We start from the raw sequence: 144,179 nt of genomic DNA, 5'->3' as shown, positions 1-144,179 counted from the left end.
GTGATTATGGGTTAGAAAAGGACCAGATGGCAGGATGTGACAGGGGAAGGGACAGAGAAACCAGATGGCATTAACCAAGGGCAAATAATAAATGTTCAAAAGAACATGATGGCTAAAAGCATGATGATACCAAGAGCAGACGTGCTGTATACAAAGCAAATCTCACTCACCATGGGCCTTGCTTGAACCCAGGAGCTCATCCCCAGCATGCAGCATAGCTCAGGCAGGACTGGCAGTGGTGCTAATTAGGATGGTGTGTTTTATGACGGTACTATTAAGCGGGTTATTTATACCGTCATACTTCTCACTTTATCGCTTGCTGAGTTGAAAGCATTCTCCTTTCGGATAATGAAGCTCAATGTTTTCATACCTCGTGATGTCCCATTATTCTGCAAAGACACCGACGATGGTAAGGCATGGTGAGCTGACAGTTTTATTCATTGACTACTGTTAAATACTCATATTCTGTATGGAGTTATTATGTGTGTTGTACTTTAGATAATGGGCTGTAAATAATAACAAAATCTAGTCACTGAATGCCCTTATAGGTGACATTAAATTTCATGAAGAAATATGTTAAAGCCATGCAGAAATAATTTCCGCAAGACAGCCTTAATTTTCAGCCTCAATTTCTAAATATTGCCTATTAGGTTCTGTGGCCTCTGGAGATTTCATTTTCATTCAATGATGACAAATGAAATTTCTTTTTAAGATTATCAGTTCACCAGATAGGCCTGGATGATATTTTTATGTTACCCTGGAAGCCCTGGAGCAGTGCCCACCTGGCCCCCTCATCCCTGCACAGAAGAAAAGCAGAAACTTTTCACACTAACAGCAGAAGAGTGGTGAAGGATGCAAATTTAACCTGAGAAGAACTTTTTAAATCCCTTAAATGTTGATAGGGATTCTCTACGTATTCTCTGAAGTGGTAATCAGGGTAATGGAGGTTTCACACCTCTGGAGATGCTAAAAAAACTGTTGTTTCCATCGGTAGATTCTCAAAGGCAGGTAAATCTCCCTTCCTTTGTAATGAGAAGGAATGCCCCTTGCTAAGGCTGTATGTGTGGAGATGGCCTCTTCTGCCCTCCTCATCTGGACAGATGGGCAGAGGGTGCCAGCTGTAAGGGAAGATCAGGTTGCCTTCAATTACTTGTTGCCCTGGTCTTTTTCTTAATTGCTGTGCAATATTCAGAGATTTTTTTTTTTTAACTTGTAATTTGCAGCAGGTGTCTAAATGGGACTGTTGAGTCACTCTAAGTGCGGATCTGTCAAAGAATACAAAACAAAGTGCACAAAGATAGGAATCAAGCTGCCTCCATCTTTTGGGTGACGGATACTTGAATACAGACTATCTGGTGTGTGTCTGGGATCAATACCTTAGCAGTATAGACTGGGGGGGGGGGGTGGGGGGGGGGGGGGGGGGCTAAGGAATCCTGCTGGCCTGGAGGTGAGCGGAGTGGGCAGAACAGACGTGTCCGTGTGATGCAGTGTACCTGCGTGGGCCAAAGACTGGGAGCTGAAGGGTGAGCAGAGGAGCCAAAGCTGCGTGGAAAGGTGGCATGTGCTCACTGAAGGTCTATGTCTTGAAACATGATGGTGGAGGATCTCAAAGAAATCCTGTTCCAACAGGTCATCCTGAGGTAGGTTAGTTCTTTTTCGGGAGATGCCCTGTAGAAGGGAAAAATCTAGTGTCTTATCCAGGTGAGGAAAATCCTGACCTTGCTGAGTTGATTGCAAAATTCCTCCTAGATCTGCTGGCTTCAGGATTTTATAGTGTATAATATTTTTTATATATTAAATATTAATATTGTTCAAACGTTACATATTTAAAGTTTCTCATACAGACACATACACCCATGTATGTACATATATACACACTTATATGTATGTATACACATGCAAACATATAATGCCCTTTGCCCATGATTTTTTTCTCTGACCCTGTCCTGAGGAGACATCTTATCCCCTCATGTTGCTAGTTCTTGTGCCAAACACTTGTTTACCTGCTTTTCACTAGAGAACTGCCTCTTCCTATAGCACATCTCAGACTTGCCTGGAAATGCTGTGGAAGGGTGTACAGAGCTTCGCCAGGTGTTGCTTCCTAAATGCTCCTCACCTTCCTTATTTGATTTTTAAATATATATATATATATTTCTCTCTTTTTGATCTCAAATGCCCTTTCTTGTTTTCCCATGCTGACTGCAGGAGGACCCAGATCTGGTCTCCTCCCCTCAGGTCTACCACCGTTCCTCCTCTCCTTTTTACTGCAGTCCCCCTACACTGCGATATAGTGGCTGCTCTGATGTGTTCCTCTCCTACCTGACCCACTTCTTGCGATGCCTTGGCAGCTTCCCAATAACAATATTAATGTGTTTTGCTGTTGCCTCCTTCCTCCACACTTCTAAACATCCCATCTTTACTTTCAAGTAATTTCAAAGATTTCCTCCCCTTTCCCTTTCCTGTCTTTATCTAGTGCATCACCTTCTTTTATTCTCTCTGCTAGTTTCCCACGCATATTTGTCTTTCTGCCATAGGCCTTGTATTTTCTTTTGCAGTGTCCTCATTTCCCAGCTAATGTAGTAGTCACTTGTCTCTCAGCTCTTTCAACCCTCTTCTGCTTTCGGTACCCATAAGAAGGCATCAGATAACTGAATCTTGGTGATGAAAAAGAAATGTGTAATAAAGTCTGTGAAATACAGCTTTACACAGCAGGTTTAGATGCTGTTTCAAAGGTGAATGGCTCTGTGCTGCCTGCGGGAGCAGGTGCTCAAGCATTATCTTTTAAAAAGCTGAGATTTATGTTAAAAAAAATTAAATAATCTTCTCAGGTGCTTTGCTGTAGGCTGGAAGGTCTGCAATGGCTTTGGGAAGAGGCTGAGCAACAGCAGCAGGGTGGCCAGATTAGTCATCTCAATGAACAGAGAGCTTTTGGTCTTGGTAGGGTAGTGTCTCATCAGCATAAAATTTCCTGATTGCTGACTTGCAACAGGCCTACCATGCTTTTGGTGCTGACATTAGCAAAATTTTAACTTTTCTGGAGCTGGGAGCTGGTTTCCAGAACCTTTGGATGCTGAAGCTTTCCCATGGCTTGGGAGAGAGGAAACAGAAACAGGCATTTTAAAATACTTTTAATACAGAAGAGCTCTACCAGATGTGTACCTCAGTAGCATAGATAGTGAAATCACTGAAGAAATTACTTGGAGGCAGGAAGGACGCCTTGCTGTGTAAAGCAGCTTCCACAGGTTGCAGGAAGGTGGAGCTGAGTACCCAGAATTTGGCATTCACCACAGTGCTCCTGCAGCAGCCAGAGGTTACAATTGAAATGGGAAGTCCCATTAGGGCAGGTGCCATAGAAATACCCAAGAAGGATGTGACTCACCTCACCCATATTTAGTTCAGGTTTTAGTGTAAACCAGCCATCAATTTCCTTTTATAACTAGTGGAGACAAATATGGAGAGCAATTCTTATCTTAGCAGAACATGTTATCTCATGGAATTATCATTATCTTCCCATTAATAAAAGAATTTTGGAGAGTTGCTTAGGATGAATACCTGAATTTTGTGTGTTAATGGGTGGTCCACATGGACAAAAAGAGACAAAGGTTGGGAGAGGAGTCAGAGCTGCCCATGATTAGTAGTTTAGTCAGGAGTGAAATCCAAAACCAGTGGCTTGCGGTTCAGTTCTCTAATTAGTAGAGAATATTCTCTCCCGTGGAGGAAAAAAAATTAAGGGAAGGAAAAGAAGACGGCGTGGATTTTCCCTGAGCAGTAGAGAAGAGCTAGAGATAGGAAATACTGGCAGAGAAAACTGAATCTTGTGGTATTAGGTGGGAGAGCACAGGACAATCCCAGTGTAGGAGGAGGCTTCTCCAACATGATCACTGTCATTAAATGGTATGGCCTCAGTCCTGGGAAGCCCCAGGTCCCTGAGAACAGGAGACTTTTCCCAGGGGTCATGCATGTCTGTCTTACCTCTGCTGGAGGTCGGACTGCACGAACAGCGATGTGCCTTACTGTAGGTGGCTGGCTGGCTTCAATGCCTCCATACAAAATCCATATGCATGACTTCATACACATTCCCAGAACCTAACGCCTGAGACGTGGCTCATTAAAATCCAAACAGCACACTAGTAAAATGGAGTCTACCAATGTACCAGATTTGCACATTCAAAAATAGGATGCCTTCAGATTTTTTTCCAGTCACTTATGAGCAATAAATATTCAGTAGCTTAGAATGAGTGCTTTCCTGCTTTTATGACTGTAAATTGTAGAAGAAAAGCTTGGGGACACATGGGGGCAGCCCTTGCTAATGTCCAGGAGACCTTTGCATGAATGAAGTGGGCAGGGTTTGGTGCAAATGGCAACCTGCACAGCGTCTATCTGCCTCAGCCCTGGGATTTAACGTGCCACCCTTGCTCAATGGCCTTGCTGTTAGCAGCTGGAATGAGCCACTTGCAGCATCTCACTTGTGAGTCTGTCTGCTGAGAGTGCTTCCTGCAGCTCGGCTTCACGTACAAAGCCTCTCTGCAGAGAGGAGGGTCCCACCAGGGAATAGTGGAGAACAGCTTTTTCTGTGGCAGAGCTGCCAAAGCCGTTTTGTTCAGAGTGCTTTGTTTCAGTGTTTCGTGAATAGGGATGATATTACTAGTTCAGAAGAGCTTTACAGTTTGGAGCACAAGCTGGTTTAGAATTGGGCCCAATTTATATGGAATGGGTTTATTTCTGTGGTAATGGCTTCTTCTAGGATGAGAGTGTTTATGGCCTTTCCCTTTGGAATCATTGTTGCTCAGACTACACTGTCTAGACAGACAGCTCAGTTTTCAGTCATGTTCACCATGCTGTGCCTCTACAGTGGATAATATGTCAAAGCCATAATCTTGCCTGCTAAGGCAGGCTCTGCAGGGGAAAGTGACTCTGGCATCCCTTTCCCTGGGAAGGAAAGTGGAGAAAGTCCGGTTGTGTCACTGCTCACGTTCAGGAGGTGAAGGTCCCTGGTCTGCTGCTCCTCCGGTCTGCATGTGGCAGGTATGAGAGCCCTGGGGCTGTGCCCGGGGCTCTTGGGCTTCCCAGATCTGTCAGTTCATTAAATGTACACCCCCTTACCCTGACATGCAAGAATATATGGAGCATTTGCAGAAAGGAAAAGAGCCAGAAAGTTTCTAGTTACCTACTTCAAATAGTACGTTCTTTAAAATATATTTTCATCTTGGAGAAATAGCTGGTGATAATGTACGTAAATACTGTGATGACAGTTGTCCTTAAGGAAACAGAACAGGCTTTTCCCACCAGTTTGTGGTTACAGGTCAAATGGAAGATCTTGACCAGCTTGATCTTGTTTTATGTACGGTTTCCTTCAAGGATGCTCAGGAAGCATGGAGTGATGTGCCACGTGTGGCCAGATCAAACACCACTGTGACTGAAGTTGTAGGTGATGTTTTCCCATTGCATTTCAGTCTTGTGGTCTGTGCTTTTGCTCCCTTTGACAGTTTAGTGAGAAATCGGAATATTTTAGAAGTATCATTCATTTCAAGCAGATGCCTGCTGGACCCTTCTGCATAGTCTTTGTGACTTTTAGGGAGTGTTCAAGTAATTTTTTAGCTCACCTTAAAGACATTTGGAAGAGAAGTGAGTTTTGAAAGGAGGATTCCCTTTTGTAGGCTACTTGCAAAAGCTATTGCACAACCTTATTGACTTAACTTACTTGTGGATCTAAAGTTATAACACCCGCCCCAGGATTTCTGCACTTCCCATGAAAATGACTAATTAAATTTGGTACTTACAGGCCTGTGTCTTGCAAACACCTTGGGAAGGATAGAAATGCCCCTGAAGCTTTGGATACTGGTAGAGCACTCCCTTGGCTGTAGAGGATTATAGTTTAGAGAGCACATATGGGCTGGGCATCCAGGGCTCCCAGTAGTATGGAGAGGGGAAAAAGTAGGTGCCACTGCCACGTAACTCCCTTTAGGCAGTGGAAATGTGAAGAGTGATATCGGGTGCTGTTTCTGGTTAGATACACAGTGTAAATACAGTATACTGTGTGTATTTACTTACATGCAGTGTGTAGGGCTGATGGGCAGCTACTGGTCCTATGGTTACTGTGAAGCTGGTGTTTGCCTGTGGAGGGAACTCGTGGGAACATCCTTCCCTTCTGGATCCCTGGCTCCAGTATCTCTGCCAAGGAGACTGTGTCACATAATCCTTTTAAAAAAAAATAAAAATGCCGAGGTCTGTGTTTTGACTCTGCTACTCTTCACAGAAAGGCTGTTACAGATTTTCACTGCTTTAATGGTTAGAAACGTTCTTCTAATTTCCAGCCTAGCTATATTCGCAGTAAATTCTGTCTTATTTGTTTTTATGCCAGAATTACTCTATACTTTAAATATATGCTATTTTCCACCCCCCCCCCCACCCCCCCCCCAGTGGTGTTTTGAGATTGTTGAAACGATCTGTTTTATAACAAAAAGCAATAGAAACATTTGGGGTGGTTTATACTTAAAATGAGGCAGAGGTGACACTTTGTGGCATCTCGAGAAATAATACCTTATTAGGCACAGATTCAGGTATTCAACTAAAACATAGCACTTCTTTTGATCTGAGACACATCCACTTGAGTTGCTGAAGTCCTTTCTCACGGTCTCTCTTGGCCAGCTCTCTCCTGCCCACGAGGCAGAGGCAGTGCCCTGTTGCTTAATGCTGCCACCAAAATCTCTTTCAGAGGCTTCTTAAAGTTCAAGTATTTCTCAAATAAAAGGTCTTGTGCTTGATCTGAGTTGCAGGCGGAGATGGTGCTGTTACCCAGCTATCAAGCCTCTGTCTGTTTCAGGAAATACATTGACTATAGGATATAAATAAATCCCACTCAAACAATCAGACTTGCAGTGATTACAAACCCCCAGACATCTGCTCCCACGCATCCCTTGGGAGCACCAGCATCTGGCATTGGCACCTGCCCTGAGTAGAGAAGCTCTCACAGCCTACAAACCAAGAGTAAACCAAAATGAGCCAATCAACCCCTAATGTGATCAAGATTTGACTGTGACACTTGCCGACTTCTCCATGGCTTGAAAAGCTGACAGCTGAACGAATGCAGTAGCAGTGATGAGAGTGGATGTGTTAAATGGGGCTTGACCTAAAGCAGGACATTCCTGCATGGGTGTGCTGTTAGTCACCCAGAGTGACAAGCCTGAGGTCTCCTTTGGGTTTTTTTCAGTTCATCAGGGGATACAAAGTCCCAGAGGATCTGCAGCTGTAATCCAGGATGGCTTTTGCACCAAAATGGCTGTATTAGTGCTTTAGTGGCTTTTATTGCTCATCCAGGTTTTAAATACCTCACAACACTAAAATTGTCACTTGCTTTGACAGTTGGTAAGAGTAATGGAGGAGACAAAGGAAAAAAAAAGTATATAAAACTTTACTCTTTCAAGAATTCAGTTTTGGGCTTTACTTATGAAAGCAGCCTGTGGAATGAGTCAAATAGTGTATTTACTCACATGTACTAAAGTTTATGGTTTCAGAACAGCAGTTTATCTGTGGTCACTTAGAAGAGATTTTTATGGTATCTTCAGTTGTGGGATCTAAAATCTGACCTGTTTCACATCTTCATGGGCAGACTACAAAGCGTGCTGGCTTGTTTCAGAGGTTGTTCCCCTTTTATCCTGGTACGTTGAGGCACTGTGTAGGACAGACCTTCAGCTTTTCCTAGGATGCCTACTACCTGCTGAGACTGAAGCTGGGTCTTGTCTACCACCAGCAGCTTCAGCAGCAAGGAAGACCAATCTCCACGTTGGCTAAGAGTGGAGCTGGTGACGCTTGCTCACGAGAGGTTATTGTAAGTATTCATAACAGTTCTGGGAGGATTTTTTTTCCCCTGGGTCACATAACCACACCCCAGGATGTCTCTGTATCTTGATGGGGAATGGTTGTACCTTCACATGCAATAGGGTGTCTACAGCCTGGAGTCAAACTGTACGGTCAGTTGTCCAACTCCATTGCAGCCCCCTCTCTGTCGTAGGTTGGGTTAGCCAACAGAGCAGTTTAACAACCTAGATGCATGTTTCCTTCTGCTTGCTTTGTGCCTGCAAGGGTAAGGAAGGCAGTGGAGGTATTTTGGAAGCTGCCCTCTGTGTTTTGCTGTTTAAATGCATGTATTTAAATTCACACTTTGAGGATAGCTTTACAAAGAAAAGGTAGAAGATACTATTTTTTATTAGAATAAGAAGGTCTAGAAGATGTGTAATACTGCAAAACCCAGTTTTCCTTGCCACACCAACTGCTTTGGGCTCTGTGCAGGCAGTGCTGCAAGCTCTTTGGTGGAGGTGAGGCCTCCCAGGAAGGGCAGGGTTGCACTGTGGCTTTCATCGCGCTTTCCCCTGCAGCGTGTGACCGTGTTGGAACAGACTGTCTCGAAAGCAAACCGCTTTCTGATTTTGAAGGACAAACTTATTTTTTCAAGACTTCAAGGTTGCAACTGATGATGTTCCCGACATACTTGTGGCAGTCACCTGCCAGCTAATTTCCCGTTTGTGCTGGCAGTGGCTTTGCCAGGGACCATGCAGGCATGAGGAATTGCTGGCTTTGAGCACAGTTGTCATGTTGGATTACTGTTAGAGGGATTCGATGTGCCCACGATGATGATGATGAATATATATGCTGCATAGAACAGCAATGTGTAGTGTCTCTCCTACAAACACCTGATCAAAGCCCATGGAAGACACTTAGTCTCAACATTCAGCATCTGTCCCCTCCCACCCATCTGGTACCCCACTGAGCTTTTGGGGCATCTTCCGTCTGAGTTGGGCACCTTGCTCTTGTTTCTCATGTCTAAAATTAGCTTTGTATTGGAGGAGGGGTGAATTTAAGGTCATGGATCTTTAAATACTCTCTAGAGCTATAGTTGTGAGACACAAACAGAAATTAGACCTGTCAATTGCAGGCAGGCTGAGCCTTGCCAGGAGTGTGACTTGGGTTAGTATTTATCTGCCAGAGATGCTCTGGGTTGTGTGAGGATCTTCCTCTCCTTGATGAACATCTCTGCACCCCGCACAGATAGAGAACAGGTTTACCCTTTGTAGGCAGGGGTCTGGGGTGCAGGAGATGCACCCCTTTATCAACCTCATCATCCTGAGGAATGCCATACCTTGAAGGAGGCACTGACACGCTTACTGAAAGATGCTGTTTGAACTTACCCAGTGTGAATTCCTTAGCCATTTACTGGTATAGAAACTACAGCAAGGGTCTCTTGCCCAAATCTCTGGGCCAGACCCTTAGTGTAAGGCTTCCAGGTTAATAAGGCAAAGCAAAAAGGGTTCAGCATCTCCAAAATCCAGTCCCTGGAATACCTTGTGCATAGGATGCCTACGCAGTGATGAGGAAGAAGCAAATTGTAGTTTCCTCAGAAAATGAACCCATTTTATGAGATCTCTGGGAGAGCTCTGACCCTGTGCTCTGGGCTAAAGAGAGGGAGAAGATGCTGCAGCTTCCTCCCCAGTTGTGAATTGCTCAGGGATGTGTTGAACTGCTCAGTCCTGCCAAAGTCATGGTAGACCTGGACATGTCCACAGCAAATCTTTAGGAACCAAGAGGACTTCATGGTTGAAAGCTCATGTCAACAGAAAGCCTTTGCTCATTTTTGGTTTGTAGTGGCTGTACAAAGATTGTGTGGATCTGCATTTTGGACTTCTTTCCTGTTAAGCAAGCACAGAGCTTTCCTGGCACATTTACTGGAGCAAAACTGCTGCCTTCAGCATGGTATTGGGTTGTTCTTCAGTCCTATAAACTACTCTTGCTTGATATATTTCCATATTAACTGTCTTTTTTTTTTTTTCTAAACTATATGTCACACCTGAGAACTTGCAGTGAACATGCAGAACAGGGAGCTTTGCCACATAAAATATTAGCAAATTGCTGGTACTCTGAAATGGTGACTGGGATCAATTTGCAGTGTAGTTCTCAAAATCAGAGAGCTCCTGGAGGATTGCAATAGCCAGATGCACTTGCAAAGCACAGCTACAGCAGCTGCTGCCGTTACAGACTGATCGTCCCGGCAAGCCATACTCCTCTGCAACCCACTTGACAGATATTCTGGTTTTTCCTGGTGAGTGATTAATATCTTGCTTCATGCAGCCCATCACAGATGTTTGATGCAGGCAGTTTTGTTGGTATAACAAGGTCTTGGACATCTTTAAAGAATTGTTCTGGGAATCCAACAAAGCAGCAGAGCCCTGCGGGTAAGTGTTTGGGTCTGCCATGTGAGGGAGGAAAGGCGCTACTGTCCTGACAACGCAGGGTGCAGCTCTGGCTGTCCAGCTGGTTCCGTATTCATCCAAACATTTGAAGGCTGTATGGGCACAGCTGCCAGATGGGTTGGACCAGTGGACTGCTGTCAGGTATTCCTGTGATCTCTTTGCACCTGCATCACCCAACTTTTAATTGAAAATAATTGGAAGCCTCAGCCAAAGCCTGAATGCAGAATTGCTGCCTCTGAAGCCGTTCTGGAGCCTTGGACTGCTGGAGCATGGAGGAATAACCTAGTGGTGTTGACCCAGGTGTAGCCTCAGGAGAAGAACCCTTGCTGCTAATTTCCAGTTACTCTACAGAGACTTTTTAAACTCTGATATCACAAATCTGATAATTTGTGAGCTGTGATGCAAAAGATTAGTTGCTATTTTAGTGCAAACAAGCCCCGGGGATGTGGGAAACTCCCAGTCTGTTCCCCACGAGGAGCCTGCCCCAGCCCACTGAAGATGTCCCTCCAGGTCAAGGTGATGCTTTCAGCACTGGGGAAGGCAGGGGAGCAACATATCTTGAAGGCAGGTCTGGGAAACCCAAACCCTGGATTTTAGACTTTAACCATTATACTTGCCGGAATGGCTAGACCTAAAATGTGAGCAGAATTCTGTTGCTTTACAGCAGTTGCCCTGCTTGGTTTTCTGCTGAGACTACTGCCAGTACAAGTCAGGTTACTGCTTTGTAGGGATAAGACAGTCTGGGGGCGGGTAGACGCATTGGTTTTCAGCTGCAGTCCCCGAGCATTTCAAGGTATTTTAATTCTGGGAAACATCAGGGTGTTCTTTAGGCAGCAAGACTTGCTGGCTGATCTACTGCCCCTTGCAGTTCCTCAGGAGGCAGCTTGGGCAGTGGTGGTGGTGGGAGGGGTTGTGTCAGGTCAGATGCATGTGAAATGGCCCCCTTAGTGCCAAGATGACACTGCTAGGAACTGCAGAGAGGCTCACAGTGCATCTGGGGTCTCAGCAGTGCAGATGGAGCCCTGGGATTCCCCAGGCACATCCCGTTGCTTGATCTTTTAAGGTTATGATTGCAAACACAGCTGGCAGGAGACTGATGAGTTGTTCATCTCTGCTCACCAACAGTCTCCTTGCTGGGAAAGGATGACATTTTGTGGGTTTTTTCCCCCCAAGAACTTCAGCATGTGGGTGGAAGCAGTCACAATCCAACAGTGGGACCTGAATTAACAGGGATGCCCACGTAACTGTCTAGTAGCTATTTTTGAAAAGGTGGATTCTACCTTGGAGTGGGGAGGGTAAACTCAGAAGTACAGGAGAAAACTGATATGAGGAGAATTGTTAAATCTGTAGTGGGTAGGGACTTGCAATATTTTGTCCCTTTGTTGAAATTCAGGCTCCTCTCTTAGTTTGATGTTCAGGACCGTGAACTCACTCACTCCTGCACGACACTTCACAAAAGCACTGGTTGCACTATGTAGCGCTGAGCATGGGCAGCAGTGTGTGTCTGAGCCTCTCTGTCCTGCCGATGCAGTTAATATTTTCCTGCCCAAGCTGAACCAAAGGCAAAATATAAATTGGTCCTATCCACACATAGCTGGAGCCTGCAGAGAGAGGCTTCATCCATCAAGTTAGCACTGGAAAGTGGACTTGCTCTCTCCCCCGAGCAGGCAGCTGTGTTCTGTGCCGAAAAGTGATATAAATGCACGCTGTGCCTTGGCATTAGCTGGTGACAACAGAGGTTGATGACTGTGACTAATGGTGGAGGTGAAGAAGCCTTTTCTGAGCTGTGCCTGCAGAGGCTGGTTTTACCAATGAGCTCTGCAACAGGGATCCCGGCAGCTGAACCCATCCCAAACCTCTGCCATGTGTTGGAGACAGCAAGGAAGTTCATCCCACCAATTTTATTGCTTTTTGGTGTGGGATGGACAGCAGTGCTTTGGGAAGAGCCACAGCATTGTACAGTGATCTGAGAGCTTGCTGGAAGGCAGCAGGAGAGGGAGCTGTGTACGTGGTTTGGAGTGGGGCTGGAAGGGTGACCAATGTGATGGAAAGCAGCCCTTGTGTGCTTTGAAAATGCATCTGGGTGATCCTAGAAGATTGCTTAGAAGGGGAGCAAGGGGAGAAAATGCGAGGCTGACACAGTGGCTGTTGGGATGGATGGAGATAAAGCCCGGGTCAGAGGGAAAACAGATACCGGGAGGGAGAAGAGTAGAAAGGCAAAGGAAGGAAGATATGGTGAGATAAAAGATGATCATCTATGTGTCACTATGTGTTTTTTGCCCCAGTTTCCATGGCCTATGAGAGTTAAGAATTTCCTGGCGTGCCTTGCCAAGCTGTATGGCTTCTGAGGCACACTCAGAGAGTGGCTTCCTTGTGTCAGCTCCTCCTGTCTCCTCTGCTTGCTCTCGAAGCCTTTGGAAGGCACAGGTTGTTTTCTGTGGTATCACTCACTACCACAGAGTGGCCCTTTGACGTCATTAACCATAGAATGGTCAGGGTTGGAAGGGGAAGGATTCTCAGCTTTTGCTGGTGCTCATGGGTTTTGCAAAACTTGCTTTGCCGTCTCTCTAGCAAGGCATTTGCTGAAGTGGCAATCACACTGGCTGTAAAACACGCAAGTAAAAGAATGTACGATGTGTGCTCCTAACAAGCTGCATCTGTCAGGACACAAAAATGGCCAATTTTCTGGTATACATGTGGTCATTCAAAGTGAATGCCCACCTTTCGGAATTTCCAGTGGGCTTCTGCCTGTGGTGGGTTACTGAAACTGGTGAATACAGTGTCCTGATCTCTGTGACCAGAGCTCTGGTGGAAGTTAGGGAACAACTGACCCATCCCACTGCAGCCATGGTAAGGATGCTGGGGAATGTTAAGGATTTCCAATTAAAGTCATCCACAGAGTCAGCAGAGAAGCCAGCAGATGTAAGGGAGGGCACAAGGAAAGCACGACGTGACCAAAACTTGTCAAGGAATATTGCTGAGGAGAGCCAGGACCAAAATAGAGGCAGCAGAGTTGTTCAAGAGCATTACCTCTTATGTGGCTTGGAGCAGAGAGCTGAAATGAGGAGATTTAGGTTTTGGCTGCCATAGGCAGTTGTCTAATCCCTCTATTCCAGAGCTAGAGCTGCTGGCAGTTTGGGTCAATACTACTTTGACACCTTCTCAAAGCACTTTCCAATCGTTGGCTGTAATGTGATGCAAGCATAAAGGTAGAGGCATAATTATTCAGCTGCGTATCTAATCTGTTTGATCTCGCCAGTCTAATCTCCATTATCTTCAAAAACAGGCGATGGGTGCTTTTGATGCAGCCTATGATCAGAAGCCATGCACAGAAAGCAGAAAAGTAGGGCAGCTGGCCATTTTCAAAGTGAAGCTGAAGTCTGTTCCTTGACTGTGTTCTGATCCAAAATAGGTTTTTCCATCTGCAAATGGACTTTTAGCTTTTTTCTTTTTCCTATTCCTCATAACAACAGCTTTTTTTTTTTTAATTTTTTTTTGTAAATTTGCAATGGCTGTTCAAAAGGCTTCTGCATTAGAAGTCCTGGGATGGAGAGACAGTATCTGGGGATTGCCTCCAAAAACTGTGATTGGTGTGGGCTTGAGAGGGTTTTTCTCTTGCACTGCAGTTTTTCAAATGCTTGTGGGGTAAAACATTTTGATCAATTATTATGATAATGACATAAGAGTGGAATTATGAGCATAATTATAATTACCATTTTTATGCACAGTTAATTAATCATAAACTACTACATTATAGAATTTTTCTGTTTAATGAAATTCATTATAGAAGCCCCTGAAGCCCTAAATTTAATGTTAAACAAATTAAACCTGTGTCTGGGGTTAGGGCTATTAGCACAAATGTGGCCTTGAATTAGTTGCTAAAACAGGACTCGGTGAGCCATTAGCCAGAGATGGTGGTGGAACAGCCTTTCCTGACCACAGACACCTGCTCCAGGTTGAGGTGAGTCAGCTTTTGCCTACCCTGCTATTTACTATGGGTAGCTCATGTGTCTGTCCTGGTATTTACTCTGGATAGCTCATGTGCTAGCTGTTGGAAAGGCTGAGTTCATTAGTCTCTAGCCCAAAAGATTGGAAAACAGTATGTGCTTGGAGGAGAAAAGCTGGTTTTCCTGAAGTATTGGTACAGAGGTTCCTGGAGGGAAACCATCCCACATCTTTTTGAGGATAACTTCTTATCCATGGCCCAGGTTTCAGCTCTCCCGTCAGGATGTAATGCAAAGAGAATGAGAGTATGGGGGCATGGTTCCCAAAACACTTTTGCAACTAGATACTGAACTTTCACTGCCACATATCAAAGACTTGTGAAGGAATCTCCTGGAGCATATTAACGGTTTGGAAAAGCCCAATTTTTTTTGGACACATGGCTTTGAAAGAAGAAAAGTGAAGTTTTAGGGTGGGGAGGACAGCTGGGACTAGATGGCAACCAGCAGCAGTGTCACTGCTCCATGCTTGTGTTCTCTCCAAAGAGCTGTACTGATTTGAGACAGGTTGTAGATTATACCCCATGCTACAGCAAATCAAATGGACATTCTCTCTTTTTGTGACCTTGTCTCCTTAAGGTAGGTCCCAGTGGATGGGAGGCTTCCTGTACCATTGTTCTCCAGGAGCTCTGAGTCTGAGATAGGAAAGGGGTTTTCTTCTCTCTCTCTCTCTCTCTTTTTTTTTCTTTTTTTTTTTTTTTTTTTCCCTCCAGGGCACTAATCCCACAATATGCCTGTGCCAGTGTGGCCACGTTGATCTGACACAGTTCTTTGCCATAGGAGAACTGGTACCCAGGTAGCTCCATCACAAGCATCTCCAGTGAGCTAAGCAGCAGAAGGGCCAAAAGCAGCGAGTCTGATCAGGAAAATACTTCTTAGTTAGGAGGTAGACCGAGAGGAAGGACAGAGGTCACCTTCACTTGCCTTTAGGCATGGGCAGTATCATTTATGAGTCTGGACTAGTTGCCTACTTGCTTTTGTTGCTGTAGACTCAGTTCACTTGGCCTGTTCTAATTCCCTTTATAGGGCACAGTGGGGCACGTCTTCTATGAGCCCATTTTGTGCTCCAGAGGCCAACAGGGTCTGCGTGGTGGTGGAAGCTGTGCTAAGATTATTAAGGTGGCTCAGTGAAACCCTCCTTGCTGCTACCCTCAGAAAGGGCTTGGAAGAATGCAACAGCATCCTTCCAGCTTCCTTGCTTACTGGTTGTAGTGCCTTTTGCCAGGACTGTGGCTGGTACCCATCTTTCCAGTCCCATTCAGTCGATCTTGTCCCTGTGTACTGCAAAAGGCTTTCAGAAGTGCGTATGTTCAGAGATGCTGCTTGTTTTTACCAGTGTCTGTGTAATTGAAAGAACTCTTGGAGGTATTAAATTATCAATTTTCTCACAGGTACCCAGAGTGTTGATCGTTATAGTTGTTTTTTTGATGTCTGATCTGGAAGTAGATTGCAGGTTTGTTGTTTTTAATATAATGTGACATGTCTCAGCATGCAGCTGTAGTAGCGTAATATAACAAGAAACAGGCATTGGTTATTGCTCTTTGGTTGGAAAAATTGCTGTTGCTTTTTTTTTTTTTTTTTTCTTTGCAGGTCTTAATCAGGGAAGCTAATTCAAACCTTTGCCAAATTCTGTGTTTGGCAAAGATAACTGTCATCATTAATGCAAAATGTAATAGTACCATATCAACTTCTGTTGTGTGGGCATGCCTAAAATCTAGGTTGCTCCTGTCTTGGGAATCTGATAGTATTGGGAAGTAGGTTCACAGTCACCTCAAGGTTTTCTCTCAGCATCAGGAAATTCCATTTTTTCAACTTGCAAATATTTGGGCAGCAGAATTAAATTTATGGTGTTGGCAGAACAGATTATGAGCTGGAAATGCATGTGGGAGGTTTGGGAACTGGGAAGGGTCAGTGGGTTTGTGGGTGACTACAAGGCATCTCTGGGGGAGCAAATGGGAAGGCAGCATCAGCAGCAAGGAAATGGCTGAAGGAAGAGACCTGGGCAGCAGCCAGAGTTTGGGGAAGGTTAGAGCATGTGGAAGAGACCTGGGAAAATATCTGTGGAACTTTGAAGGAGCAGCAGCTGCTCAGCTTTGCCACTACCCCACTCTGAGAGGCGAAGAGTGCTGTGGATACAACTCAATGTGATGCTCTGCTGTCTTTAAGCCACCACATACCATTACTGCTCTTACACTGGTTTCTGAGCTGCAAAAAATATCAGAGTTGTATTTAGAATCTGTCCTTTCCTGGTTCTATTGAATCCTTTTTAAATTTTATTTCTTTGCATTGCTTCTGAGGTGGTGCACCGATTTGTTGTTGGAAAGGAGAGGGGAAAAACTGAGCTTGCGCTGTCAAGCTCAGTGTTGAAACCCCAGTGCTTTCCAACCCATCACAAGAAGCTGGCCATGGAGGACTGCTGGCACCTCCGCAGGGCAGCAGCGTGGTCTGTAGCGATGCACCTGCTCACAGCCAGGATGAGCTTAGCCTGGATCCTGTTTGTGTGACAGGACCAGGCAGGCACACAGACAGCACTAACAGGACCATGCCTGCACGTAAAAATACATATATGTTGAGGACACAGGTGACACATGCCTGAGGCTGGCTTTGCAAGGTCCAAGCAGATCCCTAATTTGTCAAACTCCAGATTTATTGGACAACAGGGCATGCAAATGGGACCGAACACATGCTTTTCTTGCTGTGATGCTCTGCGAAATAGGTCTTTAATGCAGCTCTTGATGGGGATGCTGGGGGAAATCAAGTCCTGTCTACGCGTGCTGAAGTGGTGGCCTATGTTGTTGCCTTAGATTCCTTGGCTTTTACAAGTGAACAATGCAATACTGTCAAAAAACCAAGACGGCCTAGTTATAAGGAGTCCTGCTCTCTAGGATCAGGGTATCCATAGCCTGTTCAGGGAGTAGGTACCGCCAGAGTTGATGCAGCAGCTGCTGCTACTTGCCACATTTCGTGGCATGCTCCGCTCGTGAGGAGTGGTCCCTTGTAGGAGTGAACCACAGCCTAGTCCATGCTGCAGTTGCTTTCCTGGGAAGCAGGAGAAGTGCAGGCTGTGAAGAGGATCCTCCTTCAAACATACTTGTAACAAGCCTACTCCTTTTTGATAAAAACACTTTGGTTTCATATTCTGGGTTTTATTTTTAGCAGCTTTGCTGTGCAATCTGTCTCACTGAAACGGATCCTGCCCTCAGTTTTCACTGGCGCTTCTGGCATAAAGTCAATAAACTTATTATAAGAGAAATCTCTGGACGATTTCACAGAACTTTGTTAGGCTGACAACAGCAGGAAAATAAAAGCATTACAGGTTACATTTAAACTGCACTGATTCGAGGTATGCATTCATGTAGTAAACAAGCTCATGGCTATTCTCAGCTGAGCCCTTAAACCTGCAAATGGGAAGTGCTTGAAGGGGCATGGAGACCTCTGGTCCATCCTCTTATGCCATGGCAAGGTCAGCTGGGTTCATGTCACTCCCGTGAGGTGCTTGCTTAAGAGCAGGCTTAGAGAATTGTCGCCTAGAGACTCCCTTCAGTACCGTGCTGGAACAGAGTATGATAAACTAAACCTCCCGATGACCTCGATCCAGCCTGAATACCTACAGGAGAAAGGAAAACACTAGGGCTTGCAACTCATCCTTCAAAGGAGACCTATAAAACCTTCTAAGGGCAGCTAGGTAAATATCTACAGCTCTGAGTATAAAAATTCCTAAATTCAATTGAGATGTTGGCTTCAAGGCACGATTTCCCCCCTCCCCTGCATACTTTTTGCACCTCACCTGTGCTAATGTCTTGTGATACAGAAAGAAAAACAAAAAGGCTGATGGCCATTTCTGTGCTCTGCAGGTGCATTTTCCCCTCAGATTGTTTAATTGGTTAGTATAATTAACTTCAACCTGGAGCAATTGTTCTTAATCTATGCTTAGCTTGAGGTTTCCAGCTTGTGTGTCACACTTGAAGCTACTGTGCCTGCGAGTGTGCTCATTATACTTTCAGCTGCACCCAGTTGATTAAATCCAAGATACTGCTGCTTTCTCAAAACCTTGCCTGTCCAATAAATCTTTAGAGGTATAAAGCAGATATTCTGCACATCTCAGTATGTGCTGGGCAAGGAGCGGGGATTTTGAGGCTGTTAGGTTGCTTGGGTTAGAAACCAGTGATGGGGTTTGATGGACCTACGATGGCAATGTTGAGAAGCTAATGGAAACAAACAGTGCTGGCAGTTTACGTTTTTCTCTAGGAGAGGACTATAGTGATTTTCTTAATATTACTGTGCTAGCATATGAAGCAAAAATGTCTATTATCACTTACGCTGCAAGTGCTGAGAGAAACTTTGGGGACTGTGATCATCTCTTATTCAGGAGCAGAGGTATTTCTTGCTATGGAAAATCTCATTGAAAAATCAGTTTCTGAGATCTCTCGGCTTTTCTGTCAGTTTGAGGGAAAAGAATAGTTCTGATAAATAAATCCTGCAGCAACTATCTGAATGTGAGGAACGTTGGGGGAAAAAGACTTGTGCTTGGAAAAATGAAAAAAGTGCTCTATAGTGCAGAGAGCGATAGGAAATAAAGCATATTGAGGTTTCTGCTTATGGGGAGAAAGATTAAGGCTCTTGTTTTGGGCAATAGGCTGCTCCTGGCCTCCAGGTGGGGAGGGAGCTCCTCTGTCAACATGCTTTTACAAGCTTTCAGGGGCAGAGATGAATTTGCTTTTGGGGGTGGTAAAAAGCAGGTCCCCTCGTTCACCACAGTGCAGCACCTCTGAATGGTCCTCGTGTGCGATGTTTGGCACGGGTGGGTGCCTGTTGCTGGAAGGTTTACCTCTGTTAGAGCAAAACTCAACTGCTTGCCTCTATTCGTAGCACTCTGTGCCAGTACTTAGGCATTTAAAGGGCTCCAATGAGGTTTGCTACAGGGTGAGGCTTCCTCGGTGTTTAGGATCCATAGGTACATGCAGGGGGATCTTCTGGTGATATAAATACTTGCAGGTTTGCTGGCAGCATGGCTCTCCTTCATGCTGTGCAGCACACTGTCAGGGTCTTGACCCTGGTTAACAGGGGAAGCCAAGCAGGGATTCATGCTAGTTTGCAGTTGGATTTTTTAAATTTGTTTTGACACCTGTTGAGGAGAGCTTTGGGTCCTCCTTGTGATGGCCAGCGGCTGGCTGTGACCCCATCCTTAGGCTGGGCAGCCCACACGGGTTAGAGCAGTTCAGGGGCTCCATGCATGTATTCAGGAGAGGAAAGTGCAGGCAAATTTTTAAGATGACCTAAATGCAAGAAAGAACTTATTTTTAACCTTAATTCCCCTCCAAACAGAAAAAAATGCTTTGAACTTCCTTATTGTTCACCAACACTGTCAGTAGATGTTTAACCTTCCCAAAATCTATTTTGGCACTAAAGATAAATAATTTCAGTGTGTAACATCTTTGCTGTCAGAAGGCACCTTAGCTCCTGAGAAGGGAAGCCTGACTTGAAATTGTCTTTTATGTGTACACTGAGCGTGAAGCCCAGTACTTTATAATACTCATGGTATTGGTAACTTGGCAACTTTTAAATCATGAAAGATTTACACAAGTGCTGCAGAGTTGGAAATGTTTTATGACATGTTCATTCACACTAAATCAGACTCTGCCTTTTTGGAGTTTTCTTTCTAGACAGTTATGCAAATGCAAAAAGACAGGAATGGATTTAAAATGATTTTCAACATTGGAAGATTAGCAGAAAGTGACAGACTGCCGCAAAACACTCTGCTGCCTCTGCTCCTGCAGATTTCCAGCCCTGGTAGGGATGGGATGGGCAATGGTGAGAGGAGAAAGAAACAGATTAAGGGGTTTAGTTTTATCTTCAGTACTGGAATATTTATGTGCTTGGATGAGATGATGGGTCTGTTTTGCAAGGTGGCTGGTATGAAATTATAATTAAAAATGATTATATAGAAATTTAGTGTAGGGCTTGGCTGTTTCCAGTGTACAACTTCTCACCCTTAATTGAAAATGAGCTAGGGAAGTTTTCCTTTTGGGTCTTGTCCAAGGACTGGACCCTGCAAAGCCTCTGAAGTGATAATTATCTCTTACGTGGCTGAGCTGGTTTGCTGCTCTGGATAGGGAGGGATGAGCTAGTTTTTACCACGTAAAGGGCACAGGCAGGATTATCCTGTCCTGTTGCTCCCTCACTCCAAATCCCCTGAACTGGAAGTGCAGTGTTTAATACCACGCATCAAAAAATGGCACTGCTCTTTGGTGCCTGTGTGCAGCACTGAAAAGCTCAGATCTCCCTGTGCTCTTTTAAAGACTGTATTGCCCATAATATTTTCTATGTGCTTTCAACACGTGTGCAACTACAGTTCTTAATGGATGATTAATTGACTTAATATAAAAGATAAATTCATGGAAATTACCTCCTGAGTCAGAGCCCTACACCCTGCTAAGGTAGGCTACTCATCACGCAGTCCCCTAGGATATCTGATTTAATTTGCACAGAATAATCCCTTAGAAGGACTGGAGCTGATAGGGTCTGGTCACCAGTCTGGCTCTCCCTGACACAGGTGACAAGCTGAGGACAGAGGTATTTTGTACTTGCAACCTCCACTTCGATTTGTGAGTACTTTGTACAAGCATGTGTTCTCTGAAGGCCAAAGCCAAAGAAGCTGAAGAAATCCAGAAGATCCCCATTGATTAATTAGATACCTGAATTCAATTCCTGGCTAAATTTCCATTTGGGAGCTACTCAGGCTGAGTCACTACTTTGCTTTGAAAACAGTGAGATTAAAAAAAAAATATTAAAAAAATCACCAAATAAACATTAGAGACTTGTTATTTTCTTTGGGGTGCACCTGGATTGCCTCTACAGGACGCTCTCAGCAATGGTCAGTCTGCCTTTGGCCCAGCTCCATGGAGAGCGTCTATGCATCGGGTGGTACCTGGCCCTGGGACTCTGAGGAAAACCCTAAAAGCACAAGAATTGCCTCAGCTCTGGCAGCCCTCGTCGTACCTAGCACAGAGAGATCCTGATCGACCACAAGGCATGGGGATTGTCACTCTTGAAATGTTTTCCTTACTTTCAGGACACTTTCTTGTCTCAGTTTCCTTTCTGGCTCTCAAATACCTCTGAGAGTCCACAAAATCATGAATTATGATTCTCCAGTGCACATTAGATCTCTTAATGCTGATGTTTTACCTCCCTGTCTCTAGTCCAGGCTTGTCTCCCTGTTCCAGTCAAGTTCTTGCTTCTCTCTCTGGTATCTTCTCATGGACATCCATCCCTCAGCTCAAGCGCACCAAACATGACGCCAGCTTCTCACCCACCTCCCCAAGCCATCTGTCACCTGCCCGGTCCCGGGGCTGCCTTACCCTGTGCTGAGCTGTGAGCAGGACCCCAGAAAATACACCTCAGTGAAGGGAGGTTTTCTGTTGCAGTTTTCTGCCCTTTTAATGTCACTTTGAATATGTGTTTATGGCCATTTTTGCAGCTCATATTGTACTTTAGTTCTAGAACAGATTCTTACAATTGCTCCTAATGGCCAGTCTTTGGCACTTTACAAATCCTCTTCCTCAAAATATGCAGCTGGGGAAAAATAACCCTGCCCAGTAAGTGACTCTCACATGGGGAAAATAATGAGAAATGTGGAGTGTGGGAACAACAGGCTTTCTGGACAACTGCAAATAGCAATCATGTTTAAAAGCATCATCATCTGATCGCAGAGCATTCAGCAACAGAAAGGGAAATGCTGTGTTTAATGAATTAAATTGTTCATTGGAAATAATGACCCATTTCTGACTCGTAGGTACTTACTGGCTGCTTGTGATGCTGGTAGCCCTTCATCAGCACAGGGTGGGAGTAGCTCCTGTGTGCGCTTTTTCTAAGCCTCACTGCTTTTGCTTTCTGCTGGCTACGCTTCATTTGTCTGTCCTGTGCAGCTGTGTGGATGCTAACTCTACTGCACAATAACTGCTGCGCATATGTTAACAACAGCAACAACATATGTGGAATCACAGAATCACTGGCTGTCTGAGGCTGGAAGAGACCTCTGGAGGTCATCTGATCCAACCTTCCTGCTCAAGTAAGGCCACCTACAGCCAATTGCCCAGGACTGTGTCTAGATGGTTTTTGAATATCTGCAAGGTTGGAGACTCCACAATCTCCCTGGGGAACCTGTTCCATTGCTCAGTCACCCTCACAGCAAAAAAGTGTTTCCTGATGTTCAGAGGGAGCCTCCCGTGTAGCAGTTTGTGCCTGCTGCCTCTGGTCCTGACACTGGGCACCACTGAAGAGAGCCTGGCTCCATCCTTTCTGCACCCTCCCTTAAGGTATATATACACATTGGTAAGACCCCCTTGAGACTTCTCTTCTTTGGGTTAAACAGTCCCAGAGATGTTCCAGGCCCTTACTCATCCTTGTGGCCCTTCACTGGACTTGCTCCAGTATGTCCATGCCTCTTGTGCACTCAGGAGCCCAGAACTGGGTGTAACTCTCCAGGTGTGGCCTCACCAGTGCAGAAAGAATGGGAAGGATCACCTCACTTGATGTGCTGGCAGCATTTTGTCTGGTGCAGCCGAGGGTATCGCTCCCCTTTGCAGCAAGGGCATGTTGCTGGCTCATGTTCAATCCTGTGTGTTCACACATCCACCAGCACCTTTTCTGCCAAGCTGCTTTGGTGGCCCCCAGTGTTTATTAGTACGTGGAGCTGTTCTTCCCCAGGTGCGGGACTTTGCACTTCTCCTTGTTGAACTAGAAAGTAAATGCCTTAATATTGCTGCATTAAGGCTTCAGTTCCCTCAGATAACTCATCGCCTCTCAAAAACGTTAACAAGGTCTTTTTCTATGCTACCTGGCAGAGGCAATACACTTGCAGCTCCTGCGGGGAGGTGGATCATGTACTATAATAGGTTTCAGTTTCTACACCAATGCATCAAGCAGGAATACCGTGTTCCCCTGTATTTTCCCTAGGGCAAACTCCTCATACCTGCGTTTAACATAAATGAACTCTTCAACGCATCAAGCAAACTTTTCTTAAATATGGAAACCGGTTGAGATGTAACAAAGGTAAGCTTGTTCCAGATGAGAAGAAGAGATATGTATAGGCTATGAGCCACTTAGGAATGTTTATTGGCATAGTATTCCCATCCTCTGAATGACTTGCGCTGGGAGCAATGGCAAGTTCAAGAATGTGCTGATAAATATTCTGCTCTTGTTGAGGCTCTGGCTTTCCCCACACACTTTACTGGAGAGGTAGAAGCACTTTGTATGGCAGTCCTCCTGCTGATATCTTTAACTTGTTATTTTTCCTCTTTCCTGTGAATAGCGCAGGTCATGTGAGTGATTATTCTCAAACATCTTACAAACTCCTCAGTATCAAGGATAATGTGTTTATGTAAACATATACATAGAAATACAAAGATAGAGTATAGAGAACAGCCTCTTCATTCCACATTCAATCTCTCCTTCCAGCTCCGGTTGGCAAAGGAGGAGGGAACAGAGGGTTTCAAACCTTTCCAGTATTGCTATCACCTTTTCCCGTCTTCCACACGCTAGCATACATTTAAGGTGTGAAAAGGGGCAGAAGTCTCCTTTGGATGGCTCATCCTTGGCATGTGCTGTCTCAGGTTGGTGTCTTTGCAGGGCTTGTCTGACTTTAAACGTAAGCACATGGAACGCCAGGCTCGGAGGGGTTTCATGGTGTGGAGGAAAGGTAGCGCCACAAGTTGCATTGTCTGGTACCCCATGGTCCAGAAGAGGAGCCGTGGCTGGTCTGTGATGGTGGACATGGGTGGGATTTTATATGGCCACTGCTGCTGCTTGTTGTGGCTGCTCTCTCTGGTGTGCCATGTTTTCTGTCCCAAAAGGCTGGCTTTGGTACAATTGCTTGGGCTGTGCCTACAGCACTTGGGAGTCTTTTCCACGTCAGTGGTGATTAAACCACCCTTCCCAGGAGCTGGTGAGGTGGAAAATGCTGTGATTATCAAGCTGATATCCTGGGATTGCTATTGACAATCAGATTGGGTGATTCTTCTCTGGCTGATTAGACCAGATGTGCAGGACATTTTTAATAAACTGCGAAACAATTGAGGTGATTTGATAGCAAACCTAAAGTGAATGGATTAATAATTTAAGACTCAAGCAAATACGGTCTTTGAAAGTCATGTGCTCTAGCAGGCTGGCTAATGCTCCTGCTCAGCAGCCGTGCTGCCTTTGTGCTCTAGAAGAAACGTGGCAGATTCGATCAGCCCTGTGCCTTGCACTCCAGTTAAAGAATAAACCCAAATCCTCTCGGACTGCGCATTCCCCTCCTTGGTTTGCCTGGTGAATGGGATGCTGGTGCTGATGGGATAGGGGATGTTAAGGGACAGGCTGGCGCAGGGGGTGGTTGGGTGGTCAGGGCATCATGGGAGATGCAACAGAGGTGCTCAGCATGGTCAGGTAGATGGAGAAACCTGCTTAATTAATACACTATCTGCTAATCAATGCCATCATTGTACCTACTGCAAACTAAATCCGTCAGGTTGAATGGGGTAAGCTGTGGGAGTGCACGGGAGAAAGTGCTTCTGCTGTGCTGGTGAAGGGCTTTGCTCTTTTTCTCCAAGCTGGTCCCACTCCGATTTGTCACTCTTACAGACTTGCTCCAAGCCATTTCCATTGATGTTGTATACGCATTTGAACATTACTACTACTTTTATTTTTAAAAGGGAAACAGCCAAGCAGAGCAGGCATTCTAATAAATGCTGACACAAAGCCAAGTGTTGGACTGTCCAAGTCAGTCAGATCAGAGAAATGCATTAAAGAAATTAAATTTCATGAAAGCTCATTACAAGGGACAATTAGTGGGGAGCAGGATCCTTATCAAATGGCAACTACATCTTCAAAATGAAAAGGAGTGCTGACATTGAGGTGATTAGAGCAGAGGCTGTGGGTCAGGGACTGTGTAATTAATTTATTCCAGAGCTTGCACTGAGAAATCAGATGGCAGTATATTACAAACCCTGTAACTATAAAAGTATGGATTACAAGACCATTTTCAGGAAAATGCTACTTTTATGTGATACCTGTCTCTGGTCACGTTGAACCACCCAGTCTGGTGCAAGATACTTCCCTACATGACCTCCCTGAGGAAGATGTTCTCCTTCTATTTAGATATCTTCAGATCTTATTGGGACTGTATGTTTAAAACACTGTCATCCAATCCAATTAGAGGCACTTTTCCTTTGATGGACTTGAATAGAGATATTTAACAGAAATACTTGTTTAGCATCAGTGGACAGTCAGGCTTTTGCTGTATGAATCCCTTTAGAGGTCTGAGGAGCAGCAGGAGGCCATTGCTGAATTCAAGTTGGGTATTATTATCTATACATGAGGGTTGTATTTCATTTCTGTGCTTAAGAAGAGGCAAAGCACTGCATGCTTTCCTTCTGTTTCTGAATATAAAGACGAGAGGCAAACTACAAGTTTCTCCAGGCGTGTTGTGTTATTCATGCAAGAAGAGTTGCAGGCAGCTCACAAGAGGAGGTGAAATGGGTTATGTGCTTTTCCAGAACAGTCATTCCTAGGGTCTTTGGTTGTTTTGTTCTGAAAGTTTATGGTTTTCTCTCTCTGAATGCCACTTTCCACTCTTCCTTTCTTAAGTAAGGGTTTTGCTAGTGATAGCTTTCTTGGGCTATACGACATGGGTAGTAAATGCTTTGGCTGCATATTTTTGTGTCTTATTGTTTCTGTTTGCATGCTGACTTTGGAATATAAAACGTAAACGCCGTAGATCAGCCACACCTGATTAGAAAAATCCTAATCTTTCCTAGTGCCTTGTTTTTCAGCAGCGATCAAAAGCAGAGCCCAGGGAATGAGAGTAAGTTAAACAGATAGAGATGCATCCTCAAAATACAACTCCCAGACTCCAGGAATTTGCTTCTTGGGCATTTTCTGGCCCAAGACCGGTGTCTTGGTGTTTAATAACTAAGTTATCCTTTTAGTGACTTTTTTTCATTTTGTCTGTAGGGAGTGAAGGATGGACGTAGTTTTGGTTCACCAAGGGACAGCTGGTGCCTCTGGGAATATGTGCAGCACCAGGTACACAATGCTGTGCAAAAAGCTCCCCTGCTCAGGAGGGGATGCCACTTCTGAAATTATCCAAAAACCATCTCCCAGGAAGGGAAAAGACTGCACCATAACCCACTGGTCCACTTGCAGTGGTTTGAGTGTCCTACCTGGCCTCTTATGCAGGCCCAGCATGATACTGTAGTGGTATTCATTGAGATGCTTATCAAAGACTATAACAATCTGAAAGATGCTGTTAGAGGTTTATGGGTTGTTTTAGCGACCAAAGTCTTTTTCTATGATATTTCTCATGACTGGTTGCAACTGGAGAAAATTAGCCATAAAGACAACTTGATTTTAGCTTATGATTAGCTTGATTTTTAGAAGTTGTCTCTGTTCATTTGGCCCTCTGGTAATTTCTATGTTAAAACACAAATTGTTTCTTAAGAGTCTGAAGTTAGGCTTTCTAGGTGCCTTTTGGTGGAGGTGCTCACACACACACTCTCACTCACTGGATTATGCAGGAAATTCTGATTTTTTATAATGGAAGGCTTAGCTGATGCAGTACAGCTCAGGAAGGGACAACATGAATTAATTGAATTATAAGGTGAGATATCTCTAAGTGCTGCAGGAAATTATTGCTTTGGGGAACATTCCCTCACATTTGAGAAGTGCAGGAAATGCCTCCCTGCAGGGCTCCCGTGATGGAGCAGTGCTGTCCCACGTCCTCTGTGGAAAGCCTGTTGGATGCTGGTCCTGAGCACCCAAGCATCAGGCAGGTCATATCTGTGATCCTATACGAGCAGAGATAAGAACCTTCTCACCCTGCACATGCCTGTACATCCTAAGAAAGTTATTTTAGAAGTGTTTTATAGTGGTTTTAAAGAACTGCCGTGGTTCCTTACCTTGCACATCACTGCCTGTTAAAGCCAGTTGCCTTAATTACCACAAGTCCAGCTCTGCAGGATTGAGAAGATATTAAAACTAATAAATGTAAAACATCTCTCCCTATCTTTCTTTATGTATCTATAGAGCTGGGCCTATGGGCAAGTCAGTTAACCTCTCTGCCTCATTTTCCTCATCCATAAAATGAAACTAATAATCACTTACATCACAAGAGTATTCAGAGAATTAATGTGCTTTGAAGGTGAGAAGTGGGCTATGAATAGTGACCATAGTGAAATAGAAGGAAAAAGAAAAAGAAAACCTTCCTCAAACAAAAATTTGTTTATGATATATTTTTTAATGGAAGTGCTGGCATGAGTTCCTGTTCACTGGGTTGTGGAAATTTAGGAGTGGAGAAGTTTCTAAAGGAGTCATTTAGTTTGCATTTGCCTTGATTTACTCCCCATGTCTTATGCTTTCAGCACCTCTGTACATCTTTGCAAGGCATTGGTTTCTGTGTTTTAAGCATTTTTTGAAAGCAGAGGCATGTGAGCATCAGGACATGCACAGAAGAGGGTTTCTGAGGGTGTCTGTTTCAGTGGCCACTGAGCTGAGCCTTTATGCTGAATAATAAGCTTAATTATACTGCTATAAAGTGGAGCAGGGCAGGTCTGAGCATCTGCTGTACACCTACACCTCCCCACCCATGGTCTCCTGACTGTGTCATTACCTGAAAACACCCCACTGGAAAATCTGAAGTTTTTAGGAGTCTTTGCAACAGCCCCAGAAGAGCTTTGTTGGATATTCCCATATAGTTTTGTTTTTGGTGGTGTTTTGTTGGTTTTGGTTTGTTTTTTTTTTTTTGGTGTGTGATGGTGCTGGGAATAAATGCCACAGATTTTGAGTATCTTGGGTATATATTGTTTTTGAGTATTAAGCAATATAAGGTCATTAGATGTACAGGGAACAGGGAAGTAAGAGATTTGAGGAGAAGTTGCTGTCCTACCTATAGGTTTCAAGCTTGTGCCATTTCCAGTTCACCATGGGAGGAATTACAGGCAGAGTACAAGTCTTCAGAGAACATAATTCTTCTGTCTGTCTTTCTGAATACTACTCATAGAAATACAGGCACAATTAGGTTAAGAGCACTGAACAAATGTCTCTAAAAGAAAGAAAAAAAGGATGACTCATGCTATTTTTTCTCCTACAGCATAAGTTTATATCCCTCTATCTGATAGCAACGTCAAAAATATGAATCATTTCTGCATTAGCAAAAGCCAAACTTGGGCGCTGCTGGCGGTACGCTTACAGTCGTGTCAGAATGAATCACAGTCATAGGGCTGACTTTGTCATCCCATAAAAAATTATACCCACGAATTCTAGGCACGCCTCCATATTTGACGTGAATATTCATTCACAATTAAAAAACACTTGCTGAGCTTTGTACAGAGGAAAAAAAATAATTAGAGTTATTATTGATGTCTTGTGATTGCGGCTATTGTGTCATGGCTTTGTGGTTGATGTTAGAAAGCAAAGCCAAAGGTGAAAGCGTGTGGAAAAGCTGCTGGGGTTGTGTAGTGTGCAAGTGCGACTGTGCTCTTAGTACTGCTTTGCACTTGCATGCCACCTTTTTTTTCTGGAAGATGATCTTGGAGCTTTATAAGCTTTGAAAAGACTCCCTGTGTTCCTGCTGAGGCAGCACAACGGCCCTATTCAGCTGGATTAACCGAGGCACAAAGCAAGGTTGTGGTTTTCAGATCTGCTGAGCCTCTGCAAGTCTCTCGGACCCTGTGTGGGCTCCCAGACAATCAGGTCCAAATGACTTGTTTCGGATATACCCTGAATTTCTGTAAGAGCTGGAAATAGAAATCCAGGAGTCATGACCTCTATTCTTGATGTTAAACCTGTAGTCACATTTCTTCTCACAACAGGTAGTAAAATGACCTTCAGCTGAAGAAAACCAAGGCATCAGCAAAGTCCGTTCATAACCGGGATGGTTTGCTGAAGATGGCTGTAAAAAGAGAGTTTTGAAGAGCAAATGTGCGGCAGCCTTAATCTGCCATGTGCTGCTGGTGTGGACCGAAAAGTGCACGGCAAACACCCTGGCGACGCGGCAAGTGTGGTCCCAAAAGCTTACTGGGAATGCTCCATCTCTTCTGGTCAGGAAATGGAAAAGACACCCCTCTTTAAGCAGCAAGTCCGTGCACCGGCTGGTGTTCAGACACTGCAGCGTGCAGCATTGCTCCTTATGAAGATGTCAGCCCATCCGCACTGTACATTGGCACATTACATGCTTCATTAGGATACAATATCAGGATGGGGAACTGTACTGACAACAATATGGTCCAAGCATCTGCACCACGGCTAGAAAACGGCTGATGGTGGGCATGTACCGCCTATGTCTGCAGCTAATTCCGGTCAAGGACTGGAAATAATTATGTCAACTGCACCAGCTTTATACTGGGAAAGGCATAGCTGTCTGCAGTGTGTATTACCCATGGACGTTTGATTTCTCTGTTGGCCGATACAGTGTAGAGGTTCCAGGTGGCAGCAGGAAATGCTGGATAATCTGGGATGCGCAGAGGGGAGAAGTTGGAGAGGAGCTGCACTGGGGACAGTCTCATTGCCAGCCTGAATTCCCTTGCGCTGCTTGTGAGCTGTGAGCAGGGGTTTGCACGCTGGGCACTGGAAAGACTGTCCTCCACGCTCCGTGAAGTCTGGGGTGTGTGGGCTGCCTATGCCTGCAGCAAAGCTGGACCTGAAGCTCCTGCAGATGTTGGTGAGCTAACTCTGCTTGGCTTGGGCGGGTTCCACAAGCGATGAGCACAGAGCTTGGTCTCTTGTAGGGCTTTCGGGCCGAGTTTGAACCTACGTCAGGTCTTCGCAAGTGATATATTGGCAGGGATTGGAATATAACCATGACCACACTGAGCAGCATATGCTCACATGGGATTGCTGTCTCGGTGCAAATCAGTGAGGATTTTGCAAGGCTTGCCACATGCTAGAAGGGAAAGCTGACTTTTTTTTTGTTAAAACCTGTTTGCTTTTTTCCACATCTTCCCTGTGAAGAAGTAGGGGAAAGAACGCCCATGCCATCAGCTGGTGCAAACCCCTGATAATCTTTTGATTGGCTTTGGCCATCCATGCTGAGATGATTGCTTGTAGCCCTGTTCCATCATGTCAACCCTTAGGTGTAAATGAATCTGAGCTACACAGTGGCAGGGTAGTTTGCTCGAGGTGTTGGGAGTCCCACAGCTAATATCAAGGGGATTGCCATTACACATCTTGGAGAGGTTAATGTGGGCAAGGGGAAAATATTGATTTTGCACCTTCTCCAAGGGAAGAACAACTGACCGCCTGTGATTTTTGGACTGCTGGAAGGAGGAGCGAGAACTGGTGAGCTGCAGAGACCCTCACACAAAGATCAAAACTCCCAAGAGTGGTTATAGCTTGTGGAAGCTGTTATTTAATATGGCTTTTGAATTGCATGAAAGCATTGCAGAACCCTGGATCCTTCATATCGCTGAGTGTTAAGCTATTTTCTTGGCAATGCCACATGTCCAAAAAGGAATAAATCAGAGGCACAATTATTGTGATAACGGGTAACACTCAGCATCTGAAATGGATTTAGTAAAGCATTACCAAAAGAAAAAGAAATGAAAGGTGTAAATTAAATCTCCATAATGATGAGGGATTTGCATGATATCAAACGCTAAGATACCCTATTAGCTGATAAATAACCCTTGTGCTGGTTACCTTCGGGAGCCATGTTTGCATTTTATGATAATTATTTCTTGTCTTGGGGCATTTACTAAGGAAAAAGCCCAGAAAGTTAACAATAAATTTTTATAATTAAACTTCAAGATGAATTGAGACTTTGTAGACATAAATCTTTTCATTTGTGCCAAGCTGTAACATTTTGTTAGCACGGTATCAACTAATTTATGGAAATATTGCCAATTATGGCCGTTTTCATACAAATGAAACAAACAATACTGACAATAACGGAACAAGCATCATATTTTGATACTCTGTGGATGTGACTATGTTATTAATGGAGACAACTGCAGTTAGTTTAAGAAAATGCCAGAACTGTTTTTAATGAGAGGAAAGCGCCCACGAAATACAAATGAAAGCTGAGGAACTAATATGACCATCACGATCCTGCTCCCCCTAAAAGTGTGCTTTTTCTGGATTCTCTGCCTCTAGGTGCTCTTAGATATGGGTGTGAGAGAGCAAAAGCCCAGTTCTTATACTGATTTGCTGCCTGATCTTACGTGGGTTATGTGACCTATCTAAATTGTTTTACCCCAACTCTAGATTAAATTTTGCTAAAGGTATGATGGCAAACAGGACAATAGTAATTGCAGGGCTCTATGGAACTCGTCATCCGACCGCTGATGAGGAGGTGCGGGAGGATGTTTCAGGCCCCCTTTATCCCGCCCCCAAATTAGGATGCATTTACCCACTGCAGGAGGTGAGGATGAATGTATCGTCAGAGACCTGTGCTACCACACTCCCTGTAACTACCACAGTCACTCCTCTAAATTGTTTACAAGCTCATCTGTAGCTTCCACATCATCACAGCCCCCTAATTCACCCAGAGATTGCCTTTCATAACCTATAATTCCTCCTTACATAGCACAGAAGTTGTTGGGGGTATCAGCGTCCTCCTAACCAGCAGGCTGGAACACACACACACCACTACCACCCCCAGGTATACCTACTGGAAAAAGCTTTGGATTTTGGACAACAAAAGGGAGATTTGAATGTTCACAAAAAAAAAAAAAACCAAACCCAAAAACTAAAACCCAAACAAAAAACCAAACCTATCTATTTATCTCCTGAATGCCTCGACCAAGCGAGTTTTTCATACTTGCCCTGCCATAGGACCATACCTGTGATGTATTTGACAGGTTGGTTTGGTTTTGGTAAAGTTGGGGAAGTCAGCTGGGATAACTGGGTTGATGCCGTAAGACTTGGCCTTAATGATGAATGCGATGAATTGTCTGAAACAGAGAGGTATGGATTGAGGGGATTTGTATCGATCAGGAAAGACCAGAATGAAAAGGATGTGTTGGAGGGTTCATTTTTTTCCTACCCAAAAAGAAGCAGCTGGCTATAAATAGATTCTGCAGTTTAAAGAAATAGGAAAGAGTAAAATCTTTTGATTAAGTTTAAATCCTGACAAATGGAGAAGAACTCACAGCACTGACAAGCCAAGAAAGGCAAAATGTTTTTCTGTCTGTTGCTCGGTGTTTGGGAAGAGGTGGGATTCCAGGGAAGGGAACTGCTGCTGGGGAGGAGTGAAAGCCAAACTGCTGCTCCTCAGCCCGGCTCAGGGGGGTCCCCGTTGGCTTGACCCCCCCTCTGAGCTTTAGGATCCAGATGTGTTTGCTTTACATGGGCTTTCCTCCTGCTCCTGCAGTCTGCCTTGTATCACCCGGTGCTCTGCCTCTGGCCCTGTGACACCTCCCTTGGATTATTCAGTAAAGCATCTAATGATTTCATTACCCAAGTAGCTGTTACTGGAGAGCATGAGCCAAGCAAACCATTTTCATGGTATTTAGCTGGTTTTCTGCTTTTTTTACTGTTCCTTGGCTAACATGTTGGCACAGCAAAAGGAAACCTCCTTTGGACTGGTGCAGTGAAGGTGTGTGAGCATCCCATAATGGGTGGGTTCGGTGCATCCCTGCTGCTCCATGTGGACTGAGGGACCTTTCTCCTTTAGTGCTTTCATCCAGCAGCAGGAATTTATCCCAGAGAGTAGGATGTACCTGGATGAGCTGTGGAATGCAGCCTTCCCCATCACACTGAGATGGCCCTGGCTCCTTTCATGCCAATGGCAGAGAGATTGGCGTTTTTACGTTATGATTCACCTGATCCGCTTCAGATGTCTGCTGCAGGTGGAGACGGACTGTGTGCTGGAAGGGACTGATTCCTCCCATGCTGCTGGAGGCTCGCTGCCTGGCTCAGCCCACGCAGTAGCTGTCTCCATCTGGCTGAAGGGATCCCACAGAGACTCTGGCTCCTTTTGAAAACAAGCTATGCTGGGATTTTTACATATATTGTGGGGTTTCTTTTAGCATTGTTTGCATGTGGTCTAGTGAGGAGGTCCTGCTTAAAACCAGATTGCAACATAAGGTTTTATTAAAATAACCCTAAAGCCTCTTTATAACTTGAAGTAAAGGCAATAGGTTTCTGGTTGTTGGATTGAGTTTGTGTCAACACAAAGGATCCTTCATGTGACATAATAAACCTGATACCATAATTAAACACAACTGTAGGGAACTTTCATTCCTACAGGGCTTAGGTAGGGTGTCAGTACTCTGGGAGGGATTAAACCTCAACGTTCAATGGTGGCTTATGGAGCACTTGATTTTTGGGTGCCTGAAACGCTTCAGGTTTCTCTTTTGGGAATGCTCAGTTGGGATGAGGCATGGGCTTTGTCTTGCCAAAATTAAGGCTCAAGATGGCCAAAAAAAGGAAATCCCCAAAGAGAAGCATGCGAAAGTGATTGCCACACAGCTGCGCAAGGAGGGTGCAATCTCTCCCAGGTGCCCTGCACTGGTCTGACATGATGAAAGGTCTGACATGATGAAAGTATGACGGCCCTGTCGTTAGCAGAGAGCACAGAGTGTCACAGGCTTTTTGCACAGCCTTTAACATTAAACAAACAAACAGAAAAATAAACCAAATTAAAGCTGCTTTCAGCTCTGTCGCATCTTCCTATGCTGGGGCTGGGGATTGTGCAGCAGAGGAGCAAGCGACAGTTTTGTAACAGATTGTCTGAGAGTTTGTGTATCTGGAGGTAGAGAAGGAGATCAGTTGGAGAAGAGAAATGTGGAGGTGACAGCTGGTTAGGGCTTTTGAAAGAGTATCTCAAAATATGCCCAGTGTCCTTAGTAGGAGGCACATAGCCATAACCACAAAGTGAGTGGCTGGCATAGTCCCTGCAGTGATTCAGCTCAGCAAAACTCGGCCAAAAAAAAAAAAAGGAAAAAACAAAAGGCATTGCAAGGAATTCAGAGAAAGTCTAGTTGAATTTGGAATGGAAAGAAGATAGTAAAATGCAGCAAATCCTGTGGTGAGCAAAACAAATGTCATTTATGAGGATGTAAAAACAGGGTTTTGTTTAGCAAAGACCAGCTGAAGAATATCCTGTACAGCTAAAGGTAGTTCTGTTGCTTGGGGTTATTTTACAATCATCTCCCTCATTCTTGTCCTAGTGTTTTAATTAACCTTTTGTGCCCTGATCCCACATCTGCTCTTCATCTGTAGCTGTGCTCGTTTGGAGTTATGAACCTGATTAGCAGCGCAAGGCAGAACTGGAAGGGAGAGGTTTCCAATTAGTCTCTGTCTCCACAGAAGTGAACTCCTCTGCTAGCTGTCTGCTTGCTGTACGTTAAATTGTTTCTTTTTAATTTAAGGAATGAAGATAAGACCTCTCCCTGTGAATTTGTAAAGGCTCATTTACAGAAAGCTTTAGTAAAATAATACATGATCTATGGAATAAAAATAATGATTTAATTCCAATGAGCAGCATGACAAGACAGTATAACACAGATGCTTTGCTACCATATATTTTAAATGACTCTCTTTCAACACCATAGTGTTCTTACTCCCCAGTTTGTGATTTGAAATTGCAGATACTTAATGCTCAGCAATAACTCCTGGCTGCTGCCAGACTACACCGGCAGAGCGCGTGTGGCTGCAGACCCAGAGCATGGCCAAGGTGTGCTGGTGCATAAACTGTGAGGGAGGCGAGACCTTGGTCTGACAGGCGCTCAGACTGTGAATTCAAAGTGAATAAAAACCTGGTATAAGCAGTTTGCAGTGCTAGAACTTACAAAGTAAAAGTAAAGTATGAACCGAGTGATGAGGCTGGACGTGCTTAACAGTGACAAATAACAAGGTGGTTGGGTTGTTTTGGTTTTTTTTGGTAAATGTAGCTTATTTCCTCTGGGTTCAAGGTGACATCACTACATAACTTTCAGGAACAGCAGGTAAACAAATCCTCTGGGCTTTTAACAGATAGTTTTTGAATGATTCATCACCTGCCCTTGTGGCTCAGGGCTTCTTTTACTTTTTGTCTTGTGCCTCCTCTTAGTCAGATCCCTGATCCCTTAGAAATCTGTCCCCTGGACAGTTGTGTCGGCTTCATTATCTGGAAGGCAGCTCAGTGGTCTGTTATCCTTGGAAAATGAAATTCCTACATCGCCTACTGTAACTGCATCCTCATTAAGGTTACCCAGAAGAGCCATGGCTTTGTAGCCAGCTACCTAATTTATTTGGAGCAATGTTCAGTTTTGGTTGCAAATTGCTTCTCCTAATCACCAGGCAATCATGGCCCGGTTCCCGGGACTGTGGAGAATATAATTACTGCTTTACAGGCAGCAGCCTACCAAGCTGAAGTTTCACCAGTGACTCACAGCATACAAAATATGAAAGTATTTTCCTAGTGTAACCTGCTTCCCTGTGCTGCAAGCACTGGGGCCAGTGCTCCAAAGATCCAAAGAGCCGCTTGGGTGATTTCCCATCACCCGTACAAGTGTCTGGGCTCCCTCTGCACCGACCTGGTGTGAATGTCTGGAGAAGCCAGCTTGAGGGGGCCAGATGGGTCAGAGCTGAAAAGGTCAGGGCCATATGAAAGGGCAGGACCTTATAAAAGGGGCTGTGTGGTGAGGAGCAAGGCAGAAATCAATGTGTAGGAGAGACCAAGCAATGTAGGAGGAGATCTCTGTGACTGTTCCCATACGTTTGCCTGTATAGCTGGGAAAGAAAATCCCCCCCTTCCCCCCATAGTTATCGGAGTTATCTTCTGCTGAGGCTCACACTGAGGTTCAGTCAGAGCCCCATATGCACAGACCTTCCACTCGGGCACTCAGTCATGTAGAAAAGTTTGGCCATCTCTCATTCCTTCTGTAGTTTTTGTTTGTTTCTTTAGTCCAGTGTTTTCTGTTCTGCGCTGTTGAGCACAGAACGTCCCTTTTGGGTAGTTCCTTCTTGGTATTTGAGCTCTGGGACAAGAGCCAGGAGTCAAGAGAGTGGGCAGACCAAGAGCTCTTAATCTTAAGGATCCCAATCCTGAAGGGAAACTCACAGCAAGAGCTCAGGGAACACGTGATAGCAGGAGCACAACCCATCCCTGTAATGACAGCGACGTTTCCGGCTTCGGTTTTCAACCTGCTCTGTGGCCATTTCCACTGCGTTCAGAAAAAACACGTCTTTCAATCTGTTGATTTTTGCTTCTTTCTGTGGAAGAAAGAGGCCATGAACTTGCACTCGCTAATTTTGCACTGAGGCTGTATTTTCCTGCAGAGCTGCTGTGTGGTTTTTGGCAAAGTTGGCGCTTCTGACTTCCAGGCTTCCATGTTTGAGGGGTTGCTGCCTCTTGTGAGTTGCCCACAGCCCCAAACACTGTTTTCCACTGACTTCCCCTCAGTTTGAAGCTTTAGTGTCCATCTTTGGGTCTTGCTGTTTAGCTGAGGACCCATGGTCAGGAGCTGCCTTCCCTTGTCGGTGCGAGTGGATCGGGAAGGCCTTCACTTTCAGCTTCCCCTTGCGCCAAAGCATTTCATGCCAAAGCATTTCATGACCTGCAGGTGCCCTGAGGATGGGTCTACCTTCTGCACATCCCACGCACAACCCAGGGGAGGTGCATGAGAATGAGCTGAGCTTGGTTGGGTCCATCCTGCATGCAAAGAAGCTCAGGGAAGGAGCATGGTGGGTGGTGGAATAATCTTATTCCATCTGCATGGAGCACTGGGAACATGGGGCTGTGCCCACCCCCGAAGTGACAGCAAGGCAGGGCCATGGTTACCGGTGTCCTTTGGGCACTGAGCCTTGTGCTGTTCACACCCAGCTCCCCACCTATGCATGGGGCAATCACCCAACCTGTGCCCAGGGGCAGCACAAGTCCTTGTAGCAATAACCTCCCTATTTTCCCCCCTCTCATTGCCTGTGCTGATGCTCTGTGTATGATGTCTGCACAGACAGAGCATCCCCTGCATTTCCCCAGGGCTTTGGTGCACAGTGAAGACCAGAGGAAGCTTTATAAAAACATTCTCCTCCATCCTATCCCATCCCACGTGTATGGTCCGTGTCTGTAAAATTATGCTGCATCAGAAAGATTTTCCTACTGCAAACCCATTTGTTCCTCTTGCTTTTTGGCTCCCAGAAAGGTTTTGTGCAGTATTCCCAGGCTGTCTCTTCTTGGGTGGCTGAGCCAGTCTGCAGCCTGCAGAGCCATTCCTATTTCTATTAATTTCTTTATTTTTGTAAAAAATGTGTTTATTCTGTTGTGGGATGTCAAAATTTTTCTGTGCTCACCCTGGCATTTTGTCCATTACCTCTGGGCTTTGCCCATGGGAAAGAATTAAAAAGCTGAGTTCTCTGTATAAAAAAACAACGATGCTAAACAAACTTTGAGTCAGATAAATGGGGATGCTGCGCTGTGCATCAGTCCTACTCTTGTAATGCATTCTCCCAATTTATTCAGTTCCAGCTCCATCCTTAAAGGAGACCACCTACTTAATTCAAATTCTCTGGAGGAGTTCTGAGCCTGATGAACAGGGCAGCAGGATTAATGAAGAATAATGGCTGGGAAGGTAAACCAAGAGCAGCAGCTGATGTGGCTAAGACTCACAATTATGTTGCTTATAGATATAACATCTGTGGCTGGTGTTTTCATGTGTTTGCAACATTCTCCATAGCAGCGAAGAGAAGGCTGGAGAGGGCTGAAGTGACTTTCTGAACATGAAGGGGTCAGGACCCACAGGAGGGGTCAGCCCTCTGCCCTGCGGAGATGCAGTTTTGCGCTAAGCCTCCAGTTCTTGGTATGTTACAAGTCTCTCCTAAATTGTTTTTGATCAGAGATATTATTTTGTTTGCACATCAAGCCTTTCTTAATCTGCAAATTCCTCTTAGTCCTTCTGGCTATTCCCAAAATAGCCTTGTTCTTATGTGTCCCCTTCCCATCAGTGCTGCTGGTGGCCTTGGTCACGGTGTTATCGTCAGAGCTGCAGGCACGTGGCAGCCTGGAAAAAGGAGATGATGGCCCAGCCCCAGCCCCTGGGCTGCAGCAGCTTCACCAAGCCCACCTCAGCTGCGCCAAGACCTTGAACTTTAACAAGGCTCCTAACCCAACCTTCGAGCAGTTACCACTGGTCCTGCTAGTTTCCAGATCTTGTGTTTTGCTCCCCTCGGTTGGGTAATGGTGGCTTGGTTTTCCGCTGCTAAGCACTGCTACGTGGAGACCAAGGACCTCCTCACTGCTGGATGCTGGTTTTCCTGAAGAATTTTCTGCACTAAATATGTGACCTGGATGGCAGGAAAATGCAGTGATCCTGATGATCTCTTCCAGCCCTTTTCCCTATTTTCAGCTAAAGAAAGAAGACCCTGGCCTGTTGGAGGGGCTTTTGGACTGCTTTGTACCATCTCTGGTACTGCCGCACTGGGGTCTGGCTTTGGGTGGCTCCAGAAAATTAGTTAATCTTAACCGGCCCATGTTGGTAGAAATGAGGTGGTCTGATATGGCAAAACAGAGGCAGTAGGGTTTGGCTTCATGTGTTTTTGGCACCTGAGTGAGCCTCTGGGAGCGTGGAAATTGCAATTCAGCTGTGTAGCTGGGTATTAAGGCATAAAATACTGCAGCAAAAAATGTAGACTAACTCCCCACATTTTCTCTATATCTTATCTCTGGGACTTGCTTCTTCAGCATTTCTCTCAAAAAAATGGTCTTGTGATGTGACTGTAATGAAGGGTTTTGTAGGAACATGAATATTTTAAAGTTTTATTCTTCTTGGGAAATAAAATTCAAAAAGAAAGAGATAGAAAAAGAGAGCGAGTAAGCAAAGACCCTGTAGTCACCTATACACCTGTTATTTAAACCTGCACGGTTGTGTGGGCAGCCTTCCTTTTCATCGTGAGAGACCATTCCTGATGGGCAGAGTCCTGACTTGGGACTCAGCAAACTTTGATTCCCCCCAACCTCCAGCCTTCTGGCTATTTAATTGTGCCTGGCTTGGTTTCCCATACGTAAAATAGGGATAAGAGTGCGTAACTGCACCTGTAAAGAATTTAGAGCTTTGCTGTTGGGGTGCGCTGGTGCTGGCCGGGCTGGAGTGACTGCTGGTCCCGGCGCCCGCGTGGGGCTGGCTGGGGTCTGTGCTGGGAACAGCGCTGAGCACACAGGGCTGTTCCAGTCGCTGCTGAGCGGGGCTTGCCCAGAGCCAAGGGCTTTGCTGCGCCTCAGCCCACCCCACCAGCGAGCAGGCTGGGGGGCACCAGGAGCTGGCAGGGGACACGGCCGGGACAGCTGACCCCAGCTGGCCCCAGGGACGGCCCCGACCATACGGCGTCACGCTCAGCATGTAAAGCTGGGGAAGCAGAAGGAAGGGGGGGCGCTGGCAGGGATGGCGTTTGTCTGCCCAAGCCCCCGTCACCCTGATGGAGCCCGGCTGCCCTGGGGATGGCTGAGCACCTGCCTGCCCTGGGCAGCGGTGGGGGAACTCCTGGGTTTGCTTTGCTGCTGTGCGCGGCTTCTGCTTTGCCTCTTCAAGTGTCTTTGTCTCAGCCCGGGAGTTTTCTCACTTTGACCCTCTGGTTCTCTCCCCATCCCACTGTGGGGGGAGTGAGTGAGGGGCTGCCTGGGGCTGAGCTGCCGGCCAGGGTTAGATCACAGCATGAGGGATGCTTGAGACAAGGATTGATAACTTTAAATAAACTGAATTGCAGCCAAGTATTTCTTTGCTGTTGTAATTGTCCTTATGGTGGTATTTTATGTATATGGTGGTTTTTATTTTTTTACGCTGTACTAAGAGCTTGTTAGTACTGCTTTGATATCTATGCTATTAAGTACAAGAGAAGTAATTGATTGTTTTTATTTAGACCCGCTCCTCATACAGACGATTTTTCTTTGCTTTGCTGCGTTTCAGTGCAGTGAAAAGCTGGATTTCCAGAAACTCTCTCTTTAGTTGGAGTAATTTTTCAAGAGAACACCAGGCCCACGGTGGCAGATGAGTGAAGCTGCGTGAGTATTACTGGGAGCTGTTGGGGGTGAGCAGGGCTGGGCTGGCAGTTTTCTGATGGAGGATTTTCTGATGCTGTGGTTTTGAATTCTTATTCTGTGAGAGTGCCTAAGGGCATCATCAGGATGTTTTACTTCAACTTTGTTATTTTAACTCTTCAGGGATGCTGTGCGTTATGTAAAAGTCAAAATGATAAAACCAGGACAAAAAGCAGAAGGAAATGAAACTTTAAAACTTTTGACCTACAAGTAATGTTCTGACCTCATCAAAAGTGGAGGCATTAGGACAATGCCAAACTGTTTTTAGAGTATTTCATTCTACTGCAAAGTTTGGATTCTGACTCATTATTTCAATTTCAGTGGAAACTTAACGTTGAATTATCTGACTTTCTCATATCAGGAGACATAATGTCAGCTGTAGCTCTGCATGTTTTTGTAAACTGGACCTATAGCCCCAGTTTTAGCAATCTATTTATATCAATGTCTACCCCCTTGTAAGAGTGCAGATGGAGATTTAGAATAATCACGGAAATAATATCCTGGGTGCTTTGATCACAGATAGACACGGGCCTTTGCTGAACTCCAGCAGCCTGTCTCTGATTTTAGTGTTGTTGTAAATGAGAGGATAGTGAAACAATTACACTTGAAGGTAAAATTTTGTTGGCAACTGGGAGCATTTCTTGCTATGGATATCAAAGCCTTGCAACCACCCAGATGCATGTACAGAGAGGGATGGTAGTAAGAAGAGTCATATTGCTCATGAACTGTGTTTGATGGGGAGTTGAGATAACCTCCTGCCTCTCTGTAAAACACTGAATTGAATCCTACTTAATGTATAGTTATTTTTCTTTCCTGCAAGTGTGTGTGTCCACAGCCATTTTTGATCAGAGCCTGACTACATACTTTGATTGGTGAGCAAAACTAAGCACTGAAGCAGAGTTTTATTGGGGTGAAATGCTCCTTTTACCCATCCCAGAGGAGGTGGTCTGGAAAACTACATAATTATGAAGAACAGTTTCCTTCCCCCTCTCCATGAGGCCCACAAGGAAGATGATCCCTAATTTCACTTAACATAGTCTAGTATGAAGATCTGCAGGTTAATAACCCATGCTCAAGGACGCTTGACTTTGATAAGAGTTATCAGGGAACATCTGATGTCCTGAGCAGATTCACTGTGTGCTGTGGGTTTGCAAAGACGCCGGTACCAGTGGCATGTGGGAAGGTCTGTGGTGCGGAGCCACACTTGAGGCTTGTGCGGGACAAGGGTGGATGCTGCTGAGTGGTGAGTTTTAGCTGCAACTGCTAGAGAAGTAATTTTGGGTCAAGGCAGGGAGCAGCCTGGCTTGGCTTTCTTGTCCCAGAGATCCCATTTACTCATTCCTTTCCCTGCCTTTGCTCCAGCCCCTGCCCAAAGCCATCCTTCCCACAGGTGACATTTCTTCCAGTGTCATCCTTCGCTTATTCTTATCCCAGACTCTTTTCTGTGGAATTAGTATTCTGCCTTTTCTGCCCAGATGTTCTCCAATATCATGTCCAAACAACTAAAGAAAAAATCACCTTGTTAGGTACCCAAGTGGAGGAAAAGGTATGTTCTGCCTTTTATAATGCAAGGAAAAAAGCTTCACTGAATTTTTCTGGCATTTGGAGGACAAGGTTTGCCTGAATTGCATAGGTAGTGTACTTAATCTTATGTTTGGTCTTATAGAAAACAGACTCCCCTGGCCCAAATATTTCCAAAAAAGGTTTCACATGGACATGTGCATGCAAAGGGATTTATTTTCTGAGAAAGAAATGACTGCAAGTTAGATTTTTGTCTTGCATTTTATTTTCATTTCTTGAATGAACTGTAATTCATTTATCATATGCATATCCTCAAACATACAAATACATACCAATACACACATAAGAAGGTGTGCCTATGTGCCTTTGCTTTGTTTTGTAACTAAGGGAGTTAAAAGCCAAGGAAAGAAACAAATGAATAGCAGGAAATAATGGAAAAGAAACAAATGAATAACAGGAAAAGAAAACTAAAGAATAGATAACTGAAATACTCTTCTTTTGTACATAGGTCACTAACTTAATTTTCTTCACCAATTGAATAGATTTTAATTTCTAGGAAGTCTTACAGATATCTTGAATCTTTGTCAAATTATCATTATGTTGATTTATTAGCTTCACAAAAACGTTAGCTCCACCACGCAGAGAAACCAATCATTTCTAATGGAAACCTTTAAACAATTCTTTCTGTTCAAAAGGGAGACTGTAATATACAGCACTGAGTCTAATTTTCATTAATTTGTACCTTAGCAAAGATATATTTTTTTTTATGGAGTAGGAGACTCACTTTATAATCTGCACAAAACTGAAATCATTTGGAGAGATGAGGAGCGGTTCCAATGTGCTTTCACTCGAGGAGAGGTGAAATATCCTTGAACTCTTCTTTTTTCCCTAGCAATGCCTATCATGCTGTAGAGCTATGAGATGATCCTGAACGGGGTTTGGAGAACAATACACTGGCGCGGCTCCTCCAGAGTTGGGAGTGTTACTGGTTTGACAATGTGATGGGCACAAGGTCCAGCGATTTTGATTAGGAAGAGGAGTGAGAAACTGAAGGCTTATCCTGCTCCATTCCTCAAAAATACCTTTTTGTTTTGAACAAGATAAAACCTTTACAGAGGAGGAGGTATGAGCTGCTTTCCAAGTTGGTTAGGAAATACGACTACTTGGTAGAGGTCCCCTGCCTGTGATGGGCAGCCTTGTACCACCACCACCCGCCCCCGCCCCGTGCGTCACATGCAAGGGCAATTAAGCTTACGCATTTACTGAAATTGTTGAGTGTTGCCCCACCTGGGCTTCACAAAAATCCCACCAGTGATGCTATACCTGACCCAGGTTGTTCAGCTTCATATATTGCTCATTAAGATGAGTCCAGCAGTCTGGATCCCACATTATGGTTCCCTTCTCCCAAAGACTGTGTGCTTTTCACAGACACCTGGTCTTGGGTACCAAGTTGGACACTGTCAGCCTGCTCCCCTTGGTGCTGCCATCTGCCTCCCAAATCCCCTGGAACTTTCTGTTGATAAAAACCAGGGTAACGCAGACCAATTCATACCTCAGCTTGCTTTTTCACTTCCTGCAGGGTAGCGTCTGGAAACGCGTGTCACTTACCTGTCATCCTTCAAGGAAAATATTTCTATTGTAGTTCAGTGTCTGTTACAGCTTTATAAATTGCACACCTTGTTTGGAGCATAGCTTACTGTAATAACCTTATTTAATATGATGATATCAGTATAAGAATAATATTTCTTGTACTGCAATCCATTCATCATTATGGAGCATGCTTGCAGTGTGGCAGCTAGCAACTCTGACATTCAAACTGTGCAAAGGTCACACTGGCAATTTCTGTTTTGTAAAGTATGTGATGTATATCTGTTATAAATAGCCAGATTTGCTTCATACTTGTAAAAAATATCTGAAAATTTACAAAATATGTAAGATTAAGAATAATTGAATTGATATGTACCTCTTCCTACCCTTCCTTCTTTCTTCCTAGAGAGATTTGAAATCCAAAGCACCTTTTGGCTATTAGTTTCTGCTGTTTCAGGTTCAAATCTTCTGTGTAAATATTTCATGCTTTGTCTTTGCAATATGTATTTTTCAAAAAAATCCTTCATTAAAATTTAAATTGCAGTCCTGAGTATAATTTACTTCGCATATTTGGCATGCACTATACTCTGTTTAGCATAGCTTTTGCAGCCTGTTTCTCTGCTTTTAGGATATTGGACAAGGATGTATATGGAAAGTGATTATTCCTCATTTGCCAACTGCAGGATTTTTATAAATGCTTTCCAAGCGTCCAGCATTTGACACAGTTGCAGGCAAGAACTTGGGCATGATAGGCAGGTTTTAATTAATTGTTGCATTTAATATTGTTCCTATAAAGTTAGTAAACCTAGGAGCAGGGTTGGAGCTGTTGAGTTTTATGCCATACTTTCTTCTTTCTCCTTTCCTTTCCCCTTTCCTTTCCTTTTTCTTTTTTAAAAAAAGTAATTAATATCCTTTCTTTTAACAACTAAGCCTGTAACTCAAGTCTCGGGTAATACCAGGTAGCATATTTTCTCTTCTTCTCCCAGACAGCATACTATAAATAAATAAGCCCCCTTTCCAATTCTTTTACCTTAACCAAAAAAGAAATCTGCTATAAATGGTATCTGTAGCCAGGTATTGCACAGCCCCTGGCTTCATAAGGAACTCGATACTTACTAAGGCAGAAGGAGAAAATAAAGCAGCACTTCTGAAGCTGATATAATCCTATTTTGGAAGAATCCTTTTGTTTAATAGCCCATATACTTTCATTAAGCATAATTCCATCACTCGGTTTCTGCTGTCAATGAGATTATGCTGTGCAGCAAAGTAGAGAGCAAAGCACATATGCTTTGCATGGTGTTACTGCGGAGAGGCAAACAGCTGCATTTCTCCCTGGACATCCTGGGTCACATCAATCTTCCTGTGAAGCACCAAACCTCCTCCCAGTACAGGGGCCAACAACCATCTAGATTACTTGCTAGAGACCTGAAGGTTGTCATCAAGGTGACATTGAGTTGCAGGTCTCAGGTTTTACTAATTGCTCAAAGCCTTTTATATGGAAAAGTGGTAGGACAAGCGATTGCTTAAGATGGTTTGAATTCATAGCATTTCTCCTCTGTACTGCACTTCTTAGGGTCTGACCCAGAAGCACAAATTTGGGGTGAAGGAGGCTGTCCCTGTGGCAACACCTACTCAGTTTGGTCCCTGGCTTGCAGTTGTGAAATGTATGAGCTACTCGTGCTATTTAGGGGCAAAGCTTCATCTTGGACAACTTATATAGGCCTCAGAGAGCAGCAATCTCTTGCAGATGTACATGAAGCTACGATTAGGCATGTCCCAGAGATGCCCATTTCACCCTGCTGATGGGAGGTGAATCCTCGGTGGGACCTCCAGCTGTAGCTCCTGGGGCTTGGGGCAAATGCAGGTTAATGAAGGCACTAACTTGGCCTCATGTCCTCTATCTACCCTTTTTGCTGGCTATTTCACATGTATCATCACTTCTCACTAGCAGAGATCACAACTTCATTTGAAGGAGAGGGCTGGTGTGGGAAGCAAGGTGACTTCCCTGCAGGAGGAATGGAAGGTGGGGCTGAACCAAGGAGAAAGGCCAGTAGAGGAGACTGGTGTGAAATAATCTGAGTAGGCACTTGGTGAAGGCCGATGCTGAGGGATCAGCAGGTCACTCTGGAATTTTCTTTTTGAATAGATGAAGTTAAAAGACACAGGTAGAGAGAAAATGTTATGGCCCTCAAAGATGTTTTCTTGAGGGTATAGTTTGAATGTTGTAGGAGGAGATGGCCAGAGGCAGGGACGCTCTCTACTTGCCCTATTTAATCCAGTCATTAACTAAGCATCTGTTTCAATAACCTTTTTTCAGGGACAGGAACTTGAGTTGGATGTCTCTGATCTTGGGTCTGACCTGAAATGCAATTCCTGGGGTAGATAATCCCACCAACAGTGATGGCAGAGGATGGGACTGTGTGAACAGAGGGACAGTGAACTGTTTGTTTAGAAAGTACTTATCCTTAAATGCTGTACTAGTGACGCTGGGCCACATGCATCTGCAAGACATTTTGATTCAAAATCACTAGAATTTTTCATTCTGTATCAAAGTTTAGACTGAGAGGCAAAGACTAGAGAGAGGAAAAAAAAGTGCTTCAAACTTTGTGCTAGAGTATAACGCCCTTACTATGAAGAAAGCTTATAGATATCAAAGTCTTCACAGTAAACTTCCCCCATGCTCTGCTGCTTGAGCTCCTGGCTAGGATGCAGCAGGTGCTCATGCCTCACTCTGTAAGACCTGGGAAGTTTGGGCGGGCTGTGATTTATCACCTGCGTGCAGTTGTACCCCTCGCCTGTGAATACAGCTTTCTTCTAATGAGCCCAAGAAGTTGATTAAATCAGCAAGTCAGGGGGTCCCTGAGGATTTGGTTTCCCCATGAAGCTGTCAGGACCTTGTTTGTTGCTTCCCCACTAAGTTTTGTACACGAGCTGCCACCAGCTCTCCTTGTGCAGCGGAGGTGATGATGCTTTGCTGCTGCGGGGGGACCGAGCCTGTTTCACACCCAGCCTGTTCCCCCCACCTCTGCTACCCTGCAGTGAGGCACAGTGACCACTGTGATATTTGTCAGGGAAGAACCAGCGTCTCTGCGAGCCCTATGGGTCATTGTTATGTTTTGGGTTTAATTGTGTGCATTGCTGCTTAATAACAACTCCTTCCCTAGGGCACACACCTTTAAAACTAATTTATTGTTCTTTGGTGCTGTTGTTGATGCTTTGTGTGTTTTGGGCAGAGGGGAGGCACCGCTGTCTGTGCAAAAGGAGATGCTGATATTGCCCTGTAACAGGAGGGTGAAAGCCCCCTGCCTGCATCCACTTTGTTTTATCCTGACATCTGGAGCAAACCCAAACTTTTTGGTGTGTTTTGTACGGCGCCTAGCTGGTTCTCCACCTACCCCAGTTCTTTAGGGGTGCAAAACATTTCTACCATAAGCAAGCAGAGCAAAAAGAAAAGAAAGTAATATTTTTAAGTAGCTCTGAAAGCACAGATCTGAATTTCACAGACATGAAAGCACCCTTCGTTCGGATTCCCTGGAGCTCCAAGGAGCCCTCAATAGGGGGTGATGCAGAGAAGCTCAAAATGTGCCAGAAAACAGCTGAGTGCGAAGTTTCAGATGCATCACTTTGGAAAGGAGTTTTTCTTAATGAGGAATGAGTGATGCAGGAGACTCAGCAGGAAAAAGTAGTCGCTAAATGTTGACATTTGTTTGTAAATCCTTATGTAAGGGCTAGTGTATAAACACATAAGATGATTTGTGCTATACATTTGAGAAGAAAACGCTACTTTATTTCTATTTTAATTTGTTTAGACTGAATTTCTTTACAGTTATTCACAAAACCAGACTCTGCTGTGTAGGCACAGGTGGGAAGTATTGATTTTCGTGCAGGGAGTGTAAACATGTTTTGATAACAAATAAACTGTTAACGTGGGCAAATGGGAAGGAATCTTGTGTTTATCCTGACGACTCAGCTGTGTAGGCAGGAGAGGCAGTGGGACAGGTGTAGGTTGGGGACCCACCGTGGCAGTGCATGTTTGGTGCCAGGTTTGCTTCCCATTTCTGAGGTCTGCTGAGTTGGCAGACATAGAAAACCAAATGCATATATAGAAAAAAAAATGCTCAAAGGCATTTATAAAGAAATCCTGCTTCTGGCTGGGGACACTACAGGTTTCTCAGCATCCCCACTTGGGACCTGGATGACTGAGCCTTGGGCTTGGTACCTTCCCTGAAGTCCCTCAAGGAACCCATGTGAACTGACATTCAGCTTTTTCCTAAAACCCTCACCTTTCTAACCATACATTTCAAATTACTTGGCTTGTTCGGTTTGCTTCCTCTCCCTCCAAGTGTATAATTGATATCTCATACTATATCTCTGATTGATATGTCACAGAATTAAATGCTCTGCATGGGCAGGTAACTGGAAATAGATAGCAGCCCTCCAGCTGCTGGTTCTGAATAACAAAGTGCTTTGCTCTGAGAATAATGGGGTTAAACTTTCAGGTTTTTTAAGTTCAGCACACAGTAATAGGACATACAGAGTCTTTATTTTAACTATCCGAATTATTCTTCACTGCTTTGTGGCCATCCACTTTCAAGCAGAAGCTCCTCTCTTGCAGCCAGCAGGTAATTTGGGCATTTCTGTGGGGCTGGGGGGACATGGTGAGGTGCTATCCTGAGGTCAGCCCAGCTGCTTTGACACCACACTGTATTTTTTCACTTCTATCATATCCTCTGCTAACTTGAGCATCTCTGCGGCAGGTCCAGCTGAGCAGGGCAGGTGTGCCTACGGTTTCTGGGAGAAGAACCGTTGGCATTTGTGGGGCCAGGAGAAATCAGCAGCAGCTGGCAGTGCACAGGGCTCTGCGGTCAGTGTGCAGGGGCATCCTGAGCTCCTCGTTCTTCCCCAAATGCAGAGAAAGCACTCGCTTCTTCCTCACTCAGCTGGAATAGCGATGACCCACTTTTAACCTCTTACTAGCTAACGATTTATTGGAGATACTGCAGATGAGAAAGATGGTTTTCGGGCTTCTGTAATGCTGATAGCCAAACGCTGCCTGAGCTGATACGAGGAGGGGAAGCAGGAGGATATTTCGGACCTTTGCTTGAGGAATTCACCCTGTCTTGGCAGGGATACGAGGCAGGTGGTAAATGTGTACCTCAGCATGGCTGTTGCTTTCCCCACGATAAGGAGAAAAACTGGTGAGGAATCAGCTGGGAGTGTGACACGGCATAAATCACAGTGTTTGTAGCAGAGAGACATGGTGCTGCCAGAGGAGATGGGGCTGCAGAAAAGCTTCAGCATAGGGATAGTCCCAGGGCAGTCCAGTCCATAAGTCAGGAGACAGGGCTGGGCATGGGCACACCTTGGGAACAGCCCCAGCAAGGTCTAGGTGCCCAAGCAGAAGGTTGGGGCTCCCAGTGAAGCTGGTCGGGGCCATGAAGCTCTGCTGGTGTCCTTGGGATGATGGTAATGAAGCTAATGTGAGTTAGGGGAGCAGATAACGCTCCCTGGGACTGCAGAATTGGCTCTGCTGGTGCACATTTCCCAAACCTTCACAGATACCATGCAATGAGACGAGACTTCCCAAAGGAGGGTGGATAGATACAGATGTGGGATGAAGCAAGAAATTTCCATTGTTGAGCAGGACATGTGGGCTTTTGCTATTAAACCCAAAACCCAAGATCATGACAGGATCCTGGTCACCCAGGTTCCCCTCCAACCTCCTGCTTATCTCAGCATGCATGGCCTAGCTTGTTGGCTCTGTCACCGTTTCGCTTTGCTGTTGACAGCCTGATTTCCCTCTCTCCAGCAGCTCGTGCTTTAGTTCCTGCCTGTGTTTTCTTTCAAGTCCTTGTGAACCAGCCAAAGCTCATCATGCTGTTCTTCTGACTCTGAAGTCTTTCAGACTGAGAATTTGCCATTTCAACCTGTTTCATCTCTTCAGCCCTCATGCTGTTTTAGGCACCTTTTCAATGGTACAGAACAGTTTGCCTTGTGCTTGAATGTACTGTGCAAAAAAAAAGAAAAAAGGTTGTTGCATTTCTGGACCACTAGAAATTGTGGCAGTTACTGCTAAAAAATAACATAATTTGAGCTACTACATCATTTTCTGCTGGATGACTTTCAGGGAGGAAATCTTTCGTGCCAGCAGCTGAAAGGAGAGATGTTGTGAAGGTAGAGCATGACTTCCTTCATGCCTGGAGCACATGGGGTGACGGGACTCGGTTCCTGCCACAAGCGTGGGCTTTACAAGGGCTAGCACAAGCACTACTGCAGTAAATAGCATGGAGGATGTTTATTTCTCCTTGTTGTTCCTTGGGAGCAGATACTTCTCTGGTCTTGGGAGGGAGGCAGGACCCTAATCAAGAGCACAACGATAGCCAACATGAAAAATCCTGAGTCATGTCCTGAATCCTTGGTTGTCGGAGCACAGGGGTAAATTTATGACTGCTCAGTTTATTTAATCCTGTGCTGCTTCTGTTTAACTGATTTGAAGGTGGACCCCAAATAGTAGCAGCTAAATACAAAGATATTTAATGATCCCCATCATAATGATGAAATATCTCATGACAGTAGCTTCTTCTGAAGGATGTGCACTAATCCCACAGCAGCAATGGACCTGCTGAAGGTCTAACAACCAGCCTACAGACTGGGTCAGACTACATGGGGGAAGATTTTAGAGATGTGCACGCATGTGAGTTCAACTCCTGTTGATTTCAACTGGAATCAAGCTTCTGTGGTTCTGAATGACATGATGGCAGAGACTTCATGTCATCTCTTTTGGCTATCAAGTAAAAGATGGACTTTTTTGATAGGTCTCCAAACCCACTCTGGTGCTGTGATCTGCCTTGGATCTGCCTTTGGGCAACAACCCTTGGTGGTGCCTGTTGCAATAGGCAGAGGCCAACCTCTTGGACATGCCTAAGGACATGCCATTGCTTTCGTGCCTTGGACATGAAAGCAATGGTTGCCCTGGTTCTTGAGGAGGTGACCTGCACACTGTGGGGAGGGCTGGCATACACGTCATGCCCAGCTCTGAGATGGTTAAGTGTGGAGAATGGACTTTGCATCTGATTTGATGCCCCCCTCCAGCATAATACCTATGTCCCTTACCTGATACGCTGACATCTGTATCAATATTGTCATCTATATATATAAATATATATGTATACACACATACATCTATCTTTTCCATGCTTATGGAGAAGCAAACGGAATTTTAATCTGCATCCCAAGACGGTATCTGGTGCCTAGAAGTCTCTCTCTGTGGTTTAGGGTAATTAAATGCGCAGAATGCACTTACCTGCATTAAAGAGGGCTCATTAGGGTAATCACGGCCTGGGTGCGGGTGTAGGGTTGCATTAGTGTGATTTTTACTAGTACTGAAACTCATCTTTGTGTGCCCAAATCAGGATGCAGGCAACACAACAGGAAAGTTAGAGGAACAGAGGAAAGAAAGGAGGTGCCAGAGCTTTCTGCATTTGTGATTTGTCACACGTACCGGTGGAGCTGCTAGATTAGCTGCACTAATCAAGATCTGGAGAATCTGGTTCTCCTTTTGAGGGGAGCATCCCTTTTGTATTAGTCTCTGAAGTTATTTTAACTTGCATTGACACAAATTAAACAGGAATCTTGCTGTCTATTGATTTTGTCAGCAATGCTTTTTTCCCCTCCTGAAGTCATCTTTAAAGACTTTACTTTTATTAAACCAAATGCTGGCAGTTAACTAAAGTCTTTGTTTTTATAGACTCAAGAGAACAAGATCTAACATAAATTAATCATGACTTAATTGACTGAACTAATTCAAGTTCTCTCCAGTCCACTGCACAGCAATATTCCTGTCTTCCCAATGCTGTAACTGAAGGCTAAATGGTACATTGCTTTAACAGCATAAACTTTTTATGTCTTTAACACAACATTCTTACTGTGGACAAAAGTTTTAATTTCCTTGGAATTAAGTCCACAAAACATTTTCGCAGTTAGGAATGCTGAAGTGAACACCCCTTTTTGTAATGCATATTAGAGCTGACTTCAGTTTCTTCTTATTATCTTTTTTTTTTTTTTCACTGTTCATGGACTAAATTATTTATTTGGTATTACTATTTCAAAGGAAAACTAAGCATTAATTCAATTTACAACAGTATTCTTTCACCCTACAGAGCATAAAATGAAATGCAATGAATTGCTAATGCCGCCAATGTCAAGAACACAATGCATTTAGCGAAGCTGGCTAAATCATTAATGCGAATAACTCTCCTCAAAAAAGCACTGCTGTCAGGAACCAGTGAACTCCGTGCATGGCTTTTGGGTTCAGCCCATGCAGTGAGCCAGGGGTCAAGCCCACTAGTCATATCCCACATGGTGGAGCAGGGTGGGGGTTTGGGGCTGCTTTGTGGGAAAGCTTGCAAAATTGGGGAGGGTGCGGAGTGTGATGGTCTTGAGATGGCCTTTCAAGGCCATTAGGCACCAGCTCCAGAAAGGACAGCCTGGCAACTTCACTGCTCCCTGGGAACAGTACCAGAAATTCAGGCAGACACAGCTTCTGCTCAGGATATTCACGACTGACCCATGAGGCAATGGGCTTGAAGGACTATTCATCAAATGCATTTGAACAATGAACCCATGCAAGGAAAGTGCAGGCTGCTCATGGGCTTTCCACTGTTGAAAGTGGCAGAATTAAGTAAATAGGCTGTTCCCTGCGTAGTTTCTTTCTTCAGCTTTGTGTTTTTCAGCTCCGTGTTTCCCAGTGCTGCTTTTTCTCCTGCAGTAGAGCTTTAAATACCCCAAGCAATGGTGGGTACTGCTATTACTTCCCTTAGAAGCCTGTTCCTAAATCTATTAAGTCTCTGTTAGGAAGAAGGTTTTTCCCTTAACAGCCTAAATTTTTCATAGCTTTATTTCATGCTCCTTTGCTTGGTTTTGCCTTTTAGTGTCATCCACCATACCTTCTACCACAGGACAGTTCAGAGAGTTATCATGTGTTATCCCATCACAGCATGACTGCCATCTCTCCATCAGATGAACTGTGCATGTTTTTCTTGGTTGAATTATTTCTTCAGCTGAAAGTCCTGTTTGATCGTCTCTGTGTGTTCTCTCATGTCACGTCTTTTTGGTGGCTTCCCCACAGCCTGCAGCCAATGCAGTGTTAATGCCTGGTGGTTGCAAAAGCCCAGTCACACAGCGAGCTTTTGAGCAGAGGTTTGGAGAAAAGGATACGCAATTTCACCATTTCTTAGTGCCAACACTTCCTAAGAAGCTGCTGCAAGAGAAGATTTCTGTCCCCAGTGCTGGGTGATTTGGGACGGGTGAAGAAGGGACTTTGCCTTGGGTTTTGGCCACCGGCAGGGGAGCTTGTAGATCTGGGAACTACAGCCAGGACCACCATGGGGACCATCTAGCTTGTGTCCTCTCAGGGACTGCTGGCAACCTGCATTCTGCCTTGGGAATGGCCAAAAGAGACCTTGTTGAAACAGGTGTGGGGAGCTTTTCCTTACGGACGGTTTTTGTGTCAAGCCTAGGAAGTACATGATGGCTTAGACCTTGAGTGCCAGGGGCTTGTATCCACTTACCCAGCATTTTGCTAACATCCTTGAAAAGAGATCTGAAGAAGTATTGTCTGTCAATGACAGAGGTCTGTTATGCCATTGGTATGAACTCTTCCAGCTCTTCTGTACTGCTGCCTCTCTCCCTCAGTTGTTTCTATTGTTTCTTTCTATTCTGTTGTTTCAATCAATTTACGTGGTACTGAAAAAGGCAATAGTGTCCCCCTGTGACTACCATGACTGCGGTCAAACCTTGTCACCTTGAATGTGGCGCCGGTCTTTGCCATTGCCAATACTTCATCTTTGCTCACATCTCTGTGATCTCTCATCACATCTACTGACATCTCTTCTGGCTAGACCCTGTGCAAAATAATCTTGGTTTAGCTTTCCCTCACTCTTTAATCCCTCCTTTCCTTTTTCAGCTGTGGTGTGAAACAACCTGCATACTTCTGGAAGATTGGGAGAGAGAGACTTCCACCTAGAAATAAATACAGGGTTACAGCCTGTAGGCTTTTCTCCCTGGTTTGTCTTCCCAAAGCTCCTCTGCATCATTTTGTACTGAGCTGACTTCATCAGTTTTGGTGTCAGAAGTCAGCAAAGCTGCTGCTGCTTACACCAGTGCAAAACTGACCCATAGTAAGGGATTCATCTTCTGTATCTTCTTGGATTAGAGGATGTGATTAGAGAAAGGGAGAGACTTGATGAGGGAGAAGCTCATCCTGCTTAACCTGACGTACAGCTGAGTGTACTCAGCTCCTGCGTACTCTTGTCCTCAGCCCCTGTGGTGGTTCAGCAGCAATGAGGTGGCACTGCCAGGGGTGCTGCACTATCCTCTTGTGGCACGGGATGAGCTGCCTTTTGAATGCCTCTCTCTCTCCGTTGACCACTGCCTGGTTGTTGCATAACTTTGACCAGATGCTTAGTTTTTGGTGAAGAAAGTAAAAATGGATAAATCCCACCTGGGGTTTGATATAGAAATGCATGCAGACTTCACTATTTTTAGTAAAATTAGGGCTATGTACCTGTGCTGAGAGTCCGAAGCAACAGATTTTGGTTTCTTGAAGCCTGTCCGGGCTCTGAGCTCCTGGATGTAGTGGAGTCAAGGTATATACACTCCTTGGACTCAGGAACCTGGGAGGTGTTAAATGAATTAAATTAATGTCACCTTAATAATCATTTGAGCGGGGTCTGGACACTTCAACTTCATTGCTGGAAACTCTCACCCTGAGAAGAAATTCCTTTCCACTTCCCTCACTGTGATAAAAAGCTCTGTGGTACTTCTCACAAGTGCTCGATAGATGCGCACACAATGCATTAATGCATTTTAAGACAAAAAAGTTAATGTACCGTAAGGCCCACATATTATTTAAACTTAATTTGATGAAATACCAACTACCAACAAATGTAAAAGGTCTGCAGTAAATATGTGTAGTGTTCTCCATAATGAAAGTGTCATCATAAGGTATAATTCATTATAGGCTCATCACTTTGCTTTTATGTTTCAGGTCATTAATTGCTGATAGAGGTTACAACACAGAATGGATTAGGTGATAAAATTACATTTCAAAGTCTGCCTTTTTTTCTTCTGAAGACTAAGAAATTTACATCTACAAAAGCAAAGTAGCATCCAAATATCTCTGAGCAGATGTAAACGATCGGCATTGTACTTCAATGCAGCTGCATGTAATGAAAACCTGAAATTGAATTTTAACTTAATAAAGTAGATCTTTTTTTAATTGAATGTTTTTTTTTTTCCTTGACTGGGAACATTCCTACTCTTTAATTATGTTTCATTTAAGAGAAGAACAAATAAAATCAATTCCTTTTCTGACAGTGAAACAGGAACGTGCAGCGTTTCTCAGCAGTTTGAAAAGCAACACCCCACACCTTGAGCAAACCCATTAAAATAATGGGCTTAAAGCAAGCAGTCATTTTTAATTAAAAGACCTACTCTGTAAACAGCTTATATATCAAGGAATCATATATATTCTCATTGCATAGTGCATTTTTTTGGTGAGGGCAGCTACGTAATGTATGGGGAAAGAAAGCCCTTTGCAAAGGTGTCCCTTTTAGAGAAAGGTGCTATTTTGTTTGATGCTGGGCAGGTGCCTGGCAGGGACCATCCCAGCATTGTCTGACTCTGGGGTCTCTGGTGTGTGTCCGACCCCTCCATGCACCAAAATTCAGCCACCGCTGCCTGGCCCCACTTCACATCTACAAAATGGGAAAAAATATTCCTTGAGTTCTCCCACATTGACCCTGTTTTGCCGATGACGGGAATCCATTTCTACAAATACCTTGTTCTTCCCTCTGTGGCTGCAACAGCCTTCCTTTCCTCTGCTTTGATGCCTTGATCTGATTTTCAGGGTGAAAACAGCTGAGGCTGTACTTAGCTGGCTTTCCCAGGGACCACAGTAGGTTTTAGATGGAATAAAACTTACATTTAGTGATAAATTTTCATGACAGTGTCTCTTAAATACCCAAATCCTCCAAAGTTCTTTAAAAATTTCTCTCTTCAGGATGTGTTGAGCAAAACATTCGTTGTTGGGATTTTTGATCTCAGTTGTAAAGTTTGGAACAGAAACATCAAAGATAAAATGTGAATGATCTCACGCTGCATCTGTGTGCACAGCATTGTTTCTCCTTTTGAGAATGATGACGTTTCTGTTTTTCTTTTAGGACAGTTGCTTTTTTCTTTGTCTTGCTTGTTCTGTGCTGGCTTTTGGCATTAGAAGAAAAGGAGGGTATTAAAACATCCCCTTACCCCAGACAGGGAGAGAATGGGGAAACGGCAGAAGCAGTACCTCCTCCTTTCCATCATATTTTATGCTTTTCCCTCACTCTTTCCCCACTGGAAAGATTAAAAGAAGAAATAAGGACAGCAGGTTCCTGCTTTACTCCTTTTCTGTTGCTGATAGACTTTGCTGGAAATCATGTATTTCCATTTCATGGGAAATCTTAACTTGGAAAAAAAAGAGAGAATGGTTTGATAGTAAAACATGTTTCTGTGGAATGGGGAAGACGACATGTCTGCAAAGACAGAGTGATGTTTTCTTTTAAGCCTTTTGACATGCTCTGCAGGTGGCTGGGTGTGCTGCAGCCACCATGCAGGAGGGCAATAAAAGGTGCGGGGAACCCCAAAACTGTGGGGGCTGGTGTGTGGCCAGCCAGGATACCCTTGTGAGCTGCTGGGGTTGGATGTGAAGGTGACTACAGGATGTCTGCAGGGGCTTGGTGGCACCACTGTCCTCAGACCTGCCCTCCCGAGGCTGCAGGCACATCAAGCATCCCTTTGCAAACCAGCGCAGCGCAGGGTGGGAGGCGGTGGGTGAGCCCCTCTCCTACCCAGTGTCCTCACAGGCACTTTAGATGATCAGTTTTCACTGTAGCAGCTTAGTGGTAAAGTATGACAGGGTAGAGAAGGGCAAAAGGTGTTCGTTCTGTGGTGTCTTCACTGAAAGGGTGGCCCAGCACTGGCACAGGCTGCCCAGGGAGGTGGTGGAGGCACCATCCCTGGGGGTGTTTAAAAAACTCGTAGATGTGGTGCTTCAGGACAGGGTTTAGTGGCAGACTTGGCAGTCCTGGGTTAATAGTTGGACTTGATGGCCTCAAAGGTCTTTTCCAACCTAAATAATTCTATGAGTCTCTAACGGGAAAATATTGTCTAGTGTATTCCAAAAACGGGAGCAGTGACGTGTGAGGCTTTGGGGTCTCACAGCACTGTAGCCAAGTCCCTGCTAGAAGCTACTTTCCTTCCCCTCAACCTCTTTTCCTTCACACCTCTGGAGGAAAAATACCAGGTGTAGATTTTGTAGCTGTTTGATGGGAATAAAAGCAGAAAAAGCACAGATACCTTCCTCCGCTCTGCTCTGCACATAGCATGTTGCTGTGCCATGCTCAGTGCGGGCAGCAGATGCTATTCAATCCACCCAGCCTCTGCTTTAATGAGCATGTACTTCAAAACTGAATCAGCAGCTGCTGAGATAGGATTTTGTTCCTTCAGTCCAAAGGTGTTTAAACATTTACTGACATGTCTAGGCAAACACAGGATGAGGTGATGGGGTTTCAAGTGCTGTGGCTGCGCTGCTTGTAGAGCAATGCTTTCTGCAGAGCAGGTGGGATAAGGATTAAATCACACAGGTGTATTTACACACATGTGGGTAGCAAATTTTATGAGTGTTTTTTTTACAGAATAGCCATTTTTATAAAGGTAGGGCTGATCCCAGCTGTAACTTGCTAGATGGAAAGGATGCTGACACTGCTTCCACCTCTGCATTCCAGTTACAGCTGCCCTGCTATGGTGCGAGTGCTGTGTACTGAGGCTTGCTCTTTGTGGAAAGTTTAGTGAAAGTATTTTCCTTGAAGATTTCTGTCTTTTTGTCAAAAATGCAGAATCTTTTTCTTGTTGTTGTTTCAGTGAAAACCTGGTAATCTTTGACCAGGATGAGAAAATGGTGGTACTTAAAAAAAACCAACAAACCACCACCAAAACCCAAATATTACTAACCCATACAAATGGAAAAATGTCAATGTACAGCAAAGTCTACATTAAGAGGTTTCAGTTTACCAACAGCAAGCTACTGTGAAGTCTTTGGTATTAAGGCAAAGGTTAACTTTAATAGGGATTTGAAAGAGCGTAATGAACTGGAGGGAGGATGATGCCCGGTGTCACACAGAGACCTTACCCATCCCCAGCGCACTTGGATCAGATTTCCCCAGAGCTGTGTAGCCCATCTGACCCCAAAAAATTTGCTTTTAAAATGTATTTGGGCTCCACCAGTGGCAGGTCACCAGATTTGCACGTTTGGTCTACTCGATGTTTGGTGTCAGCAGCATCTTTTAATTGATTTTTAGGTGGTTTGGGGGATTCTGTCTCTCCAGCTGTGGAAATAACTAGTTTTGCTGTTCCTTGGTGATTCCAGTGCAAAACTGGGTCAAATGGAACACCTAATTTAGCTAAGCCCAAGCAGTTCCTTTCCTATTTCTACTGTTTTCCTAAAGACCTAAACTAAAAAACAACTAAGGGGAATTTGTTTAAGATAAATAAAAAACCCCAAAGCTCAAACTTGTCTCTCTCTCTCTCTCTCTCTCTCTCTATATATATATATATATATATATAAAGTTGATTCAGTCAAGAGATGGGGAAATGAAACATTTTCCTGGATTATTCTTTTTTCTTCTGCTCTTTCTTCCCGGGCAGAAGTTTCAGACAAACCAATATGCGTTTGCAAAACATTTTGATGTATCTGAACCTGCAGTTTTTAGTGTGAAAAAAGTGGTGACCAAAAAAATTCTTTGGTTTTCCTATGGCTACAGGGGAAACTCTCCTTGCACCAGCTATATAGCTACACTCAGGGGAGTCGACTGCATCCTTCTTTGCTGTCACCTTCCTATGTGTCCTTTCTTAAAAATTAATGATGTCAGTAATAAACCCCAAACCAGATGTTTTCATTCATGTGCTTTATGGGGATCCTTGTGGTGGCATGTCTTCAAGACTCTCTCCCTGAGGATGAACTTGGGAGGGGGGGACATCGCTGCTGCATCCTCCCAGACACCCTGTGGAACAGCTAATTGCTATTTCAGCTCTGTTTGCAAGAAATGGTGCACAAACTGCTCCCTCCCGCCCCCCCAAACTAATTACAGGTTTGGAACATCCCCAGGGGAATATTGTAGGCTTGATTTCTTAGAATATCAAAAGGTAGCAGCCCAAATCTGATTAAGCACGAAGCGTTAGATGAATATGCTATGTCTGCAGAAAAGGAATTCCCTATCATGTGCGTCTCTCAGAGCAGCCGCCAGCAGCTACCATCACAAGCAAATTTTGAACCACTGCATCTTTTTCCCCATTTGCTCCATCAGGTCTTATCAGAGAGAGTGCCTGTGACTGCTGCATGTATACTGGAAATGAAGAAAGTTTTTCACCCCTGGTTAAATTGCCCACAGCTGCATTACTGTGCGCTGCTACCTGCTAACCCGAGCTAATGGTGCAGTGATGGGGGACATTGGCACCCCAGATCCTACCTGAGGCATCCATCACAGCATGGGGTGTCTCACTTCACCTCCTTTTTTCCTCCATTTTCCTTGGAAACAATACAGAACGAGTGTCTAGGTTGCTTTTTAGGGTCTGGTGCTGTACTTGTGTTGATAGAGACCAACACCAGGGTATTCCATACCATTGTCTCAATCAAACTGGTGACGTATTGGTTGTGTTTATATACAAAACCCCTATGGATACCACTGTGGAACCTGACAGAAGGAGAGCTTTGCACTGGGATGTAGGATGTTAGATATGATCATAGCAATGGAAGAGACCACGGGGTGTTGAGTCTGGTCCCATACATCTAACATGCCTCCAGTGGTGAATACTCCATACCTATTCTTGTCAAACCATTTCAGTGCTTTTTTACCATTACTGTTTAAAAACAATTTTCTTAATAAAGCATTATTTTCCCTTCTTGTATTTTGCTTAAAGTCCATGTGCTTCTTTAAGACTCTCAGCTGAAATATATTTCACCTAAAAAAGCTTTGACATGAAGAATGTTTCCTTGGCTAATTTGTACTCTGAACTCTCTGATCAATTTGACCCGAGTTCAAAATAGCTTCAGTTTCACCAAATCTCGACTCCTTGGTAAATTTACTATTCACAAAAGAGAAACCTGAGATTTAAATTCATAGACTCACTTCAGTCACAGGAATCTGCTGGCTTAAATTCTGAATAAATTCAGGAGGAGAAAATACCATCAATGCTGCAGAGCCCAAAGTAAACACAGGAAGAATATAAGGATTATCCTGCATTTATGTAATGTAATCAAGTTCAAATTTACCTAGGTGTAGAGTAATATAATTGGGGATTTGGGTGAATCCCATAGCCAATGGCATCTTTTAGCGATAACCAGTCTTTTTAGAAATGAGATTAAGTGGGGAGAAAGCCTAGTTATGCTAATTAAATTCTAAAAAAAAAAAAAAAAATAGACTGAGGAATAATTGAATTTAACAACTAGCTTGCTGCTTAAGGAACATGAGCTTGAATAGCTTTAAAATAAGGCTGATCCTTGTTCCCTGCTTGCAACTAATATCCTAGAGAGTGTGTGGCTGTGGCTTGAGTCACTGCTCCGCGGCTGGGGCTGTGCTCAGGTTTGGGCCAGGATAAATTTCAAGGGAATAGGTGGGCAGACAAATGCAAAATGCTTGCACTTGTGGACGGGGAGACTCGTATGTATTGTTAACATCTTCCTGGAAGCCTTTGGAAAGCTTTTACTAGTGCACAAGTTCAAGAAGAATCATGGTGGTAGGGGTGATGGTTTTACTGGCAATTTGCATCAAACAGAAAAAGTCTCTGCATTGAGATGATGCTCTGTGCGGTGCCTGGCATGGGAAGGAACAGCACCAAAGCTGACTGGGTATGAGAAGTAGCATAGAAATGTGTCCTTCTGCTGACCACAACATTTCCAGCAGGTTCATGGTCAATACACCCTTTGAAAGCAGAAGAAGGTATCTCTCCAGGAGCAGGACCCTCTGCAGGGTTGTATCTCCCATCTTGGCACTAAACCCAAATTCTGCTCCTTGCAAAAGCTGTTCATTCAGTGCAGACCAGCTGGGCTGCGTGACAGTTTCAGTGCCATCTATTAAACTCAGGGAAGGTAGCAGCAGCTTTTTAAAAAAGTCAATAAATTTTTTAACTCATCAATTTGAAAAATTCTTTCTTTCTTTCCCCCACCACCCCCTTCTCCTAAACTGTTTCTGCTGGATGTGCTTGGTGGCCCAGCAGTTTCCTTCCTCCGTCTTGTTGGTTCCTCTTGGTCTCTGCTAAAGTTACTTTTGATTTCTCCACCTTTTCCCGGACAGTGGACTTGGTCACCCTCCTGCCTTACTTGCTCCTGCACTTGGTGTCAAGTGCAGCCAGGTCCCTGGGCAGCTGCCAGGGCTGACACGGAGGAGCTGCCTGGGAGCGTTCCCAGGCAGCAGCTAAACAGATACTTCATCTTTTCATCATCTGTTGTATCAGTGGTGCCCTTTCTTCTGCAGATAGCATTTCCCATAGCCAAAATTTTGAGGGTGATCTCTGCAAAGTCCTGTGTTGTCCTCCTGTTTTGGAGAGGAGATTTTGGCCAGAGGCTTGTTGCAGCTGGATACAACAAGGCTCTGGGTGAGGAGCTTCATGGCTCAGGCTACATCTGTCCCCTTAGCCAAGAAATAGGGACCTGACACAGAGGTGGAGCAGCATCAGGGAGGCAACCTGCAGGCTTTTATAATAGTCTAACTTAACTGCATCAGTGAAAGGGAAATTTTTTTCTCTGCTAAGATACTGTTTGACAGGTCAGGAATTGCTAGCCAGAATGCAATGCAGAGCACCAGCCGACTTGCACTAGTTTAGGGATATCTGCCCCTCTCTGAAGATCATTCTGGCCATGCTGCTTATCAATTCTTGGCAGCAGCAAAGAACCCACATGCTCAGAGCACCACCCCCCAGCCTGACTGATGCCATATCATTGTTCCCTTGCACTTTGTTGCCTTGCATTCATCTGCTGTTGCTTGGTCTGTAGTACTCGCTGTATCCAAGTTGCTATACTTGGATAATAAAAAACCAGATTGATTAGGGCCCATCTGGTTGTACAGCACCGTGCAAAAAGGATCCAGCAGCCACACGCCACTGCAATACAAATGAGATGTTTATAAATTTTTGGGGACTAACAGAAGTTTGTTCATAAATGTGTATGCACACACAAACTCATGCTCAATTTAACTTACATGGTGGCTGAAGCCAGGGACTTTACAAAGATTAGGTATAATGTAAGAGCAGGAGCTGGTTCTGTGCAAACACTGCAGGTATTATAATAGAGGAACTTCTCTGTTTCTGTGTTTGGGGTAATGCTTTTAAAATGCATAGTGGGTATGCTTGGTTCTGGGGCATTTATGAACTTTTGACTCTTTCAAGAAAGATGAAGGATCGATGGCTTTCCTAAGTTTAGAAATGGAATTCTTCTCCCAGGGGAATCTTTCCGGATGAGAAAAACATTTTGCTTGTTTGAACAGAAATATTTATGTTGACTTCCAAAGAAAATTCTTGCTCAGATGGTGTAATGTGGTATTTCTCTTGTTTGCATCTTTCTAGCAAGAACCATCCGCAGTTAAGTGCAAAACAGCCTCAGAAATAACAGCGAGGTGCAGGGTGAAGTGCATTCATTAGTGTTCTTATTTTGCTGCTTAAAACTGAAAGGCAAGCATTTACTTGTGCACTTGTGCCGGGAATAATGTTACAGATAAAGCAGCTCCCTTCATTCCTGAGCAATCATGGGGTGTGCTGTATGTTTAAGCACATTATTTCTTGGCTGTTTGCCAAGGATTTCTGGCTTAAAAGTTAGCTGGAATGAAGTGTTTGATTTGGAAGGGGCACGATTCAGTTTGCCTGTGAAATTCCTTTCCACCATTGCATTTGATTTCAGTGGAATTGGTGGAGGGAGTCAATGTTGTTGTAATTCCATAGATTTTCTATCCAATAGATGCTGACCATAATTATGATTTATGAATTGTATTAAGTCCCTCTTCTCTCTAAGCCATGGAATAGTGTGATGAGGAAGAGCTTAATGAAGTCTCATCTAACTCCAACACATCTTTTAACTCCCTCCTTACCCACAAAGCGCTGCTTGCATTGCTGGTGCTGGCAGTGGTGTGGACTTTGGTGTGAATACCCCGTGGATTTGGCAAAGTCTGGGGAAGGTGGGGGCATGCGCAGCATCACTCATGGGATGCACCTCCAGAGCCTGCCTGGGCAGGGCAATAGGTGCTGTGTGTGAAATACAGCTGTTAGGTTACCACGCAGGGTATTTCTATTCCCAAACCCTCATTTATGAGTAAAGCATTACACATAAAGACCAGATTTTATTTTTAACATTTACTGAAATTTTAATAGTCAAATCTAAGAATCATCATTATTAACACAGGTTCTTTTTTTTTTGTTACAGAAAGAATATATATATGCTGAAAACTTTTAAATGATAATAACAACAACAGCAAAGTTAAATTTGCTGCTCACATAACTCTGTAGTTTCTACACCTTTTCCTGGCATTATGTTCCCCCTGCTCCTCTGGGTGCTGCAGCTGAGGGTTTCACCTGGGGCTGGCCTCACAGCGTCAGCATCAGCTGTCCTTTGCTGGGGCAGGGTGCCCATGCTGATGGTTTCTGGTTCCTCACTACTTAAAAGAGTCCATTTTATATGTTTATTAACATGTTTTTGTACCTTTTCCTCTCTTCATTGATCCTCAGCTCCGCATTTCATCCCAATTTATTATATGCGGTGCTCTTTACACGTTAGATACTATTTCAGAGTATCTGAAATGCAGAAAACAGAGATGTTCTCTTCATCACCCCAGAAATGGGGGTAGCTCTAGCTCTGCATTTCTTTAACTGTCCATGGGTGAGCTGTGTGCAGGCGTGGGGTGTCCCATGCCAGCCTGTGCCCATCTCATATCATCTGGTGCTGGTACCACCCCAAGCTGCATCCTGGGTCCCACTTCTCAAAACCTTTCCTATCACAGCAGGTCTGGATTTCTCTACTCATCAGCGCGCTAGTGAAAAATATCTTGTTCTACCTGAAATAACTGCTTGTTACTGCTGTCCATATAAAACTGTGGTTGTACCATACAAAGATAAACAAAAGTAAAACAAATCAGGCACAGACAGCTGGTCAATTAGAAAAACTGCTGTTACAGAAAAACCAAGTAAGAAAAAGCTTCAGGCAGGTCAGGAGAAGTTCAGGTAGAGCAGAGCTGAGCCCATGCAAACTTAGGGCAAAGCGTACAGCCTGTAATTAGTGATGGCAACAGCCTATTACAGGGCTGCATGGCTGCAGGATGACCGCTATTAATGATACGCAGCAAAGGTGCAAACTCGCTGCTGATGGAAGCAGTGCTCTGCCAGCTGGGCAACGTAACTATGATTAAGAAAAAATACACATGGAATAGGTGAACTGGGTAGGGGTAAAACACCACAATATAAGGGACAGGGAGTTTTGCCAGATACTATCTTTGATGCTTGTTTTGTTAACTCGCTAGCATGAAAGAGACATGGCTTGCTAGGGAGTTTTCTTGTTAACTTGTATTGACACCAGCAGAGACTTCATATCCATTTTCTTTTGTTTCTTCAAGACTAATGTGCAAACATCCCAGTAACAGGTTATATCCACAAAGACAAATGTGTAGAGAGACGTGCCTCTATCTGCACCTGAGGGTTAGTAATAAATGACAATCCTGAGCTAGTAATGTGCTGTGGATAAGAAAACCAGGAGGTTCACGGATGCAATATTGTCCCAAAATTACAGATTGAAGACATCTCCTCTCAAGATGCACTTCTTAACCTCCACAATGGCCTCACTCCTAAGGCTGTCATAAGATGCCAAAGAAATGTGTAACACTTTTTTGTGCTTTACTGATGCACTGGGTAAGATGTGAGAAAAGCTGCTGAAATACCTCAAAGCAAGTTTGTGCTGAGGAGCAGTGCCCTGGGGAAGCAACTGATGAGTGACCCCTGAAGTGGCCATGCTGAATTTGCAGGGCTTGTTGAGGATTTTGGAGCCATCCCTGGAACACAAGCCAGTGACATCCATCCGTCCCACCCACATGGTGTGGCACCTCACTTCTCACATTATCTCGCTTGGTGGCTGGAGGGTGCTGCTGGGTGCAAGGCTATCTGGTGTTGCTTAGGGTCCCACAAGAGATTTAAATAAGCTTTGTGCTACAGAAATTACCCTGATTTGTCACAGAACAATTTTCCCCAGGAATGGCACTATCTGCACTCATTTATCTTCTGAGCTTGGCCAACCCCTCTCCGGCGTACACCAGCTCAAGACAGAGGAGCAACAAGCACAGCGTGGCTGAGCAAGGGTGAATGAAGCTGACCCTTTGGACCTTGTGTTGAAGCACCATTTTGCCGTAAAAATGGAAAAATGTTCTTCTTAGTTCAGACCCGTGGGTCTGGATGGAGTCACAGCTGGATTGGTTTTGTTCTCCGTTGGTCTCTCTTTCCTCAAGCATTCCCTGCTGCTCTCCTCCTTCATTTTCCCCTCTTGTTAAGACAGCCATCAGGAGCTGTGGCACATCATTTGACTTTTGTTGTTTGATCTGTGATACCAAATCAATGTGACAGAGCTCGTGCAAATGGGGCAAGGATGATAGAAGGATACCATGAGAGAGAAATGTGATGGCAGAACCAGGCTGTTGCTTTTGGGGTGAGGTAGTCTTTGGTAGGTGAAGGATAGGATTTAACAGCACCATTGAACAGACTCACTGAGAAGGAGACTTCAAAAGTCAGTAAATTTTGAGAAAGAATTTCTTGATATTTGTTCAGTACACTTAGCATTAAAAATACCAGTGTCTCTGTTTTGCTTTGGAATTAAAACATACATTTTAAAAACATTTTCCCGATGCTTTTAGAAACAGCTTTCCCACCGGCTTGGATTGTTCATTCCAAGGTCTATTATTTTCCTTGCCTAAAAAAACGCAGGACCGTGTGCTTCTTCCTCCCGGGTAGGCAGAAGGGGAGCCTACATTTCCATTTCTACTCTATACTGCACCTAGTGAGAAGGAGCAGAGCAATGCATTTTTTTCTTAAGCCTGCCTTTCTAACATGCTGAGATGTAAGGAGAATTTTGCAAGTTGGTTCTGATGTGCTTTAATTTGCTGTTTAATACCTGGGAGGCCTGTAGGTTTGGCAGTCATGGTGGTCATGCCAGAGCGGTAGGTGATGGAGTAAGTGCCTTCTGCAAACACAGGACAGGAACCAGTCTGGAACCACACAAGTCTTGGCTCCTGTTTTTCAGTGAAACAAAGGAGAATCATCCAGAGCACACCAATTAACAGAAGGAAGCAGCAGTACAGCCATATGATGGATTTTTCAGACTCTCTGATGAGTGAGGACCCCTTTTCTACTGGCACGAGGGGCTGCATTGGAGCAGAAACCTCAGCACTGCACTCAGACTTTAGGAAGCTACTTTTGAAAATTGGACATCTGGTGTTGATGAGGCTGTTAGTGCTATTTGTGAGCTGAACACATTGCTTTTCCCAAGGGCGGTGATGCATTGTAATTCTTCGCTGTTCATTAAACAGAATATTTTCCCAGTTTAATATCATAATAGTCATAATTGCTCTACTCATAAGGACCAAGGTTTACCAAATTCAAACGAGGCAGTGGATGCAAAACCCACATAAGAGTATTTTATCACTGATACTATAAAGACTTCTCTATAGTGAACATATTTTTATACTCTGCAAACAGCTTTAGAAGATTAACAGAAAACATCATAAAAATACTCCTTAAATTAAAGATTGCATTGACTTTAGTGGTTTACCCTTCCTCCATACTACCATTCCAGCAATAAAAACACGATGATGTTTACATGGTTTCCAAACCATAAAACACTCATTTTTCATTATTTCTCCAATCACATAATGTAGAGTTGTGTTTATCTATAACTCAATACATTTTAACAAAAAGCCTGACATTTAAGTGAATGCTGATAGGAAACAAGCACAGAAAATGGTTTATAAACAAATTAATGAGGTTACTGCAAGAAAATTAATTGAAAATAAAAATGGGACCTATCAAAGAAGCATACTGATAGCTAGTTTGTACCTGAGGTGCATTTTCCCATGAGTTTTTAAAAGCACTATCAACGTAGGGCTCCATCATTACTGAACACCGTAATTATACTGTCTACCACCAATGTAACCACCAGCCTGCCCTCCCCCTCCCCTTACTTCTGCTTGAATTATGCACCAGACAATTTTGTGCCTACCTGGAACAGCCACTGACTATACAAAAAGGCGGAAGGTCTGGGAAAGAAAGTTCACGGTTGTGATATTTTTCTGCCATGACAGCAAAGTGACCTGAAAGGTTTTAAATCGTTCTGAATAGAGGTGGGCTGAAGCCACAGCAGCAAAATGAGTGCATTTCTCTAAGGTAATTTCCAAAATTGAAAGCCTGGGGTGTGTGGCCACCTCCCTGCATCCTGGCCCCATCCCTCAGAGGCTGGCTGGTCTGTGGAAGCAAAGCCACCATGCTCATGCTTCGGCTCAGCATCTTTTTGAGGGACCTGTCCCACTGGCATAAGGAAAGTAGGAACAAATAATTACAGCGAAGAATAATTACAGCCGTAGCACACTTGAATAAACGAGTGACTTCTCACATATTACTCTTGGTGGTAGACAGGAACATGCTAAAATGGATTATTTGTCATTACACTGCAATTTTAATATATGTATGGGAAATAGTTTGTAGGATGATGTCCCCATAGGAAGTGCCATATTGCTTTCAAGACCCAACTTTATTCTGCTCTTCATTTACTAGAATTAAAAATATCGATCTCCTTGGAAAGCACAAGCCCTCTAACAACAATTGCTCTCAAACACAATGGCAGTACTGGAACCATTAATACGATCACATTATCGTAGATGTGATATTGTATATTATTAGGCTGGAAGAGGGCAGGGAGTGGGATTAAACACATCATCCAATCAACCCTTAAGGTGTAATTCAATATAAATCATTTTTTAATCAACAGGAGGATATGTTAAAGTCATTTGCTTGTGGTGCCTGTTTGTATTGAGAAAACGCAGCCATATTAAAAAAGAGTTTATGTCTCTGAATGTATTTTTAAGTTATTTTTTTTATTGGCTTATTGCGCAATAGGCAAATGAGAGATCCTCAAATAAATATTTGTCATCTGAGATGGTTACGTGTCTTTTGTAGGAGACATAGCACCTCAATCAGCAGGTTGAAAAAAAAATCCCTGGCCCCTAGCCTTTGTGTTTCCCTATTGCCCCCATTTTGCATTTATGTGATAATTCCCCCTACAGTTAACAGCAGAATGCACAGCTGTGCCGTGGCTGTGGTCTGCCCTGAGCACCCTGCCCTGAGCACCCTGCTGGAGACATGCTGTGGCTTTATTTGCTGAATTTAATGCCATGCTCGAAGCCCATTACATTAACCGATGGCAACGGAACTATTTAATTGTCTCCTGTGTGTGGAGGGTTAGTGGTTCTAATTGCATTTTGGCAGCTTAATGCATTAAAAGTTACAATCTTAATGTAAAGGAGAAAGGCTTCTTTAGGAGGGAAGGGTGGTGTCCTCTTGTACCTGCCTTGAGTCAGTACGGTTGCTGCAGAGGGAGCAGCGCTGGCGAAGGAAGGAGCAAATTTGTGCTGTTCATGCAGAAACAAGGTTGGCTCTGTGTGGTAGCACAGTGGCTGCTCTCTCCCCTGCCCAGACAGCCGGGATCACTGATAGCTTATAAATGTCACAGATTTTCCCCCTTCCTGATTAAAGATGTGATGCCAGCGGGTTGCGTGGGCAGCCTGACCTTTTCCAGCAAGGATGTGCCGACACTGGTAGGATTTCAGCAGCGCCCTGCTCGGGTATTGCTCACGGTTTTCAGTTTGTGGGAGACCCGTGGAATGTGAGAGGGGTCCCAGGGGCTGGGGCTGAGCCTGCCCAGCTCTGCCATTGACTGTTGGCTTTCCCCATCGCCTTGGGGAAAGAAATTCCCCCCTGACTTCCATGTCACTTGATCTAAACGCATTTCTACCTGCTCTGGGATTTCCCAGCCAGCCAGTTTGAGTCAGGGAGGGTAGCTGGGTCTAAAGGGCAAAAATTGCCCTCTTCTTCTCATGGGTGGTGGGAAAGCTCTGCCTAAGCACCAAGGGAGGTGAAGTGGGCCGAAATGGCACCATCAGTTAATTAGCCCTGGGAACCCTCCAGTCTTTCATGTTGTCTGCACTGCTGATCACTGCTTGGGAGCTGGAGCAGGATCAAAGGCCTGTCCTTGCTTCTCCTCTGCAGTTTTTGCACTCTCAAGTAATTTAAAGGGTAAAGAAAAGATCCCTTTGCTGTTATAGTCCTTAACAATTACTCATTATATTAGCTGTACCTCCCCAAGACAGCTCGCCTAACAAATGAATCTGCTGCACTGAGACTGAATTCTTCGGAAAACTACTAAAGAATTTCAATTATACATGCTTCTTTCCCTAAGTTTAAAATTATATGTGCATGCATTATGGACTTAAATTAATATTTGAGCTATTAATTGGAGGTTGCACTTGGCAGCAAGTTATTTTTTGTGGTGTGATGCTCAGGTACCCAGAGATAGTACAGTGACTGCATTTTTAGCAGCTTATAAATAAATAAAAATAAATTAATTTCTTCAAGAACTACTCATATCGAGCTATCAAAATGAATCAACTTGATCGCAGGGACATTGGCTGGCTGACCCTGTCCTTTGCCTAGTGCCTCTCTGTGCTATCCCTCTGGACCTGGGAGGGATATTTGCAGGGCTTTCAAGGTGTCCAACACAACAGCTTTTTAGGGTCCCATTGACTTTTGTGCTGTGAACAATGGTTTGTGAACCATTTGGTGAACTGAATTCCTTTCCTGTGTTTGTGCATTATCTGGGGAAGAAACTGCTATTTTTATGCCATCACAAACTTCTGCAAGGAGCAGTTCTGTGCCTGTATTGAATGAATGGCTGCTTTGCAAGAGGGCTATTATGTGTATTTGCTATCAATCAGGTGAAGATTCTACTAATTGGCAAAGCATGGGCTTAAGGATTTATCTGATAATGAGCTCAGTAGGTGGTGGTGGGGGAGAAATCTTCCATTTGTGAATTATTTGTGGATATTTATAAGCACAGGGTAGGGTTGTTGTGTGAATGGTGAATTCAGCTAGTGACCCACATAGTGTCTAAAGAGTTTATTCATAATATTCCATTAATGATAATAAGTGCTTTAATGTACACGTTACTGTGATTGGAAATGACCAAAAGAAGTAATAGGCTTAATTTGTCAAAAACTCATCAGTCTTTTTTTTTTGGAATCTTTTCCTTGCTGACCTCCTTGTGGTTAAGAGGTTTATTTCCATGAGCATCCTCTGCACAGCCATCCATCCCTTATCCTTTACATGTCTTTCCTGATGCAGAGCAGGTATTTGCTGTTCAAAGGGACCACACTGGAAGCAGCCTGGCAAAGCTCTTTCTGTGCCTGTCTAAATTAGTTATCAGTTATGCAACCAGGATATGTACACGAGAGGAGGAAAATATCAACTCACAGGAGTAATTCCATTAGCAAGTTAAATCATTCCCATGTGTCAGCTGTGTTTTAGGGAGACAAAAACTCTCACTAAACTGTTTTCTGTGGCTGATTGTGTCACTCATAAAGGCTGCTGAAATCAAAGGAGGCTATTTGAGTCTTTCACATGGCTGCCTTTCTGTCCCTGTTCCTATGGAGCGCTCTCAAACTCATCGTATTTTTGATCTGTCACTCCAAATGAGCTCTAGTGGTATCTGGTTTATAAGCTAAAATGGACAAAATACAAACGGCTGCTTTTCCTTTTATTAATAAAATCTATTAACAGCAGTTGTCTCCAACAGCTCCGCAAACAAAATCTGCTTCAGCCCCCTCGCCCGCTTGTGGGAAGGAGCTCACTTAAATGGAAATGTGAGCACCTGTGTTTAAAGTAGTGCAGATGGTGTTACTATATGCTGCATGCTAGATGGTTTCACTGTAGAGAAGGGAGGTGTGTGTGTTTTGAACCTCCAAGTTTTTGCACTTTTCCTCATTTGTGTGTTAATTATTCAAGCCTTTATGAAACAGGATGTACCCGAAGAAATCAAACCACGGTTTGAGTCAAAGTTCATTTCAGAGCAGAAGTGAAACAGGCCAACCTGCAGGCGAGACATGTAACCCAAACTCCTGCCCCTTCTCCTGTCCATCTGGCCTGCTGGACCTTGTCAGTGTCCTGCCTAACACACACAACAAATGGTGGTTTGAATATTCCCATACACAATGCTCATGTGTATCCCTGGAGCAGGATTTGGAGGTGGGTGTTCTATTGGTGGTGGAGATGTAGCCGTGGCACACGCAGGACACCTGTGGATGGGCAAATGTCCCTGTGCCTCGGTCCCTCTCCTGCAGAGGGGCAGCTCTTCACATGACCAAGGCACTGGTCTATACACTGGGTTTGCAAAAGCCTACATACATGGTGGTAGACTAATCCCTTGCTGCCACTTGTCTGTTCTCTCTTGTATTGAAAAACCCAGTTGAGCTATTTGGGTTCAAAGGATTAGCAGGCAGTTCTTTTGGGGCCACCATCACTGGGTTGTCCTTGAATCCAGGTGTTTATCCATCCCATGGAGGAGCCATTAGCATCTGGTCTATGAACCACCCTGCAAGTTCCCTTTCTCTCTCTTTGCTGCAGTATTTGTATGTTTGAGGGTCTTTGTGCATATGAAGATTTTAGTATAGGGACTGTAAGGACAGGATGGTTAACTCTGCTAGGTCTAAACAAAAAGAACAGGTTATAAATTACTGTTTGCCATTTTTCACTTTGATCTCATATTTAAGTGGCTTGAGATTTAGAGTCCACTCAGCAGTTGAGATGTTGCCTAGTTACCATTTTTGATATCAGAGAGGAAGAATAAATAAAATGACATTTTAATATTAAACGCTGTGGCTTGAGAATTGCAGATGTGCTCCCTGTGCGTCAGACAGCCAAGTCAGAAATCTTTTGAAAAAGCTCTGATTCTTACTGGGAGACTTTGAAAACTGATCTTAATTTTTTAATTATTATTTTTTTTTTAACAACAGTCCCTGCATTGCATTTGCTCTGCAGCAGGGATTCAGAGACAGGGCATTTTGTTGGCAGGGCCCATTAACCCTAAGCACAAATCGGTGATACTGGGGCATGCTGTTATGGGCACAGAGAAGTCCAGCGCTGCAGTAGCCACCACCCCAACTGTTGTGGTGTCCTGGTCTGCAGTGCTATATTTGAACTGCCACGTATTCATCATACTCGTTGCTATACATTCACAGAGTTCCCCATCAAGCTGCCTTAGGAGAGCAGACAGCTACCGCTGTTCAATGATGACAATTTACAATTACAATGCCTGCTTTTGAGGACGCTCTTGACTGCTGACCCTACTGCATCCTCAGTGCCTTGCAACATAAGAACTAGGCATTCTTCTTGCTTCCTGAACCTGGCATTTGAGAAGTGCACACAGCGCTGAGAAATCTTTCATTCTGCAGCAGCTGTCTAATCAGTGAAAAGGTGAACGTCTGTGCGGGCACATTGGAAATTTCTTGGGATACTGCCTGATTGTTCAGTAATCTTCGTATCTTCATCAATGGGCATATTTAGTGCCATCTGACATGCAGGAGACATCAGTCCCTATCCCTCAGTTAGCCCATTATGAACTCCTCTGAAAGAGCTGGAGAGGGCAGAACGTGACACGTACCCATCCTCCCTTCCTTCTCCCGGTGTCACGCGCTGTTCATCAGCTAACCACGATTTGATGGGATGGCCGAGACCTCCTCTATGCTGGTGTGTCTTGTCCTGTCTTTCCTCTCTCATTCCCTCTTCTATAAAGAACAAATTGATGGCAGTTTTTTATGACTGTTAACAATAAACAAGAGGGGTCTGGAAATTTTTACTCTCAGAAGTATTGAGTCTTATGAGTCCCAATTTTTTTTGTCTCCTTCAGTAAAGATGTTTGTTTGGGATTTTTGGTGGGTTTGTGCTGGTAATGATGTGTATTCAGGCTTTCCTGGCTAAAGCCTGAAGTTTCCTGGGTGTCCTTTCCTGTGTAATAAAACACAGCAAGAAGCACAGAAAAAGAGATTAAATTATGGAGTTCAGTAAGTACTTCATAATCAAGATTTATAAACTCAGGAAAGTTTCAGCTGGCATTTATATTTAAAAGAAATCTATGAAATGCTAAGAAACACATAGCTCAGGAATCTGAAGTGCCTTTCAAATCATTAACATTTAGAGATATAGATACTGAAATACTTTAGCTGTATGGCTGTTTCAAGCTGTCATCGCATCACTTAATAACTGGCAGGAGTAAGCACTGTATTAGGTGCTGAAGATAATTCTAATTCATGCAAAGGCTTTCAATTGATTTTAAATCCTGCAGCAACATAAAGTGATGAGAAAGTTCTGTTGCAGCGAGGGGATGTCAGTGAATCTTTCCCTAAACATTAACAGCAATATATATAAAAAAATAAATATATATATAGATAAATAGCTATGGCTATTTTAAAAGCTTGCAGTGCATGTTTTCCAGTGACTAGAAATACCACATAGAAGGATTTTTCTGGCTTTCTTGTTGATGAATCAGAATATTGATTGTTTCCTAGTTACAAGGAAATTTTCAGGCAAAAGTCTGCATGGATCTTGAGTTGTGGCTGAAGTAATGTAGTCATAATTTAAGATTAAATTTCTTCCCAGGAATGACACTGCAGTATCTTTCAAAGCAAGCAATGCACAGAATGAGATACTCAGGGTACCAGTGTCTGTTTAGAGTTAGGGTGGACATTAAAACAAATGCTAATTCAGAAAGCTAGAGGCAATCAGCAGTTAAGCTGCCCCCCGAAAACTTTTTTCTGCCTCACAGGGGCACAATGGATAATTTCTAGCACTCAGAAATGTCTCTTCCCTCTTTGCCCATCAGCTGGCTGTTTACACTTGGTTTTTCAGCAGTGGAGAGAGATGAATGCCAATGCAGGGAAAAACCTCCCAGCTGCTTTGGGAGGGAGGTGGGAGCTGTACCATGAGCTTGGTTTTTCACCAGCTCATGGTGAACAAGTGAACAGGTGCCCTTCCAGAATGGGGGAATCTGAGTTCCCCATGGAAAAGTTGCTGCAACTAATTTTAAGGTATTTGTGAAATAAATGTGAGTTTTGTCCTCTTTGTGGGCAAGGTGCAATAAAGCAGAGTTAAAAGCCAGAGAGCTGCCTTAGTTCTTTCACTGCATTGCAAAGCTCAGGCCACCTCTCCTGAGAAGGTGTCCCCTGGCATTTCTCTTTGTGCACTCACTTTCTCTGTTTCTGGTTCTTTCTAGTTCAGAGATAAACGTTTTCTTTTGATACTCCTGAGCTGAACCCAGTAGGACAAATGTGTCCTTGTGTTGCAGGTTTTCTAAATTGGCACTAGTAGCCTGGGCAGAGGTACTCTGTATCTCTGCAGGACAGTAGAGCTTGACATCCTCAGTTATGAGCAGATAAATCAAAATAACGGTTGATTTAAAAATGGGAAAGATAATTTTGATTTAAGATGAAATTAACATGTAAAGTGATATTGCAGAAGGAAATTGATCAGTTCTTGAAATGTATATATCTGGTAAATGTTCAAGCCAAGGGATTTGAACAAGTTACCCAAGAGGCTATCAGGTGCAGACATGTTCTGAAACCATTTTTTACTTTGTTTTCTGTCTTTTTATGGAAGTACCACCCTCAAAATAGTTATATCTCTTCAAAGGATGAACATTTGCCATATCTCAGTTTTAGTAACCAGAGAGCATTTTTTGAGCTGTTCAGTAGGGAATTTTATTTTCTTGAGTTACTTTGCTGTTGCTCAAATTAACAGGAGTGAACTCATCCTTCTCAGTTTTAAGAATCTAAATCCCAGTCAGGTCTCTGAAGATGAGACCTTCATTCTGTAGTTGTCCCAAACATTTTGCAGCAGAATTATAAGCTATTAAAAATAAGCTTTTGCTCTGAACACGAAAAAAAGAAATTCAGCTCAGGTGGCAAAAGCTGTCTTTCCTACAATAAAAGCCTTTTTTTGAAGATCCGGTTAATGGAAACCACATCATTCAAGCTTAGCTGACTAACAATATCTGCCAGTTTATCCAGCTGTTTAGGAAATTAATCCATGAAACTTAATTGGCTTTATATATTTACATTCAAAATATTGAAAGGGAAACTCCAGTTTATCTGACAGGTCGCCCATGCTTCTCTTTGATGAGCCTCATCATGAATAAAGATGGCTTCAACTGAATTTCGAAAAGAACCTGTAAAGCGTTGGGGATCTTGCAAGTCTCCAGGTAAGGCAACCTACATATCAAAGACTTATCTCCTGAGTGGGATTCTTCATAAATATTATGTGAAAAGAGTTGATAGTTGATTTCTTTTTCCTTCCTTCCCTCCTCCTCCTTCCTCCATCCCTTGGCCATAAGAAAAAGCTTTTCCTGTTCTGCCTGCTCACACTTTGCCTCCAAAGCACACAGCCTGAGCTCAGAAAACCAACAAATAACCTGACTTGTTGATTCCTATCCAAATGACCATGCCGTCCAACTCTGAGAGTGATTACGTTTATCAGGCAAACTGCACCTGCTGTGACACCAGCCATTCACATCTTATAAGAAAATGCTCAGTGGTTTATAAGGAGAATTTAGTGCCTGTTGCAAGCCAAGAAATCAATTTCCCAAGCCTCAGTGGACACCCAGGGCACAGGTCCTTCCTGGAACCTAACTCAGATTGAATTACTGCTTCAATTCCACCTGGCAAAGGTGATGTTAATACAGAAGATGAGTTAGGAGAAAATAAATAGTGACTGCAGTAAAATGCATGTGGATGAAAGAGAATGTGCTTAAATGAAATAACATCTTCTAGATAGCATCATATAAAATCAGGAGGCAGCTTTTAACGCAATAGGCTGGAAATTAGACATGCGATTCCTGTATTGTGAAGGGCAGCTGCACACCTAATTCCCAGCAAGTTATGATGGAAGTTGCCCCAAAGCCTCTTCTCAAACTGTGGTTTTTCTATTAGTTGTGCTCCATCTTGGTTATGAGGTTAAGCAGCCCACCATGCCTCTACTAAACAAATTTGTTTCCTCTGAAAACCACCCCCTCAGTCGCTTGATTTCTGAGGATATCCTAGCAACAGTTTTTGTGCAAGATTACGTTTTCAGAGCTACCACATGCATTGCCCAGTGTCTCAAAATTAGCTGCAGTGTGCAGTTTTGATTTAACGGCAGAAGGTTTCCCAACCTCTCAGACTGTGGTATATGAGGTGATGGTTCCCATTACATCACAGTCTTACAATGTTTTGGCAGTTTTGGCAGAAAGACATTTCTGTGTTTTATTTTGTTGTCCCTTTGTCTTTATGCCCTCCCCAGCCAAGGTAAGACGTTTCAGCTGATGCAACAGCAGCAGCAGCAGGAAGAGCTGGTGGGCCGGTGGCCAATCTGTGGTGGGTTGGCTGGTTAACTCCAGAGGTCTGGTCCATGGTGAGAAATTTAGGGAAGTTTTTAATAGCGATGAGCACACCGAGGAATGACTGATGAAAGCAGCTGATGATCCACCACGAGCCTATGCAGGGAAAACTGGTATGACGATTTTTCTGCAACAATCAGCAATTAGTGACCATAAAACAAGTGATAGCACTTGCCTATGCCTTGCTAGAAGGAGAAGGTGAGCATCACCCAACAACAAGAGCCCATGCATGGCTGCTAGTGACTAGCCTGGTGTTTGCAGAGAGGAAGCTGGAGGATATCTTCATCAACCACTGAAGCAATGACAAGGGGAGGCAAATTTTTTGTATTTCACCTTGGTTACGGTAACACTGTAAAACACTGGCCAAAACACATAACCTGGTGGACATGAACTGGTGAAATAAAGTAGTGCGAGAAACAAATAGAGGTTTTTTGAAGGGCAGACATTGAGAAATGAAGCGAAGCAGTGAAATTGTGGAGGGAAGAGTGAAGCAGAGCTGCAGTGGGTTCATTGTGCAGGAGACACGGAGCTCTGGAAGCCAAAGATACAAATACTACTTAACATTTATGTCACAAGGAAAAGGTGGGGTTTTTTTGCAGTGACTGTGAATAGCCATCTTGGAAAAACTATTAGGAGTAAGTAAAGAAGTATATGGGCAGTAAAAGGGACTGATCAGCAATAAAAAACAGATATTGAGGGTCAGAAAGAGATAATGACTTGAAAGGAGACCTTGCTCAACTCAGGCTCAATTAGACTTGAGAGAGAGACTGGGTAACCAAGTGAATCACCAATTATAAGTCTGGTACTAAGGACTTTTATGACTTTTCTCAAATCAGGGATGGTACAGTGTAAGTGGAGAATAGCCAACAAAGTTCTTGAGTCCTTTTATTTAGGAAAAGGGAAAAGTGATGTGGGTGGTTGTAGCCTACTTGTTCCAACCTTGGTACTCTACAAGATAGTGGCATCACGGGAAATAAAAACCAGGGTAAAACCCAGTGTGATGCATGGCAAAAGGCAGATTGTGCTAGACTAACCTATTATCTTCCTGCAATAAGGTAACTGAAGTGATATCTCACTTGATGGAAAATGTGGGAGAAACGACATTAGGGAGGAAAAGATGTTCTTAGAAGAGTCAGTATGATGCCTGGTGGTGTCAAGTCACTCAGTGCAAATGAGAGTCAAAGAAAAGGACTGAAAAACTGAACAGTTTTTCTTGTATTCAAATCCTACTTTAGGCAGGGTAATCCCATCCTTCCAAATATTTAAGTTTCCAAAAGGAAAAAAAGGAAGTTAAGCTTTGTTTGGTGTAGCCTCACATTTCCCCCAAGGAGAACACCTTCCTGTTCCTTCCATCAAATAGGCACTTGTGCTGCCCACAAGTCTGTTGCCAGGAGCAGAGACCAGTGTTGGGAACACCGCTGGCATGGGTCAGGAGCAGGGCATGAACTGCTTGTTTGGCACGAATGGCGCTTGTTTGGCACGGAAAGGTAGAGGTAGCATTAGGAACACACAGGCTAGTTGATAGGAAAGCACAAGAGAGCACAAAGTAGAGGACTTCGGTAAGTCAAGGAGACTGTCTGGACCCACAGGAGAGAGCATCGGCAGGACCCCAAGTCTCCCTGTCCCTTTGCCTTGGGCTGTGAGCAGGATGGGGAACTGCAGCAAGGAGCTGGGCAAGGATTCCTGCAGCAAAGCATTGCATGAATTGACAAAACTGGGACTTTTGGCCATCTGGAGAACTTCAAAGAGCTTTATTTGGACTCACTCTGCCCTCTCTTTGCTGCTGTGGTGCTAGTAATACTACTCACCAGTTCCTCTCCTTTCTCTCTGTGTGTTAGCCAGATCCTTATTTAGAGGCTCACACTCCCACTCTTGCTGGATTGCTGCTGTAAAGAAATATGATTATTAGTAATAAGGACAATCAGGTTACTGAGTTTAGAGTCAGAAACTAGGTTTTCTGCCAGGAGGATATGGGGAACAAGTTCTATTAGTGTTGCTAATTAGCTCTTACATCAGCTGGTGAAACTGAGGTGACTCCAGACAGATCAGCGTGTTTCCTACATGTAGAGTAACCCTCTCCCAGTACCCTGTCCCAAAAGAGCATTATTGCTGTCCTCAGTGTATTTCAAACACTTTGGGGACACAGCTGGTTTTGTCTCAATGACAGTTCCTCCTGTTTGTTTTTTTTCCTAATGGAACTGGCAACATGGCTAGTAAATCTTGCCAGCACTGCTCTGCTTCACAACAGTCCCATCTCCTTGAGATGATGCTCAAGTTTTGTCCCTCCAGTTTGCTGTGCTTCATTTTAGGAAATGATTTCTAAAGGGAAACCCACTCTAATAACAACTAAAACTTGGTTGGTTCTGCTATGCTAGGCAGTTACCTCTCAACACACAGAGGAATAAATCAAACCTCAGATTGGAAAAGTACTGAATTTCAGCATTGAAACCATTCCTAGGCAGCGTTCTTCCCTTTTGAGAACTGGAAAGAAAATACACCCCTGACATCCTTTTAGTACAGCTTCCCCACTGGTTATGTTTTAGAATAACCTCTTCTAGGGCTAATGAGGTAGTAAATTTTGGTGATACAGCTGCATTCTGTAGCACTGGCTAACATCTTGCTCAGTGCTGGTTGGGTGTATCACCGCTGGCATCCCTGGGTTGCCCTGTCGGTGCTGTGGTTGCCGCTGCTGCAGACTTCAAAATAGGCTAGCTGATCTCTGTGGGAGTCCAATTCCTTACTCATCCCCTACACTTGCTGCAACAAGGGGATTAGGAGCTATTTTAAGCCTAACAAATCAAAAGGACTCGCACCAGGATTTGCAGTTAGTGCTAGCCCACGCCTTGCTTGATCCCAGCAAAACCAATTTCCAGTTCCCAGCAGGCTGTAGTGAGAGGAAAGGAAGTTACTGGCCCACGTGTATGGCAGTAGCAAGTGCTTACTGCAAGACTTGGTGCCACTGAAAAGGTCACCAGATTATTACCCAAACATGCCACGTTTTATTTCTCACGTTCCAGCAGTCTCCTTTAGGAAGTGGCACTGGTGGCACAGGCAGAGGACAGCAGACTGATACTCAGGGTTTGCAGGAGAGAGCTTGTCACTGTGACTGCCCAGCACCTTGGAGGGGTGGACATGCCCTCACAGGAATGGTCTCTGAAGGACCCTCTATCCTTGCTGCCCCTCCCATAGAAATGACTTGTGTCAGCCCTCCTTAATTGCTTCAGGTGAAATTAGTCCAGTTAACGAAGGTCTGCTGCTTAAGGCTGGCTGCCAACCCAGCATAGTTTGGCTCAAGGGGGCTTGGAAGGGTTGGGCAAGCAGCTCCTAGGCTGCTTGCTGGCAGAGAAGGCTGCAAGGTCTGGAGGAGGGCAAACCTAAACCCTGCATTATGGATTATATTTTTGTTCTGTTTGTTTTCTTTCTGTTTGCTGGGCTCCTCTGTCTTTTGCTTTGTTGAGTGTTTTTTGCCGTGTTGAGGAGTCTAGTGGGAAACTGCGGAGCAGTGATTAATTGCTTCTCTACAGGTGACTTGCACAAATGTATTTTGAAGCAGAAGTATGGAGCTGGGTATGGACAGCATCCCAAAAGAAGACTGTTGGCATCTTCCTGAGGTGGTTTTCATGCTGAATCCACAAATGACAAACAGACCAATCTACTTATGTTGTCATGTCTGACTGAGCTGCTGTTTATTTTTGGCTTTGGTAGCACATGCAGGCATGAACATCCACCCTATTACTTTGCAAACTCCTGTTCTTACCAGCCACCTGACTATTTACTTGTTAAATCCTAAATGTAGTTATTATCTTCACAAAGGTGATAATCTTGGTGTATCTCATTTGCTTAATAGTGCTGTGGTTCCTCATTGGAGTCCTTAAACGTGACTTCAGTGAAACAACTGTAATAGTGGCTTGCCAAATTATCTTTGTGTTTAGACCTGCTGTGTTGTAGCTCTCGGAAACATCTCTGCCACCAGATTATTCTTTTACCTTGGAAATCCTTTAGGAAGCACGTAGCTTCAGGCCATGGGTAGCAGAGAGAAATTTAGCGTCACCAGGCTGGGTATATAATTTCCTAGTAGCAAGCTAAAAAACAATCTCATCTAATATGTAAAATCACTACCCCCTGGGTATCCCAGTTAAAGGATCCCTAAATATGCCCTATTTTCCCCTTAAACCTCTAGCTCCTACCACCATGGGACGGGATTCACTGAGTTCTGGGGCAGCTACTTTTCTGAGTCTATAGTTCATTTTATTCAGCTGTTGCTTTCTTGGAGCCCACCCAAATCTCACAAGTAGTGCAAACAGCTGCTGATGTGCAGCCAACACTGAGCGTGCAGGGTTTCAAACCTGCTCAGCTGCTGATTCCAGTTTTTCCTGGGTTTGTCAGGCTGGTGCAATCAGTCTGAAGGATTTTAGCCCTGCAAATGCCAATAACGATGGGTGCTGGCCTGACTGACCTGCTTGCCCTAAAGATGGACTTATGCAGCAGGTTGCTTGAGGCTGGGGATGACATATGAAGATTTTCCTGAAGATAACAGGATTGGCATGTGCTTTCCTTGTATTGCTGTAGTCTCTTTCCGCATGAGGGCTTGCTGAAATGATAGATAAATGGCATACCTGGGATTTTGCTTTAAGAATGTGTATAATCAATGATGTAGCTTATATAATTTATCTGGGTGTTGGGGGGTTTTTTTGGGGGTGGGGTGGGTTAAGACAGTGACTTGCCTTGGAAACCTGGACAACAAGCATGAGGAATCAGAGCACTAACAGATTTTACATTCTGTGTACCATGAAATAGGTTAGTGTTTTGGTTAGGGTGGGTAGCTTTTGGCTGGAGTGCCGTGCTGCCTAATTCATGGTAAGCCAGGTGTGGTAAGCAATGCTCAGGAGGCTAACTTTTTCTTGGTATTAGGGCTTCAAATAAATCCAGCTGGCTCTAGAAATGAGATATTCTCATATTTTCTTCTTTTCTTTCCTAGAAATGCTTTTCAGTGAAATCCTTACCCCTTAGATAACAGGTTTGATGAAAAAATAATGAATGTATTTTACCACTGTACTTCCTTACTCCATAGGAAAATAAAAGGAAAACACAATCAGAATTTCTGCCTCCTATTTTCTTCATAACATTTTTTTGTGTTTAAATTTCTAAATGACTTGCATACACTAGGGAAATTGATTTGTACTTGTACTTCATTTTGATTCACCTGACTGAAAGAATCAGTTTTGGTTAAAATTACTTTCCTAGCTGACCATTGATCATACACCCATGAAAGGAGAAACCTTGCACCATGTAGCAGTGAAGCCTGTCTCTTCTTTCTCCATTCTGGGTTAATATACTTCATGGATGATCAGAAATGGCAAATTCATAGCAATTGTTTTTCCCTGAGGGGTGGAGACTGCAGTGTTCAAGGCAAATATTTTAACTGGAGATGTAACAGGACTTGAATGCCTAATTCCTCTGAAAAGTCCTTGCTTGCACATGTAGGTCCAGAGTCAGTGGAAACAGGGTGATTGTCACTGGTTCTGTGCCGAATCCGTGGTGAGGAACCCATTAAAGTGCATGTGAAGATGGTGCCTATCCCTGTAGCAGCCACTTGCCTTCACCGCTTCAGTTTTCCATGTTAATGTTCTCCTGACCCCAATGCTCTTCCACCTTCTGCTGTTCACAGTTCACTCCCACTTAGAACCTCTCCACTTGCTCATACCCACCTTCTTGTCATCCCCAAGTTTTTGCCCAAGCCCTGCTCTCCTCTCCTTGCTCCTCGGCCCTTTCTTTTCCTTGACTCCTCACCATCTGATATATCTTATATGGATAATTATTTCCCCAGTCCTATCCTTTGCCATCTTTTCCTAGGCATGTTGTGCAGATGGGGGAGGCAGTGATGGTGTAGGTCTCATTATGGTGTTGCTTGTATTTAGGTAAAGCTGTTATTGACCCACGCTGTGGCCAGTTGCTTCATGGTGGTGCAGGTCACTCAGATGAAGAGGCATGCAAAAGACTTCGAAGTTTCACTGCTTGCACTTCATGCTGAATGAACAGCCAGGGTGAATTGCCAACATACCTTTCTGGATGACACTGTGTAGCATCCCACCTTCTGTCATTAAAGTTCTGTTTGCAGCAGGGATCTGTATGGAAAATGCCTAGGTGGTCTTGGGCAGAAACTTGAAACCGAAAACTTCTCACTTCCTTCAGCTGTATTTTCTGCTGTCCCATCTCACAATATGCTCAGAGGTGCATGAAAATGATTAAAATTCTGATTACTCATATGAACAATGTGGAAGAGAACAGCTTTGGAATTAAAATTCAGAGAGAAATTGAATCCCATAAGAGTCTGCATCTATATTCAAGATATGCTAATATGCTGTTCCATGAGATCTTTGAGTTCAATCAGGAAATCACATAACAATAAAAGTCTAAAAATATGTACAGAAGAGAAGGCAAGTGAGAAAGCCAGTTGATGGCATTGATAAAGTCTCAGCACAGATCAAGACAAATCTGATTGATAGCTTATTTTAAAAAGGTTTTTAGACATTAATCCAATGCAAGCGTTTATGCTTGGTTTCTTTTTGTTAGCTCTTTCTTGGTGTTGGCACAGTGAATGAACACAGTTTCTCTCTGTTTTTTGTGTTCAGTTTTTTTATTCTTCTCTTTCCCCCTGGCATGATGTTGAAGTTCTGAAGGAATGAGCTGGTCTAGACAAAGCGGTAGGTTTCTAATTCAGTTTATTTGTTACGTAACTGAATATAATTGCTAATAGAAAAACAAGTTATTACTGGCTGCTATGCCTAGGTAACAAGAGCAAAGACCAATTCAAATACAACTCTGGTTCTCATGTTTAGTAGCATCAGTTAGCTTTTTGATAGGCATGACAGGAGCCTGTTAGTTATTTCTTACTGCAGAGCCATGCGGTATCTGGCGTGGTTACAGGAGGAAACGTTCGGAGCACAATAGGTAGTGGCAGTGCCTGACTGCACAGAAGTTGCTGGGGCTCAGTGCCTCGTGCAACCGTCTGAGTCCAGATGTTCAAATATCTGTGGGCAATTAAGCACGTTGATCATCATGCATATTAAGAACTTGTGCGTATTTACATGTCAGGGCCTTTGTCATTAGGGGGGTCTCTGCCGCTGAATGACAGCCTCTTGTGTAACTTTGCTGGCAGTCTGGCCCAAAGAAAATGAGTGCTATCAGCAGAGTAAAGGCATGCAATTGCCGGATATGAAGATTGTTAATTGGCTGGTCCTATGGGTGATATAGAATGTTTTTTTTCAGAGCTAAAGTACCTCCAGAAGATTTTTCTAAAGCGAAGAATGTAAAGGAATTGCCTTATGCAATATGCAAAGCACCTGATTGCAAACAGTCTAACCATTGTTCAGAGACCTAAGAGATCTCAGGGGGGCTGCATGCTGTCTGCATGGAAAGGATGTGAGGGGGGGGACTGCTGGGTCACTGTTAAGCTATCTGGGATCTACCTATGGTCAGTCAGATTTATGAGTTGTTCTTAATATGGGGGTTGAATAACTGAATTATTCAGAGGGGCTGCTCTGTGCTATAGTGTGGTGTGGGACTGCAGCTCACACTGCAGTGCTGCAGGTGATGCAGTGAAAGTGCATCATCTCCCAGCATGTGACACTGTGCCATGTTTTAGGAACCTGGTATTTTTGCAGGAAAATTGCTGTTTCTACTTCAGAAGCAAAGCATCTTGTATGCCAAACAGGTGCTTTTGTGCTGCTGCAGGTATTCTGATCGTGACGTAAATTTCCCTGGGGTTTGAATGCTCCTGTGTTACACGGGGCAAAAGAAGTTTGCAAGCTCTACTTACAAATCTGTTACAATTTCATCATATCTATTACTTCTCATACCTGGTCTTTAAACTTTCTCATTCACTTTTGGTGACTATGTGACATGGCCTGGCTTTTTTTAGAGTCACTTGGCTACTTTTCATGTGAAATCATGGTTTGTATAAGAATTACCACATTTTTTGGCATGTTTTTCTGGCAAATCTGGAACTATGCATTCATCTCTCTGGCAAGCTGGGTAACATAAGGCTAATTTCCAGCCCTCACCCATAATTAAAAATCATCCTGTTTCAATCTTCCTTAATGACTGTAATCCATTGTGCTGTGTCTTCACACTGATAAATGATTCAATAACAAGGTTTTGTGTTCATGGTTGTGCTTCTGTTGCTTGTTCTTCCTAGTGCTTTCCAGCAACCAGAAGTGTGAGCACTGACGGAAAAAGTGAAGTTTCAGCTCTGTAAAGCAAGTACTAAAGAACACCTCAAAGGCATGGGAAACCTTACAATGAAAGTCAGTTCCTCTGTGGTTTCTGCCCTGCTGGCTAGGTTCCTCTCCCACGTGTGAACTTGTCTCTCAAATTCCAGGTTTTCTTGTCTCTAGAAATTTGTGTGGGCTGATATTGGCTGGTTTTATGTTGATTGCCATGAAGATTAGGAGAACCTGTACCCCCTAATACAGGGGTCTATAGTGGCAATTGGTAGTATCTAAATCCTGATGGGCCACTTATTTCTAATGACTGCTGTGCCTGTGGAAAAGGAAATTAAAGACATCCATCTGGATACTCCTAAATCCTATACCCTGCCCTATTTATAAAAGTCATTTTGAGCTTATATGGCACAGAAGGACAATAATATTCCAATACAAAAAAATAAACTGTACCCTGACTAGTCTGCTTGAGACCTGGGGAGCTCTCTGTCTAAAATGTTTGCATTGTGGAGCAGTACAAGTTGCGTGTGTGGTCAGCAGCTCTGGAGGCTGCTTTTGCGAATTAAACTATGAATAGAACACCTTTAGTGCTTGAATGCTTAAAATATGTTGCTGCCAGTGATCACTATAGGGCATGGATGTGGAATACATTACCTGCTGCTGCAGGTGTGGGTAGGGGAGAGAAAAAAATTATTTCTGTGCTTTCAGGTCAAGGAGAGACTTTGCTGCCGGTAGCATGTACCCAGGTCTGGCTCATATCTGCTGAACTAGGGCCTAACCTCATAGAACAAACATGCAAGGTCTGGAAGTCTCTTCAGTTTCATTTTGAAGTACTATTGTCTCAATTTAAATTGCATGTAAGTAACCTGCACTCTGCAAATATTCATGGCTGACTTGTCTGAGAGTATGAAACAATCCTGCTGGCATGTTTCATTTGCCTTTGTAAAATATTTTGATACTTGGTTTCTGGGAAGGTATTAAACAGCTTCTGGATCTTCTGTAATAATTGAATCCAGCCTGGCCCTCTTAATTCTTTGAATAACTGCAAAGAGATTTGAAATTCTTTATGGAATCAGCATTTTCCCAAGACTACAGACATTGCCTAAAATTTAAGCCAATATAATTTCTTTATCCAGATTTAACAGTTATCTTAATTCATGTACCAGACTGAGGCTTCTTCATAAAAGTATGAATCAGATTATGTATTTTGGAAACTATACAAAATCTTGAAACTGCTTTTTATCCTTTTTCCTAAGGAAACAAAGCTCAGGAAAATTGGTATCTTTCTTCTCCTTCCCCTGCATCCAAAGCAGGATGTAATACATGGGCCCATTTCACTTAAACTTTAGGAAACAGAAAATTCTACTGCTCACAAAGCTACCTAGTCTTATTACCTCTCCAGCTTGTGGAAATGGGAGGGTGATTGATGTTAGCATGATCTTAAGCACAGGACTTGTAATACTAGTATATGGAGGACTTGGAGGCTAGTAACTGGAGGAGTGTGAAGAGATGCTTTTGTTCAGTCTCAGAGTGATCATTCAGATCCAGGCTTAATTTCATGTGAGTCTGAAGAAATGAAGTGTGCATTTTTTCCCCCCTTGCGTTATGAGGGTGCTTTTTCTACCATCTTGAGCTGTGGTTCTGCTGATTCTATGATCAAAATTTTGGCTTAATGGTTGAGTAGAGAAAACTCGGGCACATGAAGTCTTGTCTTTAAATTTGAGGTACTTTCTGCTGGGCCAAGGATTCTCAGGCCTCCAGATTGTAAGGTACTTGAGAGCAAAGATGTTCTGATATATGTGATGCTTCTTTCTATACCTCCTCCTACTTAAAGTCAATGGAGTCTTAGTCATGTTTCTTCTGCACTGAACTGGGAAACCAACTCCAGGTCTCATCATGCCAACTGTTTGGTTTTTTTTGTCCCAGGGTACCCGCTTCTCCTGTGGGACCAAACATTGTGCTGGACATGCGCTTACTGGAGCAGTGCCTGACACAGCGATTACGCTGGGCATCCTCAGACTTGCCCAGGGACCTTGAAGCCTGATAGTTTTGCACGGGAGCTGAGAATTTTGAGGGCCTCTGCCATAGTGGAACGATCATCCAGTCTTGCTGAGTGGACATCCCTTGCAGTCAGAGGTGCAGGGGAGGAGGAGGGAGTGCCGTGTATGGATGGTGGTTTTGAGGATTCTTTTAGTGTTTAAAACTTACAATTAGTGTAATTAACATAAAAAGGGCACGTGTAAAGGGGAGAGGTGGATCTGCTGTCTCTGTGGTGTTGGAGGATGACTCTCTGATAAAGGAAGAGTGGCCCATCCTGCTACCTTAAGGCCATGGCTCCTTGGACCTGCAGGCTTCTGGAAGAAGCTTCTGAATGCCTGGATCTCATCTAGAACCTAGGTTTAGTCACCAAGGCTGTGTGAATGATATGCACACATGGTCCTCCCCTTTGGGATGGTTTTCCCCCTTCTGCAATCTGATTGACTTGATAGTGGTGTTATATATCCATGTAAGTAATTTATCATATCCGCTGTTACATTGTGGATAAATTGCTTCATATGTAAGTTTGTACTAACCTGTAATAAAAACCCCTGTAATAGTACATACCTACTTGGTTGTTGCTATTACTGGTTGTAACTATGTGATTGGTTGCTACCAATATTAACTGCTGCCATGCTGTTGATTGGTACTATAGTATTGATTGCTGATAGTAATTTGTAATAGCTTGATCTATAGATTTGCTTTATTAATCATAGGTATATTTGCTAGAAGTGATTTTCTTTTGGTGGTGTTTGTGGTAATCTGGAATAAAGCTGAGAATGTTACAGGATAGAAGCCTCTGTCCTGATGTATTAAGGAATCCTGTGAACCCATGGATCTCCACACACCCGCAGACTGGGTAACCCTTCAGTCACAGCAGCCCCTTCTCCCCAGTTGTGTAGGTGCTGGTATGTCCCTTATATGGCTCTGTGCCGGGCAGGCAGGGCTGGATGGCTCAGGGCAGTGTGTACGAAAGACTGGTTCCTGAGCAGCTTGAAGCTGGCTGCTCTGGTTTTTTTTAGTGGGTTTTCTGAGATGAGAAAGTGTAAGTACAGAGCCATGAGTTGTGCTTTCCCATGTAGCTGCAGGCCAGGGAGAAGCACTTAGCTAGCTTTATTTACTACTGCAGACGTAACTTGAAGCTTTAGCTGGCAAATCCTCCCACAAATTCTAGGCAACATTCGTGGGTAGATTTTATTCGTGTTCAGCTGTTTGGTCATAACTAAGCCTTTCTGTCAGTGTTTTCTGTCTAGGTTAGCTAAAGCCAATGTGTTGAGTTGTACATATGGATGCTTGCATGAAACGTAGGCTCTGTGAGTTGTAGTTATCTCAAACTAATGAGTATGGCTTGTTTCCCTGCTATCTTCTAGGGCTTTGGTTATTGGGCCAGGATGCAGAAGATGACATTTCAGATCTGTATTTGCAGCAGGCTGTGAACCACAGCCTGTCCTTCTCTGTATGAGTAAACCCTAGGTGTTTAGCTGTTAAAAGATGGTCTCTCTTGCTTGGTTATGTGAAGCAGTGCAACTGTTTGCTGAGGCTGTGAAGGAGGATGAGTAGCTTCTAGGCTGGGTAAAGGCAATCCCCTGGGATAGGGTAATGCAGGTCATGGATCCAGACAGTGTTAAATGAAAGTAATCAGAAGAGGGATTAAGAAACAGCTGAGAGTGTAGGGTTGTCTTTTCAGGACAACTTCAGAGGGAAGTGGGAAGAGAGTTTGTTTCAAATGTCTTCTGAACTGATCAAGTAGAAAAAAGGTTTTGAACTGAGGTGTCACTGTTAGCTCAGGCAATTCCTCCTGCTGAATTTCTTCGGCTTTTTTTGACTACCAAAACAAATAGTTTTATTTAACTTGGAGTAAGTTTATCTCTGCCTCTCAGCTGAGTGTCATTGGTTTGACTAACAAACCAAAGAAATCAATTATTCTCACAGCTCTCTGCAACATGCTTCACTCTCCTACCAAAAATCACTTAAGAGTGTTTAAACTGTGGTGAACATAGCATGAGGTTGTTTGCACGGAAATGTAACATATGGTAGACAAGTCAGATGAATATTGGGAAAAAGTATTATTGCTCATGTCTAACAGCTGGAGAATTGTATTATCATTATATGGTTGGTTACTTCCTAAGGGATTCAAACACTTCTTGTGGCAGAGATCTCCAAGGCAGAGTGGCTCTCCCCTGATAGCATGGGACTACGATATTTAAAGGTCTATGCAGTATTAGCAGCCTTGGAGCAGACTGTGTCAGTCACCGTATGCCTGTCTTGCGTAAATTCAGAAGTACAGAGGTTACTTTGAGAGGTATGTAACTAGGTGTACTGTTGGGAGAAGACCTGGTAAGGGTGGAGCCCTGGGTATAAGGTAAAAAAAAAACCCCAACCAACCTATACCTTCAGGCAGAAGCCCAAAATTAAGGTGAAGGCTTCTCCACCCAGTGCGACTTTGTGTATGATTACGTGCCCTACAGGCAACTAAGCAGTATTTGCTTAGTCATGTGTGCAGGGAGATGGTGGTTTTCAGAGATGATCCTGTCTCTTGGCCCCATGGTATCCAAGCTGCAGGAGCTCAAGTATGCTGATCTATGGTGGAAAAGGTTATAGTCAAACTGCATCTTCAGGTTAGCCACACCTTACTGAAAAGGAGAAACATCTCGGAAAAGAAAATAGATAATGGCCATGTATCCCTTAGCATACAGGTCCCTGGTTTGGGGATCCGAAATCAATAATGGGCAGGGGCACAGTGCTAGGAAATCTTGTTATCAAGCGTTAGATAACTGGATTTATAAAACCAGTAGCTTTTCAGCTTGGTGCAGAAAACCTTTGGGGAGGAGAGGTAGTTCTGGTTCACAGTGATGAAAATTATAAATGCTTGTTGTCCAGGCTGGTGCCAAAAAAGCTAGGGGGATTGGAAACTAGACTTGGAGGTGAAGTATGAACTGTTAAATTGGACTGCAGGGATCTGGATCGCAACGTTACAATCTTTTGAAGTGTTCCCATTGTATCCAGGGTTGTGTATTGGACCTAGTTCAAAATAGTATCAAAAAGATACCCTTTGTCATAATGACCAGAATGTTTTCAAATGCAGTGCCTTGTGGTTATTGCATGTACACAAAGGCCACATTCTGAAGAAGAGAAGCAGCTAAAAGGGTAAAACACTTGCGGGTGGAATGGATTATATTTTTTAAAGATGCCACGTTGGAGATAGACAGCAAATGTACACCGTGTGCTGAAAAGGGCTTTAGGACTCTAAAATTTAGTTTGCTTTCTAGTCTTCCTTCATAGTGAATAGAATGAGAGAGACACAGAAGAGAAAACTTGCCCAACTTCATAAAAGAAGAAGTTACGAACTTCAAGAAACACAAGTACCAACATTGCAAAAACCACAAAGCATTTTCAGAAACTGTAAACCTGTTTAAAGGTGAGCTAATTCTTATGATGCAAAATGAACTTGAGGGGATGTTGGTGATGAGAAGGGGAGGGATAATGATGTAACAGAAAACCTAGCATAACTTTCTGTATCACTGTCACGTGGTAGAGCTTCAATATTTTCTTGTATTGGAGCCTCTCTTGAAGGGAAAATGGCATTAAAATGTAGTGTCAATAAAAATGTTTAGAGGGAAATGATAAAATGAATTGTTAGGCCCAGGTACCTCCCATCTACTCAAGCCCCACAAAACCTTAAATATTAAATGACACGGTTGTTAAAGTAGTAGATAATTCCTCACTTAAAGTAGCATTGGAAGAATTAATTTAAAGAGACGTTGCAGACCACTAAGTCTTGCTTCCAAGACTTGTAAACCATTTAGAAGTAGGACAGTATTGATTGATGGATATGGTACGACAAAGAAGAAACTATTACCCTCTGAGAGAAGCTGATAATAAATAAATTTTAAAAAATCTTGTGTAAAGGCAGTCCATGTATTCCCTACCAGAAGTGAAGCAGAGTGACTAAACTGAGATCTTGTTTTTCCTTCCCCTATTGACTCTACAGGGGACCTGAAGTCAGTGAACCATGTATGTCTCTTGTTTGGTATCCAGAGAGGAACAGGACTGTTGATATCAGCCACCCATTCTGTTGTATCTGCATTGGCTGAATTTCAGGGAAGATCTGGTATCTTCTTTGAAACTGTTCCACCAGAAGTGCTCCACTTAGAAAACCATGAGGTAATGTATTGGAGAACAAGGAGGTCTGGATTTAAGCAGAGTATCTTGTTAGGTTACAATTTTAATCAATGAGTCATTTTTTAATTTAATGTTGTTATAGGAATGGAACTGTTCCCCAATCAGCTGAGCGGTGCTCCAGGATTACTTTAACATGTTTTTCCTGAATGCATGAACAATTCATACTCTGCAGTTATGGCTGCAACACCTGATGAGGTGCTAACTGCAGTCAGGTGAGGACGCTGGGGAATAGATGCTCAATAAACTGCCTAATCAGAACCCCATTATACTTTCAGAATCAATGAGATACTGAGTGCTTCAATTAATATTGGGCATTTTGTTGAAATCTTGTGTTGTCAATTCCACAACAATTTCTAGCAGATGACTATTGGTAGGAGTTGCAACAAAAGTGCTGGGGTGCTCAGAACTTATTCAGAGGCGGATTTACACGTAGCTGGGTTCTGGATGTTTAATAAAACATCTATTATGCATTATTCTCCCCTCCATCTACAACTAGTTATATTTTAAAAGATGAAAGTGTTGGTGTTCTTGACTCATGTAAGTTTGATCTTTCAAATTAATACTTCCATGCACTCTGAGATTATATATTAATCTGTGTACTAAGTTTACTTAAGCAGAAGGTATATATGTAGACACCTTTGTGTGAGCAAGATATGCACACTCAAATGCGTATTTGCATAGCTGAGCTAGAGCTTGGAGATACTGCAAATGTTTTTGTATCTGCATTCAACAGATGCATTAGTTTCCATTTCTAAAAAAGAAATGCTCTGTCTCAAGTAGTGTAAACAAATCTGCTGTATGTTTTTCTTTTTACAGAAATAATCAAGGCTTACTTTGGAAAACTCTTAATACATTTGAGCCAATACTGGAGCTGGTACTCAAAGATGTTTCCATTTCAAATGGATTTTTTTTGCTGCTAGTAGCTTTATGATCCTAACTTTCACACTGCAATCTGGCACACATGGATATATGTATACTTGCCTTGGTGCAGGAACATCTGCTTAGAATGCAGTCTGGCATTTTGGGGAAGTAATCATATCTCACTCTGTGGGGTGCCAGCATCAGGGTTTGTTCATTACCCAAAACCTGGCACTAGGGTTTTCAGAGGATTTCAGGTGCTTCTTGTGCACCCTCAAACTTCCATTGCAGAAATCAATTGCCAGTTATCCAGCTGCCTTTGTGGGTCTTCATCCAGTCTTCCAAGATTGTGATGCTTTGCTAGTTAAGGACAATTTGTAAATAGGGACTTCTCACTAGCTAAAAATCAAAGTCCATTCAATCCAACTCTATGTAACCTAAAGAAACAGTGAATTTCTGAAGCCTTTAAGAGTTGTAGTCTGAGTCTTATATATTGAAGCCAGAAAGCCCCCTTATTTGAAAAGAAGCTTCCTTTTTCCCTTTCTCTAATCTGCTTTCACTGTAAGCTGCTGTTTCTAGTGACTGAGCTGAAAAGAAAACCAATCTGTTTGTCTGCATCTAAATATGATGATTTAGATGCCTAACTGCAATGGATTTTTTTGTGCTAAATATTTGGCAGAGATGCCTAAATGTAGGCCAGTATTACCAATCTAAGGCTGAGGGAAAGTTTCTTCCAGGTATTTTTCTTTCTTGGTCGACATAAGCCTCTCCCCTATAGAAAATCCCCACTCAATTTTAGAGCTGTACATCTGGTATGTAGGCACCTGGCCCTCCCCAGTTAACATAAGGGCAATTTGAGGATTTCACTTCCATACCAGGAACCACTTTTCATTTGGATGCTGCTTCAAGAAAACCTAAGTGCCCTTATAGCCTAATATTTCCCAAATTAATATTTCCATGCAAATAATAAACTGTACACTTGTTCCCTTTTCCCCACTCTTAGAAAAATGCATGTTGGATAACAAACACATCATTGCATATAGGCATGATTGATGAACTGTTGAATGTATGCCGCTTTTTCAGTTGATTTAAAAACAGCTAGTCCCATCTTAAATGTTGCTCTGGAGACCCAAAAGGAATCTGGGTATGATCACTATGATACTCGTGGGGCATGAAAATACAAGTCATCCCAACAGTATCACTTGTCAAAATCATATATCTTTTTTGTTACATGTCAACTTTGAAAGGTATTTCTTCTGTTTTTACAAAGTCATGATGTTGATTCATTCTTAGAAAGCCTTCCTTTTCAGTAGTACTACTCAAACTTTTTGGTTTGCAGGTGGCTTTTGCCATGACTTGTGACTTCTTTTGAGGGACAGTCTAATTTTGGCATATTGGTGGCAAAACACTTGCCATTCTGGTATGTTTTTTTAGGTTTTGAAAATTTGAATTGTGTATTGGGCAATTCCTCACTGGGAAGATCAGACTGGATTTGTTTATGTATTTATTTTTTACCTTTTGGCCTGAGTGTGGGTGATTCTACAGGAATTAACATTCACACAAGCACCGTTCTGTAAAGTCAGGCTTGCGCCCCTGCCCAAGCAGTCCCGTCTTATCAAAATTCCTCCTTCAAAGAAAGCATTGCTTTGACTGATGTTATGATACAGGGCTTAGTTGTGATGACTCAATTTTTTTGAAAGATCACTGAAAAAATGGCAGAAAAGGGTGAAAAGATCCACAGAATGGCCTTGGTCTGTGGAAAATGCATTAAAGAAAGACCTCAGGAGCACAATCTGTGTAGTCCATCAAAAAAGGAGATTAAGGTGGCTTGATCTGTCTAAGTGACTTCCTGGTGAGGAAATATTGGCTCCTAAAGTCATCTTGAAGTAAAAAGGGAGAGAAAGAACCAACAGTGGGGAGCTGAAGCAATAAAAATTCAAATGCAAATTAGACCCGATTTTTTATAGACAAATGGGGTTAACTGCTAGAGTAAGTGTCGGCTTATATTGGTATCTTCCTAGCACTAGTGAAAAAAACTGTTTTTAAAGTGTACTTTATTCAAAGTTCAATAATTCTTCAGTCATGTGTAATCTGTCAGGCTCTGTGTAACAGCAGCTGGATAAAATACAATATACAGGGGTTTGTTAGAGAGCTTGGTCATTTTTTGTGCCAGTAAAAGTATGCAGTTTATTAAAGGAATTACACTTAAGCTGAGTCAGACCTAAAATCTAAATCTCCCTTCCCCGCACAGGCTGGGGTACACACGAAATCCCTGAGAGGTGAGGGAATATGACAACTTTTCCTTTAGTGTGTGGGGTTATTTCCAGCTGACCCGCTGGACAAGTGCTAGGTGGCAAAAGGATGAAGCATAGCTGTGATGTAATTTCTGGGAGAAAGAGAGAGAGTGGAAACAGTTTTGGTCCATGAAATGTTGAAATACAAAAGCTGACAAGTTGCTCCCTCTCTGTGCTCTGGCCTTAGGAAATAGACCCAATTTCAAAGAGGGCTTTAAATTCTCTCAAACTGCTTTCAAGGAGACAGAGGCATAATGCAAGTTAACATCTTTTGCTTCTATCAGCATGTTACAGCTTTTGGAGTCTGTGCTATAGCTTCCAAGTCCTAGGAGCTGCCTGCCTGCCTCTGCACTTGTGTAGTTCATTAAATATGCTCTTAGCACACACCAAAACCCATGACAAGATGTTATTAAGAATCTGATGTGCTTTTTGTTAGAACCATTTTCTTGGAAAATATTGTGTCCCAGATTCAAAGCTTTTTGAGAAACCTTCCAACTCCAATGAAATTTTAGTAAAATTGAAAAGAAAAAGGGGACTTTTTGCTTCCTTATATAACTTGATATTGAGTTATATAAAACACCTTCGAAAAATGAGTATGAGGGGGGGAAAAGCTGAAGTTTTCTGGTCCATGTCACATTATTCCACACAATGGGCCACATTGTTCAATAAACTTATTTTGTGGGAATGTTCAGCATGACAGGTGCTCTTGCTTATGATGGTGATTGTGAGGCAGAGGATGATGTACAGCCAACGGAAACATGATTGCTTTGCTTTAGGTAGAGCCACAGGTCTGTGGTGGATTTTGGGACATTTTTAATCTCAGGTTAAGCCAATTGCCAATAACAAAGTATTTCACATGCGGCAGGGAGTTTGGAGCAAGTAATTAATTTCCTATAATTCTGGCAGAGCATCATTGCTTTTGGATTCTCAGAGTATAGACCCAGATATCATCTAATATGAACTCTGTAAATTACAGGCTTAATGACCTCTCTGTATTAATTGCAATAAAATTAACCCTATCTTCACCACATCTCATGTCCTCTGTCTTCCCTTAGTTAAAAGGATTTGGTTCCTCTCTCTAAAGCAAATTTTCCTAATTTTCATAATCCTGTAGTTATCCTTGTGACTCTCCTCTAACCTCTCTGCTTTTTCAGTATCTTCTTGGCGTTCCAGCTGTAAGAGTTACAGATGTGGCTGCTGTGGGGAGCAGTTTGGTCTCTCTGTTCCTGCCCTCCATGTCTTTCACCAGCACTCTCCTCCTAGACCAGTGTCGTCCTGGGAGCTCATGACTGCTGGGCAGAGAGGACTTGAGTCTCTAGTGGAAACAGGTTTACCATGCCACCTCTGCTCCTGACAGTAGGAACCGTGTTCTTTGTTCATATTTGCCTGACTCTGTGCTGAAGAGCTGTGACGTTGCCTCCATCCCTCACTACCAGGCTAACATGAAGCTGTACACCTGCCCAGTGGGGCAGGCATGTGGGAAATGGCATAAGCTCCCCATGGAAGCTCTGCTACTGCTTCTGAGCATCAAGCCAACATCAGCTTCCTTTTGGCCATCTCATTGTCATTGCCCCAGGACCTGCTGAGAGGCAATGAGGGCATGTCCAGAGAGCTGCTGTGTTACCCCAGCAGCAGACGTGCTGGAGCACTTGGTAGGGAACCTTACCTGTTTTCCTACTTTGTTTTTCCTACAGGGGCTACTCCTGCTCCCCACCTCTGTTGCTAGAAGGACTTCAACAAAGGCTTGCTTGGCACTGAGCCTGTGTTGGCAGAGGTTGTTGTCTGCCTCCTGCAGCAAAGAAACCTGCAATGGGAGCTGCATGAAAAAATGTGAATCATAGAATCATTTAGGTTGGAAAAGACCCTTAAGATCAATATGACTTGACGAATAATGTAATTGTAGGATTAGAGGTTAGAGCCTGCACTGCTGGGGAATAGGTAATATTTGAAGGCTCATTACCCTGCCATTTTAGGAAGGAAATCTTGAGTCTTTGGTACAGTGAGGAATGTTATTTGCAGACACCTACTCTATTCACTCTGTTTCTGTTTTCTCTTGAGTCCTGGTGTGCTGTGTTTCAGTGGTTTGGTTTTTTTTTGTAACTGAATTTTAGATGCAAGCAATTTTATTTGTCTGTATCAAGTTACATTTTGCATTTGTGGAAAGCACAGGGCAAATCTGCCTGTGTGTTTATCAGGTGCAACCAGAGAGATTTCGTAAAGGATCTGGAACCTGTCTCTTGAGCTTCTCCATTAACCTGCTCACCAACAATAAAAAGTTCTGTGTCATGGAGCTGGTCAGGTGTAAACTAATAGTAGAAATTCAAGTACCTTTGGCAGGGTAGCTCCCCAGAGACTGGTACAGTATGGCAGAAGGTATTAAAATGCTAGTTTATACCAGATGAAGATATGTGCTGTTAGCTACGGCCTCTGCTTACTGCAGGCATCATTACATGGTGTTCTTTGCATTTATTTCTGAGTGGGCTGTATACTTTGCTTTTGGGGAATGCAAGCATGGAGTCAAAAATGATAGTGCAGAACATGAGAAGATACGGGGGAAGAAAAAAATGACATCTGCAGATGAACTTTTCATTAAAATGAAACAATCTATGCAACCCAATTTTTTTTTTTTCTAGATCTTTTCCCAGAATGGCTTGACTTGCAGTTCTCATAAAACTGGAGATGGGCAATTTGGTTTATTGGCGATTCAAATAGTAGCAGAATAGGGCTGTGTTTGCCAGTCCACAAACTTCACAGACATTATGCTGTTCCCGGCAATACCAGTCTGCTGTATTATTTCTGCTGGAGAGTCACTTTATGAAAAAGCAGCAGCTGCTCACTGAAAACAAACATCTCTTGATACTGTAAGCAAAAAGCTGCCTTTTTAATCATTAAATGCTTCATACTGTTAACAAAGCAACATGTCTTGTTGACAAAAGTGCTGTATTATCGCTGTCACTCCATTGCATCCAGTGTTGAAGTCTTCTCCCTTGTACTGGTTTTCCATGCATGTGAGTCCTTTGACTTCAATAATGATATCTTTTAAGTAATTAAAATAGAATTAGAGCTTACTATTATTAATCCTAATGCACTACAGCATCAATACCTTATCGTGGAACATGCCCTCAATTCACTTTCTAATAAATCATCTTGCTGGGGAAAAAAACCCCAAAAAACAACCCAAAAAACACTCAAAACTTTTAATTGAGGTCCCCGAATGATTGATCCACTATTTAGGAAGGAAAGTACAGGCTGTTAGAGGTTCTACCCAGAGGACTTTAACACAGGTAGAAAAAACTTGCTGGTGAAATCCATGGAGAATATACTGAATGTGTGGTTTGTGGTGGTTTTTTATTATTATTATTCATGGTCAATACCCCACCAAGGGATCATGAGAATACATCTTTGAGTTAGGACCTTGTATGCAGATAAGGTTCTCCTAAAATGATGTGAAAACCCAAAAAAGTATTCCTCACTTACACAAATGGTGGTAGTTTGTGGAGCTGATGCTGAGGACTGTCTGCACGGTGGCGAGGGCAGGGCATGAAACCAAGCTTGGTTGTGCTTGGTTTAATCCACTAAAGAGCTTGTAGCTCTCATCTCAGGCAGGGATTCTGCACATACCTTGTCTCCCTAATTGGCACCTGCAGTCCCTATGCTTTGATCATCCTTCTGGCCATGCATGCTGCTTTACTGCTGGGCTGGGAGTCAGCCCAGGTGTTACCCTGGGCACTAGGAGCACCACGCTCCACCTTGTCCCCCCCCGTCCTCTGGTACTGCCCCAGCACACTTGGACTATTGTAGAGGTCTCCACATTTGCATCATGCAACCTTGCCTCGTGCTTTTAAAATGCCATCGTGGTGGCCTGCAGTACAGCCCTCCCTTTAACACTAGATATTACAATTAAATAATTTAAAAAATATTGTAATTATGTGCACCATGGGGGTGCGAAAAGGGATCCAGGGAAGAGCTGTGCATTGCTGCAGAGGGGGTCAGCTCTGAGCTGTGCTGATGTAAATCACTAAAACGTTTAGCATGGCACCAGGAATTGTTTCCAAGGGCAGATGCCTTTAGCAATGTAGGCACAGCCGTTGTTAGACTACCTTGGATTATAAACCTTTATTTTTGCTATTGCAACTGGAAACTGTGTGATGCATCATGTTAAGTTATACCATCTTCTGCTCTGCAAAAAGTGAGTGTGGATATAGCCTCTTGTCTTTGCAGCTGAATAAGCTAAGGTTTCTAATAGTTCTGGGCGAATGAAAAAGCCAGCCTTTTTAGTGGAAAATACCTCAAGAAAAATTTGCCCTGCATGTGCTCAGAGCTGTGGTAACATGTTAGCCTAAAGCTTTCCACAGGGATTTAGCAGATAACAAACCATTCACTGTTATAGCTGTGTCAAACTGTCAGAAAAAGCTGATTTGTTAAAGCTGAAGCTTCATGAAGAGATGCCTTTTTTTTTTTTTTTTTTTTTTGAGGGGTGCAGGTAGTTAATGGGAAAAATTTCCCTGCTCAGAGGTTGGGTTTCAAGCTTGGTATTGTTGGACTCCACAGCCAGATCTCCATCTGCTCCTGGTGTGCTGTCGTGCAAGTCCTGCTATGCTTTGACAGTGCACGCTTAATTATCTTCAGGTTGTGGCGTATTCATGGGAAACACTTCCTGGTTGTTTACTTGTTGCTGCTCATGACAACTTTTCTGTTTTCCTTAAGGCTGGCAGCAGGCACTGTAGCCTGCAGTTTCCTAGACCCCTGCTTGCAGTGGCTGCATGTGGACACTGAGCACTCTTCGGTCCCATGAACTGCACTGATGTATCAAGATCCGTTAAAAATATACAAGAATGTCTGGCGAATGGCTTGTAATTCTACCAACTGAAACAGCAGCAAGGCTCTACCAGGAGCAAATATGGTTTGTTTATCCTGTTTGACATGGAGCAAAACATGATGTTGGCAGCTTGGTTTGCTGCCTGTGGGTCTCAGCTTGCCCCAAGCCCTCATACTTTGGTTGGGGTTTGCTGCTTAGAGAAGGATTTTCATGGGATGCTTCCTGGGCCAAGCTTCTTTGCTTTGTTCTCATCCTTCTGAGACTTCCACTTCCTCTTGATAACTATCTGTGATGAATGGTGCAACAAAAGAAGCCTCGTTAGATCCTTAAAAAAAAATATGTGTAAGCAGTTTTCCGGGGGAGGGCAAAAAGAAAGGAAAAAAAAGATGGGATAGGAAAGACATTAAAACAAATGGCCAGCAATTACTGATTCACTTGTTATTGCCTGCAATCATGAGTCCAGAGGGTATGAATACGCTTTTAAATAGAATATCTGGTTCAGGAAATCTCTTCCAAATCCCTCCTGATTACAGGTTGTGATGGTGACTGATGATTCTGAATGGAAATGCCAATTTTTGCAAGTCTGTGACTGGTTGTTCAGGTTCCCTGCTATAACTGAGACACGTGTGAGAGATTTACTGCCCCTTTTTTTCCTCTTTTTTTCTTCTTCTTTTTAAAAGATTTGATTATTGTGAGGTTACCAAGGGTTCCAGAGAGAAAATGTGAACTGTTGTTTCCAAAGCAAACATTGCCAGCCACCCATGCACACGCAGTGCATACTTACCTGCAGGTAGCTGTTTATTCAGTTCACATATTTGCTTATTTATTATTTTCACAGAACCTTAAGGGATTTTTGACCCAGGGTTAACATTGCCAATTTACCAGTGTATTGACATGTGTTAAAACGTACAGGAAGAAAATGGAAAGTGCAGTGGTTTTGAGGGCTAATTAAATGTGCCTTTCTCTTGTTCTTGGTTATGGATTTGCACATTGGCTGTGCCTTGAGCTGATAGCTGATCCTTGCGCTGCCCTGGGCTGGGTACAGCAAAAATAATTCCTGACCTAAAACGTGGCAGTTCAGGGGCCGTGGTGTGCTGGGCAATGCTATGTGTCCTGGAAGGATTTTGGTGGCTTCCTAGCATATTTTTAACTGCCCCCTCCCCCCCTCCTCTTTGCATGTGGGATTTGTGGGAGCAGCCTGACTCCGTGTAGTGGGGATGGACAAGCCTTGAGCAGGCAACAGGGGCAAGAACCAAGGGAGACTGCTGAGCGGGGAAGGGACTTCACCTTCCACAGTGCCTGACGAAGATCCCTCTCACACTATTAATTTGCTGGGTGCCTTGGCTGGTCTTCTGTTTGTGGAGACATTTATGACTTCTTTAATGATCCTATGGATATGGAGTTGCTAGGGTTTTTTTGTTTTAATTTCTGTGAGTCTTTGCGAGTCAAAGCCAGTCCATTTCATCCTTCTTGTCACAGAAGCTCTGGGGTAAAACCACTTACTTTGTCCCATGGTTTGCTGTGATACCCTTCAGCAGGTGCTTCCATGGATCAGTCTGGTTTCCTGCACTGATGGCAGTAAAAATGTTGGTGCCACATCCATGCAGGTAGGTAGCCAGCCAACTTTTGCTGGCACCATTTGTGGGCTAGTCCAGATACTTTTTTAGTCCATAAGGCCTTGCAGGTCCCCAAAGGAGTCTCCAAAAGAGGCAAGGAAAGACTTTCTGAGACTCCAGGATTGAAAGGTTTTTGAGGAACAGGTGCCGTTAGTCCCTGAGACTTAGAGAAGACAACCATGCCCCAAGATAGCTTTGGTGCTGTGTCAGTGTTGCTTGGTTGGTGTTATTGGAAAGTCTGTGAAAGGAAAGAAGAAAGTAGCTTGGCTTCGAAATCCTCCTTGCTTACTAATGCAGTGCAGATGTACAGCATTTGGATGTTATGTTGTGCCATGGTTATGATGCTTGTGGAAGTCGGCCATCTCACCATCAAAGAAGAGAAAACTGATAGGAACATAGGTAGGGTTTGCACAAGGGTTTGAATTTAAAGTTGTCTATAAATGTAATTGCAATTCTCTAAAGCAGCCTCAGCTCTATATTTGCTCAGCCCTTGTCACCTGGCATTTAGCAACACTGCTAAAATGCAGTGCTGTAGGGACGTGGTGCCTGTGTTAGCACTTGGTGCATTATCAATCTAAGCGTGCCAAAATGACACGTCTTTATTTGAGGCTGGCTCTGCAGTCTATCCCAATGAAGTAATCACAGCACTTCTAATATAGTCATTTGATGCTGTGATATCATTTCTACAAGTGTAGGAAGGCAATACTTCAAGAAAAAAAGAAATAATAAAATGAGCGTGGTTCCCTCGTGTTCAGACTACATGAAGGTATCTCTGCTGTTTAATTTATTGAGTACTCAAGGGCACCTGGCAGGATAGATGTTCCAGTCCCAGCCCATCTGAAATAACAAGCCAGGAGAAGTCTCTGTTACTGATATGAAGTGGAAAGAGAGCATTACTGAATTTAGGCAACATGCCAGAGTTTAACCCTACAGAGAATCTTCATTTGACTTTTAATCAAGCATTCTTGCAGCAAGTTAGGAAGGAGGATTTCAGAGGAGACTGAATCCTGTTGCCTGCACTGGGCAGGAGGGCAGGGCTGCCATCAAACAGAATCTGTGCATACGCCTTGAGGATGAAAGCAAAATATATGATCAGCACCTTGCTCTTTAGCATGGAGAGGACAAGAAATTAAAGTGGGAGGAGGACGTTTAGCACCGCTCTGGTGCTCAAAGCCTACTGTTTTGCATGAATGCAAAAATAATGCATACAAGAGAAGAATATAGGCTGACAGCTATTGTTACTGGCAGAAAAATCAGGCTGGTGTGATTTCTAAATGAGGGTGAGCTCCTTGAAGATGAGCTCCTCAGAAGAAGCAGTCTGGAAAGGAGTGTGAGAGGGATGGGGTCAACAGGCTGCAGTGCCAGCAAGAGTACGTCATCTTCTGAAGCTGCCAAAATGCCAAGCTTCAGAAGAAGCTTCAAGTGAAATGCAAGGTGGAATTACGGCTTGCAGATGGCAGAGAAGGGGGGTGCACACCATCCAGAGTCTCATCTGGTTGCTACACTGCAGTGGCTAGGGGAGACAATGAAAACTTATTAGTGCAGTAAAAGAGGAGGAGGACATATAATGAGATGGAACATTTTCAAACAGTTGGCTAACATTTGATCAGCTACAGATGAAGGCTACCCACCAGTGGCAAATGGCAGTAAGCTGCTTGCTCAGTGATGGATCACAGGTGCTGATTTAGAGATATTTTAGGAGGGAGAGCAGAGTTGTAGCTGATGAGATGAGAGTCCTGGGGCACTCTCGCTTTGAGTGGTGAAAACCAGCTAAAACCAAAGCAGTGACATGTCTGGCTCCTTTCTTCTCCTGGAAGGTGATGGTGGGATGGAGGAAGCTTTTTACCACCCCATCATGTCAAGAACTTGGGTACCTTTTCTTTTCTCCTCCTTTCCCCTTAAGGCTTTTGAGATGTTTTTTGGTTTTATAGCCAGCAGTAATAGCAGCTGCTACTCATCCAAGCTACACTTGCAACATGATTTCACGGAACCATCAGGAGGCTGTTTTGGGAGCGGGGATAACTCAGGCTCAGGTGAGGTGTATGTCTAAATTTGGCATCCTCAGGTGTTTTTTAAACAGTGGTTTGTCAGCTTCAGCTCTTATCCTCTGGCCTCATTCCAGTAACATATGTTCCAAAATTGCCCCCAGACTTATCCTGTGGTTTTCTACATCTTTCTGTCCTGCGTTGCCCCTTTCCTTTAGCCTCACCTCCAGGTCCCCCAGCTCTGTAATACTAAAAATAAGCTCTTTTAGGAACATATCTCCTTTTCAGTATAAGTGCTTATGAACTGGAAGATGCGAACTTGAATCATGATCGATTTGATGGCTTGTTTTAATATTTTCTTATTCTTTTAAATTTCTTCTCTTCTTTCTACATTAGCAATTTTTTGCTTTCTTTCATGGTACCTTTCATGCTGACGGGCAGAAAAAGGTGGGAAGTGATTTGGACCGTGAATATGTCCAAGTATTATTGGTTGTTTCATGCTGAACTCAGAATTTAATGTGCAAACTTACTTTCCCCTGGCAAGCTGAAATCAGGCACTGAGGACAAAGTCAAGGAATTTTATCTTCTAAGTAAAATACAAAACCAATGAAATGTTCAGTTGTTTCAAGGTATAATTGGACTCGGCACCTGACCCATTTCTGTGACCTTCAAGATGATGGCTGTGTGAACTTCAAGCTGAAGGGCTGAGAAGGAAACTTCATAAAACTGGTGGTGACCATCATTCAGTTTGCACACTTCAGTTCACTTCTGTACCCAAAAGGCCACTGCATTCTCAGAAAAGGCTTTGAAGGTCGATTGTTCTCCTATGATGAGCGTGTGTGGAAGCACGCAGTGTGGGACAGATCTAGCTAAGCTCTCTGGGGGCTTGGTTAGAATGTGTCAGACAAATAAATTCACAGCTGCAGCTTGCATTGAGCGGGAAAGTCCTGTGTTGGCAGGGACTGTTTTTCCTGGTTTTCCCCTCAAAGACAAGCACAAGCCAGATCTGCTGTGTCCTTCACCCTTTAAATCCTCCAGCCTTTCCCTCCCTGGAACTGTTGTTTTCAAATATGTAGTTAAATTTCATGCCTGTATCAGATGTTGGGTTTCCTGGGGTTGTCGGTGGTCTAAGAAATAATGATATTGGTGATGAATGATTAAAAAGAAATCAGAAAGTGATCTGATGTGCAAAGTGCAAGGACAGAAGGATGTTTTGCAAAGTACCAGCAGGTAGTAAATAGTTGGTGGTCCAACTTGATATGTCCACTGGGGATGAAGCAGCTTGGCTGCCCAAGTAGGATGGCCAAAGGGCACTGGAAGGAGAGGAGGAATGGGAGCTGGATTTGCAGCTTCTGCAAGGCAAAGCAACATGGGTCTGGCTGAGGGCAACCAAGGAGTCACTAATGGGCAACTGGCAGCGTGAGAGCTTTTCTTTCCTTGCTTGAAAATGGGAGCAAGGAGACAGAAAATGGGAGGAAAAGTGAATCAATCTGACTGCAGCAGAGCTCTGGAATAAGTAATGAATAATGTGCATTGACCTGGTTAGAGGGTTGTTTACTGCATGAATGCATGGATTTAGCTTAATAAGGAGCTGTAGGGGGAAAACCTTGAACAATCAGGAAGGGAAAATAATGACTGAGGGAATTCTTGTCTTCATTAAAACTTGAAGCTTGTTAAGAGACAATGTTGGGACAAGAAAATTTGCAGGCGTGGTGAATTTGACAAGAGGAGAGGATATTGCATAGGAAAGAGGGAGCAGTAAGGAGACTTGCAGACTGGGGCCTTGCAGTGACTCATGCAAGGACATTTTTATGCCCATCTGATCTATCAATATCTGACGTGTTCAGCTGAAGCTTCCTAGGGAAGAGTCTGGGGCCACTCCTCTGGGATGCTTGGGTTTGCAAAACTGGAGGATTTGGGAAAATCTGGATGCATGAAAGACTTAAGAGAAATTTCAGCTCAGAAAGGGTAAAGAGACCCGTCACCTTCTGGAGAGGATGTTTAAAAAGGATGGGAGAGGGTAAGAAATGGAGCTGAGTCTGGGAAGAAACTTTATTTCACTTTAACTCGTTCTCACTGGGAGAGGAGTAAGAAAATGAGAAAATAAGCAAGAGATTCAGACACAAAAATTCAGATACTGTTGGGACTAGATTATGCAGGAGGAAACTATAGGGACATAATTATCTCAGATACCTAATTAATGAGATGGGAGGGTCTGTGCAGGCCTGCAGCTGTCTTGGTAGAGGAAGGAAAGGCTCAGAGGAAGAGAAGGGAAACTTTGCTCCTTGGAGAAAAGGGGAATTTCTGTGCAGTCATATTGCTTTTTGTGTAGGCAGGGCCTGTGGATGTTTTGAATGGTGGGTGGGAATTAGCAGACCTGGGAAGAAGGGTAAGTTGTTGAGGAAAGTTTTCTGGGTAAATCCCACATGTTAATGTTAGAAGGGGCTGGTGGGCTTGAGACAGGGCTGGTGGCTGGTTGTGCTGGGGCAGCCATGGAGGGACGGGAAGGCACTACCTGGGAGGCAGGTGGTGGTGGCCTAAGCCTGGCTGATTTCTAACTCTTTAGTTGTGGGCCACCTCCAACATGCCCAGCCCATGACAGAGAGACAGGCTGTGGTATTGCAATGATTTCTTCTGCTCTCAAAAATCTGCATGATTTGTTTTTCTGTAGCTATAGCTCCGTTTTCCATCATCTCATTCCAACAAGCACCTTTCCTTCTCCCCAGATCTGGCACCCTCTTTTTTTTTTTTTTTTTTTGGTGGTGAGACACACACACACACACACACATTAATAAATAGTTTGCTGTAACATGAAGAGATGTAGGGGTTTTGGGACTGTCTATCAGTGCAGTACCTTTCAAAGCAAAGCTGGAGTCATCTTTTGTATTAGATTAGTTGTGATGATTAAGGCTTTTTGCTTGAGTACCTTTCTGGTGAATCTTTGTGATTAAAGTGAAAATCATTAACTGGGGCTTTGCAAGGCTTTTCTAAGATTTCAGAAGCCCTGACTGTATTGGGGAGGGAAAAAGAAAGATAATGCCCTAGCTTGTCTTTCCCACTGCACTAACAACCACCTACAAACACAAATGTGTAAAACAGGCAGTGCACAGCTATGGCAGCTCCAAGTAAGAGCAGGCAGATGTGCAATTAAATTAGAGTTTAACAAGTCATCGTGTGTCAGCAGAGCCTCTTTTGCTGCCTGTGTGTGAATGTTAAGCTTGCAGCAGAGAGAGGCAATTTCCTGTGGTGTAAGCCCCAGTGAGAAGAATTGCGCTTTGTGAAATTACCTGGCTCTCTCATGATCTGAGGGAGCGTGTGCGGGTGGCTTTAACAGCTCAGGTGCTGGGTTGCAGCTTGCTGAGCTACAATAATTTGACAGTTTCATCCTCCTCAAATAGGAGGAGCTTTGGAGTCCAGGGGGTTTCCAATGCACGTGCAGATCACCATGTATAAAACTATGTATAAAACAGTTTGGGCTGGCAGGGCTGTGGAGCAAAGCAACATATTTAAGTTTGCAGAGTATAATGCGACTCCAGGACCATTGGTGATTCTTGATGAGCTGCTGTTGGGTGGCTACTGCCCCACGTGGTGTTTTCAATGGGCAGCTGGGTTACAGGACGTGGGCTCAGGTGGCAGTGCCATGCAGTGTGCTGGTGCATCTGTTAATGGGGTTTGGGTCCTTGAATGGCTGGGGAGAACCAGATCCCCCTGCACTGGGTGCTGCTGCTCGCATTGATGTGCAGATGTTTGGGAACAAGGAGTGAATGACCCTATCTCTCTGTAGGAGATGGCCTCTCTCCTGGTGTCCCCGCTGGGCACCCTGTACACGTGCTGACATCCCCAGCCTAGCTGTCCCCTCTTTGCTTTCTCCCTTGCAAGCGATGAAATGATATGGTAATTGTCCCTGTGTTTCAAAGGCTGCAGCGCAGATGTTGTTGTTGCTATGAAATCAGTTTGTTGATGCAAAAAGGAGTGTGTGGCTGCATGTTGTGACTAGGGCTGGTAATAGGGTGTGATTATTTCTTGCAACATCAACAGACGTGCTTAATGAAAAAGCCTGCAAAATAATTGCTAAAATGTTTGTTGCAAGAAAGCAGCAGCAGCAGCAATGACGTGCGGTAACGTTGAAAGGGATGTCGAGGCAGAGGCAGTATTGTAATTCAAAGGATTGAGATGGCAACATGGATGCTGCCATCCTGGATGTGAGGGAAAATTCCTGTGTGAAGGGAATGGTATTGCGTTTCCATTTGTCTTGCCAGCAGACTTCAGTGTTTGCATATGGCATATATATGCATATAGCGTATAGTGCAGGCTTTGTCTGCTCCCTGCTCACACCTATCAGCCTGTGTGAGTGCTCTAGTCTCTGCCCAAGCCCTGCTTGGTGGGGCTGCAGCGTGACCGTCATGGGGTTTGCAGCTTTGTACATTGTGCTTAGCATGGACCTTGTGGCTGGGTTGCTGTTGCTGACCTTCAGCTGTGAAAATTCTCAGGTTGGGGCAATTTTGTATATTCAACCATTTGATACATTGGTCACCTATCATCAGCCTGGGAAGATGTAGAAAAGTGTAAGTCTAAACTGTGTGCAAATGGTATTTAGCTCATGGTATACAGGCTCCTGTCTGTGCTGAAGGTGGGCTTGAAGCCAGCAGAGACCATGTTGTGAACTCTAACCACAGTTTGGTTTCACTCTAAGTTTCTTGATGCCGAGAATATGCTACTGCACCTGGACTTCACTTCCTTGGATATGGGCTGGTGATTCCCCTCATGCCCAGGAACACAAACTGCTTATTTAATTGAAGACTTGAACCATGGATTTTTATTTTTTTATCTTTTTTTTCCTGCATGGTTTGTTTCTACTGTTTTAAAATGCACATACCAGTTAAATTTAATCACTGGTGAAACCTCCATTCAGCTGAAAAAAGACTGCAGAGATGCTTTTCTTATTTGTCTTGATGATGAGCTGGAGAAGAGGTGTATGCTGGCTGCAGCAGGGGAAGATAATGAGGGATGGGCAATTCCTTGCTGCTGTTACTACTCAGGTGCTCAGTTTAAACCAGCCCTCAGTCAGTCCAGCGCAGGAAGCTGCTCGGTGGTGGCTGGGAATAGAGTTGTTGCCAAATGTCTTATGGAAATGTGTCTCCTTGTCAGCCTCCCTTGTCTTTGTGCAGCCCACTGTCATGGGAGCACCATTAAAGCTCTGCTGCTGCTCCGCGACATCCCACACGGACAGCTGTGCAAGCCGCAATGGTTTCTCTCGTCACACACGGCTCTGTTTGTCCTCTGTACCCATGCAATTGCAATTTGCATTCATGCTTGCGAGACTGATGACACGCCACAAAAAGCTGGGGTGGGGGCTGTTGGGCAGCACAGTGCCCCAGTCCGTGCTGTTGTGTTACTGCTGGTGGGCTGATCCTGGCTCTGCTGATGTCATTCCTCGCAGCTGACATCAGTGATGAAAGGTGAGTGCTCGAGCTGTCCGTGGGGGTACAGCCGGGGAGTGACTCATCCCCTCTTATATATTTATGTCCTTGGAAGGTGCTTGTGGGGAGTGACTCATTGCACCTCTCCATCTTCATTGCTTATTGAGAGAGCCAGTACTACAGGTTTAAACCAGGCATCAAACTTCCCCATGGCAAGAAGGAGAGGAGGTGGGTTTCGCTCTCTGTAATGACAGCGAAGCTACAGGTGCCAGATGTGTATTAGTCAGTGAAAGTGAAGGCTTTATAGCCTACCAGCTGCTTTTCCTTATATTTTTTGGAGACAAGATGCTGGGTCTCCAGAGCAAGAGGCAAAGCCCAACGTGTCGGCTCTGAGATGCTCAGTGGAGGCATTTGAGCCATGTGCTGTGCTAATGTGAGGAGGAAGATTGTGCTGTCTTGTTCCTTCCCTCCTCTGGTGTCCCTTCATACTTCTGCCTTATCCCAGGTCAATCTGAGTGCAGCTCACCTGGTGATGGTGTGATGTAGAATAATTAGATAATAAGTGGCCACACAGTTCAGGACATCCTGGATGCTGACCCTCAGACTGGTGGTAAAGGAATAAGCAAAATTTTGCTCAGTGTAATTTAGCTCTAATAGTCATTGCTGTGATTGTTTGGGTTTTTTTGTTTTTGTTTTGTTTTTTGTTTTGTTTTGTTTTTTTAAAAGCAAATTAATGCATTGTTGCAGGGGAGGGGGTTACACTGAGGAAAGCAAATGGCGGAACTTTAACATTTGGGCTTTCTTAAAGGTAGAAAATATTCTGCATTCCTTGCTAACTTCTTAAAATCCAGAGAAAGTAGCTTTATGTTTCCCAGGTTGTCTTATTGTGGTTGGGCTGCAAGTTGGCCTGTTGTTGCAGTTCTTCCTATGGAGACACCAGGAGAAAGTTTCCCTTTGTCTTATTAGTTTTGCTCAGACAAGCTGCAAGTTCAGCTTTTGGCTTGTTTCAGAAGGATCTTGGGCTTGGGGCTTGAACTGAATTTGTCCTGGAGTCAGAAAAGGATATAAAACTAGGGATTAATTCCCATGGACTTTGACTTCAGCAGACACCGAACATTTAAGCATGGTGTGGGAAACGCCATTGCATTCAGAAGCATTTTGAGAGGCTTGTGAGTAGCTGAACAAATGTGACCTCTTTGCTCAAAAATGCAACTGTTTTAAATATTACTTCTATTTCCATGTTCCTCCAAAGGGTGCAGATTGACTTGCCTACACCCCTACGTGCAAAAAAGCAATTTCATGCCCAGACCAGATAATAAAATACCCAAATTGCCTAACTGTCCTGCCAGTGTCTTTTCAGGCCATATGTAGATTAGCAGGAAATCCAGATGTAAATATAATTATATTGCCCTCCCTTATAAAACCAGCATGCAAATCCAGTCCAAGAGCCCCATCCTGTGAGCAGGCAATGAGAAGGTACAAAGCAAAGTCCAGTTCAGCCACAAATTATATGCTTTCCACAAAGTTACAGGTATTTTCACCTTCCCTTTTAAAAGGAATTCGGTTTGCTGGCACTGGTGCACAATGCATGCTCCGTTTGTCAACATGCAGAAGAAATCCAGAACTTCACGTAATGAATCGTTCACTCCGATTGCCAGCTGGCAGTGTGTATCCAAGGCAGTAGCTGTGCTGAAGGCAGTTATTCTCTGAATTTTCGGGGATAAATGAAATCAGAGTCCTGTCAGCTGCTTTCAGCTGTTGCTTCCAGTTGCTAATGTTTTCTTCAGCTACAGCAGGATTTGGCTTTCTGCTTTGTCTCTTCCTAGACCCACAGCGCTTGTCATAGGACATGTGTCTCCCTTCCTACTCCTAAGGATAAGTAAACTACCATTAAATTGATTTATAAATAAAAGACAGAGGCCCAAGGAGCTTATGCTCATGTCTGAGGTGTATATAAATGCTGGACCAAGGGCGTTTCAGCCCAAAGAGGCCATGCAAGGGCAGAGGAGCAGAAGCACTATCTGCAGCAGACAGGGAGTGTGTGGAGCCATGGCAGATCCAAGACAATTGGTAGACATGGGCAAGAAACACAGGGATGGTCAGTGTTGCTAAGAAAAATGCTCTTTTATTCAGCATTGCATTTTTCTGTTGTCTATCCGCCTGCCTGTTCCCTTCACTGCTGGTTTTTCACATACCTCTGGGTTCCCTTTTTTTTTTTCTTCTTTTCTCCTCTGTATTATTGAAGGAATCGTCCAACAAAAAGAGTAGCCCACACTTGAATGCTTGAGCAAACAGCCTCAAAGAACCATCATTTGAATTCTGGGCACAAAGAAGTCATTACTTTGCTGCTCTGTCCATTTGTCATTATATGAAATGCACCCTGACTCGTCTGTAAAAGCTACAAAAAGCCATCTGGTCATATTAGTCTTTTTCTTTCCTATATCAGTCTCTGGCTGTATGTCTTTATTATGTTCTTTTAAGAGAATTACAGTGTAAATGCTTGAGGCAGGTGAAGAAGAACCTATGGCTGTATCTCCCTTTGTAATTTTCCACGAGGGGATTTAATTCATCAAGCAGGTGGAAAAATAATGATAAAGAACTCCCTCCTGTGACTCGAGTTGGGCCAGAGTTGAATCTCTCTGAGTCTTGAAGCCCACGAGATGAGATCCTGGCATGGTGTATGTGCAGTGTGAGGAAAAGGAGGAACTGCAGACTTGCAGAGGGTGCTCAAACCTTTCATTCTTGACAAATGTGCATGGAGCTATGTTGAATACATTTTTTCCAGCACAGCGAAGCTGTAAGGGGCTGACCCCATGGAGGGGCAGAAGTTGGGAGCCTGTGCATTGAGAGGACCGAGGCTCTGCTCACTGTGAGCAGTCAGAAGGTGGCTGGGTTTTGCTGTCTTTTCTGTGGTAACCTCAGTATTCATGCATTTGCTGACACACATGGTGTTTTACAACTTAGAAGTGAGCTGCTGAATAAAGCAAGATCCATATTGCCCATGTTAACAGCTACCAAGCAGAACTCATTATGAATTTCTATGAAAAATTTATTGCTGCTTTTCTTTTTTTCGAAATGTCTTACAGTCTTTTGCCAGCACTTGAACACAAAAGCTTTCATTGTACAGAACTTGTGAAAATGCTGTTCCATTTATGTTAAACGGGTGCATCTGCTGACAGTCTTGGGGGTGGAGAGGAAGTGTCCACATATGGCTGTGTAAACACACATTAAATAGGAAGATTACAGTTATCTTGGGTGTTGATTTGTGAGACAGTCCTTTGATAAGATATGAACGACTCTGTAAAAAGACTTCGCAAGCCCAAATTACTGTGTATCGTGTCACTTAGCACTCCTGCAACTTTTGGTAATTTATTTTATGTTTATTCCCTAGGCACACTACAGATTGTGGTAAAATGGGAATAAAACCTTTAAAGGTACCTTTTGTTCATTACTATTCTGTACATTGTGCTGCACAGTTACTTCCACTTCTTGCTTATTTTCCATGAGCAATTTTCAGCCTGTAAGGATACTACTTTGGCAGAAGTTTGGTGCTGAAGGGGTTGGCTAAAAATTTCAACCTGTTGTCCAACAGACCTAGGGCCATCATTTCACTAGTAGTAAAATATGCTTGGGGCAGTTCTTTGGCATTGAAGTTGATTGAGCCAGGTTGGCCATATTACTAATCATTTTTATCCCCCCAAATAGGGTGGATGCATACAGACCTTTAAAAATGGCCGTGGGAACCATGTCTGGAGATTGCTCGAGACTGATAAATGATCTGGGCAAAACCGTGCAAGTCATGTTAGATGGGTGATTGCACGGCGTTGTTTCTGCTCCTGTTGCAAGGGACTGTCCTCCTGGAAGGAGCTCTCAGGTGCTCTCCAGACCCTTCTGCATACACCCCTTCCTCTCTTGGCACAGGATCTGTATCATTTGACTTTTGGTGCATTTACAGTACCCTGAACAGGAACAGACTACATCTGATGTATGCATTTACTGGCAGAAGGCTGCCCCTTCTGTTCCCAGTACTGGACAGAAGTGCTTCCCCAGTGCTAGGGACAATGGGCTGTTGTAACCCATATGCTCACAGCACAGTAATAACTTTTTTTTTGCTCTTTAAAGCGAAAATGGATATTTATAGCTTCCGAGTTTGTAGATGACAAGGCAAGGATCCAAGAAAGGACCTGATGCAGGTAGAGGAAGGAGCATGGTCCTGGCTGAGGTTGCTCGCAGGTACTGCTGAAGCTTGGCAGTGTTAAGGGCAAGTGCTTGGACACCTTCCCCAAGTCTGCCATGTTGCACCTGGGATGGTTGTAGCTCAGAGGGAAATGCTGTATGCAGGGAGTGTGGCCTTAGAGGTCCAACAGCTTTGCCTGTGTGCTTCACATGCTGGTTGATGATTGTCTTGCGTTATATTTAACATCATGTGTTTAATACACATTTGTATAAATTACATTGATACAGACACAAATATGTACATCCACATATTTTTTTCTTTCATACATTGCATGAGATTCTCAGTGGTTTTAAGCTTTGTGAGGAACTGACTTATTTCCTGCTCTTCAGTGCAAAATCAGCTAAAGGGTAGGAAATTGGGATGTATATTTATAAGAAATCGTATTACCTCGTCTCTTGACTCAAACTTTTCGGGTGGATTACTTGAGATGGGAGAGGAACAACTTGATTGTGACTTTGAAATAACATCATTATGACACCGTAATCAATCAGGTATCCCTCAGTGGATGACTCTAGTGGATGTCATAAAGCCACTACCTGGGTCACTATTTTTAACTCCTCTTTCCTACTCATGCCGAATTCTGGGGATTTCAGCTTGAGGACTTGTGTGGGGAGCTGAGCTTTCTAGTATGCTCTATGTAAAACCAGTCTTCTCCTTCTGGCAAATAAGAATTTAGGGTAACACTTCTACCTGAGCCACCCATTTTTGGATCTTAGGAGGTGGACCTGAATGAATCTAGGTTACCAGCATCGATGTGAATTTGTCTTTTTTACAGCATGTCAAGTACAGATGAAGGCGAATGCAGTTAGGGAAATTGCTTCCTCAAAATGTATTTACTCAAAAAAGTACATGCCAAAACTAAGAAGGAAACCTAAGTCTCTTGATTTGTAGATCCTTTCTTACTTCCCCAAACATGTTTATTAAAATGAATGACAATAAATTACTACTTCTCTAGGACTTAGGCAGTGATATTCATTTCCCAATTAATCTTCCAAATTATTTACCTCCCTCCTTTTTTCTCACCATCATCTGGAGAATTTTCCATATAAAAAAAATTAAATTCTTAGTTTAAACAAAGTTTTCAGACTTCCCAACTCCCTCTGGAGCATGCATTTTGCTAGATGGCGTATCTGAGATGGACACTATTGAGCATCCCTGGGTGCCAGATCTTGCAGCATCCCATTGCAGGAAGGAGCACTAGTATGGCAGTAAAGGTGCTACACACAAATGTCAGAAAACTTTTCAGGCCTTGGTGCAGCTTTGTGGTTGACAAGCCTCATGGGATCACCAAATCCGTCTGTGGAGCACTGTTCTGGCTTAATCTCTCCCACCCTTTGTGCAGTCTTGAGGTGCCTGATTTGAAAAAAAAAATAATTTAGGTTTAGAGAATACTAAAAATTATATAGGTTTACTTTTAAATAGTATTAATATTCTTTTCTTCCCAGTCAGTATCTCATGATATTTTTGTTACCCTTGAAGCCTAAAGCACTGTTGTGCAACAAGCTATGCACCCTGATAGTTTACCAAAGCACCTAACACAGCTTCAGCACTAAGCTTGTAAGAATATTGGTGTGGGTTTTTTGTTTTTTTTTATTATTTTACAGTCAAACCAAAATTTTCCAGAGCAAGCTGTGGAAACAGCACTGTGCATTGGGTGTTGGGAAGCAAGGGGAGCACGGTGACATTGGTGATCACTGTGTCAGAAGGTGGCATCTCCTTGCAGGAGGTGTTCTGAGGGTGATAGAAAGCTCCCAGAGGGACTTGTACCTGTGTTGGCAGCCCCTGGCTGTCCCGTTTAGGTAGCCTTTGGTCTTGTTCTCAGTGCTGGACCCATGACTCCCTCCAAGAGCTTTGCTCCATGGGGTTGAGAACCCAACCCCAAGGCTGAATCTGTGTTATTCTTCAAGGAAAGACTCAAATATCCAAACCCCTACGTGGGCTCCCAGCCAAACGGTGAGCTGTGAGTCTGTCTGTGCAGGCCAAAAGCCCTCAAAGATGTGACAATAGCTGCCTGGGCTTTGAATTTGACAACAAAAGTGTTTTTAATATCTGCAGGTTATGCTGATGCACTCTTCTCCCACATTCTGAAATCAGTACATGAAGCTGCTCTGCATATTTATTACTCTAGCTGCAATGTAACCACTTGGGCATCTGCTTGCAAGAGTGGTTCACATGTCTACAAAATATATCTGCTTTCAGTGATTGAAGCTTAAGGTAAAAATACCCAGCAAAACCAATGGAAGTATCTTTATGAAGAAAGCTAAGTCTACAGAGTCCCTTTAAAACTATTAGATGTCTGTGTAGTTCATTTTTCCTGGGAAAATCAGAGAAGCATTTTTAAACTCTAGGAATGTTCCCAAATAACAAAGTTTATGCACAGTTGGGGCATTTACCCTGTAAAAGATACTTGGGCAGTTTGTGGAGTGGTGTGGCGTTTTATTTCTTTGGGTTTTTTTCTGTGTGTGTTTGTTGTTTGGGTTTTTTTTAAGATAGTGATGTGTTGGTAAGAGAAAAATAAAGTTCACTGCGAGTTGCATCAGAAAATATGGTGGCAAGAAACACATATCATAGTTCTACAAGCAGATGTGCTTATTGATGTGTAAGGTGACTGTGTCTGGCAGCTGACTAAAGAGAACCTGCAGTCCCTGGGGGTGACTAGCTGTGGTTTACCTAACCAGGGTCTTGAAAAATATGACAGGATGAGATTAAAAAAGAACAATGTTGCTAGAGTGGAGTTTTCATTGTTTGAGGAACAGATACTGTATTTTTGAAGTAAAATAGGATATTGCTGGTTGTTGGCTTTGCATTAATCTGCTTTTATGGCCATGTTGATACACAGCAGACAGCACCACTCTGTTATTTAACTGGTTGTAAGTGAAATGGAGCAATTCTGCTTCATTCTGGAGCGTTAAAGCAGATGTGCTCTGGCAGGTAGTCTTTGGAGAGATGGCTGCATCTTGCATTTTGACCTGCGCTTGCTGCTCCTGGGTGCCCAGTCCTCCTCTGCTTCCCTCCCTGCATCCTCCACCTGACTCAGACTTGTTGACAGCGTTTCCATCACTCCCACCACAAAGCTTCTGCTGGTGCAGAACAGGCAAGGTGCCCCTCAGGCAGTTTAAACGGAGGTTAAAGTCCTCCCTTGGGTTTCCCGCTGATCTGCCCTGCCAGCTGCTGAAATGGCCTTGCCTGTGCAGCGAAGCAGCCTGCAGCCCCGGGAAGTGGTGTCTCAAGGTCTGCTCCAGCTTTCCAGATGAATCCCTTAGCTTATGGGCAGGAGAAGTGAATGATACTGTCTGAGTTCATTAGTCTCAACTGCTATTTAATCTTGCACTGTAAAATCCAAAGGCTCTGGTCGGGGTTATGGGGAAAGACATAGAAAAAAGTTTCCTCTGGGCTCTGCTGGACCAGAGAACTCAGAGAAGACTGCTAAAAGTCTGTTCTTTTGCTGGAAGCATTGCTGCAACACTGTCTCAGTTTGCTTCTCGTTTGTCTGCACTTCCTTTAGTACCTTGCCTTGCTCAAAAGCTTCCCATTCCCTAAACTTACTGCATAATAAAAGAAAACATTTTGTAAAATGCTTTCTGAATTTCCAAACCTTTTATCTTGCACTCAGGCGAGCTGTTAAACTCATTTGGATGAGTGGAAACTGTGAAAGCAGGCATTATGCATGCCAATAAAAAATAGGACACACTTCAAAGAGGAAGGGAATTTACCTTCAGACTCCAGGGGAATTCCACTGGAAGTTGGAATATTATTAGATACTTCAAGTTTCCTTCACCAGGAAGTGTCTACCCAAATGCTCAGCAAACGGAACCGCTTACTGTTGTACTGGGCAATGAAATCCCAGACAGACTGTCCAAGGATGATAAATGCCTTCATTTCTTGGAGATCCTACAGGTGTGCCAGGGTCATGTATGTCTGCAGCAGTGCCCCCTTTCATCCTGTCTCCAGGTGCCATCAGTCAGGAGCAACAACCTTGGGGCTGCCAGGCCCCTCGCCGTCTCATGGAAATATTACTTCTCCCACATGATGCAGAAGAAGAGCAAGTCCTGTGGCAGTTTTTCTGCCTCAGTGTCCCTAAATTTCCAAACCAGGAGGCAGAACCACACTATCTTCCCAGCAAGGGGAAAAGATGGGCAGGAACAATCAACTTCTCAAACATTAAAAGAATAGATCTAACTTCTTGAGCCAGCTAAAGCCTTTCAAAGTTTGCTGTATTTATCTTTTGAGAGATCTCTTCCTTCAACTTGGTACTTCATATGGGGATAACGCCTGATTGTAGAGTGGCTACTCACATTTCACAGTAAAACAAGGGATTAAGTAACCTGCTAAAGAGGTGAAACGAAGCAAGTGATGATTTTTCACCATCAGTCCATCTGGAGATGTTTAGGCGAAAAGCCAATAATAATATTGCAGTTCATTTTAGAGGCACTCTGGCCTCAGGTAGCTACTGCCATTAGTCAAGATATATGGTGTATTCTTCCTTTCCTGGGGCTGGGCTATGGCTAAGTCCAGTACCCATAAAGTCACTGGAAAGGTGCTTTCAAAGAAATCATGAGCACATATTCCTTTGTTCACTGTTCCTTGGTATTGTTAATTTGCAGAAAATATGGTGAGAGTGGAAGGGATGTTTTCGGTTGTGGAGGCACAAGTTATTTGGACTTCAGCTACTGAAGGCTTATAACATGAGGAACCGAAAGCCAGCGAGTGTTCCAGCCACAAACAGCAATAATTTGAAGGAGGTTCAGGGCTGTGACTTGCTGTTACAGTCACACAAAATGGATAGATGGATGGAAATGGCAATCAAAGATTGCTGAATGCTGTTTCCTTGGTAAAGAGCAGAAAGGCCGTCAGTGTAACATGGATGAAGTAAGCGATGGTTGCTTTAGTCTGTGGTTTCTTCTCTAAGCCTCCCTTTAGGGAGCTTTAAAAGAGATTATGCTTTTAAGTGGAGGTCTGTCTTTGGGGCATCTTTTTCCCCAAATTCTCTAGTCAATCCAGTCTTAGTGAAGCATTGGTAAAGATACAACACTTTACAGAGGAGCAAAGATTGCCATTTAAGAGCTGGTGAATCCTGTTTGGTAGGTAGGTAATCTTCACTAAAGCTTTCTGAAACCAGTGGGAGTATCTAAGCCAGTTACTTACAAGAAGCCGCGTAAGGAGTTGTCTTGAAGCAGACAAATCGATAGTTATCGAGAGTCCTAAAGCTGAAGGAAATCCCACTACTCCTCTCCATTTACCACAGTTGGCTCTTCTCCTCCCAGTAGGACTTTCTCTGGCACTGAAAGTTCAACACACCGTGGTGTGAGCTGGGAGATGTGGAGAGCACAAGAGGGCTGGGGGCCACTTGTGGTCCTTGAGTGGCTGTACCTCCAGCAGCATCTACAGCTGTTCCTCTGCCACAAAGAGCCAACCTGTGGCCAGCAAGTACAGCGTTTGCTGATGCACTTCAGTCTTTTGAGATTCTTCTGAATCCTTTGATGATTCCCTGGAGTCTGCGAGGCAGTTTGTGAAGTACTGGTCAGGCAGAAGCCTTATCCGCCTGGGTTTCAGTATCCCGTTAATGTGATCCCAGAGATGTGCGTGTGTGCCATCTGGGTGAGGCTTGACAACTTCATCTCGCTGCAGCTGTAAGGACGGAGGAACTGGAAGGTTTAATCCCCTTCACTGCGGTGTTGTTTCCCTTGCTTTCTGCTGGCCTAATTGCTGCTTGCTTGTGTAAGTGATCTGGGTGAGCTGTGATAAAAATGAAAATTTGAGAATGAAGGGAGAAGCGTGTTTGCTCAGATCAGGTGCATTATGTTGTCTGTTCTCTCCATAACTCCCTGAAAGGATGAAACCCACAAGGCTGCCATGCTTGGGTAGGTTTGAAATTAGCTGCTGTCATCCTTTTCTCCTGCTCAACTTCTCTGTGAATTTATCTCACCAGCCTCTCTTCTCCCTGAACAGAAAGTCCATTTAATCCATACACAGCACATTTCTAATCACGCCATTTATAATTTTTTGTTTTGGCAGGGAATTCTTGGAACATCTTTAAAGTTAGCATTTGAGCTATTTATTTCAATTTCTGGGACATTGAGTTAATTTAATCAGAAATTCTCAGGAGTCAAAATCTTGTTTCAAATAAATCCAAAGAACCCTACTACTTTTATGTCTTACAGCTCTTGTTTCAGATGTAATTAATTCTTAAAGAGTTCATAACTTAAGAGCCAGTAAAGAAGTCATTGTCCTTTCTTTTTAATTACTGTTGGAGAAGTATATCTTGTCTGTCTGAGACTGGTAAGGAAGTAGCCACAGCTCTGCCAGATAACTGATTTCCCAGTTTAATATTAATTTTCCTGGTTAAATAACTTAAACCAATTCTCACATTAATAATGAGTACTGGCATCAAATGATGTTGCTGTATTGTACAAAACCAACTTTTCTATTTAGATAAGAGAGTATCAGGCAGTCACTACATGAGTCACAGCTGTATCTCCTGTGACTTGTCATCAAACGTTCAGGTTTGTACTACTATAAGAATACAAAGCTTGCTCTGGCGGGAGCAAGCCTTCTTTGCAGGGCATTTCCCAACCCTCAGTATTCCTAGAATTGCATAGATCTAGAGGACTTCTGCAAATTTTCTGGGTTGTTTGGTGTGTTGTTGTCCCTGTGTCCCCCTCACCCCTACCCAAAGATACTTAACTCCTTGTGATAGTTTTAAATTTTGCATTCAAGAGGGGTGGAGAACATTTGCTTCACAGCTTTCCTAATGGCTTGGATAACCCTTCTGTTTCTGCTTCTACATGTTTCCAGAATTCTGCTAAAGTAGAAACTTCTTAAAAGAAGCATAGATATCTGAAGAGGTTTCTTTGGTTTGGGTTTTCTGTTGTGGTTTTTGTTGTTGTTGTTAGTTGTTTTCTCTTTTAGCAATGTTAGAGACCATAATTAGTTTAAAATGCTGTCTTGTAAAAGATACTCTGATGTGAGGATGATGTTCATCCTTACGAAATAACTGTTAAACAAATTGTCTCAGTTTTCCAGTTTACTGTTGCCAGTGCACTTCCCATTTGGCATGAAAGATTTTTATTAAATATGATCTAGAAAGTACTTATTTGAACAACCAATTCTTATGTGTTCACACTTTGAACACACATAGCATAAAAGAATAATATAGAAAATTCAAACAATTGAGAAGTTACAAAAGTTGTGTTGCAGAGGCTGTATAAGCACATTTAGATTTTTATGGGCAGCAGTGTTATCTTTTTGGATGTTTGATGCTTGTCCTATGGTAACAGGAGAAAAGTCCTGTGAGCTTTCATTAGTATGAGATAAATCCAATAAAGTATTGTAAAGGAAGGGAAAGCTCTCTGCTTCCGAATCACATGCGTATGTTACCCTGTGCAAATTTCATGGGTATAAAGTACTTGTCAATGTCTTTTAGAAATCTCTAAAATACAGACAAATTTGTGCTCGATTGTGGTAGAAAGAAGATGGGATAGTGTACCCATCCACTTTTTCTCCCCTTTAAACACTTCTGTCTACACAGGCTGCGTGCAAGCCTTTCTGTGCACCATTACCTTTCACGTGGAAAAATGGAAGATATTTGAAGGCTTGGCCCATGTGAGCCAGCTAGAAGATTAATATTTGCAGACAACGTTTTTAATCTCTGTCTATTTTTAGGGTGCTTAGCTGTGTATCAGAAATAGGAAACCTGCTGGGTGGATCTCTTGCTCTCTGAATGAGTCTCCTACTGTGTTTGTAAAGAGAAGGAAATGCATCTCACTATATGCAATCCGTAACTGGAGGGGCAGCAGGAGGGGTCATCTTTTTCTATTTTCTGTATTGTATTTGCTATTTTCCTCCAACTTCTAACTTATTCTAACATAAGGTGGCATGAAACCCATGCAATCCCGCCAGTATAAGGAACTAACAACTTGATTTATGAGATTAATTTAATCTGAAGGTCACAGCGATTATGCCTATTTCTTGTGGATTTCTAGCCAAGAAAAAGCAACCAGCTGGCAAAATCCCACTTCAAATTATTTTCTAGATGTCATTAGATTACATGTTGTGTCTGTTCTTACTGAGAAATCAAGTAGATCAGGTAGTCATCTTTGCAGCCTCTCTTGGAAAAGCTCAGCAGTGCTGCAGTATCATCAAAATCTGCATCAAATGCAGCGCAAGTCCTTACATGGTCCTGGCAGAAGCAGCTGCGTGCCAGCCTGCTGCAGGCAGATCGCTGAATTCAAGCAGTGCAGTAGCAGGTGGAGAGCAACGTCTGAAGTTTTGGGGTAATTCAGATAACTTTCTGCCTGCTGAGGGTGTGCCCAGCCAAGGAGAAATTAATAAATATTGAGAGAGATGAACTGGGCCTAAAGGAGGTGATGATGGGCAGCGGTTCACCTTTCCAAGCATCCATGTGAGCAAGGGTGGGCCCGTGTTGGTGTTATGCCGGTTGCTGCCCTCCTTGCAGGACAAATTTCTGGAGTTAATCGGGCCAAATGCCGCCTAGAAAGAAGAAAGCAGTATTTCCTCCTGCTCCCAGCTTCTGAATCACACTGCCTGCTGCCATCCCCACTAGTTGGCCAGATTATAGGATAATTCCTTAGCGAAACAAATGACCCTAATTGGCGTGCTCCGAACCGCAGCATGCAGCCTCTTGTCGTTACCACAGCTCCATCAGTGGCCTCGCCGACTTGTGGCTGCGCTTCTCTGCAGCCGTCAATGCTGACCTATTTTGTCAGCCTTGCGGTGCAGAATAAACGAGGTTGGACAGTGCTGATTTGGGGAGCGAGGCAGGTTCGTGCAGGGAAGAAAGAACATGGTAGTGCCAAGTCTTGACTTGCAGTGCGTGGCATCGCTCCCCTGCCAAGTGTGGAGTTGTGCTGTACTCCCAGGCTGGCTTGATGGGAGACCGGTCTGCAGGAGGCATCATTCCAGCCTCTAGCTCAGCAATGAGGAACTGTGTATGAAAGAGAGGGGTGGTGCTGCTCCCGCTCTCTTTCCCCCTCCCTTTTTAATGAGACTGGAATCAAATGTGACATAAATAGTCTGTATTTAATTGCTATTTTGTTGAAATCTAGACCAGACAGGAGTCATCAAAAATCTGTGCAAATTCAGCTCTCTTTTTTCACTGCAAAAAGCAAAGTATCTGGAGTGAGATAGAATAATGTTATCTGTCCTCTTCCAAAATTAATTATACAGAATGTGTTTTGTCTCCAGTAGACTGAAGCCTTAATTGTCCCATGTGGAGGCCTGACATTTCCCCTTTCCCAAGGATTTTGCAGAAACAATTTCTGCAGGAACAAACCAGGTTTGGAGCACAAAGCAGGAGATTCAGGCAATGCAGTGTCGCATGCATCCCCTGCCTGGAAGAGAGGATGAGGATGTGGTGAGGATGTTGATGTTGACATAGTAAGAGTGGCAAAAAATAGGGAATACCAAAAAATAGGGAAGAGGAAAATATCTGCAGGGTTTGGCTGATGGGGAGGGAGGGAAGAGCACCCACTGCAGAGGTGCTTGGTGATGCAGATTTCTGGCTACGTGTGGCAGAGGGTTTGGCAGGCTTGCCGGTGGCAGATCTGCCCATCCCATGGGAAGAAGTGGCTTGCAGCTCTGGAAGCCCAAAGCACCGTTTAGTCTCAAGGCAGCTGAGGAGTGTCCTTGGCTTCAGGTCCTCCTGGTGCCATTTGGAGGAGAACAATTTTCCAGCAACCACCTGTGTTTGTGCATGGGTGAGCATCCCCATACTTGTTCTTCTGGGTGGGTGCCAGTGGACCTCTTGGTTGGGACTTTCAACTGCAAACATTAGCAAGTCACAAATCAAGCCCCTGATTTCAACTTTTTTTTTTTTTTTAAGCAACTTCTGGCTATTTTTCTTTGCAGTGAGGACTGAAGGACTGGAATTCGGCAGTCCTGAAAATATAGCTCTTGTGCCTGTTCCACCTCACTGTTGAGAGGTGCAGTAGCATCACAAGGACCAGCAGCCTCACAGCCTGTTGGCAATTGGTAGGTTTGAAACAAAGTCACCAATGAAAATTATCTATTATTTATATGTATATATATATACACATTATAGACACGTGGGAAACCCCAACGTTTGACTGTAATCTCTTCACCAATCCTTAAAAGTCAGAATTTATGGAAAGATTATCTGAGTTCTACTTTGTTATTTAGAATGAAAACATACCTCTATGTTTATTCTAATGCATAAAATGAAATACGTTAATTACTACTTCAATTTTAAGATGCAATACTTAATACTGAAAAAAATATTAAAAATCCCTTGACTTGGCATCTTAAAAAAAGCACAAGCTTTGCAGTACTGTTAAGAAAAAATGAGTTAGCACTACTAAAAGCTTTAAAAAGTAAATCAATTTACTTTTAAAAGTAAAATTTAAAAAAAAATCAATTTACTTTTAAAAGTAAAATGACTTCAAAAATTTTCAACATGATTTTTTAAAAAATAAGATTTTTAAAGCGGGAACTTTGAAAATGTAAGTGCAGATGATTGGGTACCCCAATGAGTGGTGCAAAGGGAAAACTTGCGTCCCTTTAAGAATCCTCCTACCATCTCCCACACTTGTAGATTTTGGTTTCAAGCCCACAAAACCTAAAAACAAACAAATGTTATAAGTCAGCTGATTTAGTGCTCCTAGGAACCAGAACTCAACTTCTACACAACCATAAATTACAATTACTGCAATACCTGCATTTTTTTAAACTCAATAACCTGCAATCAGTTATCCAATAACGCTGCAGGCAGGCTGAATAATTCAGTTCCATCTTTCTTCTAATGTTGGAAGTCTTTTGAAATGGACTGATTCTTATCTTTTGCTATAGTCATTAAGGTGTCATTTAAAACCCACGCAGCCTTTATGACAGCTTTATGCCTCCTGAAGGATTAAGCTATGAAGAGATAAATGCATTTTTTAAGTTTTTAGCAGTGAATTCCATATCAAAAGAAAGCAGCAGATTGGCATGTTTTAGACTAAAACCCTTCATTAGCTTATATTTGAGCGAAGCTCATTTTGGGTCAGAGAACACAGTATTATTCACATCACAAGGATCTGTCTGTGTTGCTGCTAGAGACTTGACCCTACTTCTTATTTTTTCACTTTCTTACATAGCTCATGCCAACAGTGTCAGCATAAAATTAAAATGAGATCATGGAAACGTGCCATTTTTTTCCCCCAGTATTTTGTGTGACTTTCCAGTTTTAGAGTTCTCTATTTTTTTCTCTCCATATGCTCTCTCATCAGCTGTAGTTGAGCAATCTCTTGGTTATTGGTAAAATGGAAAGCATCTGTCAGAGTCAGAAGTCCAGTCAACACTTACCACCCATCAGGGCACAGAGATTTCTCTTAGTAATAAATGCTAGGTCCAGTAGTAAACATCTCCATTCTGAGCCTTCATTTGTGATCCTACAGATAACTCACAAGTGCTTCTGTGTTAATAGCAATGCTTAGTTATTGATGCTATAATGGGGCTCAAAACCTCAGCCAGTTTGCTTTGCTGTTTGCTCTTGTGAAGAAGTGATCCTGAGTGCATCTACCATTTTATCCAGGGCTGAATTCAATTGCAGCCCATTACGTAAATGATGCCACAACAAATTTCCTTCTACATTACAGGAGCGAGGATAATAACCTGCAATTAGAATTGTCTGAAAAATGCCATTTGTTGCTTCTGTTCTGTTCTTCCACAGAAAGTGTTGAAAGCTTTTGTTTTCTTGTAAATTTTCCCATGAGTAGGGTAAGGTTTTGTGACGGGGAGCCCAAACAGAAGAATAGACTAAAAATCTCACTACTCACTGCCTGGCTGGGTTTAAACAAAAGAAGACCCTTCAGCTTTGCTGTGTTCTCTGCAGGACTGCGTTCTGCATGCATCGCTGTAGGAAATGAAAACCAGATTATTATTATTTTCTTTAAGCTAAAATGAGAATGTTTTATTGGTAGAGAAACCAAAACCTGGTTTGCTTCTTGCTTTGAAAATAAAATTTGAAAGAAAAGCAGATGCAAACCTGAAAAGTTTCTTTTCTGCCTGTGGTGGGGCTGGAGGCACAGCTTTTGGTGCTTTTCCAGTATAGGAAATGAGGATGCTCTGTAATGCAGAAATTTCCCCAGAATGTTTTACTTCACTTCAAAAGCCATATTTTCATTGAAAAGACAGTTGGATGGCAAAACCCTGTCTCCTTAAATCCCCTTCCTGGTAGTGTCCCTGTAAATGATGTCAGTAAAGGTGTTTTACTGGGAGCCTTGCAGCATGGTGGAGTCACCTCAGATGTGGCCACCTGTCCCGCCGTGTGGCACCCTGCCAAGTCACCAGGTCTCCTCTTGACCCATATGGGCTCCTCCACCCATGTACAGCAGCAGCTCAGCCTGGTGCTGGGCCACCGAGTGCGCACACCCCCATTTAGAGAGCTTGAATCGGGTCTTACAGGCACTTCAAGTGTTTCCAGGCAACCCCCCATAAACATAATAATTAGTTAAGGCAAATACACCCTTGTTCAGTACACTACTAGTGGGATAGTTGCAGAGCAGATCTCTCTGCTGTCTTGCCTAAAAGGTACATTGTACTGAAAGGGAAGTAAAGCTTGGGGGGTGGGGGGGTGGGGGTCGGGCAGGGGAAGTGATATTTTCCTTCATTGACTCATAATTTTTAAGAGGAAATTGCACAATGTAGAAATGCTGGAATTCCTTCCTATTTTAGGGAATCCTGTGGGAATGGATAGGCCAAGGTATGCATGACCGTTCCAAATATACATGGTTTCCAGCAAGGTGCCTGAAAGAAACACTGCGGCTGGGTTTTTGTTTCGCAGGTGCCGAGTGCCCTGTTAGTCCTACTGGGAACACGAAGCCAGTCTTGGTGCGATCACTTGGAAGAGACTCCAGCGCTCCATTTGTTTGTTATAGCCAGTGATACCCAGTGTAAACCCAGTGTGTCCTTCAACAATAGCATTAGTGAAGAACTAAATGAAGAAAAATAGGACCAAGTGTGAATGAGGGTCATCAGATCTGGTCCTGAGCTCCAGCTCACAGCCCTGCAGGATGGGTACAGGGATGAACGCTTCTCCAGTCCTCAACTTTGGGAATAAGTGCAGCTCCGTGTGTCTCCGGGACCGAGGAGGAGGTGATTGTGTTCATACAATGCCTTGCTTAAAGATCATTGTGAGGAGGAGGGGGGGGCAGGCTGCAGGGTAGCCCCAGGGGATGGCAGCCCCAGCAGCCAAGCACAGTCTTGTCTTCTGAGGGACAGAGAGAGGTGGAGACCCTTCTGTGGTTTGGGAAAGCCTCCTTTCCTTTTGAAAGCCAAGAGAAAGGGATGAGTGTCTGAGCGAGCTGAGCTACTGAGACAATTACCTTCACGCACAATAAAAATAGAGATCTATTTTTGTAAGCTTAGCAGCTATTCGCTCCTGTTCACACACAAATTATAAATGAATAAGATAATGAGTGCTATTAAAATAAATTTTCATCAAGGTTAATAGATGCATAAGACCATTTAATGTTGACACATACATCTCCAGGATTAATTCTGCAGGGTGCTAAGCAAGCTGTCCTCTTCCCAAGGAAGGCTTTGAGGATGCTCAGGACCCATAGATGCCCTTGGAAAACTCAGCATAGCCTGTCTCAGTTTGATTCTTCATGAAAACATCATGTTCCTGAAATATTTAAGTTATTTAAATAAGTGCAGGGACACATTCCTACTTTGTGTCCTACTTAATGCAGCATTACTGGATTGGTCACCTCATGCTGCATGAATAATGAAAATACAGATTCAGCAATGTTTACAAGAATAAAAGCAAAGCATTAAGTTCTGCTGTTTGTCCCCTCTGTTATTTGTGAGTCCTTCCACAGCCACTGGCTATTCTTGGTGATGCTATTGAGCCTTGCATGACCTGCATATTGAAAATATAATTTCCAGAATGGAAACATGTATTTACCTGCGTTTGGACAGTCATTAATTTTCTGGTTAAAAATGTTTTAAGTGATGCAGCTAGGGAGCTGGTCTAATTCCAAGCACTTTGGCATCTGGCTGTGCTTCAGAAACAGTGAAAGAAGTTGTCTAGAAACATAACATAGGCTGGAAGTCTATTTGTCCAGACTGTTTGGCAAACACCTCAGGCTTTCTTCTGAGTCCATGGGGAACAGGCTGAACTAGCAGTGGTTAGAGGGGAGGTGATGCGTGGAGGGGGACACCTGTCTGTAACGCTCTCATTCAAATCGATCTGTGGAGTTCCCAGCATTGCTCTTTTTTTGGACCAAGTGAAATCCAGCATAGGTAAAGTGGCGCAATCTGTTGCATACGACTTGAGTGAAACTTTGATTGTCCTTCAAAATAATCTCTGCAATTCTTTGCAAGTCATTTCCACTGGGGTTTTCTTCTGAGTTCTTGATCAGCTTAATAGAACTGGACTTTTGGATACAAACCAGAAAACTCCAGCCCTTTTTGGTGATATTGTTTTGCCCGTGTTTCTGGGAAAAGCTTGAAAAAGTGCAAACAAAAACACTGGAAACCACAGGACTCAAGAAATGAAGGGCATCTTTTTGAAGGATGGGTAGTTCAGCAATGTAGAACTCCTTGTTAGCAGCTCCCCAAATACTTGTGGAGCCTGAAGTGCTCTGCTGCGGTGCTTCCGTGACCAGCACCTGTGGGTTTTCTCTGGTGACAGCAACAAGCAAACTCTGCTGTTCAGCGTAAAGGCACAGTGGTTTGCAACACTTGATCAGACATATTAGGCATCAGACAGCCAGGAGACAAAAAGCACACTTGATTTCTAAGCATGGAAAATAAGGAGACTTCAGCTCCCAGGACAAATTTACCAGTTGTCTGTTATGCCTGGCTATATGTCCTGAACTTCCACTAACATGTCAGCTAGACAGATTAACCCCTGTGCTTTTGGGAGCAAGAGGGCAGGCAAGTCCACATATAAAGCTGAGAGAAGATACCAAAATAGTCCATAAGGCACAAGCATCAGTCACAAACCTTATTTCCACTCTGGAAATGCCCAGAAACAGCCCTGCATGGGCAGAGGGAGCACTGAATACAAGCAGGGAGAGAGCTACCATGCCTGGATGTCTCCAGGGTTATTTCCCTACCAAGTAAATGATTTCTAGATTGCATTTACATATAGGCACCTAAAGCCAGCCTAAATCCTCCTGTAGGCTCCCAAGCCCCAGCTCAGATCTGGTTTGGAGTGATCAGTAATATGTAATTAAGCACTTCACATAGGTGTCTCCCCTCTGTGGCTTGAACACTGGCTGAACTTGATGGTCTTCCTGCATGGATTTGCTTTATAATGGAGAAATCTTTCCTTCATTGCTTAAGATGTGAAAATCCCTACAAGTGCTGTTCTCTGCCGACAGACTGATGTCTACCACGTCCCTGGGAGTGAAACACTGACTTGTTCAAGAAACTGCTGTGTTGAAGTCCACTCCAAACCCTCATTAATTAAAATTAAAATTAAATTATTAATTAAAAAAAATTTAAAAAAACCCAAAAAACTGGAAAGTTGTATCCCCTGAGGTTTTTTTCACTTACAAAACCCCATGTTTAGTTTTGAATTCCTCTGAACACAAGCAGCCACTTATAACAACAAACTTTGGTTTGATTGTCAGCTGCCCTTGGTGCATCCAGCTGTGTTTCTCGCTATGGTGGTAAATGGAGTAAAAGTGAAGAAATGGGAGTTGAGAAGAGGAACTGTTGTCATGGTTGGGTGTTGGAAGGCTTCTTAACTCCCAAATACATTTATGCTTTTAATGTTGTGTAGTGTTTACTTACAACAGAACTTGCTTTCATGCATGCATCCAGCACCACCAGGGTATGAAATGGCAGCACATTTAAAGCAAGCGAAGCAGCGCTTTGATTTAACTCCAGCTGTGCAAGTGGAGACTTAAGTGAAGTGCTGCTGTTCAGCTCCTGGCTGGGAGAAAGGCTGCTGCAGGAAATAACTACACATTTCTAAATTCTTGCCTGTTAGCTGACAGAAGGAGCAAAGCAGAATTAGCTGGATCACAGGACTAACAAGTATTAATTTCTGTGTGGTTAAGCATGCAATGAACTAAAATGAAGTGGGGTCATAGAAAAGAGTTTGGTGTCTCTTTGTGGCTTCATGCATGACAACAACTTAAGGTAGTCAAACAATTACAGAAATAAAATCAGGTGAGCTTCTGGTGAACCTTTCCCAGCCCTGTTTCTGGCAGCTGTATTTTATTTTTTTTTCCCTCTTTAGCTTAAAATATATTAGAATTAAAATGCAGGAGCACTTTGGGAAAGAACAACTATGTTTTATTATTGTAAAGCAAATGCCTTTTACACGAGGGAAGACCAGAGCAATGCACAGCCAAAGCTGGTGAGGCCAGTGGGAGACTGAAGCCACCATGTCCAGCAGCTTCTGGGTACCAGCTGGTGTGAGGGAGGATTCGGCATCCAATGAGTAAATGAAAAGATGTTACTACTGGTCTGGACAGTCCATAATGAACCTGATGGTGATTCTTGTATTTGCCACAAGAATAATCAACTCTTCTCCTCCTGTTTCAATGTTAATGGATTCCTGCTGGGACTGGCTGTGATTCTGTGAGCTGTATTAAAATGTGGTGAATATGATTGCTGTTATTACAGTGACTGAGCATCAGGGGTTGTGCTGGAGGACAGATAAGAGGTTGTCAAGTGCCACGTCTGTTCCATGACTTCCAACGAGAAGGTTTCTTTCCAAGCCATGCTCTCTGCTTCTGGCTCGAGATTTTGTGCCTTACAAACTTGTTTCTTTGTGTTGGTGCTAGCAGTGGGCCTAGTTGTTAACAGTAATGAAAAGGAACAGAGTTTTAGTCTCTTCTGCCTCAACTGCCTGCCCAGTTTGGATGTTCCAGCATTGGTGGGCTCTGCAGGCTGTGCTAAGGGGTCTCTCTGCAGTGGCTGCAGAGCAAACCCAGGATGAGAGCTGTAGGGGCACAATGCTGAGCATGCAGAGGTGCTGGCTGTAGCTGAGGGGTCTGGGCTCATTGCATGGTAGCACTGGTGGGGACTAGTGACAGGTAGGCAACTGCCACTGTCACTGTAAGATGGCTGAGGGAGTTTTGAGTAAGCACCACAGGGAAGGTCATGGGCAATATCCACTTACCTTGAATCAGGGTGGTTGGTCTGACCATGCGCTAACGTGAGAATTTGGATCAGCTCTGCTCTGGCCAATGTGTGACCATGCAACATCAATTTCTCCAGCGTTGCTGTGCCAGGAAACAGCCTTGGTGGCAACACTTGGTCTCCTTGAACATGCTTTCTGTGATAATTAATCATGCTTATAAAACATAATTGTCCTTTCGACTATAGTTCTGTTGTGCTTCTTTTTGCCTACAGTTTTTATTTTTTGTTGTTTGTTTGGGCTTTTTTTAAATAATTAATTTTGTGGGGGACATTCCTGGCTTAATTTGACAAGCACAATAACCCATACGTGTAAGAGTTGCTCACCTTAGGTGATTTAGCAGTTACAATCAGCAACAAATTACCTTTTCTTCTCTGATCAATGTCTGCCTGTAGCTCTTGTCTAGATTTCTAAGAGGGCAATGATTCTTATTTATCTTGAATTTTAAAATCTATAGCAGAAAACAGATGCAGCAACTACAACATGGGGAAGGCTTAAGCCAGTAAAGAGACAACCTCCTTAGTGCAGGGTAGGGGGTCCAGATACCGGTGCTCCCTCTTCTTTAACATTAGTGATCCCTGGCAAACACGCATCTTCTGCTCTCAGAATGCAACCACAGTCCCACCTGCGTGCTCAGAGCTCAGCTGAATGTGCCCCGCCGTAAATTGTGGTTAAAAACTAAACTGTGCAATAAAACTGTAAGAGAATATAAATGGCTTAAACGGTCAGGCATGGTGGATGGCTAGCAATGGGGACCCCAGAGGGAATGGAGGGAGCTCGGTAGGCAGAGGAGACAATGAGAAAAGTGATAGACCACAGAACCTGCTGGAGACAAAAATAATCAGGGCACAGCTTAGAAGATGAAGAATCCCAGGGGGTCAGACAAAGAGAAAACAACTTGATGCAGCCAAGAAGATTCAGAAACAAGTTTTCACCTATGGGGATCGCATCCCTTCATCTCAAGCTGGGGGGACCCCAGCAATCCTGCTGCCCAAGAGGCTGCAGGCTCCTGGGGGCATGTGGGGACCATGGGATGGCTCAGATGCCCCCATGTCCCATCCTCACCCCCGAGAAGCTGTTGAGGAGTTTGCTGGGGAGGCCCTGTTCTTGCCACTGGGTACCCCTGTCCAGTTTTCTTTCTCCCCAAACTTTGTGTCCAAAGGACTCCCTTGCTTGGACTCATCCTCCTTTTCATGCTTAATACATTTGTTGCCTTAAATCTGGAGACCCTTCAATGAGTGAAGCGAGGGGAGTTATCACCTGATGACGTATGTTGAGAAGGCTTTTTCTTTTAAAAATCTCCATCCTGCTGCTCAGTGATTACAGGAGAGCATGCAAAATGGCTCCTGGTTAGGTGTTTAAGAGGGTTTGCTGCTGAAATAATACACAATCCCAGCATATGGTAATTAGAGATAAGCAAACAGTTGAAATAAAATCTCTTAAATTATACCACACTGTGCACAAGGAAATGTGAGTCACATAAACAAACAAGCTTTTTTCGCTAGCTGCAGACAGGGTGTTAGCAGGTGATTCACTAGCAGTGCGTCTCTCCCTTGTCTAGTTCATTAGATCATCATTAATTTACACCTGTGTTTGGTGAATTACAGCAAAACATGGGCTTAGAAAACACCCTGTTTTTTTGCAATCTTTACAAGGAAGAAATGTTACCAAACAAAGTGAGGTCCCTTGGAAAATTAGAGAAGCGTTGGCTTCTTTCCCCAAAAGCAATTTGTTAACCCAGATATTTAAGTCTTGTTTTTAAGTGCATTAGTGAGCTTGAAAGCAATTTTGAGATGCCTTGTCCTACACACAGCATCAGTTCTTCTTGCCTGTGAGTGGCTTATCCATTCAGCATTTACAGCAAAACAGCAAAATCTGTTGCCTTGTCCAGAAAACATGAGGAAAGATCTTTCCTAACTGATGTTGCAGTAACAGCTCAGTGTTAAAAAAAAAAAAAACAAAACCAAAAACAAACACAGTGGCTTTGGTGGTAACCAGAGGGCTGTTTTTGACAGGAACTGTATTTTATCTCCATTTCTGTGCCTGCGTTTACCTTGCTTCATGCCATTTCCAGGTATTTTGGGGAGGTTGCTGAAAATCTGCACATTGACTGGGTTGAAAGAAGGGCCATACCCCTTGCTAAGGTGTGTGGTGACCCCCATCACAAAGACCAGCGGAGATGCTGCAAATGGAAACGGATGGGTTAACAGAAAAGTACAGAAGTGTTTCACAGAGCCTAACCTGGGACAGTTCAGATCTGCACCTAACTCAGGATTGGAATTCAGGATGCCGGAAAAAAGAACAAGTCAGCCTCCTGGTTGCTGAACCATTATTCCTCTTGCTTCAGCACTTATTTGGGGAGTTTTCATCAAATGGTGCAGCAGCCTGTCTGTGAGCACTGTCCCTGAAGGGCAGCCCATGGCAGAGGGGACTGACCTGGCTTGGACATCAGGTGGGGACTTCAGCATTTAGAGATGTGCTAGAGCAGATCTGCAAGAAAGTAGTCAATCTAGATGCAAACTGATCTTTGTGCTTGATTAACCTCACCTCTAACAGTGTATATCTTATTTGTAGTTTTAATTTATTTGTGCTCAGTCACCCATTGCTAGTTTTCAGGATGCCTTTTAAAGCAAGACTAACCATTTTTCTATATTTTTGTTTTGTTTTGTTAATTTGAGGTGCTTGTAGGCCATAATCAAGTCAATGCATACACATCCTAAATGACACAGTATTAATCTGCTTAAATTTTCCTCTGGAAGAAAAATTAAGACCATGAGCCACTCTTTTATTGAAACTAAACCCCTCCCATGGGCAGTATTTCTGTCTTAAAATGCCAAGATATGAGTCTTAACAAGGCAAAAATAGGGGATTTTGATTAAGCCAGCATCCTGAAGATGCATCCTAAACAATACAAATACTCCCAGCCTAGTGTTTGAACGTCTCACCTGACATCCTCTGTTCACTGGCTACCTACTGCTAGCAGCGCTACCCGCATGGAGCCCAATAACTTTTGATTAAAGTAGAGCTGCTAGTACTGAAAAGCAGTCTATCACCAAGACTGTGAGAGCTGGAGAGGTTAGCTCTCTCCTTTATAACCTGTTTCTGTGGTTAGATACTCTTGCATCATAAACATGAATGTCTCTTCCTACTTCAGCTATTCTGTGATTTTCCAGCTCAAAATTTCCTGGCCAGGAGACAAATTACTGCTTTGCCTGCTAGGTGTCTACAGCATGAGGTATAGATGACTGAAGGAGGGCAAAAATGTTGAATATTTTGTCATTAGAAGTGAGAGGGGGAAGGGTTTTTTGCTGAAATAACCTGTTCTCCACGTGCTGCTCACCCAGGAACAGGCACAAAGGCAGGCATTAATCTCAGCTCACAGCAGGCATGCAGAAATCGGGTGTCTAGCCCAAGCTGCCTGCTTAAAGCCTTCTGTGGTCAGTAGAGGGGAACAGACCTTCTTAAAGGGAGATTCATTGAGTAGCTGTGGAGATCTTCTTTTTGCTCCCCTGACGGTGGAGACGGCTTAGTCAGTCAGTTTTCAGATGGCATAAGAAGCTGAGCAGAATGGTCTTCCCCTACTCCCCCAGAGCAATAGGCTTGTCCCCCCTGCTCCTGTGCTCCTGGAGTGTGTATAAAAGTTGGCCCCTGCTGTTTGGGAGGTCAGCCCAGTTCATCCGGATACTTATCCTTGTCTGCATCTTTAGCTATGAAGTATCGAGGAAGATGGAGGGGAAGCCAGCAGCTCTTCCTGCGAAGACTAATAGCCGAGGCAGCAGAGATCTGTCATATCTTCATGACTGCCTCGGTTTACAGTGCAGTTCCCATCTGCTGCATGTAAAAAAGGCTATGTCAGCCATAAAATATTGGAAGTCTGACTCCAGCACAAAGATCCCTGACAATTTAATAAGAATTCCTCGTGATGCTTCACAAGCTCTTTCATGGTTTTGACACAATGCCTCAGGCAGGATGGATTACATGGGCTCCCAGGCACTTTCCAAGAGGGAATTGCGCTGGCCAATAAGTTTGAGTCAGCTAACCATCTCACTTCATCATCGTGGGCTGATGCCTTGCATCCTGTAAACAGGCTAACCTTATACTCCCCGGCCCTTCCTTTTGCAATGAGACAAGATAGAGGATATTACTGTTGCACCCTCAGATGGCTGACATGTAATCCTTAATGGGACGTTGGGTTTAATAAATGCATGGCTATATTGCTTGCATAGGGAAGCTTTGTATCCTTCACATAATCATCGAGTCAACAGGAATGAACATAACCTTTTATACACTTATTTTCCTAGAGATCTGTGGGTATATCCCAAATAAATCTTAGAAGATTTCATTTTTCTTTTGCTTGGTCGATACTCAGCTTGCAGGGACCCAATATATCTGTTTATTTTCTACATCATCTTGCAGGACATACGTAGCACACAGCACCATGAACAAGAACTCGCTGGAAAAGGGATGCTGTTATTTCCTCTAATCTCAGCCTATGATATTTGAAATGAGCTGACATAAGTTTTAATAACTATTCAATTAAAAGGGAAGTGAAATGTCTTTTGCAAAGCTTCAGTTTTTGACTGGAGAAAAGGGGGGAAAAAAGAGAGAAATTTGAGATATTTCTGATTTCTGGAGTAGCTTTGTTAAAAGAAGAGATGAGATGACTGTTTCTGAATTAAACATACCAGACTGATATCCTTCATCACTACTACCTCAAGACAGTCTCTTAAGTCATATGTGGCAGCAAATTCCCTATCAGAACTCCACCCCAATTCCTTGACAATAGGAAAAGAATCCTGAGTTTCTGAGTTTCTGCCATGTCTGTGAGAAAGAAGCGAACCTATCACAATGTGAAAAATGCAAAATTTGGGGAGATACGATATACAGATTAAAAGGGCACTTGGAAAAAGAGTAAATTGAGTGATGAGAAATACAGACACATGGTTATTCAAATCCAACACCCTTTCCTGTTCTTGCTGCCCTGAATGATGACTTCTGGGCACACGGAGTCTGGGGAGAGACCAGGTCAGATCCCTTGCTAATCAAAGACACTGGTTTCTACCAGATGAAGACTTGGCTCCCAAGTCACATATTCTAAAGCACCTTGCAAAGCATACACTGATGAAGATACTCAAGAAAGACTAGCTCAATGTTATACATTCCTGCATGATCAGCATCAGTATGTGATGTGAATAGATGACATGTGGCTGCAGGAGGAGCCTGGGCGTGGACACATCTACACTGGTAAGTGACAGCTTTTGTAGATGAGGGGAGGACATAGAATCGTTTGGGTGGGAAAGGACCTTAAAGATCACCTAGTTCACACCACCCTGCCCCGGGCAGGGCCCCCTCCCCCCAGCCCAGGCTGCTCCCAGCCCCATCCAACCTGGCCTTGGGCACTGCCAGGGATGGGGCACCCACAGCTGCTCTGGGCAGCCTGGGCCAGCGCCTTGCCACCCTCATGGGGAACAATTTCTTTCCAATATCTCATCTAAATCTACTTTCTTCCAGCTGAAAGCCATTCCCCCTTTTCCTATCACTACATGGCATGTAAAAAGTCCCTCCTCATCTTTCTTGTTGGCTCCATTAGGTACCAGCAGGTGCTGTCAGGTCTCCCTGCAGCCTTCTCTTCTCCAGGCTGAACAGCCCCAACTCTCTCAGCCTGTCTCCTTAGGAGAGGCGCTCCTGCCCTCTGAGCATCTTTGTGGCCTCCTCTGGACTCTCCAACAGGTCCATGTCCTCCTTATGCTGCAGACCCCAGAACTGGACACATTACTGCAGGTGGGGTCTCACCAGAGCAGAGCAGACTGGGAGAATCCCCTCCCTCGACCTGCTGGCCAGGCTGCTGGTGGTGCATCCCAGGGTACGGATGTTATTTCAGCAGGAAACCTCTTTGTGACGATTCAAATCTGCCCTAGGGGGTGATGCTAGAGGAGCAGAGCTGTGGTTACAGCTGCTCCTCCATCTTGATCTTTTTCAATCTGTTCCTGAGCAAATTAGCAAAGACAGCAGCAGGTTTATCGCCACTGGGATTAGGGTGGCTGGCTGATCAGATACCAGCAAAACTTGGTATGAGAGTATATTTAGGGAGTGCTGTGTTTCCTGCCTTGTTGTAGTCCGTGGCTCCTCACTGCAAGTTTTGGTTGAGCAATCAATGCCTTTTCATGGGGTTTGGCACCTACTTCAGTTTGCCCAGTCCATCTAGAGAGATTTTAAGCTTACCAAGTTCCTCTCAGAGACTTATATGCTTTCTGAGTCATTTGCTGCCTCCAATGAGGATATTATAGTGCCATGATATAAACCCAACCATTTGGAAACAGCCAACTTTAGCCATTAATGCCATTTTAATAATGACAGAACTCCTGGTTGGAAATAACCTTTTGATCTTTTGAAAGTCTTGAAAATGAGCAGAACACAGCTGAATTTCATTTCAGATTACCTGCAAAAGTTTGCACGCTGCAAAAGTTTGCACAGAACAGCATGCCCTTTGGGGCTGAGGAGCTGCATTTGTTAACCCCCACCCCACCCCCACCCCCCAGAAACTTAATTAAATGAAAATGAGTATCAACAGTCATTTGAAACAAGCATGGTTAAAAATTACCAATGCTTTGACTTCTGGCAGAAAAGTACTCTGAGAAGGAGGTAATGAATGGCCAGAAATATTATTCATGAACATTCAGTTGGCTTTTAAATAGGAGTTTGCTTTGATTGCTGGTTCATAGACCTGAGTGGCAATGATCTGTCAAAAAATTATATTTCATCTCTGGTCCAGGGAACTTTCTTCAGGAACTGTTCACTGTCTCATTAGAAGGTTATTGACTGTTGTATTATATCTGAAAAACGGCCTGTGAAATGGTACTGTGAGTGCTCAGAAACTCTGTGGAGATGCAGGTAGTTCAGCTGGGCAAGAAAAAGGATGGTAGTTATTGAGCAGAAATCTTCTGGAGGAGAAGGAGCTTTACCCCAGCTGGTGGCTAACGGGCCAGATGTTGGCCACCAGGAAGCAATGCGCATCCTAAGAGCTGAACCAAGTGATGCTGCATCTCTGAGTCTACCTGGGAGGAAGGGGGTGGAGATGCAACCACACAGCTGATGCAGCTGGAGCCACCATGGTACGTCATAGACAGCAGGGTCTCCCCTGTGGCATCTGCCGTTGTGGAGGGGCACCACTGGGCACAGCCCTGTGGTAGCATGGATAGGGTGTTGGTATTGACCTCCCATCATCCAGCTCATTTCTCTCTGGGCTTGACTACCTTGCTCTTCAAGAAATGCTGCTGCTCTCCAAGCCATTCATCTTCAGGGCTCCAGGGCTGAGATCTGGGGCTCCCAGCTGATACTGCAGGCTCTGGCGTGAGCACTGGTCAGGATGAACTGCACTTTGAATCCCCTGCATGCCAAGCAGAGTCAGAGTCTCACTGTTTTGCAGACTCAAGCACTGTTCTGCTCCCTCCTTTGCACCACTGAGGGGTTCTCAAGTGGCTCGTCCACAGCTGAGATACTCTTTTGAGCAGTGAAAGAAAACTCACTTTATATGTTCTCAGGGCCAAGATCTGTGAAATGATCCTATCTTCCACCTGCAAACTCATGTATTCTAACACACACTCCACCGTGTTTCCCCCATCTTGTTGCTATTTGCAAATAAGTGTGCAAGTCATCTTTGCTGTGCTTCCTGCAAAAAGACCTCCGAGCAGCATACTTGGACCTCTGCCTGTCTCGTGATAAGTGTCTCTGCTTCCTTGCAGCATCCATCTGATGCTAGGACTTGCAGCTTTAGGTCGAGGCGATATACATTGAGCAGCAGTGGCTGTGCTCTGTTGGGTTTTCTGGCTGTGCAATGCTGAATACAGAAGAGTTCTTGTTATTCCAACTATTAATTATGTTTCAGATACATGGATGTGACAACCAGCTATCCAGCATGTCCGTCTGTAGTTTTGCTGTTATAATTGGAGAAGTCGATGTTTTCTCTCACTTGGGAGAGACAGCATGCTGCTCCTTCCAAATATGTCCACTAGCTGGGTGGAAAACAACCTCTCCTGCTTTCTCCACCTTCAGTCAGTCCTCAGGTCCCATTTCCTTGAGCAGCAGGATGATGGTGGTGGCTTTGGCTGGTGCACAAACTGCTCAGACCCTGTCCATGACCTGTAGCAGCAGCTGGCCTGGGTGTTGAACAGTGGAGAAGGACAGGAGGGAGGGACAAGGGCCCTTGATGCCTTGTATAGTCATACACTGGCAGCCAACGCCAACTTATTTTGTTCTGGAGGTGATATCATTTTGATGGATGGGGTCCTGGTGACACCTGGCAGAGAAGGAGCAGCAGAATAAGTGGTGACATGACCATTAAATGTGGTTAATGATCCAGAAACATCAACAGAGTGTGACTTTGGCCAATATGAATTATTTTAGCAAATGTTTATTTCAAGGATTTTTGTTTGTTTGTCTTGGGTAATGCCTGCATACACATGCATTTCTTTGTAATCTGATGATTTTTATAGAAAATGCAACTTGTGAATTGAAGAGGTTCAGCTAGTTTTTAAGATTTAAAAAGACTGCAGACTTTGAAAATGAAATACCTTCAGTACAGCAGATCCTCACTCAAACAACAAACCAAGGTGTCTCTAATTGCCTTGATTGTTTTAAGGAAACTGGTCTAACTGGAGAAGAAACTAACTTATGTATGAAATGAGAAACTCATTACACACAGCACAGAAGGAAGCCACAGTAATTAGTAATCACATCTGTGTTACCCAGATCAGCCTCAGCTGGGAAAAATCTTCAGTGAGGTCTGTTGCTTAAAAGGAGAGCAGTTATATCACAACTTTCCATGTTGTGGTTGTTCCTCCTGTTTTAGGATTTATTCTTTTTTATCACCCCAGTGATTCTGGAGGTGAATTTCCAGCTCCTCAGCAGGCAGACTTTTTGCTTTAGAGTTTCTCCAAAGAACCAAGCGAGATGCAGCACCTCCTCCCTGGTTTCTGAGAAGCTGGAAAACACCAGCATGGTCCGGGAACCTTGTACAGACACATTTCCTACAGCAGCTCTGCAAAAGGAGCTGTGGGTCTGGGCACAGCTTATCTTGCAAGAAATCCCAGTCACTGAATTGGGCTTCTGGGATTGAGGAGCCTATGTGTGTGTGTGTCTGTATGGTTCTGCACGTGAGTGTATCGGGAGACAGACGTGTGCCCTTTGAAGGAGCTGCCCAGCATGTTACTGTTAATGCTGGGTGGCTGAGCAGACTTCAGCAGATCCTGAGATGTGGGGAGATGCGGGCGTTTGGCCATCACAGCTGTCCATTGGCTGTGACTTGGGTTGCCAAGGTGATGGATTTCAAAGGCCAAATCTGTGCTCAGTTTTCAAAGGCTGGGTGGTTTCTTTTGATCTGCAAACCCGGGGGGAAAGACAGATACAGGACAACTGGCTTTTTTTGTTCTGTTTTGTTTTGTTTCTGTGTTACCACCTGAATGATCTTGGCAACTGAATTTGTTGGGTTAAAAACTCAGGGTAAGTCTTGACAGCAAATCAGGTTGCTGAAGTCTATTGGACTGCTAAAGTGTTCTTGCAAGGAGACATCTAAATACTGAGCCTGTGAATTCTTTGACATTCTCTAATTTGTGAGCAGAGTGATGCAATTAGGTTGACTTTTGAAGACTATTATGCTATGGTGGTATCCAGGATGCTGTTCACAAAGACTGTTGAATACAAATAATAGTTCTTGATCGGTATAGCTCACCGGAGGAATTCAGTTTGCAGAGAGAGACTGGGACCAGCATGAGAACACGTGTGCAATTACTACATTTTAACCTGAAAAAGGACTGGGCACAAGAAATTGTAGATTCCTGGGTTTTTAATCATGCTGGGGTTGGAATAGGCTCACAGCTTTTTCCTTGGCCTTTTTGATGACTGCTTAAGTTAATGCTTTTTATCCTCAGCTCAGAAGGAAGATATCCTGACTCAGCTGCTTGGACCCTGAAGACCAGTGAAGAGCCTTGCACAATGTGGTGCAGTGAATTTAAGCTTATCTTCCCAAAATGCTACTTTCATTGTTGATGGAATACAATAACTACTACGTGTGGGGCTCGGGTTTTGCAGATATTTACATCAAACATATTTCACCCACAAACAGTATAAGTGATGCTCAGAACTAGGCAATTGTATTTGCAATACCAATGCAATTGCATTTGCATGTTTCTCTTTAACTGACCCTCTGAGCCTGGGCATTCCCCATCACTCCTATTTTGCCATGCCTGTGGTGTTTTTTTAGGGGATGCTCTACCATTTTGGGGCCCTGGAAGAAGACAGGCAATTTACATAAAGTTTCTCTTCTTCTGCAGAAATTTGGTCTGCAAGGACCTCAGGTGGGTATCATCCTATCCTAGCTGTGTATTTTCAGCAGAGAGTACTGTTACGTACCTATAGCCCTTTTCACTAACTGGTATCTCTGGTCTGAAAGATAGTTACGTTTTTGCAGCTTAAGAAACTATTACACATGCAGCTCCCACCTGTGCCGCCAGGCTGTGGTAAACACCACGAATTCATCTTTCCATGGTCTGCAATGAAAAAAAAATAAAATATTTAAGTGCCTTTAGTTTGCATAGTTGTGGACTAAGCTTATGTACCTGGACAACTCCTGTGGTGAGGCTGATGGATGATACTTGAAACACAACATTCCAATCTCATTTCAGATCCCTCAAACAAATGTGTCCTTGTCTTCGAGCCTGAGGCACAAGCAGGTTGTTATAGAAGTGCCAGCAACGTGCTGATTAATCTCCATCTGCTTGGGTCAGAGGTTGCTAACATATAGCCTGTTGAAAAGCATATCTTTTCCACTGTCTTGGCTGACCTCTGCATGCTGTGCCTACGTGAAATAGTTGTATGGGTCTCTGTACTGTGCTGGCACCTGATGCCAGCCTTGCACATCAGTGGTCTGCTGCCCGGGATGCTGCCTGTGTGTCAGAAGATGTCAGTGTTGATTCTGACTGCTGTTTTCCTGGCACAGGTAACGTTCACTGCTCGTGTACTTCTGCAGACATCTGCTGTGTACTGCCACTGTGCAGGCAGGATAAAAGTGCTTTGTTTTATACCTGTGCTTTCCTCTTGTCTGCGCTTTTGTCTGATCTGCCTTGTGCTGGTGGCCCAGTGCACTGCCGACCTTACACTGTTTCCATGTTTGCTGAATCCTGGTGGCTGAACACACGCTGACTGAGATGTTAGTTACTATCTGTAGTTCCTTCCCTTTGGCGCCTTTGCTAATGCTGAGACTTTCACACAGATATCGAAGTGAGTCTTGTTTTTCTCAGGGAGTTAACTCAAGCTACCAGGGGTAGTGCAACTCTCTGTATGCTGACTCTTGTTTTTCGATGTAACACTTTTTATAGTTCAACTTTGTAGTTCATATTCAAGTACTCACTGTCTTTCAGAAGCAGCAAGACATCCTTTCTTCTGCTTAAACTGTGGCTACTTTTAATGTTTCCTGAAATGCTCTGCTGCTGAGAGTATTTTCTTTGTCTGCGTGCACCACTTTTGATATCCCAAGAATATAGGGTGAGAGCAAATATAAAAGACAAACCCTTCTTTTAGATAATATACACTGACTATCCTGCAGGTCTTCTTGCTTTGCACAATGTGTTCCAGAATTGGAACAAATGCCATTGGGCTGGCAGGCCTTGGCATTTGCAGGTGCCTCTTTTGAAGAGAGAGAGTCACGTTCTGCTATGCTTGAATACTGCCTTGAGATGTTTTAGGGCCAATTTCTGAGAGAGCACTCCTCCATCTCCTCTTTATGGTGGTTCTGTTATGTTCAGAGCAGGCTCACCCATTTATAACATTTCCTCAACTTGAATGTGTCCTCAAAGCCTACCCTCAGGTGAGCAGCTCTTCTAGGAGGTGACCTTGGCAATGACCACCCACATGCAGTTCAGACACAGCAAGCTTGCCTTGCCTCAGTTGCAACCATCCTGCTCCTCTGCTATGGCCAGGATTGCTCAGCTGATGATCTTTAATGACTGTTCATTTGAAAAGCAAATCCGAAGAAGCATTGCCCTCCTTTTGTGCTACAGGAACACAATTAATAAACCTAAGTCTGGACATGTAGGGAGTTCATGAGAACCATGTTGCATTGCAGGTATACAGAGAGGTTGACTAAATCATAAAAGCAGATAGTAGATACAGGGCCAAGTGATAGAGTAACAGCTGATTAATGGGCAGAGAAATGCTAGAGGGTGAGGGAAGCTGTTTCTTTGACAGTATCCAATGATTAGGGATGGAAAAGAACCCATTTGGGAGGTCCCAGCAGCATTCCAAAATGACAGGAGATAAAAATCATCCTGAAAACTCCACAATCTATCTTCGCTTCCAAATCCATGCAAAGGGAGAATCCTCAAAGAGTATTTAAGTGCATTGTGGAGTGATGTGGAGCAGCTGGAGCTGAGCTGAGGATGTGGCCACACACTAAGCAAAGTCTGTACTGTGCATGTTCAAGGTGTTTTTCTTCTGAATGAACCCAAAGCAAAGTTTATCTACTCCCCAAAAGAGCAAAAGCAGCCAGAATTCCCATTCCTTTTCTCTGCTCTGGAGGTCTGAGCTTTGAGATGGGTCTGGGCCACCTACAGAGAAATGACTGGAGGGATCTGTTCCCTGTATTGCTCCTGGAAATGGGTGTTTGGATTTGATGATGTGAACCTGCTGTAGCTTCCTAGGAAGGTGTGCAGAGCACAGGCAAGGTTGGGGTTGATCTTCTCAGATACAGTGTTGGTACCTGCTGGTACCCCTTTGGAGCCAGCCCATGAAGAGTGCAGAACTGACTGGCCAGGCCTGAGCTCATTCTGAATTAGTTGGTGCTTGGGGAAGTTCCACCACGTTGAGGTGGCATTTTGTCTATGTCATGTAGCCTTGCTGACAGTGAATAATAGTTTGGGAGAAATGCCATGGTAACCTGGCAGTGTGGCTTCCAAGCTAACTTAACAGAGGCTGCTGGAATATCCCTCCACAACCCTACCTAGTGTCTTACAGACATGTACTTTGTGGTCTTGTGCAGCAACGTAAGAGGCTGAGGCTTCAATCAAAAGTGTTTCTCTCTGTCCTTCCTTACCAGACTTTATGCTTCAAATTTTTCCTCTTTAGCTTCTTATTCTTATGGGACTATATTAGCAAAAAAGGCTGAAATTTGTACCAGACTCTGCAGGCAGCTATTTGATCTTCACTGCCTCTTTTTGTTTCATCTTCAGATAGACAGAGTGCTGGCCTGGGCGTTAGGATTCTGTGTAATTCTGGAAGCTTTCTGTATCCAGAGCCCTTTGTGGCATGGCTAATGATCCTATAATGTGAAAAATCTGGAGCAGGCAATATACTTCTGTTGAAATATCATGAGATACTGCTAGTCTCTTAGGAAAACACATGTTGTTTTCCAATCCATCTGTTCCTATAGATTTCCTACCTTTTGGCAAGGTAGTGGTATCCAGAGACACTGGATGGGTTTCTGCTATTGTTGGTGGTTGCTTACTATTAGTTGTATCTCTTAATGCCTGCTTTGTGAAGGCTTTTTCTTCCAGTGGGGTGTGGAGGAGGTGGAAAAGATAAGATAGACTAGGATAGAGTATTTCAGTTGGAAGGGACCTACAAGGATCATCTAGTCCAACTGCCTGACCACTGCAGGGCTGGCCAGGAATTAAAGCAAGTTGTTAAGGGCATCATCCAAATGCTTCTTAAGTGCTGACAGGCTTGGGGCGTGGAACACCTCCTTGGGAAGCCTGTTTCAGTGTTTGACCACCCTCTCAGTATAGAAATGCTTCCTAATGTCAAGCCTAACAGTGGAGGATGTACGCTCCTCCAGCAGGTAGTTAACAATTTCTTTTCTGGACGTGGTTATCTAAGATTCTGATCAAAATAATTGCAAACCTGTTGTACTTCAATAAAAGGAGTGGTTGGTTGTCCTGCTAAGAACAATGCAGGTCAGGCTGTACCCAAGAGCTTGGTAGCCAAGAAGGAGGAAGAAAGTAGAGTATCTCGTGAGTACTGGAGCCACAAATGCACCTGCAACTTGTGCTTGTGATGGCAGATGAGGTGCATTTGAGTGACAGATGATAGCTGCCATCCTCAGCTGCCCAGAGCTTTACTGTAGTCAGATAAATTAGTGCAGTTCATGTGCAGCCGATCTCTGCCCTTGCTTTGTGCCTTGGAAAGCTGTAGTTGACAATAAGAGATTTCCTTGCTGGAATATTGTGGTCAGTAACCATCGCCTATGTGTCCTTTCAACCCCAGGACATTTTCTCTCTCGAGTGCTGTTTTACAACAGTCTCACCTGCTGGTTCATTCGCTGGTATTGACATATTTCCTAACAGCCCGTGACATGACTGATGGTTGAACCCTTTGTTGCCTTATTTGTTGTGAAAGGTTACTAACTTGAATGAAGTGTTTTTAGAAACTAAGACATTTGGCCTGGGTTTTAACCTTTAGAGTGCGGGGAGCAGGGAAATTTGACTTTAGACATTGAACATACCCACAAAGCTGTCAAAGGAGAGAGCTCTGCGTACGCCTGGGTTGGAGGTGGAGGCTCCCCGCTGTCAGCGGGGGCTGAGGCAAAGGGCAGGCTACAAGTGGTTCAAACGCCTTTTTGCAATTGCAGACACAGTGGAAGTGCTGTGTATTTGCTCAGGGCTTTTCTTACACCATGTATTTGCAAGCGTAGTTTATCTGGAGACTTGGGTTTCAATCCCCTTTGAACGATTGCCTCTGTCAGCAGCTTGTGTTTTGTGGCTTGAAGGTTTTGTGGTTTTGAAGGTTTGCTTTTCGATTTCCCCTCCCCCCCTGCTCTCCTATTTTGGCCATTCCCTGTTTGAAAGACTCACTCTGTTAGGAGCAGAATGAGGGAAATGTCAGCAGAACAATTTACAGGCAGTCAAAGTCAGGATTTTGGAAACAAATGTGCCATTGAACTGAAACATTGCATAGCTGACGCACAAAGTGCTTTTTCTGACGAGGTTTGCCATGGGGGAACTGCTGAAGATGGCAGAAATTCCCCTATAGGACAGCACATGTGAGCAGCTTAACTGTGTGGTTTCGTTGTAGGGTGGATTGGACTTGAGGTGCAGCAAGCCAGCTCTGCTGCTTGTCATGGAGAAGAGCTTTTGTCCCAGGAGAAACTGTATTTCCCAACATCTGGTTGCAGATGGAGGGAGTCTCTCATTTTAGCTTGGGCAGAGCGGCAGGAAGGAATGACCAGAACCTCCCCTTTGGGTGGGTTATTGTCTTGGTGATGTGACCATGGCAGGGACATGCTGGGATGCTGGTGGGCTGGGAACCCCTTCCTGGCTTGATCAGCTTGGCAAGAGGTAGAAATCCCTGTGCACATCCATCACCAGCATCTTTGACACCCTCTCAGTTCCCTTCCAATTTCAAAATCCCAACGCTTTGTTCAAAGGTACAGAAAACCCAATCTACAAATATATTTTAGGTCTCCCACAACCTAGTGATTCTC

The sequence above is a fragment of the Falco cherrug genome, chromosome 7 (genome assembly GCF_023634085.1).
Source record: "Falco cherrug isolate bFalChe1 chromosome 7, bFalChe1.pri, whole genome shotgun sequence".
Classification (NCBI taxonomy): Eukaryota; Metazoa; Chordata; class Aves; order Falconiformes; family Falconidae; genus Falco; species Falco cherrug.
Note: the sequence above shows the minus strand (reverse complement) of the source record.